Source organism: Somniosus microcephalus, chromosome 8 (assembly GCF_052327205.1).
Source record: "Somniosus microcephalus isolate GS21.2 chromosome 8, FLI_Smic_1.0, whole genome shotgun sequence".
Taxonomy (NCBI): Eukaryota; Metazoa; Chordata; class Chondrichthyes; order Squaliformes; family Somniosidae; genus Somniosus; species Somniosus microcephalus.
The window spans coordinates 148,961,360-149,105,538 of NC_140994.1; the positions used below are offsets into that span (position 1 = coordinate 148,961,360).

The 144,179-nt window shown below is 46.3% G+C and overlaps 1 protein-coding gene across 4 annotated transcripts; it reads left to right on the top strand.

The window, feature by feature from the left end:
* Window positions 1–25,767: 25,767 nt before the first annotated feature.
* On the top strand, window positions 25,768–112,787 carry LOC147113864 (uncharacterized). Of its 4 annotated transcripts, none has more exons than XM_085995240.1 (13): window positions 25,774–25,953; window positions 76,194–76,262; window positions 78,521–78,586; window positions 80,501–80,623; window positions 81,836–81,889; window positions 97,262–97,366; window positions 102,546–102,644; window positions 105,972–106,046; window positions 109,035–109,130; window positions 109,524–109,560; window positions 109,682–109,749; window positions 109,833–109,886; window positions 111,323–112,787. In XM_085995240.1, the coding sequence occupies exons 1-13, from the start codon at window positions 25,896–25,898 to the stop codon at window positions 111,466–111,468; spliced, it is 1,050 nt and encodes a 349-aa protein (XP_085851366.1). In that variant the 5' UTR covers window positions 25,774–25,895; the 3' UTR covers window positions 111,469–112,787. The 4 variants fall into 4 exon arrangements, with proteins under 4 accessions (XP_085851370.1, XP_085851366.1, XP_085851369.1 ...); XM_085995243.1 differs by having other exon boundaries at window positions 25,779–25,953; window positions 109,833–109,927; window positions 111,323–111,416; XM_085995244.1 differs by lacking the exon at window positions 97,262–97,366 and having other exon boundaries at window positions 25,768–25,953.
* Window positions 112,788–144,179: the final 31,392 nt, after the last annotated feature.

The window sequence follows — 144,179 nt, forward strand, 5'->3', positions numbered from 1 at the left end:
CGTAAACATTTTCAGGATAATTAATGCGCAGTAGGTGGGCAATTAGCCCAACTTTATGCCAGCATGTTGATTTGAATGAGGAGGTGAAACGTGCAGTGAAGCCAATGTGCAGTTGGAACTTGACAAGCGCATGTGGAAATCCCCAATTTACGGTCAATTTCAAAGGCGGTATGACGGCATACTCTGAGATTATGCTGTCATACCGACCGCAAATTCAGGGCCATAGAGTTTATCTTTGATGGTTAAGTACGTTTAGTAAACAATACTTCAAAATGTAATGGCTCTATGGAATCTGTACCAAGAATTTTACAATACATAACTATTTTAGCATTATGCAAATAGCAATTTGAACGACTGTGTTCTCAGATAGCAACTGCTTTACCATTGAGATTCCAATATCAACATGTTCCATGGTGCCAAAGAGCAATTGCAAAACTCAAGACTTCCTTCAATTTTCTTGCATTGCTACATCATTTGCTGAAAATATCACTAAACCATCTAAATGCTAAAACAGCTCCATAACCGACGATTTGTTTTCCGTTTTATCATCCAGTGTCCAAGAATTTGTAAGTAAATGTGACTGGAATGAAAAAACTTAATCCTGAGATTAGAATCGACTGAGTTATGCTAAACATTAATAACGGGAGTGCATTGGTCATCTATGCTCCGATGTAACTCCGATGACACTGGTCGTGTTTCCCCATAAAGGGGAAATATATGAATGATAATTTGTTTTCTAGGATCAGTCGCATTAAAGAGCCAAGATATCTGACAGACTTAAAGTAGAACTAAGTTAAACACTAAAATTAATCTTGATAAATGGTATCTTGTTGATAAATACATTTCAGTTCCCACATTTACATATTAAATTAAATCAACTGCAATTTGTGTTCATTGAAGTACAGTATTGCAGATTATTTTCAGATGTTTTCCTAATTTATGCTGTAAAGGGGAGAATTTTAACAAGGATTTGGGTGGAGGTGAAATCCTGGAAAAATGTGAGCGCGTCAGGAATCTGGTACAAATCGCCGCTTTCCACAACCCCCTCGGCAGAGGCGGGTTGTCAATTTCAATATGGTAATCAGTCAACTAGAGTGATATTGACGAGGGTTTTGCAATTTATCTTTGGGTCCACGGGTTCCCCAGGCTTCCTGGAACTCGCCAGTGAAAGCAAGGCGAGAACACAATGGCAGTTGAGGAGGCTGAAGCCATGACAGGAAAATATGCCAATAGGTACTCAATGCTCACAACTGCTTTCCTACCTGCTTGTGTCAAAGGGTTTGTTCACAGTACTTGTGCTGAGAGGTTACTTTACACACTTTGGAGGTGTCACCTATACTCATCAGCATGGGTGCCACTTACGCTGTGTTACTTTGAACCTCAGATGAGGTCCAAGATGACCACCAGTAGCATCAGCAGTAGCAGAAACAGGACCTGCACCAGCAACAGGAGTAGCAGGACCTGCATCAGCAACAGCCTGCTGCTCATAGACCTGCAGCTCAACAGGTGAGGGGATCAGCAGAGAGCTGCCGCTCGCTGGAGGCCATACCCGACACACAGGGTCGACAGGCAGAGGATAAGCTTCCTCGAAATGTCAGAACACCAGTGTCTGAGGGAGCTGAGGGTGTCACGTCAGGTGGTGGCAGGCATTTGCTGGCACAAGACCTGCTGCCAACTGGACCTGGTGGCCACGCTTTACCAGTGGCTGTCAAAGTTACCACCGCCCTTAACATTTTTTGCCTCTGGATCCTTCCCGGGCTCTGCCGGAGACATTTTCAGGATCTCACAGTTGGCGGCACATAAATGCATAAGACAAGTGACTGATTGCGTCTTTGCCAGGGCCAGCAATTATGTGAACTTCGCCTGCGATGACACCAATCGGAATGAGCGGGCGCTTGGGTTTGCGGTTCTGGCTGGTTTCCCACAGTTGCAGGCAATAAAAGCACCCATAGATCACCCAGGAATGTTCATCAACTGCAAGGGCTTCCATTCCATCAGCATGCAGCTGGTGTGCATCCACAAAAAGATCTTTATGCAGGTGTGCGCAAGATTCATGGGCATGAGGCTTTCATCCTGCTGCAGTTCACCCTCCCTGATCTCTTTACACCTTGAAGCAGAGCTTACTGGCTGGCTGCTCAGAGACAAGGGATACCCACTTAAAACGTGGCTGATAACACCTCGCAGAAATCCGAGGAATGAGGCCCAGGAGCAATACAATGAATGCCATATTACCACCAGATATGTCATCGAACAGGCCATTGGCATGCAGAAGACGTGCGTCAGGTGCCTGGAGCGATCTGGAGGCACCCTTCAGTACACACCAGCCAGGGTCTCCATAATGGTCGTGGTTTGCTGCGCTCTTCACAACTTTGCACGACAGAGAGGTTTGGACCTGCAGGAGGAACAAGGCGCAGAGGACAGAGGTTCTTCAGGTGATTCTGAGGAGGAGGAAGAAGATGAGGCGTAGGCGGTGGAGGAGAAGGAGGAGGTGGAAGGTAATGTGGGCAAATCACCACCAGTGGTGCACATTGTTGCCAGGGATGCCCGCATTATTGCGAGGTTCACTTAGGTTCCACCAGAACACCCATTAAACAACCACATGCAAAAGCCACTTTTGCCCACCCCAATACCAGTAACACAAAGCAGTTGTGCATCGCTCAGTGTCAATTCATGTCTTTCCATTCATCATCACACAAATAAAAAGGCCACTTGTCAGCCAGCAACCAATAATAGGTAAGACAGGAAAGTAGTGCAAAAGAATAATATTTATGTGGTTCACATATAAAATAGAAACTTAACAATCTAGCAATGTGTAACTCACCCATGTGCATACCCTTCTGCAACTATAAATTTTTGCTCTTCCTTTTCCTAACACTTCTACGTGGTGCAACCCCAGTGGCTTCAGCAGTAGAGGCAGGCTTCTAGGATCCCTGCTCTGATTGCTGAGATGCTCTTGGCCGACGTCCTTCAGGTTTTGGAGTCGGTGGGGGCCTCGGCAAAGACTGCACCTTTGCAAGGGCAGACTTGACCATTGGAACACGAGGCAACATGTGAGGTACTGACTGAGGGGGGAGCAACGGGTGAGAAGTGGAAGCACTTTGAGCCGAGTCCCCACTTCCATGTCCCCTTTCACCATCATCCCTCTCTTGGCCCAGCCACACTTCCCAGCTAACAATGTGCTGAAGAACACTTTGTTGCAGATCACTGGGGCAATGAACAGCCACGGTTAGGGTATCATTCATCCTATTTAAGGTGGCATTCATAGTGTGCAAGCCATTGGTGAAGGCCTGCATGCACTCATGCAATTGCTGCGTTTCATGCTCCATGTAGGTGGCCACTCATTCTATGTGCAATGATATCATCGCAAAGATCTGCGATATCATGCTTGAGATGGACTCCTCTAATCTCTCTGCAAGTGTGCACAGTGCGGCTGGAACCTGAGGTCCCCACCATTACAGAAGCCAGTCTTCAGCTAATTCGAATCACTCCACATCATCTCAAGAAATGGCTCAGCGTACTGGATACAGCAAATGCTATGGGCCCTGACAACATCCCGGCTGAACTGCTGAAGACATGTGCTCCAGAACAAGCCATGCCTCTAGCCAAGCTGTTTCAGTACAGCTACAACACTGGCATCTACCCGCCAAAGTGGAAAATTGCCCAGTTATGTCCTGTCCACAAAAAGGACAAAACCAATCCAGCCAATTGCCACCCCATCAGCCTACTCTCAATTTTCAGCAAAGGGATGGAGGGTTCATCGACGTGCTATTAAGCGAAACTTACTCACCAGTAACCTGCTCATCAATGCTCAGTTTGGGTTCCACCAGGATCACTCTGCTCCAGACCTCATTACAGCCTTGGTCCAAACATGGACAAAAGAGTTGAATTCCAGAGGTGAGGTGAGAGTGACTGCCCTTGACATCAAGGCAGCATTTGACCAAGTGTGGCATCAAGGAGCCCCAGTAAAATTGAAGCCAATGGGAATTGGGGGAAAATTCTCCACTGACTGGAGTCATACCTAGCCCAAAGGAAGATGGTTGTGGTTGTTAGAGGCCAAACATCTCAGCCCCAAGACATCGCTGCAGGAATTCCTCAGGGCATTATCCTAGGCCCAACCATCTTTAGCTGCTTCATCAATGACCTTCCCTCCATCATAAGGCCAGAAGTGGGGCTGTTCACTGATGATTGCACAGTGTTCTGTTCCATTTGCAACTTCTCAGATAATGATGCAGTCCGTGCCTGCGTGCAGCAAGACCTGGACAACAATCAGGCTTGGGCTGATAAATGGCAAGTAACATTTAAGAACATAAGAACATAAGAAATAGGAGCAGGAGTAGGCCAATCGGCCCCTCGAGCCTGCTCCACTATTCAATAAGATCATGGCTGATCTGATCCTAACCTCAAATCTTCTATCACTCTGCATCCACCTGAACCCATGTGATCTCCCGGGAGAGGCGAAAAACCAGATAAAGACCCAATGGCCAATTTGGGAGAAAAAAATCTGGGAAATTCCTCTCCGACCCATCTAGGCGATCGAAATTATTCCAGGAGATCACTCTGTCCCTATATTTTCTACAGTACTTACCTTCTGTAAAGGCGATCTCCACCCCAGCCAGGAACAGGAATAAAACCATCTCCTGAAATCTAACACAGAACTAGAACACAGTAGGAGCAGAACCAGGCTACACGGCCCCTGGGCCCACTCCACTACCCACAGGGCCATGACCATTCCGAACCTAGACTCATGTCCAATTTCCTGCCCGCTCCCCGTAACCCTTAATTCCCTTTACCTCTAGGAAACTATCTATTTCTGTTTTAAATTTATTTAATGATGTAGCTTCCACAGCTTTCTGGGGCAGCAAATTCCACAAACCTACCACCCTCTGAGTGAAGAAGTTTCTCCTCATCTCAGTTTTGAAAGAGCAGCCCCTTATTTTAAGATTATGCCCCCTAGTTCTAGTTTCACCCTTCATTGGGAACATCCTCACCGCATCCACCCAATCAAGCCCCTTCACAATCTTATATGTTTCAATAAGATCGCCTCTCATTCTTCTGAACTCCAATGAGTAGAGTCCCAATCTACTCAACCTCTCCTCATATGACCACCCCCTCATCCCCGGGATTAACCGAGTGAACCTTCTTTGTACTGACTCGAGAGCAAGTATGTCTTTTCTTAAGTATGGACACCAAAACTGTATGCAGTATTCCAGGTGCGGTCTCACCAATACCTTGTACAACTGCAGCAATACCTCCCTGTTTTTATATTCCATCCCCCTAGCAATAAAAGCCAACATTCCATTGGCCTTCTTGATCACTTGCTGCACCTGCATACTAACTTTTTGAGTTTCGTGCACCAGGACCCCCAGATCCCTTTGTACTACAGTACTTTCCAGTTTCTTGCCATTAAGATAATAACTTGCTCTATGATTTTTCCTGCCAAAGTGCATAACCTCACACTTTCCAGTATTGTATTCCATCTGCCAAATCTCTGCCCACTTACTTAGCCTGTCTATGTCCCTTTGCAGGTTTTTTATGTACTCACTCACTACTTTCCGTCCCATCTCCAACAAGAGGGAGCCTAGCCATTTCCCCTTGATATTCAATGTGATTACCATCGCTGAATCCCCCACCATCAACATCATGGGGGTCACCATTGACCAGAAACTTAACTGGACTCACCACATAAATACTGTGGCAACAAGAGCAGGTCAGAGGCTAGGTATTCTGCAGCGAGTGTCTCACCTCCTGACTCCCTAGAGCCTTTCCACCATCTACAAAGCACAAGTCAAGAGTATGAATTAATACTCTCCACTTGCCTGGATAAGTGCAGCTCCAACAACACTCCAGAAGCTCGACACTATCCAGGACAAAGTAGCCCGCTTGATTGGCACCCCTTCCAACACCTTAAACATTCACTCCCTCCACCACCGGCATACCGTGGCTGCAGTGTGTACCATCTGCAAGATGCACTGCAGCAACTCGTCAAGGCTTCTTCGACAACACCTCCCAAACCTGCAACCTCTACCACCTAGAAGGACAAGGGCAGCAGCCACATGGGAACACCACCACTTCCAAGTTCCCCTCCAAGTCACACACCATCCTGACTTGGAAATATATTGTCGTTCCTTCATCGGCGCTGGGTCAAAATCCTGGAACTCACTCCCTAACAGCACTGTGGGAGTACCTTCACCACACGGACTGCAGCAGTTCAAGAAGATGGCTCACCACCACCTTCTCAAGGGCAATTAGGGATGGGCAATAAATGCTGGCCTTGCCACGACGCCCACATCCCATGAATGATTAAAAAAAAGGATGTAGGTGAATGTGCCATTGCTCTCATCTTTTCTGCCCTGCTTACGTCATTAAACCTTTTCCTGAATTGTATCCCAGAGCATGGCACCACGCTCCTGCTGCTGACCTCTTGTGCCACCTCCAACCACGCCGCCTTCTTGTCCCCAGCTGGCTTCTTCCTCCCATTGCTATGGAACAGTATATCCCTCCGGGCCCTCACAGCCCCCAGCAGCAAATCCAGGGAGGTGTTGCTGAAGCAGGGTGCAGCCTTTGACCTTCTACCTTCCATGGCAACACTTGTTTCTCTCTCCTTCCTACCACCAACTGCTTCAACTTGCCTTTTTGGAGTGTCCCTTTAAATAGTGGAGTTGAAATCGTGTGATGCAGGTCGTCATCACACTCGCTCACGCTAATTGGTTGGGAAATCCGGATGTGATATGTACGTTGATGACACCCAGCTCTACCTCGCCACCTCTTCTCTCGACCCCTCCACGGTGTCTAAATTGTCAGTCTGCTTTTTTTAATTATTCATTTTTATGGGATCAGGGCGTCGCTGGCAATGCCAGCATTTATTACCCATCCCTAGTTGCCCTTGAGAAGGTGGTGGTGAGCCGCTTTCTTGAAACGCTGCAGCCCGTGTGGTGATGGTACTCCCACAGTGCTGTTAGGTAGGGAGTGCCAGGATTTTGACCCAGCGACAATGAAGGATCGGCGATATACTTCTAACTCAGGATGGTGTGTGCCTTGGAGGGGAACTTGGAGGTGGTGGTGTTCCCATGCGCCTGCTGCCCTTGTCCTTCAAGGTGGAAGAGGTCACGGGTTTGGGAGGTGCTGCCGAAGAAGCCTTGGCGAGTTGCTGCAGTGCATCTTGTAGATGGTAGACACTCCAGCCACGGTACGCCAGTGGTGGAGGGAGCGAATGTTTAAGGTGGTGGATGGGGTGCCAATCAAGCGGGCTGCTTTGTCCTGGATGGTGTTGAGCTTCTTGAGTGTTGTTGGAGCTGCACTCATCCAGGCAAGTGGAGAGTATTCCATCACACTCCTCATTTGTGCCTTGTGGATGCTGGAAAGGCTCTGGAGAGTCGGGAGGTGAGACATTCGCTGCAGAATACCTAGCCTCTGACCTGCTCTTGTTGCCACAGTATTTATGTGACTAGTCTAGTTAAGTTTCTGGTTAATGGTTTCCTCCCACAGTCCAAAGATGTGTGGGTTAGGTTGATTGGCTATGATAAATTGACCCTTAGTGTGAGGGGGATTAAATACGTGGGGTTACGGGGATAGGGTGGGATATGTGTTGGTGTAGGGGTTACGGGGATCGGGAGGGATATGTGTCGGTGCAGGCTCGATGGGCCGAAATGGCCTCTATCTGCACTGTGGGGTTTCTGTGATTCTGTGATTCTGTGATGGTGACCCCCAGGATGTTGATAGTGGGGGATTCGGCGATGGTAATGCCATTGAATGTCAAGAGGAGGTGGTTAGACTCTCGCTTGTTGGAGATAGTCATTGTCTGGCACCTCTGTGGCGCGAATGTTACCTGCCACTTATCAGCTCAAGCCTGAATGTCGTCCAGGTCTTGTTGCATGTGGGCATGGACTGCTTCATTATCTGTGGAGTTGCTAATGGCGCTGAACACTGTGCAGCCATCAGCGAACATCCCCATTTCTGACCTTATGTTGGAAGGAAGGTCATTGATGAAGCAGCTGAAGATGTTTGGAACGTGGACAGTGCCCTGAGGAATTCCTGCAGCGATGTCCTGGGGCTGTGATGATTGACCGTTAACCACCACAACCATCTTCCTTTGTGCTAGGTATGACTCCAGCCAGTGGAGCGTTTTCCCCCTTATTCCCATTGACTTCAGTTTTACTAGGACTCCTTGATGCCAGACTCGGTCAAATGCTGCCTTGATGTCAAGGGCAGTCACTTTCACCTCACCTCTGGAATTCAGCTCCTTTGTCCATGTTTGGACCAAGGCTGTAATGAGGTCGGGAGCTGAGTGGCCCTTGTGCAACCCAAACTGGGCATCAGTGAGCAGGTTATTGTTGAATGAGTGCCGCTTGATAGCACTGTCGATGACACCTTCCATCGCTTTGCTGATGATTGAGAGTAGACTGATGGGGCGGTAATTGGCCGGGTTGGATTTGTCATGCTTTGTGTGGACAGGACATACCTGGGCAGTTTTCAACATTGTCGGATAGATGCCAGTGTTGTAGCTGTACTGGAACAGCTTGGCTAGTTCTGGAGCACAAGTCTTCAGCACGATAGCCGGGATGTTGTCGGGGCACATAGCCTTTGCTGTGTTCAGTGCGCTCAGCCATTTCTTGATATCACGTGGAGTGAATTGAATGGGCTGAAGACTGGCTTCTGTGATGGTGGGGACCTCGGGAGTAGGCCAATATGGATCATCCACTCGGCACTTCTGGCTGAAGTTGGTTGCAAATGCTTCAGCCTTGTCTTTTGCACTCGCATGCTGGGCTCCACCATCATTGAGGATAGGGATATTCTTGGAGCCTCCTCCTCCCGTTAGTTGTTTAATGGTCCACCACCATTCACGACTGGATGTGGCAGGACTGCAGAGCTTTGATCTGGTCCGTTGATTGTGGGATCGCTTAGCCCTGTCTATAGCATGCTGCTTCTGCTTTTTAGCATGCATGTAGTCCTGTGTTGCAGCTTTCCCAGGTTGGCACCTCATTTTTAGGTACGCCTGGTGCTGCTTCTGGCATGCTCTTCTACACTCGTTGTTGAACCAGGGCTGGTCCCCTGGCTTGGTGGTAATGGTCGAGTGAGGGATATGCCGGGCCATGAGGTTACAGATTGTGGTGGAGTACACTATCCATCACATACAGTTCTGGATGAGCAAAGATTTTCTCCAATTAAATATTGGGAAGACCGAAGCCATTTTTTTCAGTTCCCCACCACAAACTCCATTCTCCAGCCACTGACTCCATCCCTCTCCCTAACATCTGTCTGAGGCTGAACCACACTGTTCGCAACCTTGGTGTCATATTTGACCCCGAAATGAGCTTCCGACCACATATCCGCAGCATAACAAAGACCGCCTACTTCCACCTCCGTAACATCACCTGTCTCCGCCCTTGCCTCAGCTCATCTGCTGCTGAAACCCTCATCCATGCCTTTGTTACCTCTAAACTTGGATATTCCAATGCACTCCTGGCTGGCCTCCCACATTCTACCCTACGTAAACTTGAGGTCATCCAAAACTCAGCTGCCTGTGTCCTAACTCGCACCAAGTTCCGTTCACCCATCACCCCTGTGCTCGCTGACCTACATTGGCTCCCGGTTAAGCAGTGCCTCGATTTCAAAATTCTCATCCTTGTTTTCAAAACCCTCCATAGCCTCGTCCCTCCCTATCTGTAATCTCCTTTAGACCCACAATCACCCCGAGATATCCACGCTCCTCTAATTCTGCCCTATTGAGCATCCTTGATTGTAATCGCTCAACCTTTGGTGGCCGTGCCTTCTGTTGCCTCGGCCCTAGGCTCTGGAATTCCCTGCCTAAACCTGTCTGCCTCGCTACCTCTCTTTCCTCCTTTAAGACGCTCCTTAAAACCTACCTCTTTGACCAAGCTTTTGGTCACCTGCCCTAATTTATCCTTATGTGGATCGGTGTCAATTTTTTTGTCTTAATATACTCCTGTGCAATGCCTTGGGACGTTTTACTACATTAAAGGTGCTATATAAATACAAGTTGTTGTTGATGTTGTTGTTAATGCAGTGGCTGGGTTAAAAAGCCACTGACTGACGCACTTCACATAATTCCGGATTTCCCACATGTTATCGCGCCCCCCCCCCTCCATCTGCTGCTAGCGCGTCTGAACATTAAAATCCAGGCCATATGTGTGTGTTCTACTTGAACCAAATAACATAAGCTAAGCAATCGGCCATTGAACCCATCCAGCCTGCTCTGCTATTTTGTTAGCCATAGTTCTCTTTATCTTCATAATCCTTATTCTCTACCTCTCTCTGATGTAAGCCCCCAAAGTGCGGACTAAGTGATATACAAAGTCGACATCACTGGCTTGTCGAAAGAAAGACAGACCCAATAATTGAAGTCAAAATGGTTTATTCAGGCCTGGGGAGATAGGTCTCTTGTGTCACCACACAAGGCTCCAACTCCACTGAACCTCTCCAGATCCACACAATTATACACATTTTGCAAGCCCTCCCTCCTCAGAGATCCAATTGATTTAAAAGTCTATACATTAATCACTATCTAGGAGTGTCTAACTCATACAAAATAACCTATAAGATAAGTTTCATTTTCCACTGAAGGGGGCATGCAGACCCTCTGATTTCTTGGAAATGAGTCATCCAGTCATGTGACTTCTGGGAAACGAGTCATTCCCTTTCTGGCCCCTACTAAGTTTCGTTTCTCCAGAGAAGGGTTATGCCAGTATCTCCTTTTGTAAAGTTCATCTCTCTAAACTGGTAGGGTCATTTCTGCAATTAAAGATACAAATAATTAGTACACTTCATCTTTAAACATTCTGTGGCCGCGATTGAGTTCTACTAAACATACCCTGTTACGCTCAATTTTAATATCTTACTTCAGTCCCCCCTTTTGACCTTTTGGACAACTGTTCCAAAACAGGTCAACATGTATTTCTACTGCCTGGTGTCTGCCAAAGCGTGCACTCCCTGGCTTTCTACCAGTCTAGGTTATACATGTATATATCCTATCAATTTGGAGGCCTACTTCCCCCCCCCCCGTGGTATGGTGGTCTTTCCTTTACGGTGGGCTTTCCTTTATGCACTCCTTCCGGTGTAACCATTCCCGGGGGCCCCTTAGACCCTTCATTAATGGTTTATGCTTTCTGCTCAAGCTTGTCCCTCATTCCCGCGTTGGGTGTGTGACATGCCAATTCGAGACTGTCATCACTCACCAATCCTCATTCACCACCCTCCTGCCACCCTCCTTCTGCCACCTCCATCTTACGGTTGGCCGGCCCGGTCCTTAATTACAGTGCCCAATTAATCCCTCATAATTTCAGGGCTTCATATCACGTCTTACACCATTTGCCTTGGAGAGGCGGGGGAGTTGTCCATTCTTAACTTCGCTACCTGCCCCTCCTCAGGCTCGACTTCTTTCACTGCACCAATTTTGGCCTTACTCATTCTGGTACAGAGGCACTGGAGCAGTAAAAATACAGAACATATCGTAATAACAATCATGAAGAATATCATTGTGCCTTGTATCACTGAGGCGCCTAATGACCCTGACCATCCTGGTCCCCAATTATCAAAATAGGAGGAAGTGGGTGAGTTTCCTCTAATGTTGTACTAATGTCTTTCGGTTGTCTCTTTAAGCCTTCTTCTATTTTATGATAATACTTTAAAATTTCCTTCGTGTCCTGCCGTAACTTCTGCCAAGCTTCCTCTAACTTAGGAATTGCCTTGGGCTCTGGTATGACATAAGTTTCAACCCTTTTTAGTAAGTCCCATATTATCAAATGACCAGGTTTTCCTATCTGTGTAGGTATCTTTAGACCAAAACAACGGTTTGGTTGGGGAATGGTTCAAGCCATATCTTGATATTCATATTTCTATTCAATTGTGGTGACACAACATGTCCCGTTGTTCCTTGGTGCCACCCTTGTCCGGTGTATCCCCCTTGGGTGTACCTCGAGGGTGCAATTGGTAATTTTCGCAAACCCGCACTCGGATGTGTCTCCCTCGGTGGGGGGGTGTGTGCACACCCATGTCCTTCCCTTGTGGTGGCACCCGCCCATTACCACCCCCCTTTAGGTTTCATTCTTCTGTTTATTATCTTCATCCCTTTCCCAAAGCGCCTTGGTAGGGACAGCATGATATTTAACCCACTTTCCCTTTGTACTTCTCCTATATTAATCACATCGTATCGGGGTTGTCCCCCTTCTGGGAATTGTGGGATGGCCAGTATAAAGCCAATCATCTTAGTCCATGGGGTCAGACAATCGCCTGCCCAGTATACTTGTCCCATTTTACATCCCTTGCATAGGCTTTTATTTGTGTCAATCCAAGGTTCCAGATCCTCATTCGTAATCCAATCAGGGATCTGTCCATTATTTATTTGCCTCATGTTATGCTGAGCATTCGACAATAGCCATGAGCCCTACGTGGCACATATTAGTTCCTATCGATTTGGCGAGAAGCATTATTAAGTCTATCAATAATTGTATTGATTGTTTCTGCATGGGGGGCTACTATCTCTTCCACCCCCGACAATTGCATTATTGTTTGGTTTCCCTGCCAGTGTCAATTGCTGGCTATTTCCAGTAGCTTGTTTTAGTAACTTCTCTATTTTTGCTTGTAATTCTTCTACTCCTTCGTTTACTCCTTCTATATCCAAGCTATTAACTGTTGCTAACCCGGCCGCATACCCTGCTCCGGTCGTTTCCAATACTCCCCGTTTCTTACACCTTTGTAAGATAGATTTTCCCTGTGGACCCTCTAATTGTTTTACCCACAGGGAGTTCTATGCTTGTTCTGTATCTCAAAAGTACTCATATTAATGGCAAGCTTAGTAACTCTATGTGCCACACTAAAATACACCTCATCCTGTGTTCTCCTTATTACTAATCCCCCTCGATAATGGCAATACTTATGTTCATCCCTAGGATCAAGGCGAGGACGCTCCATCTCATTCCGGACGTCCAATGTTCCTGTAATTACAAAAAGGGGCTGGTCGTCACCAGACAGTTAGAATTATTCTGCTCTTATCCATTTTATCAGTTCAAAATGCTGTACATCGGGTTCATTTCTTGTTCTGTGGCTCTGTCCCCAGACATACCTGAAGATGCAAACTATGGCATATATTATCATCATACACAGCCCATTATCATCATACACAGCCCTATCATTGATATATGTAGTAACTCCCCTTCCCATTCTTTATATCTTCTAGTATACTCCTCACTCTGTCAAAAGGGCACCATCTCTGGTTTACTCATTGTCTTTCTTATATATTTTTAACTGAGTCCAGTGTTTCCACCTTCCTTTACCCGTTCCAGACCCATCTATATGAGCACATGTATCACTATTCATTAATACTTCATAAGGTCCCGACCATCTGGGTGCTAGCTCTGGTTTGGCTGGTATTATTTCTGCTATCACTTTGCTATCTATTGCTAAGACCTCCTTCTGGTCGTCCCGTGTATCCTGTTCTCGATCCTGTATAATCTGTTGGTCTTTGGCCTCATGTCTCTAACTATCTGTCCAGATTTATCTTTGGGTAACAGGACAGCCTCCCAAGCAGTCTCCCGGCCGTTTGAGACGGTGCTGCAATTAGTTTATAAGATAACTTCCATTTATCAAATCCTAATTTTCCTTCAATCACTGTGGGGAAATATCAGCTTAACATTAAGAAACTTAAATTTAATAATGTCTGTTGGAGGAAAATTTAAAATGGCACCGTAGTGCCTGCTGAAATACTTGACATTTATTGACATTTTGCAGACACTGGCATAACAGACAGCTGACTTGACCTGCTTGCACCAACTTGTGATATCACTTGTACAGACGTAAGACAGGAACGGCTAGTCAACTGTTGGGGTAAAACTGTAAGAGCGAAAAATTATGTTTAGGAAGAACAAGGGAGGTAAAGGGTTTTTAAGGGCAGGGTTACGCAACTGGCAGGACATAGGTATCACTGTGAGAATAGGGTTGCGAAATACCAACATGTCACATGAAAGAAGCTAGCTAACAGTAATATAATTAAGTTGTTTGTGAAAGAAGCTAGCTAACGGTATAATAATATAATTAACTTGTTTTTGACAGAATGTGATTAAGGATTGCTAAGGTATCGGATTGGCCAAAGTTGAAGGATGCTAAAGTACCAGATTGGCCAAGGAATTAATGTAATAACTGCTGATATGGTACCTTTCCTGTTTTTAAACTGTATAAAAGAAGCTCGGCTACTATTGTAAAACCGAGAAGCTTGCAGCTGAGACCGCGGGGTCTACTGTTCTTCTTCGGTTGTGTGAGTTTATTCACATAAGTCTAAGTTGGGTAACGCGTCGACCTCGTATATCACTTGGCCTGCTCAGGCTCCAATTAGACCCTAACAATGTCCAATATCTTTAAATTCTATTCAGTAATACTGAAGATGTTGCTTGGTGAACTCAAACAGCTGTCAGTGGAAAGGGTTAACTCCTTCGCAGGCTTTTGAAGGTGGAGCTAAACATTATTGCGTCACTTCACGCAACCCAAAAAACACCCCTGACTGAAAGATAGTTGTGGTTTCACACTTTGACTCAACATGAATATTTGGGCTTCATTGGTCAGATTCCCTCTCTCAGTTGCTCGTTTAGCTGCCCATCCTCTTGTGTGCTTTAATTTATTATTATGCACTCTTTGGGTAGGAGAGAGGTTCCTACTAATTCCTTGATTATATTCTTGTCTCTTACAGGTCCTCCTCCTGGTGCCATATATCCCTGCCTATTCCCGCTATCATGTAATCAGACACCACCCCAAAGGCATTCCGACTATCTATATAGGTTTACACTTTTTCCTTTGGCTACCCCCCTTTGATCAAATCCTATATCGGCTGGGCCATTTCTACTTTGTTTCCCGGGCCTGTCTGTTTGTTTAACTTATAATCTGGGGGCCAGTACATTTCATTCGCTTTAGGGTCGACTAAAGATCCTACTTCTCACAGTATATCTATCCCTAGGATTGTTCCTTCGGTGTTCTCGCATACCCACAACTGTGTAGGTATTATTATACATCCAATTTCTAGTAAGACTGTTTCGCTCTTATAAGTCCTGATTCTTCATCCATCGATTCCTGCTATACTAACTGAAAGTTTCGTTTGGGGTAAGGGTAAGTCTGTCAATGAGATTGTGGCTCCTGTGTCTATTAACATTTTGCACTGTCGGCCCCCTACCAATGCGTCAACAAACATCCTCGGATCCCCCTCCCCTCTTTTGCGCGGTCCCTTCCTGCTGCCATCCCTAGAAGCTTGCGAGCAATCAAAGCACGCAGCCAGTCCTAATGCCCCTTCCATCTGTTTTTGGGCATTTGTCTCTTCCCTTGTGTCACTATGTATCCTAGATAGACTACTTCATCCTTCCCTACCTATACCTTTCTAAGGTTTAACTCTAGTCCCGCCTTCTATACAGCTCCCAGTACCATAGTCAATTAAATATTGTAGAGGGACCTGCCACTATCAGATATTCTTGTGGAGTGGAGTTATCTTATTCAATTCGGACTACACCAATTTACATCAACCAGAATTTCACTGCGGCCACAATGAAAGTCTGGTTTTAACAGGTTAATTTACCTCATAACTCCAAGGTTAGATCTTGGACTGAAACTTAATCTTTCATTAAACAAACTTTTTGTTGCTCTTAGTTTTTATACACCAGCTTAACTTAAATTGTAATAGGTTTTTTTTCCATTCTGAGGGCACAATCTTATTCGCACATTCTTAAACTTCCAAAATCCAAGACAAGACAAAGGGGTTAAATGCTTTTTCTTTAACACAGAGAAGTGGGTGGAGCTACAACACACACAGCAGACATTCCTTTTTTCCCTGGAACGCCCTGCCCCTAACTGCAGTTTACTTTTTAACCGCTTTCAATTAAAGGTGTCTTTCTTTTTATAGTTCTTTTATACGTCAATTCTGACTTAACGTCTCGCCAACAATTAACCTCTAATTTTACAGGTGGTAATTAAAAACATACTCACCTGTCTTAGGTTAAGTTGTCCGAGAGTCTTGTTCAGATCGCGTATCCCATCCTCGTCGCCAATTGATGTAAGCCCCCAAAGTGCGGACTAAGTGATATACAAAGTCGACGTCACTGGCTTGCCGAAAGAAAGACAGACCCAATAATTGAAGTCAAAACGGTTTATTCAGGCCTGGGGAGATAGGTCTCTTGTGTCACCACACAAGGCTCCAACTCCACTGAACCTCTCCAGATCCACACAATTATACACATTTTGCAAGCCCTCCCTCCTCAGAGATCCAATCGATTTAAAAGTCTATACATTAATCACTATCTAGGAGTGTCTAACTCATACAAAAAAACCTATAAGATAAGTTTCATTTTCCACTGAAGGGGGCATGCAGACCCTCTGATTTCTTGGAAATGAGTCATCCAGTCATGTGACTTCTGGGAAACGAGTCATTCCCTTTCTGGCCCCTACTAAGTTTCATTTCTCCAGAGAAGGGTTATGCCAGTATCTCCTTTTGTAAGGTTCATCTCTCTAAACTGGTAGGGTCATTTCTGCAATTAAACATACAAATAATTAGTACACTTCATCTTTAAACATTCTGTGGCCGCGATTGAGTTCTACTAAACATGCCCTGTTACGCTCAATTTTAATATCTTACTTCACTCTCCATAATCTTTTAATACTTTTACTCACCAAGTTTAAACACCGCGAATTATTCCCCAACTTTGGGGCAGTGTGTTGCTAATCCTCACTTTTTTTGTGAGAAATCTTTTTTCTGGATTTGATTTTAATAATTTTAGATCTAAATTTAAGATAATGGGGTAGATTTTCATCTTTACCGTCTGGGCATTAAGCATTACCTCGGCGGAGCATAGAGAGGAGAACTGGGCACATACCTGTTAGAGAACAACCCTGATTTTCTTTGCATTAATTTAAATGGAAACAATGTCAGGGTTCTGTTAGGGACGTGCAATGCTTGGCACCAGATTTTCCACACTCTGCTCTGCCCAGGTGATAGTTAATGCCCAGTCGGTATAGACAAGAATCTACCCCTGTGTTTCCTTCTTCTGAATTCCTCCCCTTGAAGCAAGAGTCATCCTCTATCTACTTTGTTCATTCCATTCATTATTTAAACATCTCAACACAACTACCCCTTCAAAAATAAGCAGTCTTAAATATTCTGTAATTTATTGTTTTTGTTGCATGCTTACAGGTCCTTAGACATTTACAGCACAAAAGGAGAGCAATCCAAAACAAACCGCATTGTTCTGTTCTCTCCCTATACACCTGTGTCTTTCTCTGCTTCAAATATTTATCCATTTTCCTTAAAAGAGGCTCTGGTCTCTGCCTCAACTGCTCATTGAGGATAAATAACTTGATCTCTCAAACTTTGACAAGGTCAGGCACCAATGCTAATGGTGCACAGGACACCGAAAGTGGGGCATTACAACTGGCACTGTGACAGGGTCACAGACTCTTCCCTATAATTTGATAATTTTATGGAAATCCTTCAGGCCAACCAGGAATGTTTAAATGAATACAAAAAGAAAATACTGCAGATGCTGGAAATCTGAAATAAAAGCAGAAAATGCTGGAGATACTCAGCAGGTCAGGCAGCATCTGTGAAGAGAGAAACAGAGTTAACGGCCCAGAAATTCAGGTCGGGGGGCTTCCCGTGGGTGTAAGCCCCCGACCTGCACTTACATAGTGCGCCGGCCGTTGAGCTGTGGGCCCGCGTGGAATTCCGATCCTGGGCCTGCTCCAACTGCCGGCGCGCAGTGCTTGCGTATCCCAAGGCGCCGTTAGTTTGATGCGTCCCCTGGGATCATGTGGGCCATGGGGAGCCAATCGGAGCAGGGAATGCTTCATTCATAAGTTTGACAGGAAGGGCTGTCAAAACTTATAAATACTACGGGCCCCAAAACATCACTAAACCTTAAAATAAATTTATAAAAAACATCACATTTTTAAAATAAACTATAAATTACATGAAATAACTATTTTAAACAATAATTTAAATTTTTGAATTTTTTTTAATTTTCTAACGGGGCTAAAAATAAACTTACCTTTCTTTAAAGTATTTAAAAATAATAAACCTGTGGAAAAAATGTTTTAATTTTAATTAATTCACCACTTACTTTGTAAAAAGCAGGCCTTGTAACTTCTGGAGACTTACCTTCCTGGGAAAACCTGCAAAAAAAACCTAAGTTTGATGCGCACACGCAGCCTCTCCCGCGCATGCGTTCGAACTATGAACTCCTTTCAGGGGAACGGAAGTGCCGGGTTCCCACGCATGCGCAGTGCATGCAGGAAACAGGCACTTCCATCGGGCCTACGGGTGAGTACCCCGTGCGTACTCACCCGTGGAGACCCGAAGTTCTGGGCCATTGTTTCAGGTCGATGACCTTTCATCAGAACTGACGAAAGGTCATCGACCTGAAATGTTAAATCTGTTTCTCTCTTCACAGATGCTGCCTAACCTGCTGAGTATCTCCAGCATCTTCTGTTTTTATTTATGTTTAAATGAATGTTATGCTACAAACGTAAACCCAAAGTGCAAAGTTCCCTGTGGCTGCCTCAGAATATTTAAAAAGGCCAGCTTGAAGTGACAGTGTCTGAAATGTACTTTGCATAAAGTGCCCTTGATTTCCTTGTTCAGTAGTTTATAATGTCTGAACACTGAGGTCATAATGCATTTAGAAAGGAAACTGATTAACATGAAATACAGCCTTAGTTTATTTAGCTTGGTGGGAGTTATTATTTCAGACGGTGTATTGTGTCCCACAGTTGTCTGGTAAGGAAATGACATAATTTTCCTGATACTAATGCAGCAATGAAATTGCATTACAGTGCTGGTCAGACTATTTTTGCTTAAAAAGATAATTTCATTGGGGTTTTTTTTTTTTAGAGTGTCGTACCTTTTTGATTGTCTACGTAACATTAGTGACTACTCTTCTAAAGTAATGCATTGTATATGAAATCCTTTTCCTCTATTATTCCCTTTGTAGATACCCCTGAAAGAGCTTGAAAGTGGGTAAATGGAATCTTCTCATACTGTTAGGGATCAACAGCGAGAACTAGTAAAGGAATCCATTGTGTAAAAGAATCCATTTTATATTGAGCTTTATAGTTAAAAGCTCAAAACGAAAAGCCTGCAAATGTAGCTGACAGTGCAAAAATCAGCCTGCTTTCTAGGTCAGGGTGCATGTTTACATTTAGCTCTAACTCTATCACTGTTTTTGCATGCCTGAAGACGAAGTTATATTGTATAGCCCCTTTTATGCCTTGCTAGCCTTCTGAGCCGGCCTCACTAACCTTAATCCTAAATAGTAATATTAGCCCTTAACCTTGGCCACCACAGGATGTCAGATAGACATTTAACCCTTAATAAACTTGTAAGGGTTTGATTCCTGCATCCAGAGCCCTTATTCCTGGAACATAGACAAGGACTGCAGTTCTATATTATTAAAAAAACACATTCTAACAATACAATTTTCACTCTGTGGAGAGACATTCTATTCCTTTCAGCAACAGTGTAGCTCATATTGGGAGCTCATTGCAGTCACAGATTAAAACTGTGTTCATCACCGGTTAATTCTAGGCATTGGTTCTCCAAGATGCAGATCAATAATGCAGTTAAGGCACAAAGCCACTGGGACCGTTGCTCCTAAAGTGCTGCGTGCACCTGCGCTTGAGACCAAATGAACTGGCCTCGCATAATGATGTGAGCTCGGTTCATCAAACATATTTTCGCATTCCCAGCATGTAGCACATGGCGTCTTCTGAGCACCATGCGGCTTGAACGCTGGGATGTCGGGTGCCAGCAGCCAGAGCTGGCTGAGAGTGATATGCCGGCATTTTTACTAAAATGTGGTGGGGGCACTCAGTCGCCAGGAACTGGCAGTCTGCTGAAAGGTGATCTGTAAAGTAAAGAAGGACCTGTAACAAAAAGAGGATCACCCCGCACTGCTAATTTTAATTTTTGACGTGGACTTTACTGAATGGATGTCCAGTTGCTGGAGCGCTGTCAGACTTTTGAGCTGCATTATGGTGAAGTCCCCTAAATTGCGGAGTCTCTGGGGCCTTAATGAGTTGGTGCACAGGCTCCCGGTGCTCTAGGCATTTCATGCCTGCACTATCCTGTGTTCAATACATTGAAAAAAAGAGTAAATCTCAGGCCTCTATGTCCAATAATATAGGGCCCTAGCACCTGAAGTACTACTGTGCTTGGGCACCACAAGCCACACTTATCAGCTGTGTACCCTCACCACATTACTCCTACAGCAATTCATTTTATAGATGAATGTATGTTTTCTTAACCATACTTTGCAACTTTAGAAATATTTCTAGTTATAAGGTTTCAAACTGTATAAATATGAGCAATTGCAGAGTATATATTCCAGTCACTGAACTCAGGGTTTGCCAAAATCATACATGGCTGACCTCACACAATTTCTAACGGTTGGCTCAATTAAATATTCATAGTGAGCCTCCATCCCATATTGGACTGTTGGTAAGAGCTCTCCATCAGTGGGGGCTAGGAAATTGTGCATGGTTATAGGTACTATTTAAAGAGGCTGTACTTCTTGTTGGCTGGTGAGGAAATTGCTAGCTGGAGCATTTTGCTGGTGAAAAGAAATAGGTTACATACACTCTAAAAGAAATACCTGGAGAATATCACACAACACTCCTTTTCTGTTGCATTGTTGGAAGTGCATTTGCAGAAGGTTTGGAAAGGAGAACAAGGGAGCAGATGCAGAGAAAGCTTAATGGCCTCAGGAAATTTGGCACAGTAAGACTAGCCAACTTTTCTCTGTTTCAATTAAATGGGTAAATCATATTTGCCACAAAGAGCTACCTCGCAGCCTGTTATACCATGACTGAGAATTGATGCCAAACCCTGAAAAGATTTACAACCCCAATTTTGACAGCGCAGATCTTCTCTCAGGATGAGCTGTGTCATGAAATCAGGCACACAGGCTAGCGTGCCAATTCACAGCACAGGCCTCGTTAAACATTCAAAAATTATTTAAATTGGTCCCATGTCAGATTCTGTGTTTTTCTCAAAGTCTTTGCTGTTTGTCCATTTGAAACAGATGCCGGTGGATGGCCTGACCTGTCGAAAGGTATCACTTGTTCATTGTTGGTTGAATGTTAATTTTAATGCTTTATTATATTGCTTTATCTGCTAATTTTGGTTGCTGTTTAGACCTTATTTTTTGCATTGCTAGAGTTTTATTTCCAACTCTGTTTCTTATAACCACTTTTCTTCCAGTTGCTTTTTGCTTACAGCAACCAAAGTGGCCAGGATAGAAATATTGATCTAGAAATATTCATACAGAAATAGTTGTTCTTGGTCATTGCCACAGCCTTCAGGCATAATGGTGTGTGTACCCAGTCCATTTCCAGTGCCTGTTGATTTTCTTGGAATGCTTTATATTATCTTGTGTGAAACTTTACCCATAAAATACTCGCTGAGAATTTCCTTGGAGGTTCTCCCGATCGGCCACATAACTGCAGCAGAAACCCCACTTACATAGGAACCTAGGAACAGGAGTAGGCCATTCAGGCCCTTGAGCCTGTTCCGCCATTCAATGAGATCATGGCTGATCTGTATCCTTACTCTATTTACCCTCCTTGGCTCCCTATCTCTGAATACCGTTGGCTAGTAAAACTCTGTCGATCTCAGATTTAAAATTATTAATTGAGCTAGCATCTACTACTTTTTGTGGGAGAAAGTTCCACACTTCCACCACCCTTTGTGTGAAGAAGTGTTTTCTAACTTCTCTCCTGAAGGGCCAGGCTCTGAATTTAAGGTTATGTCCCCTTGTCCTAGACCTCCCCACTAACGGCAAAACTCTATCTACCTTATCAATTCCTTTCAAAATCCTAAAAATCTCAATCAAATCACCCAGTAACCTTTTATATTTCAGGGAATACAAGCTTAGTTTATGTAATCTCTTCTCATAATTTAACCCTTGGAGCCCTGCAGCCAGTGACTGGAGTGGGAACCTACCTTCGCTGTTTTTGTTTACCCTCCCTGGCCCTAGTGACACTGAGGTAAAGAGGAGATTTGATAGAGGTGTTTAAAATCATGAAGGGTTTAGATAGAGTAAATAAAGAGAAACTGTTTCCAATGGCTGAAGGGTCATAGAGTCATAGAGTTATACAGCCCAGAAAGAGGCCCTTCGGCCCATTGCGTCCGCGCCGGCCATCAAGCCCTGCCTAATCTAATCCCATTTTCCAGCATTTGGTCCGTAGCCTTGTATGCTATGGCATTTCAAGTGCTCATCCAAATGCTTCTTGAATGTTGTGAGGGTTCCTGCCTCTACCACCCTTTCAGGCAGTGAGTTCCAGATTCCAACCACCCTCTGGGTGAAAAAGTTTTTCTTCAAATCCCCTCTAAACCTCCTGCCCCTTACCTTGAATCTATGCCCCCTTGTTATTGACCCCTCTACTAAGGGGAAAAGTTCCTTTTCTATCTACCCTATCTATGCCCCTCATAATTTTGTATACCTCAATCAGGTCCCCCCTCAGCCTTCTCTGCTCCAAGGAAAACAACCCCAGCCTGTCCAGTCTTTCTTCATAGCTGAAGCGCTCCAGCCCAGGTAACATCCTGGTAAATCTCCTCTGCACCCTCTCCAAAGCAATCACATCCTTCCTATAGTGTGGCGACCAGAACTGCACACAGTACTCCAGCTGTGGCCTTACCAGCGTTTTGTACAGCTCCATCATAACCTCCCTGCTCTTATATTCTATGCCTCGGCTAATGAAGGCAAATATCCCATATGCCTTTTTAACCACCTTATCCACCTGTTCTGCTGCCTTCAGGGATCTATGTACATGCACACCAAGGTCCCTCTGATCGTCTGTCTTTCCTAGGGTCTTACCATTCATTGTGTATTCCCTTGCCTTGTTAGTCCATCCAAAATGCATCACCTCACACTTTTCAGGGTTAAATTCCATTTGCCACTGTTCCGCCCATCTGACCAACCCATCTATATCACCCTGTAGCCTGAGGCTTCCCGCCTCGGTATTTACCACCCCACCAATTTTCGTGTCATCTGCAAACTTACTGATCATACCTTTTACATTCACATCCAAATCATTAATGTAGATCACAAACAGCAAGGGACCCAGCACCAATCCCTGCGGTACCCCACTGGACACAGGCTTCCAGTCACAAAAACAACCTTCCACCATCACCCTCTGCCTTCTGCCACTAAGCCAGTTTTGGATCCAATGTGCCAAGGCACCCTGGATCCCATGGGCTCTTACCTTCCTGACCAGTCTCCTATGCGGGACTTTATCAAAAGCCTTACTGAAATCCATGTAAACCACATCCACTGCACTACCCTCATCCACACACCTAGTAACCCCCTCGAAAAATTCAATCAAATTGGTCAGACATGATCTTCCCTTGACAAAGCCATGCTGGCTATCCCTAATTAATCCTTGCCTCTCCAAGTGGAGACTAATTCTGTCCCTCAGAATTTTTTCCAATAATTTCCCTACCACTGATGTTAGGCTCACTGGCCTGTAATTGTCGATAACAAGAGGGCACAGATTTAAGATGATTGGCAAAAGAATCAGAGGCGACACAAGGAAAAACCTTTTTACGCAACAAGTGGTTAGGATTTGGAATGCACTGTCTGATAGGGCGGTGGATACAGATTCAATAGCAATTTCAAAAGGGAATTGGATAAATACTTGAAGGAGTAAAAATTACAGTGATATGGGAAAGTACGGGGGAGTGGAACTAACTGGATTGCTCTTCGAAAGAGCTGGCGCAGACTTGATGGACTGAATGGCCTCCTTCTGTGCTGTACTATTCTATGATTCTATAAAAAGTTGCAGTAACTGCTCTGCACTCTGGCTAAGATCAGCTAACTTTCTTAAAGATTTTATCTGTGGTTGGTTGCCTCCCTCGAGAAATTGAGTAGTTTGGTGTTTGATAGGGCAAATTGTGCATGGTCTCTCTCTCTCGGGAATGAACTCAAAATACCAAATAGCTTTTTATTGTTCAATATTTTCAGTTCTTATACATAACTGAAATTCAGATCACTGCAATTATCTGACATCTTGAAAAGTACACAGCTGAATGGAACGATTGGGAAATTCTCAGGATGTGTCAGAAGACTGAGTGGTGTGTCCACAGTGGCCACTTTGCCCAGTAGGCCGTAAAAATGGCCTTGGGGTCCAAGGTACGTAATAGGACCTAAATTTAAATGTATTCACGAAGCTCATGCCTGAGTCAGGTGGGTACCTCAGACCCCTATTAAACCAGCAGCAGGAAGATGACTGCAGGGCACAAAATGAGTGGTAAGTCTGTCGCTTTGATTTTAATTCCTGTATCATCTGCTTTCCACTAGGCGGATAGTTAAAATCCACCCTTTGAAAGGCCATTGTAAACCAACACATTATTACTAGCTGGCAAAGGTTTGTGATGTATTTGAAAGGCCCTGTAGTAGATGTCTCATGAGCTGGCATCCTATAATTAGTTGCCAACTTTTGGAATATATTGGAATAAGCTCCGCGGCAGATTGTGCACTTCATTGGCCTAGAAATTGAGTTTTGGCTTAGCCAGGGCTTTAGCGCCGGAAGTTAGTGCCGGCGCTAAGTCCCCCTGCGCGCGCCAAAAATTCAGCAGGGCCGCGCCCAAACGGCTGCCGGCGCTACTGAAGGGTCTTTGCGGCGGTAAATCGGCGCTAACTGCCGTTTCGCGCCGCAATTCCGGCGCTGCGGCACCCGATGCGGTGCGGCAGGCTCGGGAAGTGCAGGCCTCCTCCTTCCCTTAAGGAGGAGCTGCCTGCACCCGATCGCGGCCCGCGAAAATCTTTTAAAAAATGAGCCCGGCACCTCGGACAAGTGCCGGGCTTGCTTCTGTTCCGGGGGGCGGGGGAAGTCCGGGGAGGGAGCTGCGGCCAGGCGGCCGGCGGGAAAGCGGCCGGCCGCCGCGGGGCCTTTAATGCGCCGGCGCAAAGACTCGTAAGACTCTGTTGCCAGAGTCTTAGTTGCGGCTGTCACGGGCGAGGCGGCCGCAACTGAATTTCGGCGCTGGGGCCCGTCGGCATGGCAACCGGGACGCTGCGCACACCGATGACGTCATCGGTGCCGGCGCAGCGCTACCGGTCTACTGCGGCGTAAGGGCCCCAGGCAATTTCGGCGCCGGCGCCAAATGCAGCGCTAGGCCCTCTAGCGCCGCAAAATCGGCGCTAAGGGCACTCAATTTCTAGGCCATTGTCTGCCAAACCTCTGTTGTATGGTGCAGTGCCGTGCAACTGAAGGAGTAGCTGTTTTCTGATTTAAACACAATGGAGCGGAAAACAGAAGTAAAGTGAGTATAAAAAGGAAGACGCTGACAAGGACAAGTCCTGAGAACTTTAGAAAGTATTTTGAGATAACGGAGTTTTCAGCAAGGGAGAGAAGCAAAGAAGAAACAGTCACATCCAACAGAGGGGAAGAAAGCAGAGCGTCAATTATAATTTACTTTCCCAACAATATTATACCTATTTGGAAACTTTCTTCTGTAGTTAGATCGTGTATTCTGTTTTAGAATAGACTTAAGAAAAAAAATAATACTCTGAAAAATTTGGAACATAGAAGAGATTTTATTCATATGCTATTGATAATTTTAGAAAGGGTTTCTGGAGCCGGCCTTCAACTAAAATACAAATGGTGCCAATTCATTGTGAATTTTTAGATGTAAGATTCCCACACCCTGTGAATCAGAACACAGCATTAGATAAGCAAATGGTCTATGGTGTTAATTCCCTTGTGATTTCCTGCTACTTCCTCCTATTCTTTGAAAGGAAACACCAGAAATAATCAGCATAGACCCATGCATTTATACACCTTTTCCACTAGCAAACCAAACCAAGGCTCAGGGAAGTACATTTCAGTCAAGCTTTCTGCATAAAAACAACAGAAAAATGGCAACTTTAAAAGTCACTGTCTTCCTGTTTTTCAGCTTGTTTCACGTTTTAAAAGGTAGGAGTGTTTTATTCATAGCTTCTTGTGGTCCTGTTGTTGGTAAAAAAATCAATTCTAAAAGTGATGTAAGTTAATTTTATGACAACCTATTTTAATTAGCTACAATACTGCTTCTGTGCCTAGCCACATGTTTCAGAAGGTCCACAGACTACAGCTCGGTAATGTACTGACTGGAAACAAGAGGAAATGTTCAGCCTTTCCCACCAGCATTTTTTTTTCTACAAGCAAACCCATATTTATAACATTTTCTACATTTCTTACCTCTGAAACCAAGGTTAGAGAAAGGGAAAAGTATTACTTCTAAGTTTGTTCCTTCAAAAAAGTTCATTAAAAACAAGGTTTTTCTTATGTTCCCCTCAGACAATTGTGGTTTTCTGTTTATTGATCACATATGAGCAATAGTAAGTTTTTGCAATTTTACTCAGATCCCTAAAGTAAAAACTGTTTTCTGTCACTGAAATTAGCTATCACAGTACGCAACTGTTTATGTTTCTCAGTTCTCTGGACATTACATTTTCATATATAGTTACAAATCACTGTCCCGTGTTTGTGCTTGAACAGGCAAAATTAAGTTGTTTCTTTCAACTTCATTTTTCTTTTTCTGTTTGTGAATTTGTGGCCATTAAGGTGAGGGATGAATAAGCTGGGAAATTCATAAATGACACTATGGCTTGCTAGCTGCTCAACCACGAAGCAACACCTTATTGTAGGAACTGTAAAGGGAAGGAGAACTGTTAGATAAAAGCAAATGACCTTTAAAGACAAAGGAAAGAAGTTGCATTTATATTACACATTATTATACCGTCAGGACATCCTAAAGTGCTTCACATGCATTCAGTTACTTTTTGAAATGCAGTCACTTGTTGCGGCAGCCAATTTGCATACATCATGTTTCCATAAACAGCCAATGAGATGAATAACCAGTTACTGTGTTTTTGATAGTCTTGGTTGAGGGTGGAATGTTGGACAGAACACAGGGAGAACTCTGCTCTTCTTCAAATAGTACCATGAGATCTTTTACGTTCACCTGATCAAAGAGATGGAGCCTTGGGTTACTGTCTCATCTGAACAATGTTTGAAAACCTAGGTATCAACTCTGACAAAGCAACACTACCTCAGTGCACTAAAGTATCGGCGTACGCCATGTGTTCAATGAATGAGACTTAAACCCGCAAGCTTCTGACTCAGAGGGGAGAGTACGGCCAAATGAACCAAGCTGGCACCTTAAACAGTACTTGAACCCATTTCAGAGTATTCAAGAGCTGCTGCAATGATGGATTATGATTGGGTGCATTGTGAGGCCAAGAGGGTTATTAGGCAGTTGCAATTGGATCAATTGATCGTATTCATCTGCAAGGATAAAAATTACACAAAGTGATCGTAAATTGTTTTTCCATTGGCTTAAGTCTGTTATCAGCCATGTTCAAAGATCTTCTTGTAGGCTATTGTCAATGACTGACTAGTGGGGTGCGCCCCAACAAAATGGAGCGAGTATTTTTGGGTCTGGAGAGCTGAGATGAGCCCCGATTTTAACTCCGAGTGGGAATCTGGTGGGCGGGGGCTGAGGCGAGTGACAAACCCTCTTTGACCTCAGCAGCTTGAGGCTCGGGAGATTTTAACGCTCGGGCTTCATCTGCATGCCCCCTGGTCAGTTGCCCACTTGAAACTGACAGGTAGCAGCAGCTGGCTGGCGAATGGAATGGGTGGGAATGGAATGCAGCTGGTGGGAATGGAATGTTGGACAACAGGAGGCCATCTGCTGGGTCCAAAGGAACATTCCTGGCACTCGGGCAAGTCATGGGGAGGGGATTTTGAGATGGCCTTGCGATCGAGAAGTGGGGGTGTCCAAGGCTGGGGAGACCTAAACTTTCCTTGTGGGGCCTAGACGAGTACTCCTGCATATTTAAAGAAAAATCTTGCCAGTTTCAGGTGGGTGTCCTTACTGCCTGTTCAGAAGAGCAGGTCAAAATGAAAAACTGCAGGAAGAGAGCGGGATGTTGGCGATTAAGAGTCTCGGCTGATTGTAACTGATTGACCTCCTGTTTTTGGCAGGCAGCCATGGTTAAAATCACCCCTATGGTGTCTGACCTAACAAGGTATACTATTCATCAATCTGCATGGAAGCTGGAAAAACTAGTGGCATGTGCTATACTGTTGGAAGACCTTAATAAATCAATTTGAGGGGAAAAAGTGGATTCTGCACTGCATCACATAGCTACGGATAGGGCAGTAGGTGTGGGCAATATTTATGCTGAATTCCTAAGTGCTATTCTATACAAAAGGTGATGGAATAGCAATGGTCTTAGGGGGCAAACCTCCAATGCCCAAATAGCATCAGAAACATGTTGGATGCCATATTGGTTCGGGCACTGAAGAGGGATCCCCGGTGTCCGCTTAAACCAGGTATTAGGCCCCTTGAATATGCTAATAAGAAGCCTAACACCTGTATGAGCGCTCAAACCAGAAATTGGTTTGCCTAGATTGCTGCAGGTGTGCTCCTCTCGGCGCCACATTAAAACTACATTTCACTGTCAGCCTGTTTCCCCCCCTCCCCCTGCCCCATTGACTAAAAGTTGCCTCTGGGGCTGCCATGGCACTCGCAGCTCCAATTCGGGATTTCTAGGCCAGTGTCTGATGCAGAAGCTGCCAGCTGTGGGAGCAAGTTCCCAAATCCTGGATTTTAACTGAGACATGTATGGGTAGGTTGGAGAATTTCTTAACCTATCTCTCTCAAAAGAGAAGATTCCACTATATAGAAGCATAGATTGGTTACAGCACAGAAGGAGGCCATTCAGCCTGGCGAGCCCGTGCCAGCTCTCTGCAAGAGCACTTTAACTAGTCCCACTCCACTGCCCTTTCCCCATAGCCCTGCAAATTTATTTTGTTCAGGTAATTGTCCAATTCCATTTTGAAAGCCACGGTTGAATCGGCCTCCACCACCCTTTCAGGCAGTGAATTCCAGATCCTAACCACTCGCTGTGCAAAACAGTTTTTCCTCATGTCACCTTTGGTTCTTCTGCCAATCATCTTAAATGTGTGTCCTCTGGTTCTCGACCCTTCTGCCAATGGGAACAGTTTCTCTCTATCTACTCTGTCTAGACCCCTCATTCAGTTTGGCGCTGCGTATAACGGGTGGCCGAAGTTTTCATTAATGATGTATTGGATAGAGTATATTTTACAGGCATATCTGAAAATCTCCTTTTGAAGGCCACAAGTTAAACATAGATGAGGAAGACCATTCAACCCATTTTAGGTCATCCATCCAGAAAGTCCTGACACTCTCCCATTTCAACATCTAATTTTTCTTCAATCATTTTGGGGTATTTGCCTTTGCTACTCTACCTATTCCGGAATATGTATGAATATGTATACGTATTCCATATGTATGGCATATATGTCTTCACACTTTGTATGAAGAAGAACTTACTGATGTCCATGTAAAATTTACCGGCCTAGAAATTCGTCTTGGGCGGTGGTGTAAAACAGGCGGTATCGGATCGGTCACCCATTATATGCCACGCCTGATAATTCAGTTAGGCGCTGCGTATAACCGGCGGCCAATCGATACCGCCCATTTTGCACCACTGCCCGAGACGAATTTCTAGACCACCATTTACTTGTTTGAACTTGTGTCCTATTTTTGCAATTTAATTTAATAGAATATTCCAGAATTGCCTCTTCTATAATGTTTACTATAATATACCTCTAAGATTACCTCTCAGATTTCTTCTTTCAAGGCTGAAAAATTCCAAGTTTCCTAACTCAGACACCTGACAATATAGGAAAGCTTTTCCAAGTACTTGCCTGTAGCGAGATAACTGACACACTGCAAGGAACCATCAGAAAATTGTGGCTCAGCTACCTGTAATTTTATAGCCAGTGATTTCAATGGGTGAAAAATTAAAGTCAGTAGGCCCCTGATTTTCTATGTGAGCTATCTCACTGTGGGCAAGGACTAGAAAATTTTAGCCTGAGGGATCAGCCTTGTCGCTTTTCTCTGCACGGCCTCAGATGCTTGAATCCCTTACAACTCAGTAACAGAATTGGACACAGTACTCAAGGTGTGGTCACACTGGTGCACTTTTAAGCATGACTTCCTCTCACTTTTACCCTCCTATTTTGGCTATATAGTTTAGCTTTTTATTTACTTTGTTGATTGCTGCTTGAGTTATGTTGGAATGGGAGGAAGTGCTGAGTGGAGTGCCTCAGGGATTGGTATTGAGATTGTGATTGTTTCCAATTTACATTAATGACTTGGATTCAGAAGCTCAATGCAAAGTGGTCAAAATTGGCAGAGGATGTCAAACTAGGAGGGGCAGTTCAATCTAAGAATGCAGCTCTGGAACTACAAAATGAGTTGGGCAAAATATGTAAGTGGATAAAATAATGGCAGATGAAATTTAATATAGATAAGTGTCAATTACTGCACATAGGAAGAAAAAAAGTGATATATATATACTCTGTAAATGGTGTCCAGAAAACTGAGTGAAATCAAAAGTGTGTTATATACTTGGATATAGAGCTTTCGCTTCTTTCCACTAGTTTTGCACCCAGATTCCAGCACACTCGGCCAAACAAGTGCAAAAGATCGGGGAATTTTAAATGTAAACATTAGGGGCTAGAAATTGGCCTACTTAGTGCCTCCCGTTATCAACTCTAGAGGGCGATAATGGGGCGCTAACGACTTACCGCCCGGGCACGACGAGATGAATGACTCCTGCTAATTTGACCTGGAGGTTTGTAGCAGCGGTAACACTCTGCGCCATGATCTCCTGTGCCCGGAGATCATGACATCATTGCCGTATGCATTGCCCCGGACCCAAACTTCAGTTCCACCACCTGCAGCATCGCCGAGCGAAAACAACGACAGCTGCAGGAGGCGTTGTTTGGCAGGCTGGGCGCTTTGGGGGTGGAACTTAAAGAAATGGAAGGTTGCCGAGGTAAGTAGCAAAATTTCTAAAATGGCTTTTTTCAATTTTTTTAAATTCTCCTGGACCGCGATCGATAAGCTCGACATTCTGCTGGCGTGCAGGGGGCTGATCGGGCTGGATCACGGCTGCCATCGGGGACCAGCTAACTGGTCCCAATGCAGAGCCTGCAGTGCTGGCCCTTCCCTTTAAGGGAGGGAAGGCAACGCTGCACCAGTACCGTCCCATCTGCGTCCTTTAGTGCTCCAGGAAGGAAATGGAGTACTTGATTTAGTGCTCCACTTCCTGGAACGCCAACACCAAATTTAGAAAAAGCTGGGAATCGTTGGCGCTTGGCGCTAAGTTTCCCAGCTTTCAAAAGTTACTGCCCCCAAATGGGGCGAGGCCAAATTTCTAGCCCCTAGGTTTTTTGGCGATCTTTTACATTGGTTTAAGATTCAATTCGCCTGGATCAGGCCCTGCCCACAAAACTGGCCACGCACACGGGTCGACATTGAGTTTCTGTTGATTGTACTGTTTCAGGAAGGCTTTTCAAATTGCGCTTGTTTTCTTAGGCGCACAGGCACTAGTAGGCATGTTTTAAAAGTTTTAACACATCAAGAACTATTTAATTTATTAAGAAACTGATTAGGGTACAGCAATGAAAGTAATAAATGGTTCAGTATAGTTTTTTTAAGTCATTTTCAGTGATTTAAAATCAGGTTAGGGCTGGAATTATAACTTGGAGGCGGATAGAGAACAAGGGGGGTTGGAATGCGGTCGGGAAACCTGGGAGAATGGGTTTCCCTCAGGCCCTGCCGAATTTAACGGCAGGCCCTGCCGAATTTAACGGCAGGCCCTACTGAATTTAACGGCAGGGCCTAAGGGAAAAGACTGACGATTGGAGGGGGCTGGAGATCGGGGGGATGGGTAGCAAGGCCTGGGATTGGAGGGGGCTGGAGATCAGGGGTGGGGGGCAGTTTAGGAAGGTCGGGGATAAGAGGGGGTTGGAGATCGGGGGGGTAGGAAGGCTGGGGATCGGAGGCTCATTATTATAACGCAGCCTCATTATAATATTTAAAATGCCAACCTGCTTCCTGTATTAAAGTAAGTCTAATGGGCCTGTACTTACCTGCAGCTGCTTTGTCAACATTTTTGAAAATGGTCACCATGTTAGCCTGTTTTCATTCTACTAATATCTTTCCAGTGTTCCAACGCCTCCCTCATAATCACTGTCAATGCCTCACACAGTGTCTCATTTAGTGCTCTGGGATAAATAGTATGGCATGGATTCCCTCAGCACATCATCCAGCTCATTTATTTATTAGACCCCCCCCCCCACGGCTTTCAGGCAGCCAGCCTGGACAAGTAAAAGTTGCCTGAGTCAATATGGCATCCAGCACCTTTCCAGGGTAGTTCAGGTGCGGCAGATCACGACACAGACTCTGGCATAGATTCGATGGGCTGAATGGCCTCCTTCTGTGCTGTACTATTCTATGATTCTATGACACAAAATTCGGAACTCTAATACTGATTTTATGCCAGAAAAACGGGCAGCCATGAGTTGAGTTTCTCTTCCACTGGGTCATGTAGTAGTCATACATTCTGTCACTATATCTTACCATTGATCTTAGGAGTCAAAGTGCATCGACCTTGCGAACAAGAACTGAACTTGTGATTCAAAATTCACAATGAAAGGAGCAGGAACAGAGAGGGAGCGACTTCTTGCTGATTTTCTCTTCTTCCTCTTGCCCCTCTCCTTGCAGTACAGGCAAGAGTAAAAACTCACCATCTGCTAAATCCCAAACATAAACTTGTAAGCTATCATTCCAGAATGTTTTCAACATCAGCGTTTTTTTCCCTATTTTTATTTATTCTGCCTATGTTTCTCATTTCATTCAATATCTGACTGCCTCTTTCACACATTAGCCACTTATGACCACTTTAGGTAAAATAATTTTATGTATTAGCCATTGCTAGGTTTAATATGCAGGTAATCAGTATTGATGACAGGCTATGTATTAAAATCAAACAAATCGATGCATAGGTAATACTTGAATTAACTTCACCACTATGGTAAAAATAAGTTACTTACAGATTAAATTATATCAATGGTAAGAAAGAACTTGCATTTATATAGTGCATTTTGGCCTTTCCTACAATCTGCCGTCTGAAACCTGATTGAGCTCATTTCAATATATTATAATGAGGGCCAGTGGCACTGCATCTCATATGCGTAATGAATGATGGCCTGCGGCCACAGTCATCTGGCTAGGAAGCTGACGACTGCATTGAACTTTTATTGCACATTGCAGGCAGCCATGAGGGACCACTATAATATCAGCCAGGGTTCAGTATGGGCATGACTTTGTCAGGTGGCTAACACACTTCACTGGAGAGAAAGAGAGAGAATTCATCATCATAATCATCAGCATTATCTTCCTCCTCCTCCTGTGCCACTGGGCACAGGGATTGGGGGCACATGGGATTGGGGGCAAGGTACTGACTTGGATAGAGAACTGGTTGGCAGACAGAAAGCAAAGAGTTGGAATAAACGGGTCTTTTTCCGAGTGGCAGGCAGTGACTAGTGGGGTACCACAGGGATCGGTCCTTGGACCCCAGCTATTCACAATATATATTAATGATCTAGACAAGGGAACTAGATGTAATATCTCCAGATTTGCAGACGACACAAAGCTGGGTGGGCGTGTGTGCTGTGAGGAGGATGCCGAGAAACTCCAGGATGATTTGGACAGGTTGGGTGATTGGGCAGAAGCATGGCAGATGCAATATAACGTGGATAAATGTGAGGTTATCCACTTTGGTGGCAAAAACAGGAAGGCAGATTATTATCTGAATGGCAATAGATTGGGAGAAGGGGAAGTGCAGTGAGACCTGGGTGTCCTTGTGCACCAGTCGCTGAAAGTAAGCATGCAGGTGCAGCAGGCGGTTAAGAAGGCAAATGGTATGTTGGCCTTCATAGCGAGAGGGTTTGAGTACAGGAACAAGGATGTCTTGCTGCAGTTGTACAGGGCCTTGGTGAGACCACACCTTGAGTATTGTGTGCAGTTTTGGTCGCCTTATCTGAGGGAGGATGTTCTTGCCATGGAAGGAGTTCAGCGAAGATTCACCAGGCTGATACCTGGGATGGCAGGAATGACGTATGAGGAGAGATTGGGTCGATTGGGCTTGTACTTGCTGGAGTTTAGAAGAATGAGAGGGGATCTCATTGAAACTTATAAAATTCTGACAGGACTGGACAGACTAGATGCAGGAAGGATGTTCCCAATGGTCGAGGAGTCCAGAACCAGGGGTCACAGTCTAAGGATAAGGGGTATGCCATTTAGGACAGAAATGAGGAGGAATTTCTTCACCCAGAGAGTGGTGAACCTGTGGAATTCTCTACCACAGAAGGCAGTAGAGGCCAATTCATTAAATATATTCAGGAAGGAGTTGGATATATTTCTTAAGGCTAAAGGGATCAAGGGGTATAGGGAGAAAGCAGGGACCGGGTACTGAATTTGAATGATCAGCCATGATCGCATTGAATGGCGGAGCAGGCTCGAGGGGCCAAATGGCCTACTCCTGCTCCTATCTTCTATGTTTCTATGATCAATCCTTGCACTGGATCAGCTAGGCTCAAGGCCCACCCAATATTGCGTCTCGGGCCTCATTAACATCAGACTGGCGAGCTGCAGGCATCTGCTGGGCATCACCAGGAAGGTGGTGGCCTGCAGCGGTCCCTGGTTAGGCCACATGTAGACCTGGTTTTCCTGAACATAGCTGGACTGACGCCAGCTGCATTTGGGGCAAACCAATGTGATAAAGAAGCAATCAAACAGATGTGTTCAATTCTGGGCACCACACTTTAGTGAGGCTTTGGAGAGGGTGCAGAAGAGATTTACTAGAATGGTTCCAGGGATGAGGGATTACAGTTACGTGGATAGATTCGAGAAACTGAGGTTATTCTCCTTAGAGCAGAGAAGGCTAAGAGGAGATTTGATAGAGGTGTTTAAAATCATGAAGGGTTTAGATAGAGTAAATAAAGAGAAACTGTTTCCAATGGCTGAAGGGTCGCTAACGAAAGGGCACAAATTTAAGGTGATTGGCAAAAGAACCAAAGGCGACCTGAGGATAAACCTTTTTTACACACCGAGTGGGTAGGAGTTGGAATGCACTGTCTGATAGGGCGGTGGATACAGATTTAATAGTAGCCTTCAAAAGGGAATTGGATAAATACTTGGAGGAGAAAAAATTGCAGGGATATGGGGAAAGAGCGGGGGAGTGGGACTAACTGGACTTCGAAAGACTCAATGGGCCAAATAGCCTCCTTCTGTGCTGTACTATCCTATGATTCTATGTTAGGTCCCTTTATTTGCAGGCACAGGCCCGGGATGCCTCTTTTAATGCCTATACCAATATGGCAGGTGGCACATTTCTGGCTTAGAATGTGCCCACACATGCCACATACCATATTCAATGCTTTAGCACCCATTTTATGCCTGTCAGTGAATTTCTAGGCCAGTATATGCATACCTATGATTCTCTAGGCAGACTGTGATACAGTTCTGTCACATACTGTAAAGTAACCTCCAGCCAATCTCCAAGGAAGACATGCCACTGTTATTGAGTACACACATGTAGCCTTACGTGAGCCTCTTTTACAATCTCTGCCATGGGAGGATCTGCTGCATTTATTTCTCAGAAAGACTACAAAAAGCTCCATCAATGTGAAGGTCATCTGTGCCCATATGTAGGTGAGTGCCTGCTTTCCTGGCAACAGTTTTGATACCTGTACTTTAAAGCAGTTCATCATGCCCCTAATATTGACACAGAAAAGAAAATGCAACATTGGTTCCTATGCTACCCTCTGCAGCCCTGGCTCATGACACTTCTACAGCAGCAATGAACAGCTGCCAAGCACACATATATGGAGCAATCATGTATGACCGCCATTATCAAATGCACCATAGGAATGGTGAAGCAAAGATTCAGTTTTACAATGCCACCTCCCAAAGTCTCAAAATCATCACCATTTACCGCATGCTTCACAACTTTACAGTAGAATGAGAAATCAACATGGATTATTCAAAGAAAGATGACAATGAACATTAACAAGTTAATGTGCAGGAGGCAGAGGATGCATCTGTTGAAACACCTTTGCCACCTGTTAGATCCATTTATCAGGCTCTTATCGTCCCAACCACCCCTTGCATGAATAATCCTCCCTACATCTTTACCGTGCCTGTAACATGTGCAACTTTACCTACATTGTTTTCACCTCCAACTGAAATTCTTGTCACCATTTCAATAGACTGGCCTGCCTGCTTTATCACGCATGAACAATCATTGGAGGGGGTTGGCAGAAGAGTCCAGATTTGTTGTTATCCTGAGAGACAGTAATCTATACCCATTCTCTGCCTGCCCCTGCTACTGGGAAGTCTCTCACCATTACTACTGCCCAGCATGACATCAGAGACCAATGACAGCAATGAGATTGTTAAAGCTTCTATCCAAGGCTCTCCATGTGATAGCCAAGCCTTTCCAAAGCAGAGGGTTTCCTGTTGCACATTGCAGTCCAAGGTCTCTGTGGCAACAGGTTGAACATTCAGGAACGATGCAATGATGCACGGTGGCATAGTGGTTAGCACTGTTGCCTCACAGCGCCAGGGACCCGGGTTCGAATCCGGCCTCGGGCGACTGTCTGTGTGGAGTTTGCACATTCTCCCCGTGTTTGCGTGGGTTTCCTCCGGGTGCTCCGGTTTCCTCCCACAGTCCAAAGATGTGCAGGTTAGGTTGATTGGCTATGATAAATTGACCCTTAGTGTTAGGGGGATTAAATACGTGGGGTTACAGGATAGGGTGGGATATGTGTTGGTGTAGGGGTTACGGGGATTGGGTGGGATATGTGTCGGTGCAGGCTCGATGGGCCGAAATGGCCTCTATCTGCACTGTTGTGATTCTGTGATTGGTCTTTGGATCTCTGCTATGGGAGGATCTGCTGCACATGTCCCTGGATTTGCCATATGCTCCATGGCGGACTGCAGTGTTTCAATTTTGTGCACTAATGCAAAACATTTGTAGGTTGTGGACTCCTGCACATCAGCCATCATCTGTTGAAAGTGGTTTGGTGCAGTCTCCAATAACTTAGAAAGCAGCCTTCTTCTAAATGCAGGTTGCTAAGGTCCACACCCTTGCCCGGAGGATGGATGAAGGACAGCGGGTTCCTGCTTCTCTTCGGCTACCGCCTTCTGCTCACTCATGCTCTGTGTATCACCCAACTTACTCTCCTTAACTTGACTGCCTAAATCCTCAGGGTGGATACATTATCTGAAGTTTTGCAAGTGAGGGATAAAGAATGCTGTGATCTGCCGGCTTCTTTCACAATGTTGGACCCTGATTCAGTTTCATGTGACACACCTAGAGAAAGAGAATAGGAAGAATTGTTATCTGACATCAAAGTGTACTTCAGCGTATGGCTTGGTTCCACTGAGAGGGAAAATAAGAGCAGAAGAAGTTTGGTGCAAAGCTTGAGTTAGGGCTAGAGTTCCTGATTTTTCTCTCCCACAGATCTCTCGGGCTACATCCTCAGAGTCCTCTCTTGTAAACAGAGAACATAGAGAGATACACGTATCAGCAGGTAGCCCATAGTGGGCGTGATCACTTGAACATTCCTAATACAGGTACAGTAGGTTGAAGGCTTTGATAGTGATCAACAGTTGAAAATGTAAGGGAAGCAACACCTAATTTGAAGGGAGCTGCTGCAAGTGCATCATGCTGTATAATGGGTGTCCATGGAAAGCACTCAAAATACTCTACGACTTTGTACATGTGAAGTAACAACATACCATTCAGATTTAATACTTATTAATATAAAGTATTAGGATATTAATATAGAGTTATCATGGCATCTCCATCTTAGTACAACTTGTGAGATCATTAAATATTTTGCAGCACTGCAGCCAGGTTTGCTGAATAGTGCAGTTGACGGTAATACATGTTGCCACCTTTTGCTAGGCATCCTGAGCCACTTGTCTTGCCATCTGCCAACAATTTGCAGGAAAGTGGTTCTCCCTCCTCTGGTACACTTGCTGCAATAATATTTCCAGTGAACTTAGCATATAAGTCATCAAAAATTTCACTCACAAAGCCTTTCAAATGCTTCTACAGCACTATCAGTTAGAAATTGTGGGACTCTTCTGAAATATATGTTCAATTTACACAACGCCAGTACTTATCCCACACAATTCATGCTGTGGAACTCGTTTTCATACACCCTGGGCTGGAAGCAATGGTTTTAGCACTACATTGTAATTAAACACATTTGCGTAGGACATTTTGAACAATAAAGAAAAAGACTGACTATTGTATTTCAACAAAAGAAATAACAATTGAATCCTCTGGGTACTTGGCTTCTTTTGTATTTACAATGCACAAATACTTAGCCCTGCCTAAGATGGGAAGTAGTAATGCTAAATATAGTAAAGAGCAATGGAACAAAACAACCCAGCGCAGTCTTTAACATCTTGGCATGCATATTCAGAGGTCAGATTTTATTCACATTGCACTACCATCAGAAAGCACTATTAGCACAGTGTCTAGCATCAGCATTCTTTGCTCGGAAACCACAGCAAGATCATTTCATGTCCCCCATTAACAATAGTGTAGAATTTTCATACAGTAGGCTGGGGGAAATAAATCCCTATTAATGTGGCACAGTAAGGATTCCTGTAGTGTTTTGTGATAGAGGAGCTGATAATATATTGCCTGTTGTGCTGCTGTACATTAGCTGCATTATAGGGCAAGGGGGTTCAGCACCTCATGCGTAAATAACACTATAACACAGTCCTAAAATGCCCATAGTACTCACAGGAGGTGTTTCCTCATAAAGAGGTAGGAGAAATAGCATAAGGATTTTAGATATGTTCCAGCAGCATGTTTACATAACCCACAAAGTTTTTTGAAATGTACCAGAATTGCAACAGCTCTTAATATGCCACTAGATGGAGGATTCTACCGCAGAATAACAGTTGACGCTGCACATTAAAATAAGTCAAACAGAAAAGTAAACCTGATTAAAGAAATGATTCTAACACATAACAAACAGGACCAGTGAGCCTGTCTGCCAACCGTCTAAGCCATTACCTTCCCTTCATCCCCCCCATCCCCCCAGCCACACAATCTCCTTATACGCACCCATATCTAGGTGTCATCTGCAAACAAGTGGATCTTTCCCCAGTGCCGTCATCCTGATTGTTAATAAATGTGGTGAAAAGCAATGATCCTACCACCAATCCTTGCAAGACTCCACTAGTGACTGACCCCCAAGTGGAGCCACTACCATTAATAACTGTTCCCTGCCTGCTCAAATGCTATCAATTCTTTCTGCCCATCAATCCCACAAGCTGCAACCTTGCTAAGAAGCTAAGCAGCCTTCAATGTGGTACCTTACTAAAGGCTTTTTGAAAGTCCAGATACACAGAGGTCAATTTTCATTTTGGGAGCAATAGGTGGATTTACCCACCCGAAGAGGCACCGGCGACAGGCTGAACCATTTCCATGGATGGGCCTCATTACAAAAATAAAGGTGAACTGCCAGCTCTGAACAAGCACTGACAGGCAGCTCATGGATCTGGGGGTGGGGGGTGTTTGGCAGGGCTAAATTTGGCAGACCTGCTGCAGAGCCAAGCCAGAAGGGAGTCATTAAAGGGAGGGGATAATCCTGGGCAGGACTTGGAGGGACTAGCAGCATGTGGGAAGATTTTTGTAGAGCCAAGAGAAGCATTCATGCTCCTCCTGGCTCCACAAAAATGAATAGCACAACTATTTTTGTTGGGGGGTGGGGGTTGTGTGTTCTAAGCAGCCTGCAGGGGCCCCTTTAAGGACATAAGAACATAGGAAATAGGAGCAGGAGTAGGCCATTCGGCCCCTCGAGTCTGCTCCGCCATTCAATAAGATCATAGCTGATCTGATCTTGGCCTCAACTCCACTTTCCTGCCCACTCCCCATAACCTTTGATTCCCCTGTTTTTCAACTATCTGTCTATCTCTGCCTTGAATATATTCAATGACCCAGCCTCCACAGCTCTCTGGGGTAGAGAATTCCAAAGGTTCACGACCCTCTGAGAGAAGAAATTCCTCCTCATCTTTGTTTTAAATGGGCGACCCCTTATTCTGAAACCATGCCCCCTAGTTCTAGATTACCCCACGAGGGGAAACATCCTCTCTGCATCTACCCTGTCAAGCCCCCTCAGAATCTTATATGTTTCAATAAGATCATCTCTCATTCTTCTAAACTCCAATGAGTATAGGCCCAACCTGCTCAACCTTTCCTCATTAAACAACCCCTTCAACTCAGGAATCAACCTCGTGAACCTTCTCTGAACTGCCTCCAATGCAAGTATATCTTTCCTTAAATAAGGAGACCAAAACTGTACGCAGTACTCCAGGTGTGGCCTCACCAACGCCCTGTACAGTTGTAGCAAGACTTCCTAACTTTTATGCTCCATCCCCCTTGCAATAAAGGCCAATATTCCATTTGCCTTCCTAATTACTTGCTGCACCTGCATGCTAACTTTTTGTGTTTCATGTACGAGGACACCCAGATCCTTCAGTACCGCAGCATCCTGTAGTCTCTCTCCATTTAAATAATATTTTGCTTTTTTATTCTTCCTATCAAAGTGGATAACCTCACATTTTCCCACATTAAACTCCATCTGCCAAATTTTTGCCCACTCCCTTTGCAGACTCTTTGGGCTGAATTTTATCAATGGAGGCGTGTAGGAGGCGGGACTACAACTTTTAGAGTTATAGTCCCGCCTCCATCGAGTTGTGGCCAACCCACTCGATTTTCACTTGATTGACCTTGTTGAGCCCGCCCAGTGGGCTCAGCAGGACAATTAAGGGCAACCCGGCAACAGGTCACTTCACAGATTGACATTTCATCTGTCAAGACCTTTTGACAGATGAAATATCAGCGTTTGACAGCTCTTTGAAGCTGTCAAACACTGACAATCTGTACTCTAAGTTAATTCCTTCCTCTCAGGCTAATTTAGAGATCTCCCCAGAACAGCAAGCAGAATGCTGCAGATTTTGACAGCTCGTGGCCATTCTGCTTTCTGTGCCGGTGAGATGAGGGACTCCCGAGACCTGAAGGAAGGAAGGCTGCGAAGGTAAGTAAAACTTCTTTAAACACTTTACACACACCAAACACACTTACCTCTGCACTCATGCACCCATCACTCACCTGAACACCGGACATCTCGAACCCTCCAAGTCCTTCAGCCCGACGGTCTGCCTTGCTAACTTGGCATGGGTTGGAGCTGTCGGGAAGCCCACACTTCAGGGATAAAAATAGGGATTAGGCTAAAAACTGCTTGTTAACTACCTGTTAACAGGCAGTTAATTGTCACTTATCCCCTTCCCGCCTCTGGGAGGCGGCTCCCAGCACAGGTCGGGTACCTGCCTCCTGTGAAACGGGCATGGAGGCAGGTTGGGGGCGGGATGGGTTCGTGCCCCCTGATTTCACAATTTTAACCCCCCACACGCCTCCAATCCCACCTCAACGGCCTGATGAAATTCGAACCCTTTGTGTACTCCTCACAATTTGCTTTCCCACCTATTTTTGTATCATCAGAAAATTTTGGCAACAGTACACTCGGTCCCTTCATCCAAGTCATTAATATAGATTGTAAATAGTTGAGGTCCCAGCAATGATCCCTGTGGCACTCCACTAGTTACAGTTTGCCAACCTGAAAATGACCCATTTATTCCGACTCTCTGTTTTCTGTCAGTTATCCAATCCTCCATCCAGTCTAATATATTACACCTAACACCGTGAGCTCTTATCTTGTGCAGTAACCTTTTATGCAGCACCTTATCGAATGCCTTCTGGAAATCCAAATACACTACATCTACTGGTTCCCCTTTATCCACCCTGCTTGTTACATCCTCAAAGAACTCTAGCAAATTTGTCAAACACGATTTCCCTTTCATGAAACCTGCTTGATTGTATTATGATTTTCTAAATGTTCTGCTATTACTTCCTTAATAATGGATGCCAGCATTTTCCCAATGACAGATGTTAGGCTAACTGGCCTATAGTTTCCTGCTTTCTGTCTCCCTCCTTTCTTGAATAGGGGAGTTACATTTGAAGTTTTCCAATCCACTGGGACCTTTCCAGAATCCAGGGAATGTTGGTAGATTACAACCAATGCATCCACTATCTCTGCAGCCACTTCTTTTAAAACCTTAGGATGCAGGCCATCAGGTCCAGGGGACTTGTCAGCCTTTAGTCCCATTAGTTTGCCTAGTACTTTTTCTCTAGTGATAGTGATTGTTTTAAGTTCCTCTGTCCCTATAGCCCCTTGATTGTCAATTATTATTGGAATGCTTTTAGTGTTTTCTGCCATGAAGACTGATACAATTATTTGTTCAAAGTCTCTGCCATTTCCTTGTTTCCCATTATTAATATCCCAGTCTCATTCTCTAAGGGACCAACATTTACTTTAGCTACTCTCTTCCTTTTTATATACCTGTAGAAGCTCTTACTGTCTGTTTTTATATTTTTAGCTAGTTTACTCTCATAATCTATCTTCTCCCTCTTTATTATTTTTTTAGTCATCCTTTGCTGGTTTCTAAAAATTTCCCAATCCTCTGGCCTACCACTAATCTTTGCAACATTGTATGCCTTTTCCTTCAATTTGATACCATCCTTCACTTCCTTAGTTAGCCACGGATGGTTCATCCTTCTCATGCAATCTTTCTTTCTCACTGGAATAAACCTTTGCTGAGAGTTATGAAATAGCTCATTAAATGTCTGCCACTGCTTATCTACCATCTTATCCTTTAATCTATTTTCCCAGTCCACTTTAGCCAACTCTGTCTTCATACCTTTATAATTGCCTTTATTTAAGTTTAGGACAGTAGTTTCAGACACAAGTTTCTCACCCTCAAACTGAATTTGAAATTCAATCATGCTATGATCACTCTTCCCTAGAGGATCCTTCACAATGAGATCATTAATTAATCCTGTCTCATTACACATTACCAGATCTAAAATGCCCTGGTTGGTTCCACAATGTATTCTAAGAAACCATCCCGAATACATTCTATGAACTCGTCCTCAAGGCTACCCTTGCCAATTTGATTTGTCCAATCTATATGAAGATTAAAATCGCCCATGATTATTGCAGTACTTTTCTTACAAGCCCCCATTATTTCTTGATTTATACGCTGTCCTACAGTGTAGCTACTGTTAGGGGGTCTATAGACTACTCCCACCAGTGTCTTCTTTCCCATACTATTTCTTATCTCCACCCAAACTGATTCTACATCTTGATCTTCTGAGCCAATATCAATTCTCACCACTGCACTGATCTCATCCTTTATTAACAGAGCTTCCTACTGGACCACTGGTTTGGCCATTCAACACACATACACTTCACCTAATGGAAGACCAACATTTCATCGAGGTCCTACATACAGCGTAAGACCTCAATTTAAATATTTTTATGAGGCTCACGTACTGCCTAGTGCCCCATTTATGCTGAAGAAAAGGATGGTAGGCAGGTGAAAATCACCCCCACTCTATCAAATGGGTCGCCTCATTCACCAGTGCTGTGACTTCTTCAAAAAATGTAATCGACTTTTCCAGAATCCATGCCAAAAATCCGTACTAACACCAGTTCCGGCAAGATATGCAATACATCTCAATTAATCCTCTCTTGCAACTTGCCGATAACTGACGTTAAACAGGCTTCTCACTTAATTCCTTTTTAAAATATAGGCAACATATGGACCTCTCTTCAGTGCCTGAGAATAATACCAGACTTCAATAAGCAATTAAATATATGAGCCAGTGGCTCATATAACACAGCACTGATTTATTTGCTCATCCTCGGATGAATGTCATTGCACCAGCAGCCTGATATGCTTCAAGGGCTGTAATTTTATCAAGGTCTAGTTCTGCATCCATGCTTATGTGTTCAATCCTCTGCTGCAATATAGGTAGCTGAGCAACATCCTCTCTAGTCCCACCATGGCAGCTGGGGAATTTATATTCAGTTAATTAAATAAATCTGGAATAAAAAGCTAGTATCAGTAATGGTGACCATGAAAACTACTGGATTGTTATAAAAATACATCTGGTTCACAAATGTCCTTTAGTGAAGGAAATCTGCCGTCCTTACCTGGCCTATATGTGACTCCAGACTCACAGCAATGTGATTGACTCTTAACTGCCCTCTGAAATGGCCTAGCAAGCCACTGAGTTGTATTAAACCTCAATGAAAAACAATAATAAGAATAAAACCAGACGGACCACCCGGCATCAACCTCGGCACCATATTTGGACATGACAACGGCACATCTAGCCCAGTCGACCCTGCAAAGTCCTCCTCATGAACATCTGGGGACTTGTGCCAAAATTGGGAGAGCTGTCACACAGACCAATCAGGCAACAGCCTGACATAGTCATACTCACAGAATCATACCTTTAAGCCAACATCCCAGACTCCTCCATTACCATCCCTGGGTATGTCCTGTCCCACCGGCTGACTCTGCTTGACTGCATTATGATTTTCCAAATGCCCTGCTACTGCTTCCTTAATGAAGGACTCCAGCATTTTCCCAACAACAGATTTTAGGCTAACTGGCCTATAGTTTCTGTCTCCCTCCTTTCTTAAATAGGGGTGTTACATTTGCAGTTTTCCAATCTGCTAGGATCTCTCCAGAGTCCAGGGAATTTTGGTATATTGCAACCAATGCATCCACTATCGCTGCAGCCACTTCTTTTAAGACCCTGGGATGCAAGCCATCTGGTCCAGGGAACTTGTCATCTTTTAGTCCCATTATTTTACTAAGTACTTTTTCCTTAGTGATAGTGATTGTCTTTCATTCCCCCCTCCCTGTGGCCCCTTGATTATCCATTATTGGGATTTGTTAGTGTCTTTACTGGAAATGCCCCGCCTCCCTCTTAGGGCGCTGTGAGGGAATATCGCGGCGCCACGTGCCGCAGCGCATACAGTACTACAGGCCTTCCTCCCCTTCTTAAAGGGGAGGAGCCTTGTGCAGCATGACCCGGGCCCAGCTAGGCAACCAGGGATCGGAGTGTCGGCAAAAGAGACCGTCACTCAAGAGAAGTGCCGGGCTTATGGAGCGCAGCCGTCACTCTGTGGGGGGGGGCTGAAGAGGAGGCCAGGAACGGCAACGGGGGCAGGTGCTGGAAGGCGGCCAGCAACAAAAATGACCGCCCGGCACCTCGCCTTTAATTACCGCCGTCCTGGCCGCAGGTAGGCCCCCCTGACCTCGTCAGACATAACATCCAGCAGTAAGTCATGAAGATCGCGGCCGGGGCGCAAGTGGGGCGCTGCGCACAGTGATTATGTCATCGCCGGCGGCGCAGCGCCACGGGGCACTAACGTTTACCGCCGCCACTAACCTCCTGCTGAATTTCGTGGGAAGTGTTGGTGGCACCGCGCCCAGGCGCTAGTTTCTTTAACAGGTGGCGCAAAGCAACCAAATTTTTCCTCCTATGACTCAATGGGCTGGATTTTCATTGAGGAGTTGGGTAGGAGGCGGGAATACAACTTTCGGGGTTGTAGTCCTGCCTCCATCGAGTTCTAGCCAACCCACGTGATTTTGACTTGATTGACCTTGTTGAGCCCGCCCAGCGGGCTCAGCAGGCCAATTAAGGGCTACCCGGCAACAGGTGACGTCACAGATTGATATTTCATCTGTCAAGATCTTTTGACAGATGAAATATCAGCGTTTCACAAACACTGACAATCTGTACTCCAAGTTAATTCCTCTCAGGATGATTTAAAGATCTCTCCAGAACAGAAAGCTGAATGCTGCAATTTTTGACAGATCGTGGCCTTTCTGCTTTCTGTGCCGATGAGATGAGGGACTCCCGAGACCTGAAGGAAGGAAGGCTGTAAAGGTAAGTAAAACATCTTTAAACACTTTAAACACACAATAAACACACTTACCTCTGCACTCATGCACCCATCATGCACCTGAACACCGGACATCTCAACCCCTCCAAGCCCTTCATCCCAACGGCCCGCCTTGCTAACTTGGCGTGGTTTGGAGCCGTCAGGAATCCCACATTTCAACAATGAAAATAGGGATTAGGCTAAAAACTGCCTGTTAACTACTTGCTAACAGGCAGTTAATTGGCACTAATCCCCTTCCCGCCTCGGGGACACGAGTCCCAGTGCGGGTCGGGTACCCGCCTCCTTTGAAACTGGCATGGAGGTGGGTTGGGGGCGGGATGGGTTTGGGGTTTTGGGGATTTTAACCCCCCATATGCCTCCAATCCCGCCTCCATGGCCCAATGAAAATCCTGCCCTATGACTCTATGACGTGGGGCCAATTAGGGACCAAAAAGGAGACCTAAGCATGGAGGCAGAGGCCATGGCTGAGGTACTAAATGAGTCCTTTGCATCTGTCTTTACCAAGGACAAAGATGCTGCCCAAGTCATAGTGAAAGAGGAGGTAGTTGAGATACTGGATGGGATAAAAATTGATAAAGAGGAGGTACTAGAAAGGCTGGCTGTACTTAAAGTAGATAAGTCACCAGGACTGGATGGGATGCATCCTAGGATGCTGAGGGAAGTAAAGGTGGAAATTACAGAGGTACTGGCCATAATCTACCAATTCTCCCTAGATACAGGGGTGCTGCCAGAGGGCTGGAGAATTGCTAATTTTCCATGCTCGTTCAAAAATGGATGTAAGGATAAACCCAGCAACTACAGGCCAGTCAGTTTAACCTCGGTAGTGGGGAAGCTTTTAGAAATGATAATCTGGGACAAAATTAACAGTCACAAGGACAAGTGTGGATTAATTAAGGAAAGCCAGCACAGATTTGTTAAAGGCAAATTGGGGGAAAGATTTGTTAGTGACCATTTTGGGTTGCTAACATCGCCTGGGCCAGCGAAAAATAGCACTGGCGAAAAATAGCACCGGTGAGCACTAAATTCAGTTTTATCGCCCCAAGAGGGAGGCTAAATCAGGGCTCCACTTCCTTCTTAGAGCACTAACCCTGAATATCGGGGCGGTGCGTTCTGCTACGCACTGGGCCACATAGCTCTTCCGCATGGAAGGACTCTTTCCCTCATTAAAGGGGAGAGCCCAAGCCCACAACTCTGCGGGGCCCTACCTGGACCACCGGGGAGCGGGGTGCCGTGCCAGCAGCCCGGCATTCAAGAGGAGTGCCGGGCTGCCAGATCGCGGCATGGACCCCGCGTTGAAAGACGAAACAGGCTGCGACAAGTAAGTCGGTCGATTCTTTTTTTCCTCTGCTCGCCACCTCCCCTTTACTTACTGCCCCACGAACCTTCTGCCACTCCATTCCCGCCCCCTGAATTGGTCGCTGTCATCGCCCGGTGCAGATTCAGGGAGCGTGGGCCAATTTTGCAGGTGGGGCAAAAACGGGGCGCTACGCACGTTGATGACGTCGTCATCGTCTGCGCAGCAGAGCGGGGCTCTACCGGTTATCGCTGCCGCTAAACTTCTGCTGAATTTATACCGAATTTATAGCCCATTGATGTGGTGTACATGGACTTCCAAAAGGTGTTTGATAAAATACCACATAATATGGGTGCCAGCAAAGTTGAAGCCCATGGAATAAAAGGGACAGTGGCAGCATGGATATGAAATTGGCTAAGAGGCAGGAAACAGAGAGTAGTGGTGAACGGTTGTTTTTCGGCCTGGAGGAAGGTATACAGTGGTGTTCCCCAAGGGTCGTACTAGGACCTCTGCTTTTCTTCATATATATCAAGACTTGGATGTGGGTGTACAGGGCACAATTTCAAAATTTGCAGATGGCACAAAACTTGGAAGTATAGTGAACAGTGTGGAGGATAGTGATAGACTTCAAGAGGACATAGGCAGGCTGGTGGAAAGGGTGGACACGTGGCAGATGAAATTTAACACAGAAAAGTGCGAAGTGATACATTTTGGTTGGAAGAATGAGGAGAGGCAATATAAACAAAAGGGTACAATTCTAAAGAGGGTGCATGAACAGAGAGACCTGGGGGTACATTTGCACAAATCATTGAAAGTGGCAGGGCAGGTTGAGAAAGTGGTTAAAAAAGCATATGTGATCCACGGCTTCCAAAAGCAAGGAAGTTATGACGAACCTTTATAAAACACTGGTTTGGCCTCAACTGGAGTATTGTGTCCAATTCTGGGCACCGCACCTTAGGAAAGATGTGAAGGCCTTAGAGAGGGTGCAGAAAGGATTTACAAGAATGGTTCCAGGGATAACGGACTTCAGTTTTGTGGATAGACTGGAGAAGCTGGGATTGTTCTCCTTAGAGCAGAGAAGGTTGAGAGGAGATTTGATAGAGATGCTCAAAATCATGAGGGATCTAGACAGAGTAGATAGAGAGAAACTGTTCCCATTGGCGGATGGGTCGAGAACCAGAGGACACAGATTTAAGGTGATTGGCAGAAGATCCAAAGGTGACATGAGGAAAAACTTTTTTACACAGCGAGTGGTTAGGATCTGGAATGCACTGCCTGAGAGGGTGGTGGAGGCAAATTCAATCGTGCCTTTCAAAAGGAAATTGGATAAGTACCTGAAGGAAAAAACTTTGCAGGGCTACGGGGAAAGGGTGGGGAAGTGGGACTAGCTGAAGTGCTCTTGCAGAGACCTGGCATGGGCTCGATGGGCTGAATGGCCTCCTTCTGTGCTGTAACCATTCTATGATTCTATCATTCTATGACTGGCCTGTGGCAGGTGGTGAGAGAACCAACACGAGGGAAAAACCTACTTGACCTCGTCCTCCCCAATCTACCTGTTGCAGATGCATCTGTCCATGACAGTATTGGTAGCAGTGACCACCACACAGTCCTTGTGGAGACGAAGTTCCATCTTCACACTGAGGACACCCTCCATTGTGTTGTGTGGCACTATCACCGTGCTAAATGGGATAGATTCACAACAGATCGAGCAGCTCAAAACTGGGCATCCATGAGGCGCTGTGGGCCATCAGCAGCAGCAGAATGGTATTCCACCACAATCTGTAACCTCATGGTCCGGCATATCTCTCACCCTACCATTACCATCAAGCCAGGGGACCAACCCTGGTTCAATGAGGAAGAGCATACCAGGAGCAGCACCAGGTGCACCTAAAAATGTGATGCCAACCTGGTGAAGCCACAACACAGGACCACATGCATGCTAAACAGCGGAAGCAGCATGCTATAGACAGGGCTAAGTGATCACACAACCAACGGATCAGATCAAAGCTCTGCAGTCCTGCCACATCCAGTCATGAATAGTGGTGGACCATTAAACAACTAACAGGAGGAGAAGGCTCCATGAATATCCCCATCCTCAATGATGGCGGAGCCCAACACGGGATTGCAAAAGAAAAGGCTGGAGTGTTTGCAACCAACTTCAGCCAGAAGTGCCGAGTGGATGATCCATATCAGCCTACTCCTGAGGTGCCCACCATCACAGAAGCCAGTCTTCAGCCAATTCAATTCACACCATGTTAGATCAAGTAATAGCTGAGCACACTGAATACAGCAAAGGCTGTGGGTCCCGACAAATTCCTGGCTGCAGTGCTGAAGACTTGTGCTCCAGAACTAGCCGTGCCTCTAGCCAAACTGTTCCAGTACAGTTACAACACTGGCATCTACCTGACAAAGTGGATAATTGCCTCTCCACAACAAGCAGGACAAATCCAATCCAGCCAGTTACCGCCCCATCAGTCTACTCTCAATCATCAGCAAAGTGATGGAAGGGGTCATCAAAAGTGCTATCAAGTGGCACTTACTAACCAATAACCTACTCACCGATGCTCAATTTGGGTTCCCCCACCATCAACATCCTGGGGGTCACCATTCACCAGAAACTAAACTGGAACATCCACATAAATACTGTGGCTACAAGAGCAGGTCAGAGGCTAGGTATTCTGCAGTGAGTGACTCACCTCCTTACTCCTCAAAGCCTTTCCACCATCTACAAATAAAAAGCCATGAGTATAATGGAATACTTTCCACTTGTCTGGATGAGTGCAGCTCCAACAACACTCAAGAAGCTCAACACCATCCAAGACAAAGCAGCCCGCTTGATTGGCATTCCATCCACCACCTTAAGCATTCACTCCCTCCACCACCGGCACATAGTGGCTGCATTGTGTACTGTAGTGTATGTACCTTTAAGAGAGAACTACTTTTACAGCTCCTGTATACTGTAGTACTGGCAGTGACCACACCTGTATATAAGCCTTGAGCATGCCTCTGTACTGTCAGTCGTTAGACTACCCTCCTCCAGTAAACACCTGTTGATTGTTAAGTTACAGCCTCCGTGTAGTTATTGGAAAACATCATACTTTAAGAACCACGGATTCAACAGTGGCGACGAGGTCGATTCGAATCTACCTGCAACTCTGCATTTCCCTTCAAGGATTCGCTCTGGGAGGGCGGTGGAAGGAAGTCGAGGCCAGAAGCACGGGCGTCGACCACGAGCAACCGCCCAGTCATCCGGCAGAGAGTGAACATCGCAGGGGAGGCTGTTGAGAGCCGGGCTTGGTTCCTCAGCCACGACGATCCAGCAACAGACTGGTACAGCGTAGACCCTTCCCGGACAGCGGCGGCTGGAGCCGACCGACGGCATAGAAAAAGCCGAGCAGCGTCGATGGGGTAAGAGAGAGGGTGAAGCGCACAGGGCGCGGCCGGGGGTTGAAAACCGAGCGGCGTCGAGGAAAAACAAACAGAGAGAGAGAGAGGGTAAAACAGCAGCTGGGTTCAGGACCGAGCGACGGCAACGGGAAAGGCACACAGGAGAACACGCAGAGCACAGCCAAGGCTCAAGGGCTGAACCGCGTCCGCGGGGAGAAGAAGGAAGAGCGCGGGAGACGCCATTGAGCCGCGGAGAAGAAGGGAGAGCGCGGGAGACGCCATTTTAGAAGCCGCAGCGGAGAAGAAGGGCGAGCGCGGGAAGAAAGGAAAGCGCGGGAGACACCATTTTTTGCCAGCGGAGAAGAGAGAGCGCGGGAGACGCCATTTTAGACAGTTAAATCACACTCAGGGATGCCGAAGAGTGGCAGTATCACTGCGTTCGACAATGAAGTCGAAGATTGGGCGACATATGTGGAACGCATTGAGGTGTGCTGCAGGGCGAATGAAGTGCCAGATGCTAAGAAAGCACTGGTTTTGTTAAATTCCATGGGTGCAAAAACTTATGGCTCACTGCAAAACCTAATAACCCCAGAGAAGCCAGTGGATAAGAATTTCGGAAACATAGTGGAAATCCTACAGGACCACTTAAACCCCACACCGCTGCTGATAGCAGAAAGGTTTAAGTTCCACAAAAGGAACCAGCATAAAGATGAAAGTAATGCTGAGTACTTAACGGAACTGCGCAAGCTATCGAAACACTGCCAGTTTGGAGTGGGACTAGCAGATAGGTTAAGGGACAAGTTTGTGTGTGGGCTTCAAAGTGAAGGAACCCAGAAACGGCTTCTATCAGAAAAGGATCTTACGCTGGACAAGGCTTTCAGCATGGCAGTATCACACAAAGCAGCCGCACGGGGTGCTGCAGAGATACAACGGAGACCGCAAGAATATGGCACCAATGAAATGTCATATGGAGCAGGGAAGTGTTATCGCTGCGGCAGAACAACACATGACCAGAAGGATTGTTGGTTCAAGGACCAAGTGTGCAGACAGTGTGGAAAAGCAGGACACATAGCAAGAGTCTGCAGGTCAGGGAAGAAAACCAGCAGCAAGAAATCTCCACAGGAGAAGTACAAAAAGGTACATAAGGTAATGGACAGTAGTTCAGACGAACAGAAAAGTGATACAGACTCCGGAAGCAAGGAGCTGGGTTGTCTGAAACTACATAAGGTAACCAAAATGGAGGATCACCAGACTATCTGGGTTACACTCAAGATAGACGGAGTCCAAGTGAAAATGGAATTGGACACAGGATCAGCCCTAACAGTCATAAACCAAAGGGACTACAAGCGGCTATTTTCACATATACCCTTGAAAGCTACAGAGATTGTCTTGAAGACGTACACGGGGCAAAAAGTCTACCCCAAAGGAAAAATAAGGGTGAAAGTGATATACAAAGGCCAGGAAATACCTAAAATGGACCTATATGTATTGCCAGATGGAGGACCACCACTACCAGGACGTGAATGGATCCGGAAGATACAATTAGATTGGCATTCCATACAGGCACTGAAGGTTGAGGTAATAAAGGATGACGACGTCACACCTGGACAACTGTCAAAAATGCTAACTGATACACAAGAAGTGTTCCAGGAGGGACTCGGAACACTAAAAGGCATAACAGCAACGATTAAAATAGAGGAAAATGCAAGCCCAAAGTTTTTTAAGGCCAGACCGGTGCCTTATGCGATCTGACCAGCCGTCGAAGCAGAGCTGGAAGGGTTGGAACATTCAGGAGTACTGTCCAAAGTAGACTGGAGCGAGTGGGCTACACCCATCGTTCCTGTAATGAAGAGGTCATTGAGTAATACGCCTGGGGAACCAAAGAAGGTCCGCATCTGTGGGGATTTTAAGGTGACAGTGAACCCAGTCCTTCACACGGTACAATATCCGCTTCCACGGATTGAGGATATTTTCGCCTTGCTATCTGGAGGTAAACGCTTCACCAAAATTGATCTGGCCCAGGCGTACTTGCAAATGGAGGTAGAAGAAGCCTCAAAACAATACCTCACGATCAACACTCATAAAGGTCTCTACCAATACAACCGGCTGGTGTTCGGGGTAGCATCGGCTCCAGCTATTTGGCAAAGGGCAATGGATCAAGTCCTGCAAGGGATTCCAGGGACCCAGTGTTATTTGGACGATATCCTGGTCACGGGCGAAAATGACAGTGATTACCTCGCTGTTGTAGGAAAAATGATTCCTCGGAAACTGGACTTTGAGTAAGAGAGACAACTTTATTAAATGACAGAGCTCTGGGAGAAGCGTCTGCAACCACGCGGTCTGCGAGAGCACCTTCTCCTCGATTGTAGTACGTGCCAAGCTTATATACAATTCCAAGAAGTTGGTTTTAGATCATTTACATTCATCCAATCAATTCGTTTATTAGCGCATATCGTTATTTTCCTCCAGTCAGGAGTTTACACACTCGTGTTGCCAATTCTGCCTCTTCAGTGATTGCGAAAGGTCTTCGTTTCATCTTGTTTCGTCCGCGTCACCAGCGGAATGTGATTAGTTCGATAATGGGATACCAGTGAACCTTGTTAGTTCTCAGTGATTGTGAAAGGTCTTCGTTTCGTCTTGTTTCGTCTGCGTCACCGGCGGAATGTGATTAGTTCGATAATAGGATACCAGTGAACCTTGTTAGTTCTTGGGACTGTGATAACAGGACACGAGATGAACTTTGTTCCAGCCATGCGTTGGCGTGGCATGTCTCATTGTGCAGAGATTCAATTAGTCCCAGTCAGCGAATTTGTTGTTTGTGTCTTTTCCAGCAAAATTTTATTCTAACAGTCCCTCCTCTTGGTCCTGGAGCACAATTCATTTGCTCCCAGATGACCATCCTCGGTCCCCCTCTCGTCGGTGCTTACAGCCACTGGCTTATGTCCGGGGGTTCGGTTGCTCCTTCGACAGTGTTGTATTGGTGTTCTTCGTCCCTTGGTATCAGGTTGGTGTGTTCCTCCTCGATAGAGGCGATCGGCATCACGGTTTTCATAGCAGTTTGGCAACACAACTTTATAAGGCTCAGCGCACAACACATCAACATACAAATTACAACTATTATTATTATCCCTTGCATCATCCACGCTCCCCACCCGGTTTTCCCTAGCAACCAATCAAGCCACCCTGTGCTTGTGGGTTGATGGAGCTTCTTCATTTCTTCTTGGATATGATTTGCTAGGCTCATGATATTCTCGGAGCTATCTGGGACATATGTACAGCAGTGTGTCCCGATCAGGGCACAGGTGCCTCCTTGCGCCGCCAACAGATAATCTAGGGCCATCCTATTCTGTAAGGCGGTGGTCCGGATCGCCACCATTTCGGCACTCATTTCTCTCAGGAACTCAGCCGTATCGTTGGCTATTTGTTCGAGCACTGCTGTCATGTTTATGGATTCCCTTGCTATTTTTCCTGTTCCGTACCAGGGGAATGCTATAGCCCAGAATCTTTCGGTTTCCGTAATAGCTCTCTTAACACGCTTGGCTGATTGCCATAACGACTGGTACCCATAGTGGTGGGTTAGGGAGGATAAATGATGGATGTATGGTACTACGTATCCTATATAGCATGACCCAGTCCAGGTGAAATAGGTATTATTATAGGCCTCAAATTTGTTCCAAAGTTGGTACATGATCCCAGGTATTCCCCTCCAGGGTAGATTGCTAGTCCGGTTTAGCACTTTGGATACATTAAACGTTCCCACGTGGGGCCATTCTAGGGCACCTGGTGGTTTAGTACTGGTTTTCGTTAAAGTGTAATTATACTTGCACTTACTCCATCCAACCACTAACCCTGTCTCGTCATAGTTTACCAAGCAGACTTCCCCCTCTGCATTGTTTAGTTTTCCCCCTGTGCTGACTAATAGCTCTTCTGGATACCTTCGATTATCGTACTGGGGATGAAACCATCCTTTAAAGTTCGTGGGGTTATACCCTGCCTGTTTCCACTCATGTTCCAGCTGATCTGGATTCAAGCTATTTTGGGTTTGTATGGTATCCTCCTTATTCCAGGTGGTATTAGAGTATAATAACCACCCTACCATCTCCTCTACCTTAAAGGGGATCGGCCTTAATGGGATTCCTCCCCCCGTATGGGTGGGCACATGGGCACACACCCAGCAGGAGCTTTGGCCCATTTTTTTCGCATAGACATATGACATATACAGAAAGGTATTTACATGCAATCCTCTCTCTTTACGTAAATGGGGTACCGCGCTTCCCGTGACAATATAAAATAACGCCATTACCCATAATACTCTAAACATGATTAATATATCACTACAGTCCAGTCTTTACAGGAATTTTATGACAAAGGGTATGCAGATCACCTGTAAAACAGATTCAGAAAGTAGCCAGTCAGTTGTCTTTATATACTTTCAATTGTGTCCAATGCTTCCATACTCCTTTACCCCTTATGTCTAGACAGGCACAGGTATCCCCACTGATTATGATTTCATATGGCCCTCTCCATTTTGGGGCGAACCCTGGTTTTCTGGGCAGAGTTTTCACCATGACTTTACTACCCGCTGAGGGAACATAAGCCGTCATTGTGAGCTCTTGTGCACGATCCTTGTCCTCCTGATTATCACGGACATTCTTTCGCATCTCCTTTAATTGAGTGCTAAGTTCCAGAATGTATCGTTTTAGTCTATCTTTTAAAGGGCCTACATCGGCCCCACCTGTTATGATGCCTTCTGGCAATTGCATCGCCCTTCTTGTCATCAATTCATAAGGGGTCAAGCCTGTCGTTCGGTTTTCAGTGGCTCACAGCTTCATTAGGATAATGGGCAATACTTCAGTCCAGGTTTTCCCCGACGTCTGCATTGCCTTTGCCAATACATTTTTAAGGGTTCGGTTCATTCATTCCACCATGCCCGAACTTTGAGGGTGGTATGGGATGTGGGATTTTTGTTTAATTCCCATTAATTGGCATACCGTTTTTATGACACTCCCGGTAAAGTGGGTACCTTGATCAGAGTCCATTTGAATTGGTATTCCCCACCTGGGGATTACTTCTTCAGCTAAGACTCTGGCAACCGTCAAAGCAGTGCAATTTCGCATGGGGAAAGCCTCTACCCAGCGGGTGAATTGGTCTATGACCACGAGGCAGTATGTTTTGCCATGTGACGGTGGAAGGGGACCTGTGAAGTCTATTTGTATATGCTCCCAGGGCCCTCGTGGCCTTGGTTGATGTCCCATTTTGACCTTTATGGGTCGCCCGGGGTTATACTGCGCACAGGTGATACATCGATGGCAGTATCTCGCGATATCTCTTCCCATCCCCTTCCACCACCATTCTTTGCTGAGGCTTCCCATCATCGCTTCTCTCCCTGAGTGTACAAGCCCATGGTGGAGTTCTAATAGCGTATTTTGAATGCACTTGGGGGCCATTACCCTGTTATCCTTTCGCCAGACATTATCGCTTCCCCGCTTTGCACCTTGTTCTTCCCACATACCTTTTTCGACGTCGGGGGTGTCCTCATGGAGTTCGTCAATACTTATCTCGTCCTCGGAGCTGCTCACAGCGGCTATTGGTACTTCTTCGATCCTTTCTTGCTCTAGCGCCCTTTGTGCTGCTTGGTCCGCAGCCTGGTTCCCCTGGTGATTTAACCAGTCCGGGCTGGTCCGGTCCGGTTCTCTCTGATGTGCCTTAATCTTAATTACTGCTACCTGTTGGGGTTTGTCGCTAGCTTCTAGGAGGGCTTCTATCCTCAGCTGGTGTTTTATGGGATTGCCTCCCGTAGTAATGAATCCCCTCCTACCCCATGCAGTCATATAATCGTGGACCACCCCAAAGGCATACCTACTATCTGTGTAAATGTTCACGATTTTATTCTCTGACAACTCTAGTGCCCTGGTGAGAGCCACTAGCTCTGCCACTTGGGCCGATAGGCCTCCATCAATCCGTCCTGACTCTACGGTTTTTAATTCGCCATTAACCACCGCCCACCCCGTTCGGGGCAGCCCATCTATATACTTGCGTGAACCATCTACGTACAACGTCTCTTCCGCTGTCGCTAAAGGGGTGTCTTTTATCCTATCTTCTTCCAGGTTCATATCTACGTCCCCACAGTTATGGGGCTCCCCAGTTCCCAGTATTCCTTCTGCCGGGTTCTCCCCCGTGTCTCTAACAATGGTTACTGCTTTACTCGGAGGGAGGAGGATGGCCTCCCACTTGGCACGTCTCATGTTCGAGACGGATCTTAATTTCCCGGTATTCAGCATCTCTACCAGAGTGTGTTTAGTGTGCAATATAATGTTTCCTGTCATTACTATCGGCTCACTAACCTTTACTGCCCAAGCCGCACAATCCAATGCAGCTATGCACCGGGAGAGCCCTGTGACTACCGGTCCCTCCGCTGTGGAATAGTAGGCGACGGGCCTTCTTTTATCCCCATGATCCTGTGTAACTACTGCTGTGTAAAACCCTTCTTCATTGTTGCAATGTATGTGGAAGTCCTTACTCATATCTGGCAGTCCTAGCCCTGGGGCTGATACTAGCTCAGACTTTAGTTGAGTATAAGCTTCCTCTTGTTCCGGTCCCCAATCTATCGGTTCCAACGCGGGTTTACCCCCTTTCACTAATCATTGTATAGGTTCTGCTAATTTAGCGAACCCCGGGATAAAATTTCTACTGTAATTAAAGAGCCCCAGTACCTTCCTGACTCCGCGTACTGTTACGGGTCTCGGCATGCCCTGGACAGCGTGTTTCCTGTCCTGTGGCATTTCTTTAAGTCCTTGGGAGATTAGATGTCCCAGGTGTAGGACCTGAGTTTTTCCTATCTGTGCTTTTTTTAGGGCTTACCTTGAGGCCAGCCGTCTCTAGGGCCCTTAGTACTAAATATAGGGTTGCCAGATGGTCTGCCTTCGTTTCCGAGGCTATTAGTATGTCATCGACGTACTGCAAAATAGTGCTTCCTTTAGGTACTTCTATCTGTTTTAGGATATCACTCATGACGCGGTGAAAAATAGCTCGGCTATTATGGAATCCCTGTGGCAATCGGGTCCACGTATATTGTTTATCCCCTACTGTGAATGCAAATTTCTCTTGTGATTCCGGATCTAATGGGAGTGCCCAGAATCCGTTAGCTATGTCTAAAACGGTGAATATCTTCTGTTCAGGGGATAGCCCATTCAAAATTGTTGAGGGGCTGGCAATGATGGGGTGTAATTTAGGAGTGACCTTGTTGAGGGCCGTATAGTCTATCGTCAACCTATAGCTCCCATCAGGTTTCTCTATTGGCCATGTGGGGGAATTAGTAGTGCCCGTGGTTTCCCTCAGGATACCCCTTTCTACTAGCCCCTTCACTATGTCCATGACTGCCTTCCTGGCCTTCGCCTTTATTGGGTACTGGCGGTGGGATTAGCCAATGTCCCGCCCCGACTCACAGGAGCCATCTCGACTATTTCAACGTCCTCCTCGCCTGCAGGGGCTGTTGGTTCTGCACTGTAATATGGGGGAAGGGAGGTGGTGTCTGGACAAGTCCCCATTCGCCCCCCCTCGTATACCTTACACTCTAATTCCTTTATAATCTTTGCTTGACATTTCGCCTTTGTCTCTAGTTCCGTAACCATCTGTACTTTGTCTTGTGCAACTTTATTACGTTTACTTGTTCAATGAGTCCTGCTAGTTGGTGTACTAATAACACTCCTGCCTTCTTGGTTTTATCCTTTGTCTGTTTAGTCAACCAGCTTCTCTGGAGTTCTAAAGTCTGTATCACATCCCAACCGTCTTTCTGCATCTTCTTAATTAACGACTGTCGGTTTGTCATATAAGAATATGTGAGGGAGCCCGAAGGTCCCCTCTTAACTTCCTCACCTGACATCACCGCTGCTTCACCGATCGTTCCTTCGTGTCTGGAGATCTGTTCCTTAGAGAGCCCCCCTATTCTTTCCTTCCGAGAATACCCGAGCTTCTTGTCGCACTCTATGCCAGCGTTCTCAGAGGTCCGGGTTTGTCTTTCTCTCAAAAGTGCCCGGACGTGTAACGCTTGCTTGTTGGACGGGGTTTCTACCCCTCCCCGGTGTCTGTTTACCTGATCAGGGTCCTACAACACCGACACTAATAATCTCCTAGTTCACTTAGCAACATGATATAATGCAGAAAAATGTTAACCGTACTTGACTAGTATCACGACTTTAGAACACCTTGGAGTCTCAGCACCTACTTCATGGTCCTGGCCTTCACATGGGGCATTTGCCCTCTTAACAACCGGCCTGAGGCTAGGTGTCTGAGACAAGTGTCCTCCTGGTCCGAGGTTTTTCTTAGTTACTATTACACAAATACAAATACACAAATACAAATACACAAATACAAATCAAGTAGTGTCTCTTACCCACTCAGTCTGTGTCCCAGATTCGTTTTGGTGCCACTTCGCTGTCCAGTCGCCTTGTCGAGTGTCTCAGATTTATGGGCGGTCAAAAATCTGACTACTCACCCTGGTCACTGATTCGAACGACTGTTCAGCTCCATGGCACCCTGCTCGCAGTGCCAATTTGTTGTAGGAAAAATGATTCCTCGGAAACTAGACTTTGAGTAAGAGAGACAACTTTATTAAATGACAGAGCTCTGGGAGAAGCGTCTGCAACCACACGGTCTGCGAGAGCACCTTCTCCACGATTGTAGTACGTGCCGAGCTTATATACAATTCCAAGAAGTTGGTTTTAGATCATTTACATTCATCCAATCAATTCGTTTATTAGCGCATATCGTTATTTTCCTCCAGTCAGGAGTTTACACACTCGTGTTGCCAATTCTGCCTCTTCAGTGATTGCGAAAGGTCTTCATTTCGTCTTGTTTCGTCCGCGTCACCGGCGGAATGTGATTAGTTCGATAATGGGATACCAGTGAACCTTGTTAGTTCTCAGTGATTGTGAAAGGTCTTCGACTCGTCTTGTTTCATCCGCGTCACCGGCGGAATGTGATTAGTTCGATAATAGGATACCAGTGAACCTTGTTAGTTCTTGGGACTGTGATAACAGGACACGAGATGAACTTTGTTCCAGCCATGCGTTGGCGTGGCATGTCTCATTGTGCAGTGATTCAATTAGTCCCAGTCAGCGAATTTGTTGTTTGTGTCTTTTCCAGCAAAATTTTATTCTAACATCGCCAACCTGGAGAAGGTGCTCACTAGATTAAAGGAATATGGGCTACGAGCTAATCGCCACAAGTGCGAGTTTTTCCAGAAGCAGATCTCGTATTGTGGCCATGTTATTGATGAAGAGGGGTTACATAAGTCCCCTGAAAAGATTGAGGCAGTAGTCAAGGCTCCAGCACCGGAAAATGTGTCACAACTGAGGTCGTTCCTCAGGCTGGTAAACTACTACCATAAGTTCTTACCAAATTTGTCTACAGTATTACACCCACTGAACACCCTACTGCAAACGGGGGTACCATGGAAGTGGAATGACGAATGTAAACGAGCTTTCCAGAAGTGCAAAGAATTGATCACATCAAAAGAGGTGTTGGCCCATTTCAACCCAGCACTACCAATTCGGTTGGCATGTGATGCATCACCCTATGGTATTGGAGCGGTACTGTCGCACAAATTCCCAGACGGGTTGGAGAGGCCAGTAGCCTTTGCGTCTCGGTCACTAACCTCAGCCGAGCGCAACTACGCCCAGATTGACAGGGAGGCCCTCAGCCTAGTATGGGGAGTAAAAAAATTCAACCACTATCTGCATGGGCAGAAGTTCACCTTGCTGACTGACCACCAACCACTTGTCTCCATCTTCAATCCAAAGAAGGACGTTCCGGTGATGACTGCACAACGGTTACAAAGATGGTCCCTTTTTCTAGGGGCAAACCAATATGAAATAGAATATAAAGGCACGAAACAGCATGGAAACACTGATGGGCTATCACGCCTGCCACTGCCTACTGTGGAGGAAGCACCAGCGGTGGACCCTTTTGAGATATTTTATTCGTCAATAATTGAACGATTGCCAGTAACTAACGCGGATATAGAGAAGGAGACCCGCAATGATCCGACACTGTCTCGGGTATATGATTTGACGGTGAGGGGATGGCCAACACATGGCAACTCACTGTTGCCAGCATTCTCATCCAGAAGAGAACAGCTGTCAGTATGCCAGGGGACAATGATGTGTGGATCCCGAGTGGTAATTCCACCCAAGTTAAGGGAGAGAGTGCTCAATGAGCTTCACGAAGGTCATCTGGGAGGGGTGAAAATGAAAAGCCTTGCTAGGGCTTATGTGTGGTGGCCGGGGATCGATCAACAAATCGAGGACCTAACCAAGAGCTGCTCAGGATGCCAGAAGGTCCAAAATGCACCACCACATTCCCCTCTACACCCATGGGAGTGGCCCTCCTCTCCATGGCAACGGGTGCATATTGATTTTGCTGGTCCATTCATGGACTCAATGTTCTTAATAGCAGTGGATGCTCACTCGAAATGGCCTGAGGTGATAAAAATGTCCTCAACCACTACAGAGAAAACGATTGCAGTCCTACGGACCATATTTGCCAGGAACGGCTTGCCAGAGCAGATTTGCTCTGATAATGGACCACAGTTTGTGTCCGAAGAGTTTCGGAAATTTATGAGAAGGAATGAGGTAAGGCATTACACATCCGCTCCGTATCATCCAGCCACAAATGGATTGGCTGAGAGGTTCGTACAAACCTTTAAAAAGGCGATAAAGGCCATGTGCGTTGATGAAATTCCACTACAGCATAAGGTGGACAATTTCCTGTTAGCCTACAGAAATGCGACACATGCAGTTACCAACCAGACCCCGGCTATGATGTTCTTTAACCGAAGGTTGAGATCTCGTCTGGATTTGCTCAGACCAAATGTGCGAAGAGATGTTGAGGATAAACAATTCCAGCACATCAATGAGAAGTCGACAAGGAGCTTCAATGTAGGACAACCAGTCTTGGCCCATGACTACCGAACAGAGAAATGGCAACCCGGAACGATATGCACACGGTACGGGCCAGTAATGTACACAGTGGATGTCGGGGAGAACATTGTGAGATGCCACGTCGACCAGATCTTAGCGTCACAGGAACGAGTCAACCCCATGTCTCGCGTCCCTGGGAATGAACCCGACATACCGGTAGCATCTACCTCAGAAACAGTAGCAGTGGAAACTGATGAAATAACTGACGAAAAGGGGCCAGAATCGCCTCCGCACCAAGAACAAGAACCTCAGGAAAGGCGCTATCCAGAAAGGATCAGGAAGCCGCCCCAAAGACTGAATCTATAAATGGACTATTTCAGTTTAATGTGCATGTTAAAGTGTTAATTGTTATTTGAACATTATGGGTACTGCTAATCTAAAAGGGGAGGAATTGTAGTGTATGTACCTTTAAGAGAGAACTACTTTTACAGCTCCTGTATACTGTAGTACCGGCAGTGACCACACCTGTATATAAGCCTTGAGCATGCCTCTGTACTGTCAGTCTTTAGACTACCCTCCTCCAGTAAACACCTGTTGATTGTTAAGTTACAGCCTCCGTGTAGTTATTGGAAAACATCATACTTTAAGAATCACGGATTCAACATGTACCATCTGCAAGATGCACTGCAGAATCTCGGCAAGACTTCTCCGACAGCATGGAAACACCACCACCTTCAAATTCCCCTCAAGTCACATACCATCCTGACTTGGAAATGTATCGCCGTTTCTTCATTGTCGCTGAGTCAAAATCCTGGAACACCCTCCCTAACAGCATTGTGGGAGTACTTTCCCCACACAGACTGCAGCGGCTTAAGAAGGTAATTAGGGATGGGCAATAAATGCTGGCGTTGCCAGCGACACCCACATCCCATGAATGAATAATAATAAAAAGTAAAGAACATCACAAAATAACTTTTAAGACCTCAGCCATGTCTTGGGACTCTACCCAAATCTGTATCTAGAACCTCGCAAAGGTTCTATACATCCTTCAATGGCCCTCTGAGTTCTAACATAGTTGAAAAAAAATCTTGCTATCACTACCACATCTATCCATTATCTTCTCCACTACCCGATCAGCTTTGAAAATAGCAACTAACAACAATAACTTGCATTCATATAGCGCCTTTAATGTAGTACAATGGCCCAAGGCATTTCACTGCAGCATTATCAAAGAAACTTTGACACTATCAATTTGTATGGGTTAGAGCAGGGCAGTGGAATTACTTTTGGATTTCTCTGGGAAAGAGCCAACACAGACCTGCTGGGCCAAATAGCCTCCTATGCTGTACACATCTATGGGTCCATGGTGTTTTTATTCATTTTTTATGAGATGTGGGCATCGCTGGCAAGGCCAGCATTTATTGCCCATCCCTAATTGCCCTTGAGAAGGTGGTGGTGAGCCGCCTTCTTGAACCGCTGCAGTCCATGTGGTGAAGGTACTCCCACAGTGCTGTTAGGGAGGGAGTTCCAGGATTTTGACCTAGCGACGATGAAGGAATGGCAATATACTTCCAAGTCAGGATGGTGTGTGGCTTGCAGGGGAACTTGGAGGTGGTGGTGTTCCCATGCGCCTGCTGCCCTTGTCCTTCTAGGTGGAAGAGGTTGTGGGTTTGGGAGGTGATGCCGAAAAAGCCTTGGTGAGTTGCTGCGGTGCATCTTGTAGATGGTACACACTGCAGCCACGGTACGCTGGTGGTGGAGGGAGTGAATATTTAAGGTGGTAGATGGGGTGCCAATCAAGTGGGCTGCTTTGTCCTGGATGGTGTCGAGCTTCTTGAGTGATAATGGCCCAGTAATTCCTGTCACAATGCGTGAGTACGGATGTGGTGCTCACGCGTGTGACCGGAGGAATTGCCGGTTTTCAGCATGCACAGCGCATGCGCTGAAAACCGGCATTTCCTGTCCTCTGACCCAAGGGGTTAAGAGGCAGAACGCGTGCGACTGCACAGGCAGCACGTGCGCAGTGAAATTCCTTTTTTTTTCCAGAGTTGCCCGAGTGTAAAGGCCTCCGGTTTTTACGCGTGGAAAAAACAGACGTAAGTACTTAGTTTTAAAGGTAAGTGGGCTTTTAGTACAATTTAGAATTTTTTTTTCCACAGGTTTATTATTTTTAAAGAATTTACAGTAAGGTAAGCTTAGTTTTAGACCCTATTTTTAAAAAATTTATTTTTTTCAAAAAATTGATTAATTGTTTAAAACATTTTTAAAAACTTATTTATAGTTAATATAATCAGTGGGATGTTTTTTAAAATTTTATTTAAAGTTTAAGTAGTGTTTTGGCAGCCCATACTTTTCATGACTGTAAAAAAAACGTAAGTTCAAAGCGCACGCGCAGACTCCCGCGCGCATGCGTTCGACCTCTGAACCCCTTCGTTCAGAGGATCGGAAGTGCCGGTTTCCCGCGCATGCGTAGTGCATGCAAGAAACCGGCACTTCCATCGGGTCCACGCGTGAGTACCCCGTGCGTACTCACGTGTTGGGACCCGAATTTCTGGGCCAATGTCTTTAGGGAATCTTCAGCTCCAGATCTAATTACAGCCTTGGTCTAAACATGGACACAAAAGCTGAATTCCAGAGGTGATGCCAGAGTGACTACTCTTGACATCAAGACAATACAGGACGGATTGTGGCACAAAGGAGCCCCTGTAAAACTGAAATCAATGGGGATCAGGGGGAAAACTCTCCACTGGCTGGAGTCATACCTGGCACAAAGGAAGATAGTTGTGGTTGTTGGAGGCCAATCATCTCAGACTCAAGATATCGCTGCAGGAGTTCCTCAGGGAGGCGTCCTAGGCCCAACTAGCTTCATCAATGACCTTCGCTCTATCATAAGATCAGAATTGGGGCTATTTGGTGATGATTGCACAGTGTTTGGTTCCATTTTCAATTCCTCAGATAATGAAGCAGTCCATGCCCACATGCAGCAAGATATGGACAACATAGAGGATTGGGCTGATAAGTGGCAAGTGAAATTTGCATCACACAAATGCCAGGCAATGACCATCTTTAACAAGAGAGAGTCTAACCACCTTCCCTTAACATTCAATGGTATTACCATCACCAAATCCCCCACCATCAACATCCCGGGGGTCACCATTGACCAGAAACTCAATTGGTTCAGCCACATAAATACTGTGGCAACAAGAGCAGGTCAGAGGCTGGGTATTCTGTGGCGAATTGCTCATCTCCTGACTCCCCAAAACCTTTCCACCACCTACAAGGGACAAGTCAGGAGTGTGATGAAATATTCTCCACTGCCTGGATGGTTGCAGCTCCAACAACACTGAAGACGCTCGACACCATCAAGGAAAAAGCAGTCTTCTTGATTGGCACCCCATCCACAAGCCTAAACATTCACTCCCTCCATCACCGGCGAACCGTGACTACAATGTGTACTATCCACAGGGTACGCTGCAGCAACTCACCAAGGTTTCTTCGGCAGCACCTCCCAAACCTACGACGTCCACCACCTAGATGGACAAGGGCAGCAGGTGCATGGAAACACCCTCATCTCTAACCTCCCCTCCAAATCACACATCATCCCAACTTCAGCATATTTTGCCGTTCCATCATCATCGCTGGGTCAAAATCCCATTGATGGAATGGAACCACTTGTGGTTTACAAATACTCCTGGTTAATCTTTTTTTTATATTCGTTCATGGGATGTGGGCATTGCTGGAAAGGCCAGCATCCCTAATTGCCCTTGAGAAGGTGGTAGTGAGCCGCCTTCTTGAACTGCTGAAGTCCGTATGGTGAAGGTACTCCCACAGTGCTGTTAGGGAGGGAGTTCCAGGATTTTGACCCAATGACGATGAAGGAACAGCGATATATTTCCAAGTCAGGATGGTGTATGACTTAGAGGAGAACTTGGAGGTGATGGTGTTCCCATGCGTCTGCTGCCCTTGTCCTTCTAGGTGGTAGAGGTCACAGGTTTGGGAGGTGTTGTTGAAGAAGACTTGGTGAGTTGCTACAGTGCATCTTGTAGATGGTACACACTGCAGCCAAAGTGCACAGTGATGGAGGGAGTGAACGTTTATGGTGGTGGATGGGTTGCCAGTCAAGTGGGCTGCTTTGTCCTGGATGGTGGTGAGCTTTTTGAGTGTCGTTGGAGCTGCACTCATCCAGGCAAGTGGAGAGTATTCCATCACACTCCTGGCTTGTGCCTTGTAGATGATGGAAAGGCTTTGTGGAGTCAGGAGGTGAGACACTCGCCGCAGAATACCCAGCATCTGACCTGTTCTTGTAGCCACAGTATTTATGTGGTTGGTCCAGTTATGTTTCTGGTCTATAGTGACCCCCAGGATATTGATGGTGCGGGATTTGGTGATGATAATCCCGTTGACTATCAAAGGGCGGTGGTTAGTTTCTGTCTTGTTGTAGATATTTATTGCCTGGCACTTGTGTGGTGTGATGGCTACTTGCCACCTATCTGCCCAAGCCTGAATGTTGTCCAGGTCTTGCTGCATGCGGGCATGGACTGCTTCATTATCTGAGGAGTTGCGAATTGGAACTGAACACTGTGCAATCATCAACGAACATCCCCACTTCTGACCTTATGATGAAGGGAAGGCCATTGAGGAAGCAGCTGAAGATGGTTGTATCTAGGACACTGCCCTGAGGAACTCCTGCAACAATGTCCTGGGGCTGATATGATTGGCTTCCAAAAACCACAACTATCCTTCTTTGTGCTAGGTATGATTCTAGCCAGTGGAGAGTTTTCCTCCTGAGTCCCATTGACTTCAATTTTACTAGGGCCCCTTGATGCCACACTCCATCAATTGCTGCCTTGATGTCAAGGGCAATCACTCTCACCTTACCTTTGGAATTCAGCTCTTTTGTCCATGTGTGGACCAAGGCTGCAATGAGTTCTGGAGCCGAGTGGTCCTGGTGGAACCCAAACTGCGCATCGTTTTTTGTGGACAGGACATACCTGGGCAATTTTATACATTATTGGGTAGATGCCAGTGTTGTAGTTGTACGGGCACAGCTTGGCTAGAGGCACGGCTAGTTCTGGAGCACAAGTCTTCAGCACGACAGCCGGGATGTTGTCGGGGCCCATAGTGTTTGCTGTATCCGTTTTAGGGGTCCATGTATATAGATCATTAAAATGTCATGGACAGGTACAGAAAATAATCGAAAAGGCTAATGGAATGCTGGGCTTTATATCTAGAGGACTAGAGTACAAGGGCTAGAAGTTTTGCTACACCTATACAAAGCCTTGGTTAGACCACACCTGGAGTACTGTGTTCAGTTCTGGGCACTGAGCCATTTCCTGATATCATGTGGAGTGAATCGATCTGGGGTTCCCATGTGTGTGCAGTCAATTATGCCATGCACCTGCGTGAAGCCAGCCAGAGACGCAAACACAAGCGCCCGCTCATTCTGACTAGCATCATCACAGGTGAAGTTAAAATAATTGCCGTCCCTGGCAAACAACCCATCAGTGACCTGCCTTATGCATTTATGTGCAGCCAGCTAGGAGTTCCTGGGTATCTCTCCCTGGAAGGGTGCGTTAGCAAAAAAGTTGAGGGCGGTGGTCACATTCACAGCTGAACCCCAACCCACGTGCATTTTACTGTTAAAATTCCCCCCATTAAGTGGCGTTCTTCTGTAGATAGTTTTGCACTCCTTTGGCTTTGCACCAGCAACAGTATTGCTGCAACAGTTCAATCACCTAGGAATTTTTTTAAATTTGACCTTCAGTCTTTCTAAGTGTTAACAGAGAACCAACAATGATGTTGACTCTTCACTAAGATTAAAATTTAACCAGAATTGAACCCTTTTGAACTGCACTTTGCCTGTCCAAAGAGCAATGCCATGCCAGCAATGTGATTTAGGTCTGTTGGCAGTGCATCACTGCAAGCAGGCACCATCTCAAGGTAGTAGCTGTCATGTGACTTTACCATCACCGATGTGTTAATTTAGGAATATAGGAACAGGAGTAGGCCATTTAGTCCCTCAAGCCTATTCTGCCATTCGATGGGATCATGATTAATCTGTGACCGAACTTCATATACCTGTCTTTGGCCCAGATCCCTTAATACTTATGGTTAACAAAAATCTATCAATCTCAGATTTAAAATTAACAATTGACCTAGCATCAACTGCAGTTTGCAGAAGGGAGTTTCAAACTTCTACCACTTCACTCCTGAAAGATATGGCTCTAAATTTTAGGCTCTGTCCCCGAGTCCTAGACACCCCAACCAACGGAAATAGTTTTTCGCAATCTACCCTATCAGTTCCCCTTAGTATCGTGAAAACTTGGATCAAATCATCCATTAATCTTCTAAATTCCAGGGAATACAACCTTAGTTGGTGTAATCTCTCCTTGTAATTTAACCCTTGGAGTCCAGGTATCACACTGATTAACCTACATTGCACTTCCTCCAAGGCCAGTATATCCTTCCTAAGGTGTGGTGCCCAGAACTGCCCACAGTACTCCAGGTGTGGTCTAACCAAGGCTTTGTATAGGTGTAGCATAACTTCAACCCCCTTGTACTCTAGTCCTCTAGATATAAAGCCCAGCATTCCATTAGCCTTTTCGATTATTTTCTGTACCTGTCCATGACATTTTAATGATCTATATACATGGACCCCTAAATCTCTTTGGACCGCCACTGTTTCTAGAAAGTACTCTGATCTATCCATTTTAGGTCCAAAGTGGATGACCCCACACTGGATGCCTACATTGAAATCTATTTGACACAGTTTTGCCCATTCACTTAATCTATTAATAACTCTTTGTAATGTTATGCTTCCATCTACACTGCTTACAATGCTGCCTATCTTTGTGTCATCAGAAAACTTGGACATGTGGCTCTCTATCCCATCATCTAAGCCATTAATAAATATGGTAAATAGTTGAGGCCCCAACACAGATCCCTATGGGACACCACTAGTCACATACTGCCCATTATCCCTACTCTCTGTCTCCTGCCGCTCAGCCAATTATTTGGTCAATAATTTGCCTTTGATTCCATGAGTTTCACCTTTAGCTAACAGTTATTTATGAGGGACTTTATCGAATGCCTTCTGGAAGTCCATATAAATAACATCCATAGACATTCCCCTGTCCAGTACTTTAGTCACCTCTTCAAAAAATTCAATCAGGTTCGTCAGGTATGACCTACTTTTTACAAATCCATGCTGAATCTCTCTGATCAGCTGAAAATTTTCAAGGTGTTCAGTCACTCTATCCTTAATTGTAGACTCCAGTAATTTCCTGACAACAGATGTTAGGCCAACTGGTCTATAACTCCCTGGTTTCCCTCTCTCACCTTTCTTCAATAGTGGAGTGACATGTGCAAAAAGGAATGGTTCCTGAATCGAGAGAACTTTGGAAGAGTATAGTTAGGGCACCTGCAATGTTCTCACCGACTTCCTTTAAAAGCCTGGGATGGAAACCATCTGGTCCTGGGGATTTGTCACTCTTTAGTGCCATTATTTTCTTCATTACTGTTATTTTGCTTATGTTAATTTTGGTGAGTCCCCGTCCATGGTTCAATATTAGTTTCCTTGGGCTGTCCAGAATGCTATCCTCTTCCTTTACTGTAAATACTGATGCAAAGTAATTATTCAACATGTCCGCCATTTCCTTATTATCATTGACAATATCACCATTATCAGTTTTCAAGGGGCTCCACATTGCACCATCTTTTTCCTAATATAATTGTCAAGAAAATTGTGTTTATTTTGATATCCTTTGCAAGTTTCTTTTCATACTTTTTTTTGCTCTTACTATCTGTTTTATCACTTTTGTTCTTTGTATATTTCCCATTCACCAGGATATACGCATTTTTTTGCATTTTTGTATGCTTTTTCTTTTATGTTGTCTTTTGTCTTTTGTCATCCATGGCTGTTTTTTTTGTCAAGTAGAGCTCTTGCCCCTCAGGGGTAAAAACTGGTCTGTATTACATTACATTTTTTTGAACACCTCCCAGCGATCTTCTGTTGATTTACCCATTAATAGATTTGCCCAGTTTGCTGTGGACAGTCTCTGTCTCATCCCATTGAAGTCAGCCTTACCTAAATCTAGAATCATAGCAGCTGATTCGCGTTTCTCCCTTTCAAACACAATGTTGAACTTGATCATATTATGATCGCTATTAGATAAATATTCACATGTAGGAATGTCTAGTTCCTATCAAGAGACTGAGGTCGACTCAGGTGATCAAACAAACGATGTTTAATGTGAAACTAACTGAGTTTAACAAACAAAATGCAAGAGAACTACGCATACAGGTCTAGTCAGTTCGGAGGCTCCACGAGGACTGCTTGGGCGGTCCCGTGGCTGGCGTCATCACGTCATCACGTTTTTCCCGCCGATGGGACCGTGCTCTGTACATGCAAACAGTATATACAAGGATACAGACTCAGGCTGTAGCTAACATATTGTTAAAGGGAATTATATACAGTTGATCGGAGTCCCTTAGTGGCTCCGCCACATGCACCCCCCCAGAATTGTCTTTAACAGAAAAAGTGAAATGGCGAGGAGGCCAGACAAGCCTGTCAGAGCGACTTCTGTACATTTGCAGTGGAAGCTGCTGGACGGCGGGCGGGCTGGCGGGTGGTTGCGCTTGATCCGGCATGGCGACTATGGGCGGTCGGCCACATTTTGGCGGCTGTGCAGTCTCGACCGGGCGGTCAAGGTCCAAGTGTGCCGGCTTCAACCGGTCAACCGAAATGTGGTCCAGTTAACCTCCGATATCCACCGAGAAAGTTTTGTCTCCCGGCTCTAGCACGCGGAAAGGACCAGTGTAAGGGGCCTTGAGCGGATCCCGATGAGCGTCGTGGCGGATGAACACGTATTTGGGTTCTTCAGCTCTGCTGGGACGTGGGAGCTCTGAAAACCGTGATGCGATGTTGGTACTGGTGCAAAACACCTGGCAGCCTCCTGGTGGCTGATGAGTTGATTGGATGTGGACCATGGCTCTGTTGGAGTCGGAATGAAATCCCCTGGTACACGTAGCAGCTGGCCATAGAGCAGCTCTGCCGAGGACGAGCGAAGATCTTCCTTGGGTGCAGTGCGAAGACCCAGCAGGACCCATGGTAGCCTGTCCACCCATCCCGCGCCTTGGAGGCTGGTCCTCAGTGCGGCTTTGAGCGACCTGTGAAATTGTTCGCACAGGCCGTTTGCCTGTGGATGGTAGGCTGTGGTTCGATGTAGCTTGATGCCGAGCCCCTGAGCCACTGCATTCCAGAGCTCAGAGGAAAACTGCGGTCCACGATCAGAAGAGATGTCCGCCGGTACCCCGAAACGGGCGACCCAAAGGAGATGAATGCCCTGGCTACGTCTGCTGAAGTGGTGGATGACAAGGGAACTGCCTCTGGCCATCTAATGGTGTGGTCTACCATCGTAAGGATATGTGTAAACCCATGAGAAGGTGGAAGTGGCCCCACCAGGTCTACATTCACGTGATCAAACCGTCGCTCCGGAACAGCGAAGGTGGCCAATGGAGCTTTGACATGATGCTGCACCTTGGCCTTTTGGCAGACCACGCAGGTGTTGGCCCAGTTGCGGACATCCATATGCATGCCCCGCCAAATGAACTTGGATGACATCAGCCTTTGCGAGGCCTTCATGCCAGGGTGTGACAACCCGTGTATGGCGTCAAACACTTTGCAGCGCCAGGCGACCGGCACGATAGGGCGAAGATCTCCTACGGAGACGTCACAAAGTAACGTGGTGCCTGCGGCATGGAATTTGACATCAGCCGCTTGGAGGCTAGAGAGGCTGGTTCGGTAAGCTTGCACCTCTGGATCCGAGGCTTGATCCGCAGCCATGAGGGCATAGTCGATGCCAAGCTGGACTGCATGAACGGTCGCGCGGGAGAGGCAATTTGCCACCAGGTTGTCTTTACCGGCCACGTGCTGAATATCAGTAATGAATTCGGAGATAAACGTTAGCTGACGTTGTTGTCGGGCTGACCACGGTTCGGCGGTCTTGGCCATAGCGAATGTTAGTGGCTTATGGTCCACAAAAGCAGTGAAAGGACGTCCTTCCAGCAAGAACCAGAAATGGCGGATGGCCAGAAAAAGAGCCAGCAACTCCCGGTCGAAGGTACTGTACTTCCGCTCGTTTCACCGTAGTTGACGGCTGAAGAACGCCAGCGGTTGCCACGTTCCATTTACCCACTGTTCCTGCACTGCGCCGATGGCGTAGTCTGACGCGTCGGTGGTGAGGGCGATGGTGGCACCTGGCAGCGGGTGCACCAGCATGGTCGTGTTGGCTAGGGCGCTTTTTGTGTCAACGAACGCCCGGTCCATGTCGACCGTCCAGCTTACCGGATCCTTGCCAGACTTGCCCTTGAGGGCCTCGTACAGGGGCTGCATGAGCAGAGCTGCCTTAGGCATGAAACGGTGGTAATCCCGAGGAACTCCTGTAGGGCCTTGATGGTCTGCAGGCGTGGAAAGGATGTCACCGCCTCTACATTTGCTTGCAAAGGCACCGTTCCCTCCGATGTAATGCGATGTCCCAGGAAATCAATGTGGGGCAGACCAAACTGACACTTGGCCGGGTTGAGAATCAGGCCGTGTTGGCTGAGACGTCGAAAGAGGGTGCGTAGGTGCGCGATGTGTTCCTCCTTATTCCGACTGGCCACGAGGATGTCGTCCAAGTAGAAGAAAAGGAACTTGAGGTCCCGCAGCACGGAGTCCATGAGGCGCTGGAAGGCCTGGGCAGCGTTCTTCAACCCAAAAGGCATCCTCAAAAATTCAAAAAGGCCGCATGGGGTGATGACAGTGGTCTTCTGCACGTCCTGTGGGTGTACCGGGACCTGGTGGTAGCCTCGGACCAGATCCACCTTGGAAAACATGGTGTTCCCTGCCAAATGGGCAGAGAAATCCTGAATGTGGGGGATCGGGTATCGATCAGGAGTGGTAGCGTCGTTAAGTCGCCGATAGTCGCCGCACGGCCGCCATCCGCCACCAGGTTTCGGTACTATGTGGAGAGGCGAAGACCAGGGACTATTGGACCGGCGAATAATCCTCAGGCGTTCCATCATAGCGAACTCCGCCTTCGCAACCGCCAGCTTGCCGGGTTCGAGGCGCCGGGCCCGCACGTGGACAGGGGGGCCGGTGGTGGTGATGTGGTGTTCCACACCATGCTTCGTGGCCGTAGAGGAGAACGTAGGTCTGGTCAGGTCTGGAAATTCACCGAGCGGGCACGCGAACTCATCCGGAGTTGGGAAAGCGCAGGAGACGGTGCGCGACATGGTGTTACAATGGTGACAAGGAATAGAGTGAAACGTGGCCGCGTTAATCAGCCGCTGGTTCCGCACATCGACCAGGAGGCCGTTGGCGCACAGGAAATCCGCGCCGAGGATGGCTTGTGAAACCCTGGCCGTAACAAATTCCCAAACAAATCGCTGGCCGCCGAAGCACACCTGGACCTGCCGTTTGCTGAAGGTCCAGATAGCTCCACCATTAGCCGCTTCGAGGGAGAGGCTGTGCCTCCCAGCTTGTACATCAATAGCGGACGCGGGTAGAATGCTGCACTGTGCGCCAGTGTCGCATAGGAATCGCCGACCAGAGATGGAATCGGTGATGAACAGCAGCTTGCCAGCATTCCTGATTGCCATTGCAGCCGCGGGGCACCCGTCAGACCTGTTCTTCTTTTGGCGGGGTTGCAGTTGTTTTTTTTTGGGAGAGAAGCTGCAGGGAGGGCGGCAACATCTGGCTTTCGCGCCAAACCGCGCGTGGTAGAAGCACAGCCCCGAAGGTTGAGGAGCTGGGGTGGCATCTGTGGGGGATGGGCGCCTCGTGGCAGCGCAGCACTGCTGCGTCACCGCGAAAATCTTGTCCGCTTCGGCAGCAAGCGCTGCACAGTCTGTGACTTCGGACCTGGCCAGGGGATCTTGTACTTGCTCCGGTAACTGACTGAGGAAGAGCTCAGTAAAGAGGAAGCATTCCGGTTCGGAGCCAAGGAGCGTGAGCATTTGGCTCATGAGCTCCGACGGCTTGGAGTCCCCGAGGCTGGGCATAGCGAGCAGTCAGCGGGCGCGCTCCGACTTCGTGAGCCCGAAGACCTGTAACAACCGCACCTTGATTGTTTCATACTTGCGGTCGTCCTGGGGGTTCTCAAGCAGGCTGACGATCCGCGAGGCGGTGGAGCTGTCGAGTGCGGAGACCACGTAAAAGTAACGGGTCTGATCCGCAACGATGTTCCGTAGTGCAAACTGGGCTTCGACCTGGATGAACCACGAGGTCGCTTGTTGCTCCCAGAATTGCGGTAGCTTCAATGCAACGGCGTTTGTTTCCGTGCTTCGTTCCTTCTGCGAAAACCGTTCGCAAAAGTCGGGGTCACCAATGTAGGAATGTCTAGTTCCTATCAAGAGACTGAGGTCGACTCAGGTGATCAAACAAACGATGTTTAGTGTGAAACTAACTGAGTTTAACAAACAAAATGCAAGAGAACTACGCATACAGGTCTAGTCAGTTCGGAGGCTCCACGAGGACTGCTTGGGCGGTCCCGTGGCTGGCGTCATGATGTCATCATGTTTTTCCCGCTGGTGGGGGATCACGTGATGAACGGCGTGACGTCATCTCATTTGCCCGCGCTCTTAAAGGGACCGCGCTCTGTACATGCAAACAGTATATACAAAGATACAGACTCAGGCTGTAGCTAACATATTGTTAAAGGGAATTATATACAGTTGATCGGAGTCCCTTAGTGGCTCCGCCACATACGCACCGTTAGGCTGTTAACTAAATCTGGCTCATTGCTCATTATTAAATCTAATATGGCCTGCCCCCTGTTGGTTCTAGGACATATTGCTGCAGCAAACAATCCTAAACACACAAGAAATTCGCTACCTTTCTGACATGAGCTAGTCTGCTTATCCCAATCGATATGAAAGTTAAAATCTCCCATTAAAACCATTTTAACAGCTAAAGTTTCCTGCTATTGATTTCTGGCAGGGTTGTTCTGCTTGTCCATTGTGACTTCATTTCTCCAGGGTTCCCATGGATTTTCCACGGAAGTTACGGTGGATGATTATAGAGAACCCTTGCATAAGTTCTACCTTTTCATTTTTACACTTTTTTTCTTTGAGTAATACAGTATAAAAGAAGTCATCACTTCAATCACCAATACAACAATAAATTGTACAATGATTACTTGTATGTTTTACTAGGTCAAAACACAAATAGTATTGACTTTTAAACAATTTCCGCAATTTTGCGTTAAAATAGTGGGGTCCTAATTGCATCATTGGACTCTGATTTGCATGTATTCAGGAGGTCTCTGGCAGGCACCTCAGCTGAGTAAAAGAAATGTGTGGTGTGGTATATTAAAGGCAGCTAAGATTATATATCAAAGAATTCCATCTGATGCATAAAGCATAATTTAATGTGTGAACTATATATTGTCAAATGGGACGTGGAGATAGAAACTCCAGTGTAATAAAAAAATGTCTTGGTGAATGTGCAGAAGTGCTGATATTTGCAGAAAATCTGTAATGCCACAAGTATCCATCTCTGGTCAGCTGAAACAAGTGCATTACATTTTTGATTTGCTGAAAAGTTCCATACCTTTTACTCCTGTTCTCAGTTTCTCTCTGAATTTATTTCTGTTTATTAATTATTGACCTCACATATAGAGGATGATTTGTGCAATAGTGTAAAATGGGTGACATCGAATCGGCAGCCCGTTTGACATCTTTCCTGACTTCAATGGAAACAAGAATCGGGAGAGATGTAAAATGCGCTGCCGATTCGCTGTCGCCCGTTTTACACTATCGCACAAAGTCAAAATTTACCCCATAGTTTAGATATAACGTATTTTGTTCATTGTCCTTTGGGCAGTATATGTGGACTTCTTTAACTTCTTAAATCTCCCTTATGTGGAACTTACAGGGATTGGGTTTTCAAACCAACACCAATTTAGCGGTACAAGTAATGTACAGTAATGACCTAAAAAAGACAGCAAAGTATCGATCAAAAATAACTAAAGTTAAAAGTAATGCACACAAATTAAATACATGCAGTAAAAGGCCAGAGTGTTTCAAATATCAACTTGTCCTCATTAGATCCGATTCCCTTAAAGTTGCTGCATTTATTACAAATAAACCGATTACAAATTGAAACACCAAACAGTAAAATGTTTAACAATTAATTGTCGAAGTATGAGTATTTTATTCGTAGAGCCCTAGCCCCCATGCCCTTAGATCTAAATCACCCAATATCCTTTGTAGTTCAAATACACAACATTCAGACCAAGGACAATAATGGCCAGAGCCAGAACAGAACCTCTAGAAGCACTGTCTATCAATCTTTGCTCATCAGAGCTTCTCAAAAGATGCAAGACCTTTGATAAAGTCAAATTCATCCTCTGAAACAAGGATACTGAATATAGAGTGAGGTTCAAAAAAACAGACTGTGGATACAGCAATTTTCTTCACTATACCAAAAGCCAGCCAAGGACTATTTGAAGAGCAAAGCTATTTCTAAACAAACTCCCCAAAGGTTGCCATTTTCCTAGGCCGTCATCAAAATCTATCAGAGTACGAAGAGTTTATTTGAACTAATTATTATCCAAATATTTCATTCAATTATTTTTTGTATAAAGGATACTTCTAATTTATTTGAATATGCTTATTGGCAGTTCTGTTAAATCTGTCTGTATATACAGAGAATTCTCAAATTATAACATTAACCTAAAGTTTAAGATGAATTGTTAAAAGAAACTCAGTGCAGCTTTGATTTTTTTTATTAGTTCCTGGGATGTGGGCATCGCTGGCAAGCAGCGATAGGATCGGACAAAGTCAACATAGATTTACAAAAGGTAAATCATGCTTGACTAATCTACTGGAATTTTTTGAGGATGTAACTGGTAAAATAGATAAGGGAGAACCAGTGGATGTGGTGTATTTGGACTTTCAGAAGGCTTTCGATAAGGTCCCACACAAGAGATTAGCGTGCAAAATTAAGGCACATGGGATTGGGGGCACGGTATTGACTTGGATAGAGAACTGATTGGTGGACAGAAAGCAAAGAGTTGGAATAAACGGGTCGTTTTCCGAGTGGCAGGCAGTGACTAGTGGGGTACCGCAAGGATCGGTCCTAGGACCCCAGCTGTTCACAATATATATTAATGATCTGGACGAGGGAATTGGATGTAATATCTCCAAATTTGCAGACGACACAAAGCTGGGCGGGAGGGTAAGATGCGAGGAGGATGTCGTGAAACTCCAGTACGATTTGGATAGGTTGGGTGATTGGGCAGAAACATGGCAAATGCACTATAATGTGGATAAATGTGAGGTTATCCACTTTGGTGGCAAAAACAGGAAGGCAGATTATTATTTGAATGGCAATAGATTGGGAGAAGGGGAAGTGCAAAGAGACCTGGGTGTCCTTGTGCACCAGTCGCTGAAGGTAAGCATGCAGGTGCAGCAGGCGTTTAAGAAGGCAAATGGTATGTTGGCCTTCGTAGCAAGAGGGTTCGAGTACAGGAACAAGGATGTCTTGCTACAGTTGTACAGGGCCTTGGTGAGACCGCACCTTGAGTATTGTGTACAGTTTTGGTCACCTTACCTGAGAAAGGACGTTCTTGCCATGGAGGGAGTGCAGCGAAGATTCACCAGGCTGATACCTGGGATGGCAGGAATGACGTATGAGGAAAGATTGTGTCGATTGGGCTTGTACTCACTGGAGTTTAGAAGATTGAGAGGGGATCTCATCGAAACCTATAAAATTCTGTCAGGTCTGGACAGACTAGATGCAGGAAGGATGTTTCTGATGGCCGGGGAGTCCAGAACCAGGGGTCATAGTCTAAGGATAAGGGGTAAGCCATTTAGGACTGAAATGAGGAGGAATTTCTTCACCCAGAGAGTGGTGAACCTGTGGAATTCTCTGCCACAGAGGGCGGTGGAGGCTAGTTCATTAAATATATTCAAGAAAGAGTTGGATATATTTCTTGAGGCTAAAGGGATCAAGGGATATGGGGAAAAGGCAGGGACAGGGTACTGAATTTGGATGATCAGCCATGATCACATTGAATGGCGGAGCAGGCTCGAAGGGCCAAATGGCCTACTCCTGCTCCTATCTTCTATGTTTATTGCCCATCCCTAATTGCCCTTGAGAAGATGGTGGTGAGCCGCCTTCTTGAACCGCTGTAGTCCGTGTGGTGAAGGTTCTCTCACTGTGCTGTTAGGGAGGGAGTTACAAGATTTTGACCCAGTGATGATGAAAGAACGGCGATATATTTCCAAGTCAGGATGGTGTGTGACTTGGAAGGGAACTTGGAGGTAATGGTGTTCCCATGCGCCTGCTACCCCTGTCCTTCTAGGTGGTAGAAGTCGCAGATTTTGGAGGTGCTGTCGTAGAAGCCTTGGTGAGTTGCTGCAGTGCATCTTATAGATGGTACACACTGCAGCCACGGTGTGCCGGTGGTGGAGGGAGTGAATGTTTAAGGTGGTGGATGGGGTGCCAATCAAGCAGGCTGCTTTGTCCTGGATGGTGTTGAGCTTCTTGAGTGTTGTTGGAGCGGCACTCATCCAGTTAAGTGGAGAGTATTCCATTACACTCCTGATTTGTGCCTTGTAGATGGTAGAAAGTCTTTGGGGAGTCAGGAGGTGAGACACTCATCACAGAATACCCAGCCTCTGTCCTGCTCTTGTTGCCATAGTATTTATGTGGCTGGTCCAGTTAAGTTTCTGGTCAATGGTGAGCCCCAGGATGTTGATGGTGGGGGATTTGGCGATGGTAATGCCGTTGAATGTCAGGGAGCAGTGGTTAGACTCTCTCTTGTTGGAGATAGTCATTGCCTGGCACTTGTGTGGCGTGAATGTTACTTGCCACTTATCAGCCCAAGCCTGAATGTCATCCAGGTTTTGTTGCATGCGGGCATGGACTGTTTCATTATCTGAGGAATGGAACTGAACACTGTGCAATCATCAGCGAACATCCCCACTTCTGACCTTATGATGGAGGGCTGGTCATTGATGAAGCAGCTGAAGATGGTTGGACCCAGGACACTACCCTGAGGAACTCCTGTTAGTTAAAATAACTCATGACATTTCTCTTAATTTCCTCTTTCAGGTACTTTCATAAATGATTCCACAAATTCTGTGACAACTACCCAGACAAATCCAACAATCCTTACAGGTATTTGTTATGCTCTACTGTTTGCACTAGACGGTCAAACATGGTGAGGTTAATAAAATGAATGACACTGTCTGTATTGCTAATTCCTCTTAAGAAATTGAATTACAATGATTTTATTTAGTGGTTATTTCCAGTTCAGATTGTAAACAATTCAACATTAACAACCACAGCTTAATTAGAAAGTGGAACAGCTTTGTAGCAGAGTTCCAAATTCTAACGGGTAAAGATTTTTTTCTAACAACACCCTCAATTCTTTTTGCAATACTCTTAAATTTCTGTCCTCTCATTATTATCTCACAAACAAATAGAAACAAGCTAGCATTCATTATCTTAACATAACCACTCATGCCTGGTAACACCCTAGTGAACATACATTGCAGCATTTCCATTGCTTTTTGATCCTTCAAATAATAGAGTGCCCAAAATTGTATACAGTGCAATCCAGCTGTGGCCTAACTAAAATCTGATACAGGTTCAATACTACCTCTCCACTTTTGTGTTCTATGCCTCTAAAAACAAAGCTAAGGATTCCCATTTCCTTTTGGCCTTATCTACGTGTGCTGCCACCTTTGATAATCTGTGTTCTGCATACCAAGGTCCCTCTGGTCTTCTACTCCATTTAAAATCTTATAATTTAAGGTTTACTTCCTGCACATATTTTTGTTTACAAGATCTCTGTACATTGAACTGCATCTGCCACTTATCTGCCTATCCGACTAGACCACCTATGTCCTCCTGAAGTCTTTCACAATCCTCATCACAATTTGTCTTATCCCTACCCAAATTTGGTGTCATCAGCCAATTTCAATATTGTTCCCTCAGTTCCTAAGTTATGATCATTTATTTATGCACAGCAGCCCCAACAGAGACCATCGTGGAACACCACTAGCTACAGCTTTCCAGTTTTCCAGTCCAAGAAACTTCTTCTTATCGCTATCCTTTGCTTTCTGCTCTCCAACAATCTGTGCACATAATGCTACATTCCCCTTAATTCCATGTGTAAAAGTCTCTTATATGGTACCTTATCAAATGTATTTTGAAAATCTATATAAACATCACCATTGCAATTCCTTTATCTACCTTTGTTATTATTTCAAATAATTCTTTCAGGTTAATTAAGCATGACCTGCCATTTAGAAAGCCAAACTGACTAGCCCTGATGTTTTTCCAAGTGCTTGGTAATGATGCTATGTTATCCACTCTAGTAATTTAGCAAAAACTGAAGCAAGACTAGTTTTTCCATGATTTCCTGACTTACCTCTGCCTTCTTTTTGAAAGAGGACAGTCACATTTTCCATCTTCAGTACTGGCATAATTTTCCTTTCCAATGAACTTTGGAAAATTGTAGTCAGAGCCTCCACTAGCTCCACTTCCTAGCTTCCCTCGAGATTCTGGATGCAAACCATCAGGTCCCTATGATTGGTCTACCTTAAATTTGAGTAGTTTATTTCTAAAAATATGATCTCTAAGAGTAAATAAAGTGGCACAATAAATTACACACTTTTTATTTCCAATAAACTGTAAAGAAAACATTGTAATTGACATTGGAAGAGCTTGGCTGAGCATTTCAGTAAGAAAAGAAAATGCTGGAAAAGACATTGCAGTCCCATCTCCATCTGAAAGAGAAAGGATGGGTTAAGGCTTTGGATGGGCAGGTCCTTGGCTGTCTCCTTGCCCATTCACACCTGTGCCCCTCCTACCCCATGTCCCCCCCACTGTGTTCAGTGCCCCTCCTCCCAACATTGAACAATTGTCCAGTACACAATAAGCACTTCACTCGCTGTTGGTATCTGGCATTATAGTTCTGACAGTCCTCAGCTTTGAAAATGATGAGTGTAGTAGCACTGAAGCTGGTCATTAATCTTCCATTAATGGATAATAATAGAAAACTGTTCTATGCATGTTATGCTCCAGGAACAACGAACAATGGAGAGACTATAACTGTCACAACAAACATTGCAAATTCATCAGTGACAAGTGGCAAGACAGCTTCACAAGATGCAGGGAGCCTACAATCTACAGTAAATGCAAGTGAAGGTAATAGTATTGTTACATTTTAACTTTCTACATAATAATTCACTTATTTGGAATAATACAAGCCAATTCCCTTAAGGTCAGTTAGTCTCCCAGGCAAAGTTTGAGTGCCAGCATAGCAAACATTCAAGATTCAGCTAACCTTTCAAATTTCACCAATCATGGTCTGACCCTCATGGTCAAAAAAATGTTGTTCAGACGAGTTTTGCTTTGTGAAAGTGCAAATCCTGCAGCAACTTGCCAACAAGCAGCAAAAATAGCAAATGCAGAGAAGCGCTCATCCTAATCATACTATCCTCCCAATCCGGGAATGGTAGCCTAACTAGTAATCCAGAGGCCTGGACCAATGATCTGGAGATACGAGTTCAAATCCCATCACAGCAGCTGGGGAATTTAAATTCAGTTAATTACATGAATCTGAAATAAAAAGCTAGTATTAGTAATGGTGACCATGAAACTACTGGATTGTTGTAAAAAACCCATCTGGTTCACTAATGTCCTTTCGGGAAGGAAATAAGAACATAAGAAATAGGAGCAGGAATAGGCCACTTGGCCCCTCAAGCCTGCTCTGCCATTCAGTAAGATCATGGCTGATCAAATCTGCCATCCTTACCTAGTCTGGCCTACATGTGACTCCAGACCAATGTGGTTGCCTCTTAAGTGAAATGGCCTAGCAAGCCACTCAGTTGTACCAAACCGCTGAAGTCATCTGGTGTAACAAAGTCTCTGTGGGAGTATCTTCACCACACGGACTGCAGCGGTTCACCACCACCTTCTTAAGGGCAATTAGGGATGGGCAATAAATGCTGGCCTTGCCAGTGACACCTATATAAAAAAAAATTAAAGAAGGCTGTACAGCAACAAGTGGTAATGATGACAACCTGAACGGGTACTATGTAAAGAGTAAGGAACAAAAATTACAAATAACAAAATAAGGTCAACTCTGATTGCAGATAAATATTGCCATCATGCAAATTCAACAGAAGTTCTTGGTCCCTCACACCACCTCACTATCAGGCTTTGTGATAAACTAGAGCTAAGTTGTACCTGTATTAGCACAATGATAGATGGAAATACAGAGACAGACACAGAGAAAGAGAGGCTCCTGAAAATACAAAAATAAACACAGAGGAAAAGAGACTGATGAAAATGAACAGACCAACACAGGGCATGAACAAATCAATAACAAACTGTATCTTTTTATGATTTGTACAGCATCTCGTGATTTTAGCACTCAGAATCCAAGTACAATCAAAAATGCGCATACAGGTATGTTAGCTTACATTACATTAGCTTCTCATGTTGGAAAAAGTAAAAACAGTGGCCTAATTCACAAAATAAAAGTCTGTGAAGCAACAAAGAATATTAGGAACCAGTTTGGGGTTAATTGGTAATGGCATTTCTAAATCTGGAAGAGTTTTATTTCACAGGTTGACTCTTAATTCTTTTTCTGGCGAATAAGAATTTACCTTCAGAAGGCTCAAGTGTATGAACTAATGGAATAAAATTATATTATAAAGCTATTATTGAGTTAGTGCAACAGTTGTTTTGAAGTGCAGATTTTAAATATTTTATGCAGCCATAAGGTGACTCGTGTGGAAAATGAAAGATTCACTCTGGTGCTGACGTAGGGTTTGAAGGATTTTGTTTGTACAAATTACAAGGAGCTTTACTCTGCAACTAAGCAGTATTTTTTCAGTCCTGTGCTCCCAATAGGGAGTTGTGTTTGCAGGGAGCACGGGTCAGAGATTTGGAAATGTAAAGAGAATAAAAGGCCCAAAGATTTGGGCTGGGACCCCAGGAGGTTTGGAAAAGAAAACACGGTGGTGGTTCAGTGCGAGGATAAGGAGATACGAGCTTGGGATATTATCCAAGCGGTATATGAGGACTGCAGTGAGGAAAGCTGCTTTGCCTGCCAACCAAAGCCGAATGTTGGGTTCGAGGTGACGGTCAATGGCCGAGAGGAGGTGGAAAGGCTTTTACTGAGTTTGAAGGTTGGAGATATGTTCTTGGAGGTATTTCTGCTGTATTCTGAAGAGGTGGTGGTCTATATGCTGGTTTATATTGAGGATGATGTGCTAATAAAAAAGTTGGCATCGTGGGACATTAAAATTTGCTCGGCAATAAAGAGGAGATGCTATCCAGGAACGCAGCTAGCAGATGGAACCCATTATGTAAAGCTGCGATTCCCAGAGGGGGTGAAGTCATTGCCGTATAGCATGAAATTTGAGACAATGGAAGGAGTGCAGTACTTCCAGATACTGCATGATAACCAGGTGAAGGTTTGTTATTGTTGTCTTGGACATGACCATCTTGTAAGAAGCTGTCCAGACTTGCACTGTTATAACAGCGACGCGTCTGGACACATCGCTCGGAGCTGCAGGGTGGAGAGCTGTGGGGTTTGTCACAAAGGCCTCACCCGCTGTGAGTGTGAGGCAGAAGGAAGCCCCTTGAGTGACGAGGAGATGGGAGAAGGAGAAGGGGCAGGAGGTGTGAGTGGAGCGGCTGGAGGAGCGGAGGACACAGCTGGTGAATGGAAGGAGAAAAGAGCGCAGGGAGAGGCAGAAAATTGCGGAGCAGAGAACAGGATGAAGATGGTGGAAAACACACCACGTACGGTGGAAAAGGATAAAGATAGCAGCGGGCAGCATGGGTCAAGAGCAGAGTCGAGTCATAATGCGGCTCGGCTCTCCCTAAAGAATCTGCTGTCTGCGGGGGGAGAGGAGGCAGGAGCGGGGTGCAGGATAAGTATAAGTACACCAAAGAAAGATGGGGAGTTGGACATCTCGGGGAGCAGGAGGGGCAAGACAAGGAGAGGGTGCAAGAGGCAGGAACCTTAAAGGGGCAGCAGACTGTAAAGTCTGTGGGTTGTTTAGTTAATTAATACACAGACTCCAAGAGTAACTTAAAACAGGACTTTACTATTCGAAGGTCAGGGCGAATCTGCCCAATAACTCCTGGCACAACACTTATATACTGGTGTGGTCACCGTTGGTATTACCGTATACAGAAGCCAAACAAAGTAGTGCCACACCTAAAATAGTTCTCTTAAAGGTGAACGGTTACATACAATAGTTCTCTTAAAGGTAGACGGGTACATACACTACAATCCTCCCTTTTTAGCTTACAACATACTTATTCCCCATTAAACATAACATATAATCAACTTCATGTAAAACAATTCACAGATATAGTCTCTGCGGGAAACAGTTCACAGATTCAGTCTCTGCGGGAACAGTTCACAGATTCAGTCTCTGGTCTTGACTTGGTCCGAACAACATCTCTGTGGTGTAGCCGGTTCACATTTCTAGCGTGACTCATCCAATAGTCTTTCCCTTGGCTTAACAGCTTGAACTTCCGTCCTGCTGAACCAGCCGTGCTGACTTTTACAAACAGCTGGACTGCCTTGGTAATTTTTCCTACTTTCCAACTGATTTGGCCCCCTTCGTGGGCCCACGTGCATGATCTGATAGAAGTGATAATGATTTAGATGGTTATCGTCTTCTGTTTCGTCTTTTTCTTTTCTGCTTCTTGGAGACTCTCGGGGCTCCCTTATCCGCTGCCAGCTGTAGCGCCACCATCTCCCTATGTTCCTTAGACTTTAAGTGCTTCATCCTGATTTCTGCACTTTGGGAGTTTTCATCACAAGCTGGGCAGACCAAGTCATCGTAATATTCCGTGTCACTCAACAGGTCATGGTAATATTCGGTGTCGTCCTGAGCTAGTCTAGCGAGAGGGCCTGCTACTTCTTCCGTACTTCCGTTAGCCGACTGTTGTTCCCTCCCTAGACATCTTTCCTGAAGAGACTTCTTCATGCGTTCATATTCATCCCGCTCTTCCTGGGTTTCCTGCAAATCCTTCACTAATGACCTCGTTTGTGATTTCAATACTTCCCCTTCCCTCGGGGATTGATTGATCAGGCTATTCAATCCTTCTACTGGAGCAGCTGTTTCAACATTCTGCTGTTCACATTGACGTGATTCAGCGTACTTTTGGCATCCCTGTAAAATCTGTGTTGCAACCTCAGCTATTTCCATAACTTTTGAGAGCTCCGAACTCCTTCCCTTTGAAGATTGAAGCTCGTGTTCAGATTGTTCCCATTGTAGAGTCTTGTCCTTCAGCATATGAAGGAGTTGGCTGACCGTTAACTCTTCCATGGGAACACTGTGGGCCAGAGTCTTCTCCATTTCATCCACCTTTTCCTCCAATGCTTTCACCTTCTTTTCCTCTTGTACTTTGGCTTCCAGCGCTCGGAGAAGTTGCGCCTTGATGCTCTCTAGCTCATGTTCAGAGGCCATTCTTACAGTCTCTGTGTTTCTTACAGTTCCCTTTTCTTCCACTGAACGGATTCCCAGTTGAATCTGTTCTTCAAGTTGTTGAATCTCGGTCATTGCCGCCCCATATTTGTCTTGGGTTTCCTTTAATATTTTTATGAGTTCTTGTACATCTTGTCTTTCATGTTCTGCCATGTCTTTCACCTCTAATTTCTCATCTATGGATGGAACTTCTACCGATGAGTCTGTCTTGGCCTTGAGCTCATCAAGAATTTCCTGCAGCCTTTGGACTTCTTGCTCATGTTCAACCTTCAGTTGCTCATATGCTTCCACTGAAACTAGCTTTTCGGAGGTTGCCGAGTTAACCCCTTCCAGAATTGTAGCCTGGGCCTGTTCATACTGTTCTTTCAACTTCTCACACTCTGCTTGTAAGGAGTCGTAGAGAAGAACTGGAATAAAATCCTGGCTTCCTGAAGATTCCTCTTCATTTGCTTCTTCCTGCAAATATTCTAACTCCTGAACAGCATAAGGGAGATGTGATCGGTAATTGGTCACGATGGCTCTATGGTCGCTCTCTGCTTGAGCTAGCTGCTTCTGTTGTCTTTCCAGATTCTCCCATTCGGTGTCATAGAACTTTTTCATTGTTTTCATCTCTTGTACGAGACGGTAACTCAATTGTTCTAATTGTTGTCGTAATTTGAAATAAGTTTGAGTCCGAGCTCGGTGTTCTTCCGTCATGGATATGTCCGTAACTTGAACAGGCTCAGAATTTTCTGTCAAACTAGGTTGTCGTTGTTCGGTGGAGTTCTGCTCTGAAACTTTGTTCTTCTCTGGAGCATAAGCCTTTATGCATGCCTTCGTTTTTCCAACCTTCGTCGGCAAGTCCATTTCAGCCTTGTCTTTCATATTTGGGTTGGTCTTATCGTCATCTGTTTCAGAATCTGAGCTGATTGTCTGCACCGAGTCCTCACTTGTTATGGCTTTTAGATAGTGCCATTCCATGTCTATTTTCTTGATCCACTCCCGTCCTAGAAGTGGTGGTCCTCCCTCATGTAGTACGTATAAGTTCATTCTTGGGTGTTCTTTACCCCTATCTCTCACTTTGACTCTTATCTTTCCCATGGGGTATACTTTATGCCCCGTGTATGTCTGCAATACGAACTTGGTATCTCTTAAGGGTATATGTGAGAATAGCCGGTGGTAATCCCTTCGATTTATGACTGATAGAGCTGATCCAGTGTCCAACTCCATTTTCACTTGGATTCCTGCTATTTTTAGCATGACCCAGATAGTTTGTAGGTCAGCTTCCTTACTCACATTGTGAATTCTCAGACTACCCAGCTCCTGGCCGTTAGGGTCTGAGTCTGAATTCTGTTCGTCTGAACTCTTCTCAGCCACCTTGTGTACCTTGTTGTACTTTTCCTGTGATGGCTTCCTTTGGTTGTTGGTCCTTTGGTTGTTGGTCTTCTTCCCTGACCGGCATACCTTAGCTATGTGACCCAGTTTGCCACATTTCCTACATTCCTGGTTCTTAAACCAGCATTGGTTCTGGTCATGTGTTGTCTTCCCACAACGATAGCATTTTGTTGTTGTCGAGGTAATTTGATCCACACTTAGTGCTGCTGTCTTTAGCTGCATTTCCGCAGTTCCCTTCGCTGCGGCTTCGTGCGATGCTGCAATAAGGACAGCCCTGTCAAGTGTAAGGTCGTTCTCTTTGAGTAGTCGCTTTTGCATTCCTTCCTTTGCCAACCCGCACACGAACTTGTCTCGCAATGCCTCTGTCAGATTCCCTCCAAACTGGCAGTATTTCGCTAGTCTACGCAGTTCGACCAAGTATTCTGCGTTGCTTTCGTCTTTCCGTTGCGTTCTCGCATAGAATTTGAATCGTTCCGCCAACATCAACGGTGTGGTGTTCAAGTGATCCTTCAGAACAGCCACAATATCATCGAAAGTCTGATCCGCCGGTTTAGCTGGTGATAGTAGATGCTTCAAGAGCCCGTATGTCTTCGCGCCCATTGAGTTTAGCAAGGTTATAGCTTTGTCATCTTCTTCTATTTTATTGGCCTCACAATAGATCTCGATGCGTTCCACGTACGTGGCCCAGTCTTCTACCTCGGCATTAAAATCATTGATGTTACCACGCTTAGGCATCTTCCTCTCTTTCTGATAACACCCCGAATTATTTCTTTAACTTATTTTTTTTTTCTAAGATGGCGGTTTTCCCGCGAAAATGGCGGTTTCCCGCGCTTATCTTCTCTCCCCGCCCACTTCAATGGCGGTTTCCCGCTTCTGTCTTCTTCCCTGCCTAATGGCGGCTTCCCGCGTTTCTTCCCTAGTGGGAGGGGTACACTTTCCCCCACAGGTGACGGCCGCTGGCTTTCAGATTCACAGCCTGCGCGTCGGCTTCAGTGCTTTCCCTTTTCTCGGCAAGGCAACCGGTGCTGGGTACACCCCGTTGACGGCGAACAGGTTCAGCCGCTGGGCTGGCTCTCGCTCAGTTCCCCTTGCTCGGGCTCGGTCTCTCTCCCGCTCTCTCGGCTCTACCGGCGCTGGGTACACCCCGTTGACGGAGAACAGTTTCAGCCGCTGGACTGGCTCTCGCGCAGTCTCCCTTGGTCGGCTCTGCCTCTCCCGCTCGCTCGGCTCCCAAACGCCTCTCCCAGCCGTCTCGCAGTCCGGTGCTTCCCTCCCCGGCTGCGGCTGAGTTTTTATATCTTCCCGCGCCTATGCTCCCGGTCGCAGCGCTTCGTGGCTTCGGTCGCTGCCCGGCCTTTTTCGCTGGTCGCGGTCTAGCTGTCTCACGATGCCGTTGCGTCCCCAGCCTGTCTGTACCGCGGCTTCCTTGCTCCACGCTACCCCAGTCTCAGCGCCTCTGGGCCCGACTTCTGTCCGGTTCCTTTCCCCCTCGACCGTGGTCGAGTGCACCGCCCTTATCCTCCGGTTATTCTTTTTACTTTTCCCTTACTCACAGTCACCGTGGCCGCCTTGCTTCTCGTGCTGATCGGCTCACTCCTCACCGTGGCAGAAGGGACAGTCAGTGCCTGTTGCTGATGGAAGTCTTTGGCCTAGAAATTCAGTTCGGACGCTATTGCGGCGCTAAAGTCGGGCGCTCGGCAAATTTAGCGGCCGCCGGAAAGTGCAGGCGAGCTCGCCGAAATTCAGTAGATTTGGCCAACTTTTTGGCCGAGCGCTGCAAAAGGCGTTGGAACCCTATGTTCAGGCGCTAATCCGGCGATGCAGCCTGATAACGCCGATTCCGGGCGCAGCGCAGGTGCGATCATGTGGTGAGTGTCAGCAGACACCCTGACGCCGGCCAGCTCTTAAAGGGGGAAGGGTCAACTTTGACTGCAGCCACGCCCTGCATGCTGTAGCCCTGCAACTAGGCCTCAGGACTGGTTGTGTACCAAATCAACGCCTGGAGGTCATGGAGAGGGCCCGTGAAAGAGCCCAGCGGTTCTCTGAGCATGCGCTGGGTGTGCTCCTTCATGGGGTACGCAAGAGAAGACGGGTCGTGTGCCCGGCTAGTGGCAGGAAGGCTCCCAGGAGCCAGTTCAGGGAGGCGTGGACCAAAATTGCCCGGAGGGTCTCCTCCAGCTCCGATGTTCCCAGGAGTGCGGACCAGTGCCGCAAGAAATACAATGACCTATGTCGGCTGGTCAAGGTGAGTACCCTTTCCAGTGTCCCCCTCATCCTTGCACGTGCACCTCCCATTAGGGCCAAAGGGACATCAAAGGTCTAATGCCCAGCCCTCCTGCCGCTGCAATGGCACTTGCATGTTAATCAATAGCTCTTTCTGCACTTATCACACTGTGCAAGCTATTCCACCATGGGAGGCCTCACACACAGCAACATGGCACCACACTGTGCAAGCTATTCCACCATGGGAGGCCTCACACACAGCAACAGGGCACCACACTGTGCAAGCTATTCCACCATGGGAGGCCTCACACACAGCAACAGGGCACCACACTGTGCAAGCTATTCCACCATGGGAGGCCTCACACACAGCAACAGGGCACCACACTGTGCAAGCTATTCCACCATGGGAGGACTCACACACAACAACGGGGCACCACACTGTACTTAGACGCCCTCCTTTCTCTTGCAGGCCAAGCTGGCGAGGAACGCCAGGAGCCTGCGTGTCACTGGTGGAGGCCTTCGCGATTACCAGGAGCTAACGGTTCTGGAAGAGAGGGTGGCCCGACTCCTGCATCACCCGGTGATTGGGCCTGTGGCGCTCGGCGACGCTGACCCTATACTGGAACCCACTGGTAAGGACAGGACCGGGTGCACCTCTCTCCTTGCCCTCGCGCATCAGATCTACATCCTTCCCCACTGGCCGAAAAATGCACATAATGCGCCAGTGCGGCCTCCCTCGCTGTCGGCCTGTCCTCACTCTAAAGCTACACTTGTGCCTTCCTGCTTTCAGCTGGTGAGGAGGAGGTGCTCCCTGAAGCCCAGACAGCCAGGCCCTCGGAGGAGGAGGACGTCGAGGAGCAGCAGGAAGGCGCCACCTCGGGGGAACCCTCCTCCGCTCCAGGAGATGGCAATGAAGGGGAGACGTCTGGCGTGCCGGAGAGCCAGGGGGAGGCGGGGGAGGGGAGCCCCGAACCTGGTCCCAGTGGCATGGACGCACGCGGCAAGGCTCCGGCGGCACGCCAGCCTTCTGCCCAGAGGGGGGAGGCGGTGGAGGGGAGGGCAGAACCTGGTCCCAGTGGCGTGGCCGCACGTGGCAAGGCTCCGGCGGCACGCCAGCCTTCTGGCCAGAGGGTGGAGGCGCCCTCCAGTCCGGACTCGGACGTCGCCCAGGAGGTGCACCTCCTGGACGAGATGTCGGCGGCGTCGGAGCGGCGGCACGTCGAATTCATGGAGGTGGTGGCACAGACGCCTCACTCCATCGAAAGCCTCGCACAAAGTGTGGTGGCTTTCGGCCAATCCCAGGCCAGGGGCCTGGAGCAATTCGCAGCAGCGCACGCCAGGGGGGTGGAGCTCCTTGTGGCAGCGCATGAGAGGGGGGTGCAACAACTCGAGGCAGCGCAGCACGCCAGTCGCCAGCTGAGAGGTGCTGGGCAGACAATGGCACTGCAGATGCGGGCACATGCCGGCGCAGTTGGGGCACTGACTTCTGCCACCCTCGCACTGGCGCGGAGGCGTCACCAGGCCAGCCGCCGCCCTGCTGCCGCACACCGGTCTGGCGACCAACAGTTTGGCGCGCTTGCTCCCCGGCCAGGCCGCCCGAGTGCACGTGTGTCTGGCGACCAGCGCGCGCCTGGCATCACCCACCTTGTCCCCATTGGTGCAGGCGAGCCTGCCACTCCCCCAGCCAGGGTGCAAGGAGCTGCTGCAGGCAGTGAAGAGGGCCACCCACAGCTGCAGCAGCCACCAGCCGGCCCCTCCCGGGCCCGCCCTCGTGTAGGCCGACCCCCAAGGGTATCTGGCGAGACGCCTTGTCGCCCTGAAGATCCTTCCCCCAGCCTCGCCACAGCCTCACGGCCCAGCTTGAGGTGCAGCAGCAGGACGGGCCGGGGCAAAAGACGGCTGTCGACAGACTCGCCCTCTCGCCACACCGAATAGAGTGTGTTGAGCGAGGGTTTGGGTGATGCGGGGGCTTCTGTTCTGGGGGGCATTATGTTGTTTGGTTTTATGGGGGTGTTTGTGTTGTGGGGGGGGCTTGTTTTTGTTAGGCCAGTGAGGAAGGCCATTTGGATGGTGATGTTTTGTTAGTCCTCCCCAGGTTTTGGGAGTGACAGAAGTTTGTGACTGTTTTTTGGGGGTCTTCTCTGTTTTGCTCTTCCATGTGGGAAGGGCCCTGAGTTTTTGAAATAAAGATGTTTATTTATTCACCATGTGCAGGTGTCATGTTTCAAGTGGTTGTTGGGTTAACCGGCTGAGGGCTTGCGGAGCGGCTGCCTTCAGCTGTGCTCAGTGGCCCAGGCCATTCCCTGACAGGGGGCCTAGAAGTGTCGAGCAATAAGCCCCCGGCGGACGGCCCTTGGACCTTGTCGCTCCCTCCTGGCCTGGTGCTCCTCCTCCTCAGGGTCCTCCTGCTCGTCCTCCTGAGGTGGTGGGGCAATGTCAGGTGGCAGTGCCTGAGTCCTGCGGATAGCCAGGTTGTGGAGCATGCAGCACACCACGACGAACTGGGAGACTCTATCCGGCGAATACTGAAGAGACCCGCCCGAACGATCCAGGCAACGGAACCGTTGCTTGAGGACACCTATCATTTGCTCTATTAGGTTCCTTGTGGCTTGATGGCTTTTGTTGTATGCCAGCTCCGCTGGGGTCCTGGGCGCGCGGAGCGGGGTCATGAGCCATCTGCACAAAGGGTAGCCCTTGTCCCCGATAAGCCATCCCCTTGGTGGAGGCTGTGCCTGGAACATGTCAGCCACAGTAGTCTGGCGCAGGATAAAGGCATCGTGGCTGCTTCCTGGGAAGCGGGCATTGACAGCTAGGATGCGCTGCCTGTGGTCACACACCAGCTGCACATTTAGGGAATGGTAGCCCTTCCGGTTGCGGTATTGCTCGGCATTGTGGATAGGTGCCCGCATAGCCACATGCGTGCAGTCAATGGCGCCCTGCACCATGGGGAAGCCCGCGATCCTGGCAAATCCGACTGCACGCTGCTCCTGCTTGTGTTGGGTCATGGGGAAGGAGATGAATTGGTGCCTCCTCGCGAAAAGTGCTTCGGTGACCTGTCGGATGCAGCGATGCGTGGCGAACTGGGAGATGTTCGCAATGTCCCCAGCAGCGGCTTGGAAGGAGCCGCTTGCATAAAAGCTGAGAGCCACCGTGACCTTCACTTCCACCGAGAGAGACGCCCTGGACATGAGCTGTGGCTGCAAATCTGCATGAAGCAGCTGGCAGATCTCTCCAACCACCTCCCTTCTGAAGCGCAGCCTCTTAACACAATGCGCCGCAGTCATGGTGAGATATGAGACCTGCTCCCGGTATTGCCTGACTGGGTAAGGCCTACATTGGCGACGCCTAATGGCCCCTCTGCGTCTAGGCATGCCTGGCCCTCTCTCAAAGCGTCTGCGAGCCCTTCGCACAAAATGTAGCAACTGAGGGTTGGCCCCCCATGCAGCCCCCATTACAAAGTTCCAAACAGCAAAATCACAAGGATGCAAATGTCAAAGCACTGGCTAGAAGCCAAAAATACCTCTCCTATGGTGTCCAAAATCAGTAATCTCTGTGCCTTGCTCTCTGTGCAGAAATCCAAACCAGTCAAGTCATTGCAGCGAAATGGCTGGCTTTTATGGGTGAGTGGATGTGCCCTTTAATTAGCGCTCCCCGAATCCCACAGGGCCTCTGTTGAGTTCCATTTCACAGTTCTTAGCAGCGCCATGCCCACATCGGCCGGGCGCCACTGAATTTCCGGTTTGGGGCGCACAAACGGCGTTGCACGACGGAATGACATCATAAGATGCGCGCGCAGCTGAGCAGGCGCTAACACTTTGCGCCGGCGCTAAAGCCCAGCTGAATTTCGGTGTAGGCGCAGATCCGGCGGTGCCCGGGCACTAAGTGGATAGCGCCGGAAATCTGGCGCTAACGGCTGGCGCAAACAGCTGAATTTCTAGGTCTTTGTCTCTGAATTCTTCCTCCTTTCCAGCTCTGCAGACTCGAGTTTTCTCCCAGCAGAATGACGAGGGCGGTTGCCTCTTCTCGACGCTCGTTAACTGCTTCGGAATTATTGTTGCCGCAGGGTACGATCGGACTCGTCGCCACTGTAAAGTCTGTGGGTTGTTTAGTTAATTAATACACAGACTCCAAGAGTAACTTAAAACAGGACTTTACTATTCGAAGGTCAGGGCGAATCTGCCCAATAACTCCTGGCACAACACTTATATACTGGTGTGGTCACCGTCGGTATTACCGTATACAGAAGCCAAACAAAGTAGTGCCACACCTAAAATAGTTCTCTTAAAGGTGAACGGTTACATACAATAGTTCTCTTAAAGGTAGACGGGTACATACACTACACAGACGGCAGCAGGGAGACAAAGATGCCAGAAGGGAGCAAGATAGGTGCAGATGAGATGCGCCATTGTTTTAGAGAGAGAGAAGAAACGGGAAGCAAGGGTCAGCGGTGGAGATGAGGCCGAAGGGAGTGGCACTGTTGGAGAAACCGTGATAGCAGGAAGACTCTCTAAGGGAGTTTATGTATCTGACGGAGAGCAAGGACGGGAGGTTATCGAAGAGATCGAGAGTGAGGATTCAGAGGGGGACAGAGATATGGAAGTGGGGGATGGGGTGGCATTGTGTGGAAAGAGAAAGGTTAGTGAGGGGCAGCTCCTCGGCTCAAATCTAAAGTAAGGAAGAGGCTGAAACTGTAGGGAAGGTTCAAACAGGAGGTGAAAAAGAGCCGGAGGCTGCAGGAGAAAGTAACAGCTTCCTGAAAAGTTGGGAAGGAGCATGAGAGGAGAGAAGGACCGGCGATTAAATGATGGGGGGATTATCGGGCACACTTCCCTTATTCGGAGCCATGATTACTGATCAATTTTTAAAGTACAATAGATTAGTATATGTTATGGGAGACAAGTTAAACTTCAGGTTTTGATTTAATATGTGGTGGAGGAATGGCTGTGCAGAGCGGTGGAATGGATTTGTATGATGCAATGGAATGATCATGATGTTGTAAATGTTTTTAATGTTCAATAAATAACATATAAGAAAAAAGTTGGTAGCACCCTCGCCTCTGAGTCAGAAGGTTGTGGGTTCAAGTCCCACTCCAGAGACTTGAATACAAAAATCTAGGCTGACACTCCAGTGCAGTACTGAGGGAGTGCTGTGCTGGACTGTTGGAAGTGCCGTCTTTTGGATGAGACATTAAACCTAATCTGCTCTCTCAGGTGGATGTAAAAGATCCTATGGCACTATTTCAAAGAAGAGCAGGTGAGTTAGCCAATATTTATCCCTCAATCAACATCACTAAAACTGATTATCTGGTCATTATCACATTGCTGTTTGTGGGATCTCGCCGTGTTTCCTACATTACAACAGTGACTACACTTCAAAAAAAGTACTTCATTTTTTTTATATTAGTTCCTGGGATGTGGGCATTGCAAGGCCAGCATTTATTGCCCATCCCTAATTGCCCTTGAGAAGGTGGTGGTGAGCCGCCTTCTTGAACCACTGCAGCCTGTGTCGTGAAGGTACTCCCACAGTGCTGTTAGGGAGGCAGTTCCAGGATTTTGACCCAGCGACAATAAAGGACTGGCGATATATTTCCAAGTCAGGATGGTGTGTGACTTGGAGGAGAACTTAAAGGTAATGGTGTTCCCATGCACCTGCTGCCCTTGTCCTTCTAGATGTTTGAGGTCGCAGGTTTGGGAGGTGCTGTCAAAGATGTCTTGGCGAGTTGCTGCAGTGCATCTTGTAGATGGTACACACTGCAGCCACGGTGCGCCGGTGGTGGAGGGAGTGAATGTTTAAGGTGGTGGATGAGGTGCCGATCAAGCGGGCTGCTTTGTCCTGGATGGTATCGAGCTTCTTGAGTGTTGTTGGAGCTGCACTCATCCTTCTGACTTGTGCCTTCTAGATGGTGGAAAGGCTTTGGGGAGTCAGGAGGTGAGACACTCGCTGTAGAATACATAGCCTCTGACCTGCTCTTGTAGCCACAGTATTTATGTGACTGGTCAATGGTGACCCCCAAGATGTTGATGGTGGGGGATTCGGCGATGGTAATGCTGTTGAATATCAAAGGGCGGTGGTTAGACTCTCTCTTGTTGGAGATAGTCATTGCTTGGCACTTGTGTGGCACGAATGTTACTTGCCACCGTAGGAAAGGCTGATATTTAAAGATATTTAGTAGATGAGAATCATATATGTATAACTTCAAGTGTAGCCATTGACCAAATAATATTACCCATAATTACTCCTGAGTAACTAAAAAACTAAGACTTGTTCAAAATGCAGCTGCAGACAGTCAAAAGCAGTTTTGACTAAGATTTGATAACAAGCAGCTACAGGCTGGAAGTGAAGGTCAAATCATTAAATTGCTAAGAAAAACATATTATAATGCTGAATAGAACTTAGAATTCACTTAAGAAAACTAATTGCAACAACATTGAAAGGATAATTAGTATAAATTCCAATAAAATGAGAGAGATCATGGAAGTTAAGGTATTTATCTGGTAGATTAAAGTGAAATAGTCTGGATACCTCAAGACAAATGAGAGAGCAGAATGTTATGGGCTCTTGGTATAAAGGCCTTGTGCCAGGGAGGCAATGAAATGAAAGAGATATGGTAAATTCCAATGGGGTGAAAAGCTATAAACAAGATAACATGACAGCGGAACAGAGTTAATGGAAATATACTGGAAAGGCGGGATGCTACCTTAACCTGAGTGACAATGGTATTTTGACCATTAGAACCAATTAAAAAAGGTGATTTTGTTAAAGACTATATATGGACACTGGCCAAACGAACTGTTGATAAGGAATGGGTTGAAACCTCGATACTCAAAGAACTACTTCACACAGAGATTTGCTGCGAAGAAAAGGAACAGACTTACGACAACGTTGCCTGTGTCCGAAGGGCTCCAGAGACCAAGGGCTGCGAGCTATTCGCTTTACTATCGCCTAATGTTAAGTATTAATTATGCTACAAGCTTATTAAATCTGATCTATTGCTAAAACATACTGGCTGCGGCCTATTTGTGTCTCGTCCAAGAACTCTGAGTGGTCACTTGACTGACTCAGACCACTTATCAGCCCAAGCCTGAATGTTGTCCGGGTCTTGCTGCATGCGGGCATGGACAGCTTCATTATCTGGGGAGTTGCGAATGGAACTGAACACTGTGCAATCATCAGTGAACATCCCCATTTCTGACTTTATGATGGAGGGCAGGTCATTGATGAAGCAGCTGAAGATGATTGGGCCTAGGACACTGCCCTGAGGAACTCCTGCAGCGATGTCCTGGGGCTGAGATGATTGACCTCCAACAACCACAACCATCTTCCTTTGTGCGAGGTATGACTCCAGCCAATGGAAAGTTTTCCTCCTGATTCCCATTGACTTCAATTTTACTTGGGCTCCTTGATGCCACACTCAGTCAAATGCTGCCTTGATGTCAAGGGCAGTCACTCTCACCTCACCTCTGCAATTCAGCTCTTTTGTCTATGTTTGGACCAATGCTGCAATGAGGTCTGGAGCTGAGTGGTCCTGGCGGAACCAAACTGAGCATCGGTGAGCAGGTTATTGGTGAGAAAGTGGTGCTTGATGGCACTGTCAACAACACCTTCCATCACTTTGCTGATGATTGAGAGTAGACTGATGGGGCGGTAATTGGCCGGATTGGATTTGTCCTGCTTTTTGTGGACCTGACACACCTGGGCAGTTTTCCACATTGTCGGATGGATGCCAGTGTTGTAGCTGTACTGGAACAGCTTGGCTAGAGGCGCAGCTAGTTCTGGAGCACAAGTCTTCAGCACGACAGCTGGGATGTTGTCGGGGCCCATAGCCTTTGCTGTATCCAGTGCGCTCAGCCGTTTCTTGATATCAAGTGGAGTGAATCGAATTGGCTGAAGACTGGCTTCTGTGATGGCGGGGACCTCGGGAGTAGGCCGATATGGATCATACACTCGGCACTTCTGGCTGAAGATGGTTGCAAACACTTCAGCTTTGTTTTTTGAACTCGCATGCTCAGCTCTGCCATCACTAAGGATGGGGATATTCATGGAGCCTCCTCCTTCTGTTAGTTGTTTAATTGTCCACCACCATTTACGACTGGATGTGGCAGGACTGCGGAGTTTTGATCTGATCCATTGATTGTGGGATCGTTTAGCTCTGTCTATAGCATGCTGCTTTCACTGTTTAGCATGCATGTAATCCTGTGTTGCTGCTTCCCCAGGTTGGCACCTCATTTTTAGGTACGCCTGGTGCTGCTCCTGGCATGCTCTTCTGCACTCCTTATTGAACCTTGGTTGGTCCGCTGGTTTGATGGTAATAGTTGAGTGAGGGATATGCCAGGCCATGAGGTTACAGATTGTGGTAGAGTACAATTCTGCTGCTGCTGATGTCCCACAGCACCTCATGGATGCCCAGTTTTGAACTGCTAGATCTGTTCTGAATCTATCCCATTTAGCATGGCTGTAAAGCACTTTGGAACATCTGGTATTCGTGAAAGGCGCTATATAAATGCAAGTCTTTCAATCTTTTACCCCTCTCGTCCTGATGCAGGATACTGCCTGATGCTAACACTGGGTATAAATTGAAATATTTTCCATTCCTCACCTTACTGAGTTGTCAACTTTGTCTCAAAAATATAAATTGAAAGCAAAACTATAATTATTACCTTACTATTTGCTAATAAATGTTTCTAGCTCTTGTTGTGATTATCATAATTAAAATACTTTTCATTTGTAGTGTCAAATAGCTTTTCAGTGGCAGACACTTTCGCCATTACACCATCTGCAGGAAGTGAAAACTCTACAGCTGAACTGACAACCCATGCGAGGAATGAAGCAATAGGTAAAACCTGTCACTGCATTAAAATATTGCTGTGCCATAGATCTAGGCCTAGAAATTCAGTGGGCTGCGCCACCAGTTAACGCCCAAAGAGGGCACTCAATGGCTTTAGCGCCACTGGCCACACCTCCCGCGATATTTAGCGGGGCGCTAATGGCGGCGTTAGTCTGTAGCGCTGCGTCACCACCGATGACGTCATCGGTGTGCGCAGCGCCCCGCACCCGCCCCGATCACCATATTTGGTCGCGCCCGCCTCTTTAACGCCGGTCGCAAATCGCGACCGGTTCACAGGGCCTACCTGTGGCGGTAGTGGCGCAAGTTAAGGTGGAGGTGCCGGGCGGCCGCTTTTTTGGTGGCCGCCTGCCAGCACCTCCGTCCCCGGCCTCCTAAACCCCGCCCCCCCCCCCGCGGCATTGCCGGCTGTTTCCCAAGAGCCCGGCACTTCTCCTTGGTGCCGGGCTCATTTGCCGGCACTCACGAGCGGGGATCGCGCTGTTGCAGGCACCTCCCCCTTAACAGTGGGAGGAAGGCCTGCAGTACCGCAGCGTGCCGTGCCGCAGCGTATGGCGCTGTGGCCCTTAGCGCGGCGATATTCAGGGTGAGCGCCCCAAGCGGGGCGCGGGGAGCCTCGAGTAGCGGCCCGCTTCCGTTTGGGGCGCAGAAACTGAATATCGGGATGGCGCAAGTGGCTCCGCTCACAGCGGTAATTCCGGCACCCAGGCGAGCTTGGCGCCCCAAACGGCGCCCAACTGAATTTCTAGGCCCTACACTCTACTTTTGTGCAGTTTAAACAACCAATGTAACTTGTGTGGTCATAAGTGTGTGTGTGTGTTTGTGCGCATGTATTTTAGGTAGCATAATAATAGAGTGAGTCTGGATATAGTTATACCAAGGACAGAAATTTCACAAAATTGTTCCAGATTGTTGCTGGAAGGTGAGAAACACTTGAAATTGTTTTGAGTGCAAGCAGTCAAGTCACAAGTTTGAAAGGCAGAATGTGTATAAGGAATAGGAAAGGGCCAAGATTGAAATCTTGGGGCATGCCGCAAGTAACCATGTAGTCACAGAATAAGAAGCCATTGCAGGAAATGTGCTGGTTACATTGGTGCAGGTTGGAATGGGTTAGGTGAAGGTAGGTATCTCCTCACTGACTTCTAGTGGTCCCCAGTTTCCTAAAGCGTTGACCTCAAAATTCTCATGTACGAAATCAGCCTCAACCTCTCCACCCTACCTCTGCAACTTCTTCCAGTTCTACGACAGCTGGTGAGGGAACCAACAAGAGGGAAAAACCTACTTGATCTCGTCCTCACCAATCTACCTGTTGCAGATGCATCTGTCCATGACAGCATTGGTGGAAGTGACCACCGCACAGTCCTTGTGGAGACGAAGTCCCGTCTTCATGTTGAGGATACCCTCCACCGTGTTGTGTGGCACTACCACCGTGCTAAATGGGACAGATTTCGAACAGATCTGGCAACTCAAAACTGAGCATCCATGAGGTGCTGTGGGCCATCAGCAGCAGCAGAATTGTATTCAACCACAATCTGTAACCTCATGGCCCGGCATATTCCTCACTCTACCATTACCATCAAGCCGGGAGATCAACCCTGGTTTAACGAAGAGTACAGGAGAGCATGCCTGGAACAGCACCAGGCATACCGAAAAATGAGGTGTCAACCTGGTGAGGCTACAACACAGGACAACTTGCATGCCAAACAACGGAAGCAACATGCGATAGACAGAGCCAAGCGATCTCACAACCATCAGATCAAATCAAAGCTCTGCAGTCCTGCCGCATCCAGTCGTGAGTGGTGGTGGACAATTAAACAGTTAACAGGAGGAGGAGGCTCCAAAAATATCCCCATCCTCAATGATGGTGGAGCCCAGCACGTGAGTGCAAAAGACAAGGCTGAAGCATTTGCAACTATCTTCAGCCAGAAGTGCCGAGTGGATGATCCATCTCGGCCTCCTCCTGAGGTCCCCAGCATCACAGATGCCAGTTTTCAGCCCATTCAATTCACTCCACGTGATGTCAAGAAACGGCTGAAGACACTGGATACTGCAAAGGCTATGGGCCCTGACAACATTCCGGCAATAGTACTGAAGACTTGTGCTCCAGAACTAGCTGCGCCCCTAGCCAAGCTGTTCCAGTACAGCTACAACACTGGCATCTACCCGGCAATGTGGAAAATTGCCTAAGTATGTCCTGTCTACAAAAAGCAGGACAAATCCGACCCGGCCAATTACCGTCCCATCAGTCTACTCTCAATCATCAGCAAAGTGATGGAAGGTGTCGTCGAGAGTGCTATCAAGCGGCACTTACTCAGCAATAACCTGCTAACTGACGCCCAGTTTGGGTTCCGCCAGGGCCACTCAGCTCCTGACCTCATTACAGCCTTGGTCCAAACATGGACAAAAGAGCTGAACTCAAGAGGTGAGGTGAGAGTGACTGCCCTTGACATCAAGGCAGCATTTGATTGAGTGTGGCATCAAGGAGCCCTAGCAAAACTGAAGTCAATGGGAATCAAGGGGAAAACTCTCCATTGGTTGGAATCATACCTAGCACAAAGGAAGTTGGCTGTGGTTGTTGGAGGTCATTCATCTCAATCACATGACATCACTGCAGGAGTTCCTCAGGGCAGTGTCCTAGGCCCAATCATCTTCAGCTGTTTCATCAATGACCTTCCCTCCATCATAAGGTCAGAAGTGGGGATGTTTGCTGATGATTGCACACTGTTCAGCACCGTTCGAGACTCGTCAGATACTGACGCAGTCCGTGTCCATATGCAGCAAGACCCGGACAACATTCAGACTTGGGCTGACAAGTGGCAAGTAACATTCGCACCACACAAGTGCCAGGCAATGACCATCTCCAACAAGCGAGACTCTAACCATCTCCCCTTGACATTCAATCGCATTACCATCGCTGAATCCCCCACTATCAACATCCTGGGGGTTACCATTGATCAGAAACTGAACTGGACCAGCCATATAAATACTGTGGCTACAAGAGCAGGCCAGAGGCTGGGAATTCTGCGGCGAGTGTCTCACCTCCTGACTCCCCAAAGCCTTTTCACCATCTACAAGGCACAAGTCAGGAGTGTGATGGAATACTCTCCACTTGCCTGGATGAGTGCAGCTCCAACAACACTCAAGAAGCTCGACACCATTCAGGATAAAGCAGCCCGCTTGATTGGCACTCCATCCACCACCTTCAACATTCACTCCCTCCACCACCGGCGCACTGTGGCTGCAGTGTGTACCATCTACAAGATGCACTGCAGCAACTCGCCAAAGCTCCTTCAACAGCATCTTCTAAACCCGCGACCTCTACCACTTAGAAGGACAAGGGCAGCAGACGCATGGGAACATCACCACCTATAAGTTCCCCTCCAAGCCACACACCATCCTGACTTGGACCTGTATCGCCGTTCCTTCACTGTCGCTGGGCCAAAATCCTGGAACTCCCTTCCTAACAGCATTGTGGGTGTACCTACACCATATGGACTGCAGCGGTTCAAGAAGGCGGCTCACCACCATCTTCTCAAGGGCAATTAGGGATGGGCACTAAATGCAGGCCTAGCCAGCGACGCCCACATCCCATCAATGAATAAAAAAAAACATGCCAGCTTGCAACATGTGCTCTTCTGAGTCTGGACTACTGTGTGACCTTTTATTGCTCCACCATAGGGATCTATCCCAGTGCTGTAGCCACAGAAGTTAGATAAGTGCAAGACGCGGGAAGAAATGAATTATGTCAGTGATGGGGAGCAAAAATGTTAATGAAAGGGAGAATGGATAGCAGTGAAAGACAAAAAAATTGATGGCAATGAAAGAGAGGAATAGATAGCAGTGCAAGGGGGCATGGATAGGAGTATAAAGGGTATTGGATGCCTGTGAAAGGAGAAATGGGTGGCAATGAAGAGGCGAGGGTAGGGAGAAACAGATGACAATTAAAGGGAGAGGGAAAGGGCAGAAGCTGGAACTGGTACTTTGGGTGGAAAGAGAGAAGCTGGGAACATGGGGAGGGGGAAAATCTGGAGTGGTGCTTTGGGGTGGGGGAGGAAAAAGAATACCAGCATTAACTGAGAATGAATAGAAATGGAAAGAGGCAGCATGAACTGGTGGGGCGGGGGGCGGGGGGGTGGGAAGAGTGCCAGCATGGATTTGGCTTGTGGAAGAAAAGTACTCATGTAACTGTCGAGAGGAAGGGTGCTAGGTTGAATTGTTGAAGTAGAGAACGAAGAGTGCTAATATTAGTGGGGACAGTTAGAGGGGAGAATGAAGTGGATTTTAACCAGGAGGGGTTTTCGGCCAGGGGGGGCACAGAGTGAATGAAAAATGAACCCACTGTCATAAATTTCAGGCCCGGGGTATTTTAACTCCTAGGGTTCATTAACATTCGATTGGCAGGCTTTCTACCCGATCACGTCAGGATTAGATAGCCTACCCACCTTCTGACGTAATTTCTGGCATCCAGGACCCTATTTAAAGTGGGAATCCACCTCTAAAGGGAGGCGCATTCATTTTTCTGATATTGCTGTTTTATTAGTGCTGCAAACTGGGCGATGATGCAGAAGCAAGTGCCAAGATTTTCTGAACAAGAATGTGCCTTCCCCTCATTGCCAATTTTACACTGACAAGCTGAGCACAAGGCACAATCCCTGCCAGAACATTAATGAATTGTACCAGCCTCATTTTAATACAATTGGAACACATTATAATATTAAAATAAAGCTTTCCCTCAGAATGTGTAACAGCAATTTAGGCTGGCAGAGAATGTCAGAATGAAGATTCAGCAATGCCGCTTTCGGAGAGCTCTATTTGTTCCGCGCCTCAACCAACTTCTCCGTCGGTTATAAAATTTGCCCTCAGAACTGCTGTAAAGATGTTGAAAAGGCAACTGGAATGCTATGGATTCTTAGCTGTGAAACATGACATTGCTTTCAGAATACTGTACCACCTTCTATGTTAATAAAAAAGAGCACAAATTGCATCCGGGTAGAGGTTTACACTCTGCCACAGTAATTCCACAAAATTGAAGATGTGATTGTATTCACATGCAGTAAATTTGTGTTACAAGGACAATTCATTTTTCAGAAATAATTATCTACCTCATGGTTATCAGTGTTTGTAGTTTTTAGTTACATTGGAACTATATTTACTTGATTTTTCCTTGCAGTTAACCAAAGTGTTGCTGAGAAGCCAACGTCTTTCTCTTTGACATCTACTGTACAGAGCACATACTCTATAACATCATCCAGCAAGACTGAAGCAACAGGTAAAGACTGTCACTGGATTATTACAAAGTTACAAAGTATTACAGCACAGAAACAAGCCATTTGGCCCAACAGGTCCATGCCGGTGTTTATACTCCACACAAGTCTCCTCCCACCCTTCTTCATCCAAATCCATCAATATATCCTTCTATTCCTTTCTCCCTCGTGTAGTTATCTAACTTCCCCTTAAATGCATCTATGATATTCTCCTCAATCATTCCTTGTGGTAGCGAGTTCCATATTCTAACCCCTCTCTGGTGAAAAATTCCCTATTGGATTCCCGATGGTCGGGGAGTCCAGAACCAGGGGCCACAGTCTAAGGATAAGGGGTAGGCCATTTAGGACAGAAATGAGGAGGAATTTCTTCACCCAGAGAGTGGTGAACCTGTGGAATTCTCTACCACAGAAGGCAATAGAGGCCAATACTTTAAATATATTCAAGAAGGAGTTGGATATATTTCTTAAGGCTAAAGGGATCAAGGGGTATGGGGAGAAAGCAGGGACTGGGTACTGAATTTGGATGATCAGCCATGATCGCATTGAATGGTGGAGCAGGCTCGAGGGGCCAAATGGCCTACTCCTGCTCCTATCTTCTATGTTTCTATGTTTATTAGTAACTATGTTATATTTATGGCCCCTGGTTCTGGTCTCACCCACAAGTGGATACATCTTAGATTAACTCTATATTAGTTAACACATTACATTCAAGATGACAGTAATCTATCCTGTTTGTTTCACTATCTTAAATGTATTTAAACATTGCTTAATTGTGAGTTATTTTAGAAATTAAATATATGTAATTTAATGAGAACTACAGCAGAAAAATATTTTATCACAAGATAGAAGCAAAGTACAAACATGACTTCACAATATACACACACACACACACACACATGAACACATAAGGTATATTACTGATTAGCCACAGGTGTGATTACAGTGACACCCTTTTAGCCACACGCAATAAGTTTAATGGAAAACACTTTGCATACACTCACACAATACAGGTAAATGTACTTCACATGTGTATGTTTACTTAACAAACATCTACCACCATTCAGTAACCAAGGAAGAAAAGCACTCACAACGATCAACAAATTTTCTTGTATGGCATGTTGGGGATGAAGCCTACGCCTAACCCCAAACAAGGCTGCCAATGGGTGTGGCCAAAGGTGGGGATTCACTATATTAGGAATTCCCCTCTTCCCAGCACTCAGAAGAACCCAGCATAGATCCATTGATGATATTATGGCCCCGATATTTACAGGAAGGTGGGGAGGGAGCAGGGGGGCCGAAAATAGCAGAAGAACCTGGCAAGGCCAGGGACGCGGACTTAACAGCAGGACCATATTATCATTTTTTTTCTTCCACTTCCCACCCAGCAGCCGGCCAAATTGACAGCTTGGGGATGGTCCCTGGCAATTGGGAGGGGGAAAAAGGTCATCGATTGGCACTCGGGAACAGGGTAGGGGAGAGGCCATCGCGGGTGGGGGGAAGGTTGAAGCTCGGGGCTGGGGGGGAAGGGAGGCCATTGCGGGGGGGGGAAGGTTGGAGATTGGGGCTGGGGGGGAAGGGAGGCCATTGCGGGGGGGGGAAGGTCAGAGATCGGGGCTGGGGGTGAAGAGAGGTCATCGCGATCAGCAGAGGCGATACCAAAGGCGTCGATGAGGGACCAGGAATTACACCTGCTCCTACTGGTCTACAAGGAGTGTTGTGAAAGGCACTTAACCATGTGGAGCCAGCAGCTCCAGCCTCCCTTTCACTGCCGGGTTTCCCGACCCCTGGAAAACCCACCCGGAATCCATAAAGTTTAAATTGGGCTCCCAATTGCACTATGGGAGCCAGATTTAGATATGTTAATGAAGTATCCCACTTCTCCATGGTAGGACACTCGCATGGCATGATCCCATCACTGGAATGGGCAGCGGGCACATACGTGGCAGACTGGGGTCGCGTACCCCATTTTTCATTTTTAACTCCCTACCAACCCTTGTGGGGGTGTTAATATCGAGGCTCAAATGTCTGGTAGGTGTACCAACCTGGCAAAAAGTGGAAGAGGGGCTCATCTCAGGGTCCTGGCTGGAATCGAAGGCCTAGACCCCCAAAAAGGAAATGCAGTTTTGAAATATATGCACAAAGGGGGCCACTGGGCCACCTGAAGGTTATCTCTGGGGACGTAAACCTGGTTCTTCCCTTCCTAGCCCAGGCCAGTTAGTTTTCTGTCAGACTTTCTAGCCTCTTCGGTGAGTGGGCAACCCGATGTGACATGATGGTACAGGTGCCATTTAAATGAAGGGACCTTGGGAATTTGAGGTCAGCAGTGGAGGTACTGGGAGGTTCATTTCAGTACTTATGCCAGGATGCACCCCCTACGGATTTTGGGGGCTCTTGTATTAATAATAGGTCTTGATCAAAAAAATGTCAAAGTGCAAATTATGGCTTGTCCTCATTGCTTTAATATAAATAAATTATATTTAGAGTGTCTGCAATTGATGACAAATGTGATTTGCAGTTCCTAAAAAGATAGTGGACTTATTGTTAATGACATAATTCCAGTCACGACTTTTCCATTTTTCAGGCCATAATGACATTTACTCCACTGCTACCAAGGCAGTAGGTAAATGGACAATTCCTAAACTGCCGCAGATCATCATTTTCCAAATTGGTTTCAAAAACGGGGTTGATTCTTAAAAAATCCGGGTCATGGTCATCAAAATAGTTACTGGTGCTGTGCATCAGCATACTTGCTATTTGCATCGTGTCATAAAGACACCAACACACTGCAGCTCTGAGAACTGGTGGCAGATCTGTAGACTCAGGGAAAACGGGTTTCGCCTGCTGTCAGATTTACAGTGCCTGACTGCACAGGATGAATACAGTACATCGACAATACTGCACAGTAAAAGCTCTTTAACATTCTGTACTGACTCTTTCACACCCTATGGAGCTATGGAACTAACTTAAGGGATCAATGGGGGGCAGATTGAAATGGAGAGAAACTTGAACAGGCTTCATTATGAAAAATCTCCCTCAAAGCGCAATCAATCATTGTCATGGTAATTTGCAAGTGTGAATTTGATGCAGTATTAGGGAAACAGGTGCTTCATATTTATTTGTGACTGTGAAAGCATTAGCTAACTTCAAGTTTGTTAAAGCAGGCTATAAAAGTCAATAAATATGAGGATTGAAGGCAATTGTATATTTATAGTAACTATCTAAAATTAGGTAAGTACAGCTTAGACCAAAGTACCTTGGTTTGAAGGTTTTTACTTCAATTGCATGTTAACTAATCAGCATGGCACACGTTATATATTATTTTCTTTTGACAGATCCTACATCTGAGGTAGAGCCAACCACAGCTCCTGCTATAAGTGGATCCAACTCTTTGTCTGTACTAGCCTTTGGTAATTTTCTGCTATCAAATACCCAGTTCATTTAGTCAATCTAGCTCTGTCTTTTATATCTCTGGTCAATTGTCACAGGTAGTTGATTGTATATATGTTAGGCAGGGTAGTAGAAACAAAAACATGGAGGTGCTCAAAATAAAATTAGATACTGTGATAAGAGAGTCAATTGGTTCCTAATTTTGACCTTGGCCTCTTGTTCTATGTTACAGGTTTAGGGGTAAATCTTGTAAGGCTCCACTCCTGATATGGAGTCTCACTGGATGAAGCACAGGTTTCAGGTAGATCAGTTAACACTATAGGGTTGATTTAGTGACATATGCTTCTGTCAGTGAAGCATCGCACCAGGAGCCTTGCCTTGCAAAATTTACTATTTGATATAAAGCCTTATAGAAAGAAAATTTTCCAGTTTTAGCAAATAAGGGATTGAATTTCCTGATATTGTAAAATTGAAGGAAATTGTTGCAGATCAATTAATGTTATGTAATAATAATTCATTAGCATGCTTCTTTCATTTTTCTCAAGTAGTTAAATTGTCACTTAACTGAGGTTACAAATTCAGGTCTGCTGTAGATACCTTCTCAGGTTCAGTGGAGTCAGTCACTCCCTTAGGCAGTCTGAGTCTCTTATTTTTATGTGAGTAGACTCACTGCCTTATATTTACTTGTATGATAGCATAACCCAAGGATACTTGTGTCCATTTACATGCATTTCTTCAATCTCTCCAACGACAGAGTGAGTGACATGAGACTTGATATTAATCATTAAGCTATTTTATTTCCCATCAGGTGAACGTATATGACAACATTTATAATTTGGTTCACTTATTTCCATCAATACAACCTGTCTTTGCATAATATAAAAATAATGTATATTACCTCACTTCAGTAGGTTATCTGGCTTGATGTAAAATTTATTTTCGAGCTCCTCTCTGGCCTTCCATCCTACTCGCAGGCCTTTGCTGCCTGACTGTCTCTAGCTTTTGCAACTTTCTGTTTTAACTCTACTATTACCTTTTAGTCAAATTCACTACCCCTAGAGCAGAATCTACCAACTTAACTCAGCAATGGCTCTTGCTGAGCTGAAATGAGTAAGTTCATCGATTTGTGAAATTCTGAAATGCGACAACTTAGCATAATAGAGAAACATTGTATTCGAACGTTGAGTGCAGAAATGGCACAACAAAGATTTAAGAACCTGGGAAATTCCAATTAACAATGTTTTAGAAAAATGTAATAACATTTTTGGGCCAGGGAGAGATCTAAAAACAGGTATTTAACCCAGAGAACATGTCACCAACTGAATCAAATCAGTGTTTACTACAGTAAGCAGCTGGGAGGAAATACAGATGTTTTGGTTACATAGAAACATAGAAGATAGGAGCGGGAGTAGGCGATTCGGCCCCTCGAGCCTGCGCCACCATTTAATGAGATCATGGCTAATCATCCAAATTCAGTACCCTGTCCCTGCTTTCTCCCAATATCCCTTGATCCCTTTAGCCTTAAGAAATATATCAAACTCCTTCTTGAATTTATTTAATGAATTGGCCTCAACTGCCTTCTGTGGTAGAGAATTCCACAGGTTCACCACTCTCTGGGTGAAGAAATTCCGCCTCATCTCTGTCCTAAATGGCTTACCCCTTATCTTTAGTCTGTGACCCCTGGTTCTGGACTCCCCCGCCATCGGGAACATCCTCCCTGCATCTAGTCTGTCTAGTCCTGTTAGAATTTTATAAGTTTCAGTGAGATCCTCTCTCATTCACCTAAAGAAATTTTCAAAAGAGTGCGGCAAGGATGGTAGTACAATTTAAAATATCAGTTTGACAGCACAGTAAGGGAGCAGTAACATAGGGTCATCTAGTTTTACAAAGATGTTGGCTTTCCAAAGGTAAAGGGTGAAATAGATGGCACTGTTGCTTTGCAAGATGATACAGAAAATTCCTGCAACACCCTCAAAAGAAAGGTTTCCATTCCCTAATATGCCGATGCGTGTGTTTTGCATGTCAATGCAATGTTGTCATGATATATTCAACTTGGAAATTCAGCCTAGTTTGAGCTTTTCAAAGAAGGTTATCAGGTAAAAGGATAGCTTGTGTGTGACAAGAACTACCCACTGCTCCCATGGATAATAACCCCACTCAGAGTAACATGAACAGCAACAGAGGAGTGCTGTGGAGAACAAGAGCAGTCATCAAGAGAAACATCAGGGTCTTAAAGGGGCGCTTTCGCTGCCTAGAAAGATTGGCAGGGGCTCTGCAGTATGCTTATTTATCATCCATAGTTGTAATTGGCTGTGCCCTGTATAACTTTGCCAATACAGAAAGGTCTAGACTTGGACCTTCTTGGGGAGGTGACCCTAGCTGCTTTGGAGGTCGAAGTACATGGAGAGAACATCACAATAACCTGCACTCAGAGGACTCGTCATTAACTACTGCAAGGGGTATCAGAGCACAACTGATCACTGAAGTCTTGTCTTCAGAATTACATAGCTACTTTAGTCACCAATACCTTCGTCCCCACCTTCAAATAAAGAACTAATCCTTCAATCCAGTGCCCATCCTAGAATATGACAACACATCAGCCCTTGTGATAGGATAGTGTAAAGCACTGGAATTGCCATAATTTCTGTCCCTATTGCACTTTGTCTAACTTACAACCAGGTAACAGAGGTATAAATTGGTAGAAGTCCTCCATTTAAAGCTGCCTTTAAATGTTCTATACTTTTCTCCAGTAACATTGCCATTTTTTCCATAATGTCTTTTTCTCTCTCCCTAATTACAGTTTTACTGATTCTGCATTCTTTTTTGTACCTTTGATTTAATAATGCTCATTTTAAACTTTTTTCCTTGTCTATTATATTATCTTCTACTTCACTATTTCATTACCTAGCTCTTGAGTTTGCCCATCGCATTGAAATGTACCTTTTTGAGATCCAGCATTTTCACCTTAAAGATGGAGTAATATGTAATTATTGTACTTGTGTTTTCAGCTGTGATCATCCTGATCCTAATCCTTGTAATAGTTGTGGTGATCCTCGTCAGTGTGATCAGTCTGAGGATTAAATGTTGTCAGGACTCATCGCAAGGTAGCCAGCTCATTTATAATGCTTTTCTGCCAACATTTTCTAATGTTAACTTTGGTTACATGTACTGTGTCTTAAATCATACATTTTACCAATAAGATTGCCTTTAAAAACTAACTAATATAGAATGACTCAACCTACAATGAAAAAATGCAGCTTTACACTTCTAGCAGGTAGATTTCAAGCTATCATTTGGAAAGTGATTTTTTTTCTATAATTTATTTCACTATTAGAAACTATCAGCCATTTCACTTACTATACTTTCTAGAAAGAAATATGAGCAGATATTGTAAAAGTATAATAAATTTCCATTCAACAAAATCTTTTGCTCATATCTTGCTATAATACCTTTTATTCTTTGATATTTCCACATTTTATTGTTTATTATCTTAATAGATACAAGGAAGCCAAGGAATGCAGCACCATCAGAAAGGTAAGTAAAATGCAGTTAGACAATTACATCTCATATTTAACTATTCGTTAAAGATTGAAATAGAATACCTGACACAGAGCCTATTGATTTTAAAAATCTATAAATCTGTATTTTCCCTCAGCTCTCAAGTTAATGGAGAAAAAGAGAGCATCACTCTGGTTTCTGTGCGAACTCTGAGTACTGAAGCTGGTGCGTAGTGAATACAAAATTCAGAATGTTTTGTTCCTATTGTAAATGCATTCTGCAGTGCTTATATTTATTTTGTACTTTAGGAGGACAAGAATCATCGGTGCAGGGGTCTCTTCAGAATGACTCCATTGAAGCTGGTGAGACTGATAAACACTTTCAACAAATAGATAATACAAAGGTGTGTCTTTTTTAAAAAGTTAAAATTTGTTTGTGGACCACTATAAGCTGAGCAACAAACTGTGAAGATTAAATTACTTCCTTGTAAATTACTCCATCCCCTTCACCTTTTCTATATGAGAAGCAAATATCTTCTTCTTTGACATCATCATTTCATCCCACATGACTTTTCTTCTTCTGAAATAGAATAGCATATTCTTGCAATACCAATTTAGTGACAGTCTACATTATAAAACAGCCTGAATACACAATTGTAACAGAGATCACTTCACCTTGAACAGGCCTTCATCACATGCATTGCTTTCATCTTTCCAATAAATCTACTTCAATTACCGGGTTTGGACACAACTGTAGTATAAACAACTTACTTAAAATATAAGGAAAGCAAGTTACTCACTTGGGGATATTTTCCCCTTTTTGGAAAAATAGAGGATTATTAAACCATTTTTTACAGAGTTAAAAGAGCACCAATCAAAATGGCAGCCAGGTATGAATTTCCTGCAGGAATGACAGAAATAAATCATGAAATAACAACAGAAAACGCTGGAAAAACTCAGCAGGCCAGGCAGCATCTGTGGAGAGAGAAACAGAGTTAACGTTTCAGGTCGAAGCCCTTTCGTCAGAACTGGAAAAAAACAGGAAATGGAAAGCAAGTTTAGGGGCTGGGTAAAGGGGGAGGGGATGAAAGAACAAAAGGGAAGGTCAGTGAAATAAATCATGGTTGGCCAATCGTGACATGCCTGAAGGAAAGGAGGGAGGAGGGGCGAGGCAGTGGAAACAGACAAGGAGAAGAAGGCAGGGAAAGGGGACAGGAGGGAGAATAGGAGAGGGAGGAGAAGAGAAAGAAGGGGGAAGGAGGAGTAGGGGTGAGGAGGAGGAGCAGGGAGGCAAAGTATGGGAATGGGTAGAAGGGGAGAAAGAGAGGGAGAAGCAAGTGGGAGAGGGAGGTGGATATGAGAGGAAGAGGGCAGAGGTGAGGGCGAGAGGAAGGAGAGGGAGGAGTGGGAGGAAGGAGGAGAAAGGGAGGGAGGAGGAGGACATTTCAGGGGAGGGGAGAGGGAGGGGAGAAGAGTGAGGAATGTTAGAATGGGGAAGGAATTGTGGAGAAGAAAGGAGGAGAAGGTGGGAAAAGTAGGGGCGAGGGAGGGAAGAAAAGGAGGGGGCGAGGGAAGGGGTGTGAGAGAATATAATAGATACTGTTATTTAAAAATCATTTATTTTCCCATAATTGTAAGAGTCAGTACTGGAAATGTTTGGAGATCCAAAATGGTATGTAGCTTGAGTGATTGTTTCTGCTTCTCATTATTGATTTATCCACACTGACAATGGCTATATCATTACTCTAAACTGTTTCCTGTTACTGTTATTAATTAACCTTTTTGATATTTAATTTCAGCTGGTATAAAGAAATGGACAGAAGTCAATGCTGCAGATATGAATAAACTACAGAGGAGCATGCAGGGACTCTCACAATGCAGCATGGGAAACTCTATTTTTTCACCTTACCTATTAGTACATGGTTCTGACAGATACTTTAAATAAAGCTACTTCTGAACAGCTCCTCATATGGTATCATGGACTAATAGGTGAACTATTTTCCAGAGTGCTTTATCACTTTGGGTACTAAGTATTGAGTATGCTATAGCACAGTAACATTTATACAACTTGTAACTTTGTAAATTATATTTTTGTTAATTATCATTTTTGTCAATAGATGCCTAGAATAATGGTGAAAAACTAGATGAAATGCTGAAAATTTTAAATGCATGCTACTTTTTGAATGTTTGGACTACTATGCTTATTATAGAGGAATTACCTCAGTTCAAAGGTTTGACTTGATTCAAGATGATTAGATTCAGAGCAGGAACCATGCCTTAACTTTCCTTATAAGACTGCTTACACATCCTGGCACACCTGTATACACATATACATCACTGCTGCTATTGAAAAGAATATTGAGTACAAACTGCAACAAACACATTCAGCCAAATACACGAAGAGAAATACTGTAGCTGCTTATGTACTTTATCTCTACATTTTTAGTTTTTGTCCCCCTGCTGTTACACACCTTTAGGAAAAATAAAGGAATTCTCAAGCAAAGACCCATAAAAATAATGAGGCCAAAACTGTTTGGCCCTTCTGGAGCATTTCCAGCAGGAGTGCTACAGAAGAGCCTGGAATTTTGGCAGAACCCATACAGACCAGGTCTCAGCCTACACTGCACTGGGAGTACCTGCTGGGTCTTGTGAGGAACAAAACTCCCGGCCACACCTTACAAATGCAGTGATGCAATGATGTAGGGCCGGGGCTGGGGAGTTCCACCTGGGAGTTTCATTTGTTCTGGCCTGTCAGACACCTGGCGTAAGACTGGAGGCTGGTACAACCAATGAGATGAGACATACTGACCTCCAGGAAGGTTCAAATGGGCCTCACCAAAGGGGATCCAGGCCGGAGAAGCATTGTGGATCCTTGAAAGAGTTTTAAAACATTTCTATTGGTCCCCTTACACAAGAGATCGAGGGGGGTCTACATGGAATCTTTTAGGGGTAGTCTGGGAAACCCCAATGACAGCCAGGTGCAGAAGTTTCCAGTGGCATGGCCCCATTGTAAATTACCCGCCCTCCCACTGACCCTGCAAGGTCCGTGAGGTCAGTACTGGAGGGCACTGGCTGGCATAATCCCAGAGTAACTACATGATCGTAACTGTTATGTATTGTGTGTTCTATTGTGTGTTCTCCTCCCACCTGTGGTGGCGCTGTCACAGGAGATAAATGGTTGGGTGTTCTCTGTTACGTTTAGCTCTCTTTGTTCGGAACTTGCCAGAACTTCCTTTCCTTCCAATAAAGCACTTCATGTTTGAATCTCTGAGTTCTGAGTCCTAAATTGTGTCTAGGTAGAAAGGTACCGACACAACAAGTGGCAATGAGGAGCGGATGAATCTGCGTACGTTACGGGTGCAGTGAGTAAACAGAAAATTTAATTTGAAACATGAGATGGCTGCTATATTAGGAAACATCGGTGATTTTGATGAAAATGTGGAGCAATGGAGCACATATACGGAACGTTTTGACTATTTTGTATTGGCGAATGCGGTGGCAAATGAAAAGGTCGTGCCTACCTTTTTGAGTGTAATCGGGCCGAAGACATTCAATTTACTTCGCAGCCTCGTGCAACCAGATAAGCCAGGAACTAAAACATATAAGCAACTAGTGGAAATTCTTGGAGCACATTTTTCACCAAAACCTCTGGTTATTGCTGAGAGATTTAGATTTCATAAACGGAATCAAGAGGAGGGGGAATCAGTGACGATGTTTATTGCTGCTTTAAAAAGGTTGTCGGAACACTGCCAGTTCAAGGAGGTGCTGAATGACACCATTAGAGACAGACTTGTGTGTGGTCTGCAAAATGCAGCCACACAGAAGCGCCTTCTTACTAAGGACAACCTTACTCTTGAAAAGGCCATTGAAGTTAGTGTCTCCATGGAGATGGCGGAAAAGGAGGCTCACCAGTTGAGTTCAACAGGGAGAGTTCACAAGGTGTCGTCTGAGCCTAAAGGTGCGTGGAACGGCACATGTTACCGTTGTGGGAAAACGGGCCATCACGCTAATGACTGCTGGTGTACAGAGCTGGAATGCTGAAATTGTGGCAAAAAGGGTCACATTGAACGTGCCTGTAGAGGTAAAAAAAGAACAGACAGAGCTGGGAAGCATGGAAGCAAAATGTCTGTATTTGGACGAGAGGAAAAAGAGTGTTCATTCAGTGCAGTATGATGGAACAAGCAAAACAGAGGGGAGCGACACCTCTGAGGAGGAAGAGGTGCACATACTGATGGTTGCAGGTGATTTAAATGGCTACTGGGTGTCACCACTGGTGGAGGGACAATCAGTGTGGATGGAGGTGGACACGGGTGTGGCTGTGTCCCTTGTTTCAGACACTGTCTACAACAAAATGCTAAAGCATCTTACCCTTCAGCCAACAAACATTGTGCTAAAGACGTATACTGGCGAACCTGTGGCCATGAGAGGCGTCATTGAGGTGACAGTTAAATTGAACGGACAGACTGCAAAACTGCCACTATATGTGGTAAAGGGATATTACCCATCGCTACTGGGACGTGCGTGGCTAGAGAAAATCACGCTGGACTGGCCTGCAGTCCGCATGATGTCAAAAGGGGAGTCAGGTCTGACTGCAGTGTTAACCAAACATGCAGAACTCTTCAATGGGGAACTTGGGAGCATGAAAAAGATCAGCGTGAGACTGGACATTAAACCTGACAGCAAGCCGAAGTTTCACAAAGCCCGACCTGTACCCTATGCAATTAGGCCAAAAGTTGAGGCTAACTTGGAGGCCTTAGTCGAGAATGGAGTCCTGGAGCCTGTGAGCGTGAGCAAATGGGCCACACCCATTGTTCCTGTCCTGAAAAAGGATGGATCTGTTCGAATCTGCGGGGATTTTAAAGTGACTATTAACCCGGTGCTGTCTGCGGAACAGTACCCTCTTCCCCTCATTGATGATCTTTTTACGGGCCTGGCCGGAGGGCAAAAGTTCAGCAAAATAGACTTATGCCAGGCTTATCTACAAATGCATGTCGATGACAAATCAAAGGAGCTGCTGACAATTGTGACACACACGGGGCTATACAGGTACTGCCGCCTTCCGTTTGGAATTACGTCGGCCCCTGCTCTATTCCAAAGGGCAATGGATCAGATTTTGAGTGGACTGCCAGGAGTCCAGTGCTACCTGGACGACATCCTTGTCACTGGGACAAATGAGGAGGATCATCTTCTGAACTTGGATGCGACACTACAACGACTGAAAGAGTACGGACTCAGAGTTCGTAAAGACAAATGTGAATTCTTTCAGTCTTCAGTTGAGTACCTGGGGCATGTGATTGACGCTACTGGCCTGCATAAGGTGCCGTCAAAGGTCAAGGTGATTGTGGAGGCCCCAGCACCTCAGAATGTGAGCCAGTTACGTTCATTTCTGGGGCTACTTAACTACTATGGGAAGTTTATTCCAGACTTAGCAACATTGCTGAAGCTGTTACATCAGTTGCTATGTCAAGGCAAAACATGGAAATGGACTGAACTGTGCGACGAAGCTTTCGCCCAAGCAAAGAAAGCATTGCTAAAATCGGAGGTCCTGACACACTTCAACCCAAAGCTACCCGTGCAGCTAGCATGTGATGCATCACCATATGGTGTGGGAGCAGTCATATCCCACATCATGCCTTCGGGTGAAGAGAAACCTATCGCCTTCGCATCACGCACCTTGAACAAGGCCGAGAGTAACTATGCGCAGATCGAGCGCGAGGCCTTGGGAATTGTTTTTGGAATTCGAAAATGTTATCAGTACCTGTTTGGGAGAAGGTTCACACTCCTGATGGACCACCGTCCATTGACTTCAATCTTCGGGCCCCGCACCGGAATTCCGTCTCTCGCTGCAAGCAGGATGCAAAGGTGGGCTTTACTGTTGTCAGGGGACACATATGACATCAAATATCGCAAATCAGACTTGCATGGCAACGCAGACGGTCTCTCGAGGCTACCCTTGCCTGTTACTCCCCCAGAGCCTCGTCAGATAGACATCTTCTACTTTAGACAAGTGGAGGGTGCACCTGTCACTGCAGTTCAGGTGCGAAGGTACACCCGCAACGATCCAGTCCTGTCTGAGGTAATGGACGATGTCATTCGAGGGAGAGCTATAGGAGATTCTCCTAGTTTGAAACCTTACATTTCAAAAAGAAATGAGCTCTCCGTCCAGGCAGGTTGTCTTCTTTGGGGACGCCGTGTCATCATTCCGCCACCTCTGAGGGAACCTATACTGCAACAACTTCATACAGGCCACAGTGGGATGGTTCGGATGAAGGAAATGGCAAGAAGCTACTTCTGGTGGCCAGGTCTCGATGGGAATATTGAGGAGAAAGCCAAAACATGTTCCCCATGTCAAAGGGTCCAGAATGTTCCACAGCTGGCAACCCTACACCCCTGGGATTGGCCTGCAGAAGTGTGGCAGCGAGTACATGTGGACTTCGCCGGTCCTTTCGAAGAGAAGGGCCTATAAATTTGGTGACGCCCCGCCAGCACGTTTGCGCTGGAAATTTAGCGCCCGCCGCCGAGCCAGTTGTGCCCGCCCCAAATTCACTTTCAGCGCCCCAAAGTGGAAGCGGGCGCTGGTACAGGGTGTGCCCGCCCCACTTGGGGCGCTGAAAGTGAATTTCAGCGCTGCCGGTCCCACTGCGCCACCCGATGCGGAGCGGCAGGCTGCTGTACTGCAGGCCTCCCCCTTCTCTTAAGGGGGAGGTGCCTGCAACGGCCGGAGCCCCGTTGAAAGTGCCGGCAAAAGAGCCCGGCACAACGGCGAAGTGCCGGGCTCCACGGAAACCAGCCGGCAATGCCGCGGGGGGGGGGGGGGTGGAGGAGGCTGGGGAAGGAGGTGCGGGCAGGCGGCCGCCGAAAAAGCGGCCGGCCGCACCTCCGCTTTAAATAGCGCCTCTAAGGCTGCAGCACGGCCAGGTTTTCAAAACGTTGTTAGCGGCCGCCAGGGAAGAGGCGGCCACTACTGAAGATGGGGATCGGCGTGGTTTCGGGCGGTACCGGGGCGCTGCGCACACCGATGACGTCATCGGTGCCGGCGCAGCGCTACCGGCTTACGCCGATTTAAAGGCCCACCTAATTTCAGCGGCGACGCAACTTCCGGCGCAACCCACTCTTGCGCCCCTAAATGGGCGCAAACCCAAGGGAATTTCTAGGCCAAGATGTTTATTGTGGTTGTGGACACTCATAGCAAGTGGCCGGAGGTCGCTGTGATGAGGTCTACCACGGCAGAGAAAACAATTGAGAAACTTGGTGAGATGTTCAGCCGTTATGGCTCACCGGAACAACTCGTAAGTGACAACGGTCCACAATTTGTATCACAGGAGTTTGCAACCTTCCTGCATGTGAATGGTGTCCAACACATCAGGTCTGCGCCCTATCATCCCTCTACTAACGGCCAGGCAGAAAGGTTTGTGCAAACTTTGAAGCATGCCTTGAAGGCATCGCAAGGTCAGGGCTCAATCCACCAACGTCTGAACAGCTTCCTGTTGTCCTACAGGAACGAGCCGCATGCCACAACCAAAACTTCCCCCGCTTCGCTCATGATGAAGAGGCAGTTGCGGACAAGTTTTGACTTACTCAAACCTCCAAGGGCAGAACAGGTTGTCCATTGTCAACAACAAGCTCAAGTTGAAAAGAGAGAGAAAAGAGCCAAGGAGAGATGGTTTCACCCTGGAGAGCACGTCCTAGCTCCAAACTACAACACTGGACCGAAATGGGTTCCTGCTACGGTGATCGCGCAGACGGGCACTGTGTCTTACACGGTTGAGACTGCTGAGGACATCGTCTGGAGAAGACACACAGATCAACTGTTGCTAGGAGCAGAGACAGCCACAGAGGCTCCAACGGCTGGTTGGCCTGAACTGTTTCCGGATGATACCGCAAACCAGCATCCTTTGCCACAGTGCTCTTCTCCAACACAGGAATTCAAAGAGACTGTTCCACCTGTGCAAACTCCTGACTTTCGACTGACACAGGCACCTTCTCCATCCAGGCCTGTGTCAATGCCTACTGCTGTGGAAGCCAGCGATGACCGCCGGTATCCTGTCAGAGAGTGGCGGCCTCCAAGACGCTTGGATCTGTAGGCTTAGTGACTTACCCACAAGACTGGGGCAGAATAAACCCCAGGGTAAAGTCAGGGTTTGAAGCAGTCTACCTCTACCCTAGGTTCGTTGAGTGCATTGAAAGTAACTTACCTGTTGAGGAATAATGTGGACCTTCCATTTAAGAGGGGAGGAAATGTTGTGTATTGTGTGTTCTCCTCCTACCTGTGGTGGTGCTGTCACAGGAGATAAATGGTTGGGTGTTCTCTGTTAAGTTTAGCTCTCTTTGTTCGGAACTTGCCAGAACTTCCTTTCCTTCCAATAAAGCACTTCATGTTTGAATCTCTGAGTTCTGAGTCCTAAATTGTGTCTAGGTAGAAAGGTACCGACACAACAGTAACCTATAGAATTTCCGGGCCAATTTATTTAGCTTCACCTATTCTTCAGATTAGAAATTAGGAGAGACGAATAACTGTTTCATATTTTACATTTAATCCACAAATATAATTCTATTTGAAAATTTCGGCAGTACAATATTTTGAAAATGACATGCCAAGTCTCTACTCCCCTGACTTCAGCACTGCATTGAAATAAAATACTGAAGTGCTCCTAAAGTGAGAGTTTTGGAAGAGTGCAATTGTCAGAACATCCCTGGGCAGTCACAAGGTTACAAGAGTCCAGAAGTTATTGCTTAAGATATTAGTGTATGTATGTTTAACACGTTCATATGACACTCCTCTGTCTGCTATGTATACAGCAACATTAACCTGTTTAATTTAAAGGTGTTAATGCTCTGTCAAAATTTTGAACAAATCAAGCTTTTACACTTCACTCACATTCAATTCTAGACTAAGATCACAAGATTGGTTGAAATGAAGAAGGCCCTTCAGGCCAATTGATCTCATCCCTCCAGAATACCATTCCTACTGTCTTTCCATTACAACAACTAATTATTTCCTAAATGACTGTACCTGACAGCCAGCTATTGATCAGCTTGCCTCTGAGTCAGAAGGTTATGGGTTCAAGCCACCGAAGTATTTGAATATATAATCTATACTGACATTTTAATGCAACAAAAAGGGAGTGCTGAATTAGAGGTGCAATCCTGTCGAAGAAATATTGTCCATCTGCCTATTCTGGAGGATGTAAAAGAGTGCCATACACTATTTGAAGAAAAGCAGTGAGTTCTTTAAGTGCTGTGGTCAGCATTCGTCCCACAGACCAAAAAAATGCAGATTAACTAAGCAGCCATCTTATTTGCTATTTGTGGGATCTTGCTGTCCACATTTGGCTGGCCTCTGTTCGCCTATATAATTGTAATTAACTTCCTGTCCTCTTCTCATCCAGTTATCATGTTTGATACATTTATGTTGATGTAACATTTCTGATACTGACTAGTCTCTTAATAAGGAGGTAAAATCTCACCTCAACCTGGTTATTAAAAACATCAGTTTGGCTAGACTAAGACAAGCACTCCCTTGCTAGATTGGATTTCTTTTCTGCACTGTGTTGTGTTCTGATTACAGAGTATCATATAGCTCCTTTTTAAGGCCATATACTTTCTGTCAGTCACAGTGCCATCATCATATAGTAAAAGTACAGCTGGCAAGAAAAGCCTGGTACTTAAGCAGTGTCATCAGTTTAAATAATTTTATTAGGTTTTCTACTACCAATCAGGTCTTACACAGGCTTGAAGAAAAATGTTAATAAAGTATACCTTTTGACACAGTACTATTTGAGATCTTTTAGAAAAGCAGAAATTGATTTGATTCAGTTAAATATTAAAATCTGTATTCATGATTATTATCGACCAAATTCATCAGCTATGCTATAATTAAATATATAACTGTCTAAGAACTAATGTGCAATAGTTTAGGTGTGATCAAAATACACTTTATTTTGTAGGTGCTTAGAAAGTAATTCTACTGCATAATGACACCATTCCTACAAGAAATACAAAGAAATAACAACAACAACTTGTATTTATATAGCATTTTCTTTTTCTTGCCAGCTGTACTTTTACTATATTATTATGGCACTGTGAAATATGAAACTTTTAACGATTAAAAACCCTGTGAAATGGTGGCTAATGTAGTTTTTCTATAATGATAAAATGCTAACTTTAAAGGCATATTATTGCACACATGGCACAGTACCACAATATTAAACAGTTAATTACAATTAAATGTGGATACATTTGCCAACAAAAGCCTCTTTATTGTTATTAGTCAAATCCAAATTAACTCGCCATCTGACCAAGAGTCATTTGGTGTTAAATAGGATTAGCTTAACTTTACTCTGTTTTCATTTATATTGTTCCAGTGTAAGTGCAGGGTTCTCAAAATTCCCGCACTCCCCAAATTATGGATCAAGGGACCCTGTTTGGACAAGTTATTAAAAACAGGGCACCCAAAATGGCTTCTGTAACCTCGTGACCAAAACCGACAGGATTTTAAAAACAGGGCTCTGCAGACAGGCAGGCCCGGAGACGAAACTTAAAATGCAGGAATCTGTGAAAAGGACTCTGTGGAGAGAGACAGCCAAAGTAAACACAGACTATGCATTCATTCGCCTTGAAACAGATCAAGCTAGAATGGGCCTAGAATCGAGGCCATTAGGTTTCTGCATATTTAATCGGTAACAGCTCACAGTAGCCATCAAGTCAGGATGGGGACTGTAATGTATGTAATGTATATATACCTTAAGGGAGAGAACTACTTTTTACAGCTCCTGTATACTGTAGTACCGGCAGTGACCACACCTGTATATAAACCCTGAGTAGTGATCTGTACAGTTAGTTCTAGAGTAACCCTCATTCAGTAAACACCTGTTGAATCGTTCCCTGCAGTCTGTTGTCTAATTATTGAAGGACACAACATTAAGATACACGGATATAACATTGGCGACGATGCAGATTCGAACCTACCTGCAACTCTGCATCACCTCCCAGGGATTCGCTCCTGGAGAACAGTGGAAGGAGGTCGAGTCCAGAAGCACGGGCGTCGACCACGGGCAATGGCCCAGTCATCCAGCAGAGATTTGAGCATTGCAGGGGAGGCTGTCGAGAGCCAGGCTTGGCTTTCCAGTCATGGTGGTCCAGCGAAACGGGCTGGCAACAGGTACTGCGCAGACCCTTCCCGGACAGCGGCGGCTAGAGCCCAACCGAGCGGCACAGAAAAAGGCCGAGCAGCGTCAACGGGGGAGAGAGAGAGGGCAGAGCACACAGGGCGCAGCCGGTGTTCAGGACCGAGCGGCGTCAACGGGGAGAGAGACGAGAGAGAGCAGAGCGCAGCCGATGTTCAAGGGCCGAGCAGCATCAACGGGGGAGAGAGGCGTGCAGGCAAATGCGAGGCGCTGCCATTGCCACGAGGACCACAGAGAGCGGCATTGGCAGCAGCGCAGGAGCAGCGCATGAAACCCACAGGGCATCGCCATTTGCCACGAGGACCGCCGAGAGCGGCGTTGGCAGCAGCGCGGGAGACGCCATTTTAAGCTGCAGTGGGGAAGAAAGGAAAGCGCGGGAGACGCCATTTTAAGCCAGTCTAACCACACCCAAAAATGCCGAAGAGTGGCAGTATCACAGCATTCGACAATGAAGTCGAAGATTGGACGACATATGTCGAACGCATAGAAGTATACTGCAAGGCGAATGAAGTGCCAGATGACAAGAAAGCGCTGGTATTGTTGAATTCAATGGGTGCAAAAATGTATGGCTTGCTACGAAACCTAGTAACCCCAGAGAAGCCAGTAGAAAAGGATTTTGAAAACATAGTGTCAATCCTACAGGACCACTTAAACCCCACACTGCTGCTGATAGCAGAAAGATTTAAGTTTCACAAAAGGAACCAGCATATAGATGAAAGTAATGCTGAGTATTTAACGGAACTGCACAAGCTATCGAAACACTGCCAGTTTGGAATGGGACTAGCAGATACTTTAAGGGACAAGTTTGTGTGTGGGCTTCAAAGTGAAGGAACCCAGAAACGGCTTATATCAGAAAAGGATCTTACGCTGGACAAGGCTTTAAGCATTGCAGTATCACATGAAGCAGCAGCACGGGGTGCTGCAGAGATACAACGGAGACCGCAAGAATATGGCACAAATGAAATGTCATACGGAACAGTGAAGTGCTATCGCTGCGGCAGACCAACACACGACCATAATGATTGCTGGTTCAAGGACAAAGTGTACAGACAGTGTGGAAAAGTAGGACACATAGCAAGAGTCTGCAGGTCGGGAAAGAAAACCAGCAGCAAGAAATCTCCACAGGAGAAGTACAAGAAGGTACATAAGGTGACGGAGAGTAGTTCAGATGAACAGAAAAGTGATACAGATTCCGGAAGCAAGGAGCTGGGTTGTCTGAAACTACATAATGTGATCAAAACGGAGGATCACCACACTATCTGGGTCATGCTCAAGATAGCAGGAGTCCAAGTGAAAATGGAATTGGACACAGGATCAGCCCAAACAGTCATAAACCGAAGGGACTACAAGTGGCTATTCTCACATATACCCTTGAGAGATACAAAGATTGTCTTGAAGATGTACACGGGGCAAAAAGTCTACCCCAAAGGAAAAATAAGGGTGAACGTTATATATAACAGCAAGGAAACACGAAAAATGGACCTATATGTATTGCCAGATGGAGGACCACCACTACTAGGACGTGAATGGATCCGGAAGATACAGCTAGATTGGCATTCAATACAAGCACTGACTGTAGATGCCAAAAAGACAATACCAGCGCTTTCTTGTCATCTGGCACTTCATTCGCCGAGACGAGACGAGACGAAACGAAGAAGAAGGTAAACCGGCAAAGGTAGAGAAGGGCAGCGGAAAGTACGCATTTGGGAACAAACGCTCAGTTATAAGCTGGTGTTTGGTGAATATAGTGTAACCCCAATTTAAGAATATGCTCGCGTTCGAAGGATGGGTAGCAAAATCGAGACATACAGCCTAGTTATAAGCTGGCATTTGTCACATGGACAGTAATAGCCCGGTTAAAGAATAAGCTGGCATTCAAAGAATGGTTAGCAGTGCCCGTGATGAATAAACTGGCGTTCGAAGCTTGGATAGTGAAATCATTTAGATGGTAAAGACCGCCAATCGACCCCCGACCGTAACATTACCGCCGACGACCGCCCGAGGGAGAAGAAGAAGAAAACCTATCGCAGCATGGTGGCATAGTGGTTAGCACTGTTGCCTCACAGCGCCAGGGACCCAGGTTCGAATCTGGCCTCGGGCGACTGTCTGTGTGGAGTTTGCACATTCTCCCCGTGTTTGCGTGGGTTTCCTCCGGGTGCTCCGGTTTCCTCCCACAGTCCAAAGATGTGCGGGTTAGGTTGATTGGCTATGATAAATTGACCCTTAATGTTAGGGGGATTAAATACGTGGGGTTACGGGGATAGGGTGGGATATGTGTTGGTATAGGGGTTATGGGGATCGGGTGGGATATGTGTCGGTGCAGGCTCGATGGGCCGAAATGGCCTCTATCTGCACTGTGGGGTTTCTGTGATTCTGTGATTTCTGTGTGACTCGACGACGACGGTAGCTGAGGAAAAGGAGGGTGCTTTGCATCAACAGCTTCAGCGTCGCGCCCTGAGACCATGTGGCAACGGGATACCCCAAAGGACAGCAAGAGTGGACCTCAAAACCAACCCAGTTAAAGCAACAGGTTTCGGATTGGTGAGCATGAATTCCTGGCCCCTCATAGCTTAATCTAGTCAAGTATAGGGGGTGGGATAAGGATAAGGGGATTGTTAATGTAGTTGTTTTCCCTCGATGTGCCGTGTGTTCCCCCATTCCCGTATAAGTGTAATTATTTATGCCTGTATTTTCATACCAGTAATTTTCATAAGATTGTTGTATTCCGCTTTTAATAAAATTTTGGCTTTCTTACACCAAACCACTTGTCTACTCGATTTTCGGTATCGCCGCCTGTACCTAAGTCCGGTGTCTAGAACCCAGGGGTGTGGGAGCGATTCGAACTGCTCAAAAGACAATCAAAGGTGAAGCTGACTGGGCGCATGCCACCCCCTACAGAAATGGCGACCACGGCAGGACTCCGGCAACAGGGGTGCGATACAGTAGACTATGGTTCGGATGAGCAAACCATGATGGAGGAAAGGATTTCCGATTATGTGTTTAGCAAGGTGAATATCACAAAGAAGTGGATCACCACTCTGTTAAGGGCTGGGCATCCGGTAGATGCAGCAGCTAGGTGGACAGAGGGGAGGGAACACAAGAAGTCCTTAGAGAAGGCAGTCTGGTTGATGTGTTTCAAAAAACAGGTCCAGCTTTTGGACAGGCTCGTTGCAGCACAGGCAGCCGAGTTAAAGGAGTCAGCCCTGGAGATCCAGGACAAGGCTCTAACAGGGGAAAAGTTACTGGTAGCATTGCAGGCCCTGAATCAGGAAAGGTTACATTTAATGGGAGAACATAAGGCCAAGTTGGTATACCTAGTGTGTCAGGTCACCGAAGCCAAGGGTAATGAGTTGAGGTTGCGGGAAACGAACGCCAGCCTGGCAAGGCAAGTTAGGGAACAAGAGGAGAAAGTAAAAGAAGTAAAGGCAGCTTACAAGTTAGCGAGCGAGCAGGGGTTTGAAGATGCAGATCACGGCCCCTTCAGGAAACAGATAGAAAATTTGAGCTTGGCCCTGAGGAAGGCAAAAGGCATGGTGTGCCTCATAAGCCTGAAGGCAGGTCAGGCGGATTTTATGGGGAACGAGGGGAGAATGGTTCAGACACCACAAGTAGTGCCAAGGGGTGACCCGGTTGAGGAACAGGAGGTCCCGCGACCACCACCCGTAGCGCCAGGTTTTAGCGAGTTCTGGCAGCAAGGGGGGGTGAGGTCAGGGGTAGAAGCGGAGGTGGAACAACCCCCGCAAGAGGCTGGAACCAGGACCGATGTGCCCAGCCCGGCATTGGAGGTTCGGCCCACCCGTTAATGGCGAGGAAGAGGGACCCCTCCAAAACCAGTTCGTATTACCCTACAGCACCCAACAGCTTAGGGCTATGGTGAGCCATATCCCAAGGCTCACCGAGAAAGGAGACCCCTCGGTCCACTTCAGGGAAGTGGAACAGGCAGCCAGCATCAACAAATGCGATGATGCTGAGCAGGCTAAAATGCTGCTGTTCTCTTTGGAGAGTAAGCTCCTCCAATCCCTCTCTGATGAGTGTAAGAGGGGGCAGGGCGGGTATGAGGAGCTCAGGGATGAAGTTCTGGAGGCCATGGGGATGAATGAGGGAAGTCCTTTCTCCCGTGTGGAGAAGACAGTGCAGCTTCCAGGGGAAACCCCGCAGGCTTTTGCGGACAGGTTATGGCCGGTATATAGGAGTGCCTGTAGAGGGGCACCTAACCGGACACTCCTGGACCAGGATCAGCTGGCCCAGTGGCTCCGCTGCCTGGTGGCAAACAGCTTGCCACAGGTCCGGGCCAAGGCAGAAGTCTGGTTCGACCCTAGGAATCCCCTGACCACCGAAATTACATTGATCAGACAGTTGACCCTAGCCTATAAGAACGGTAGGGGAACAGATGTACACCCACCTAAGGGGAAGGTGCATGAGGTAAAACCCGGACAGGGTAGGAAGGAGTGGCATCAGGAAGGGAATAACCCACCCAACACAAAGCTCAATTGTTACGGGTGTGGGAAGGATGGACACTGGAGGAAGGAGTGCAAAAGCCCTTGGAAGGATAACAAGGGAAAGAATTCCACAGCCCCAGTCCAAGAGACAGAGACAGGAATCCCTCCCGCCATGGTCGAGTCATTTTTGGATGCCATGAGGACCCTATTGACGGGCCCAGGGAGGGTAGCAGCCACCGCTGGTGCTCTGACCCCATCCGCCCCTTCCAACCCACGGCCCTGACTAGAACCTGTCGACCTGTGTCCCCTTGAAAATGACGAGGGGAGCAGGCCCTGTGTTAAGATGCGGGTGGAGACGGTGCAGGGGAGATATTCGGTGGACACTGGAGCTTCCAGCATGGTGGTCCATTTGGAAGTCCCGACCAATCCACCCAGGTCGAACAAGGTCCCATTTAGCCTAATGGGATTTACAGGGAATGAGCAGGCTGGGGGAATGGCCAAACCTTTGGCCATAGATTTAGGACCCCTCCATACCACGTGGGAGGGTAACCAAAGGACCAACGAGGTGGCCAAGCAGAGGGCTAGGGGAGGAGAGTTCTGGGATCCCTGTAGAGCAGGCCCGGTAGCCGCAGTCCAGGACAAGGGAGGCACACAGGGGGTAGCTTTGGCCCCAGACCTAAAGCAGGTCCAAGCCCAAGATCCCGTCTACAAGGCCGTCCCGGTAAGGAAAGAGAATGGGGAGTCCATAGAAGGCCCGTTCGAGACAGCGGACGAGGTTTTAAAACAGGCTGCTGGTTATATTAATCAGTATAAACTGTTTAAACCCGAAAGGAGAAAACAGCCAGTTGGGGGAGGGTCTGAGGATAGAAATCCTCAGCCTGCAGCGGGAGCGAGTTCACAGACTGCACAGGCAGGCGCTGTGGCTTGCTTAAGGGGAGGGGCCATCCCGCCCACCGATTGGGACACTCCCCCACTCTTCTGGGCTCCAGATGAGGAGGGACCCGAGGGCGAAGACCCCGCCCCGGACCCAGATTTGGGACCTGAGGGCAAGGACCCCCAGCCAGTGGCAGTGGTAAGTCCACAGACCGCACCGGAGGGGGCAGCGGTTCGGGTTAAAAGCCCACCAGCCAACAAAACCCCATCCGCCAAAGCCCTCAGAAGGTCCCCACGAATGCCCCAGCCAAGGAAACCATGGTCACCAGCTCCCCATTTTAAAGGGGCAGCCTCCCGAGTTAGGGGAAAGTCCAAGGACAGAGGTCCCCAGCCGGCAGCCACAGGCTGTGAGGGACCGACAGTACAGGGCAGTACGGCCACGCCGAAGGGAGCGGTGTGCCGCAGTCTGAACAGAGATTAGCCTGGCTGCCCGGAGATGGGCGGCGGATGTATATAGTTTAGGTAACGTATATTGTTAAGTTTGGGTGTTTAGTTTAAATTTAACAAGGTGATGGGTAGTTTTAATACAGTAGTAGTATTGTTAAGAATGTGTGTATTGAGTCGAGGTTGCAAGACTCGACTATGCTTCACCCAAGCCAGATAATCTCCTCGGGACCTGGCTATATGCTCTTGTGTCTCTTTGCAGAAAGAGGATTTCAGAATGAAGGGGCATTCTGAAGGGGGAGGGTGAACAGTCAGAGGTCGTGGTTCACATTAGGACCAATGACATGGGTAGGAAGAGGGATGAGGTCCTGCAGCAAGAATTTAGGGAGCTAGGTAGCAGATTAAAGAGCAGGACCTCAAAGGTTGTAATCTCTGGATTACTCCCGGTGCCACGTGCTAGTGAGCATAGGAATAGGAGGATAGAGCAGATGAATGCGTGGCTAAAGAGTTTGTGCAGGAGGGAGGGCTTTCGTTTCCTGGATCACTGGGCCTGCTTCTGGGAAAGGTGGGGCTTGTACAAGTCGGACGGGTTGCACCTGAACCAGAGCGGGACAAATATCATTGCGGGGAGGTTTGCTAGCACTGTTCGGGGGGGTTTAAACTAAAATGGCAGGGGGTTGGGAACCTGAGCAGGGAGACAGAGGAAAGGGAAACAGGGATAAAAGCAGAAGATAGGAAGGAGAAAAACAAAAGTGGCAGTCAGAGAAATCAACGGTTTAAATCAAACGTGGCCACAGTAAATAATAATTCTAATAGGTCTAAGTGCGTTAAAAAAACAAGCCTGAAGGCTTTGTGTCTTAATGCGAGGAGCATTTGTAATAAGGTGGACGAATTGGCTGCGCAAATAGAGGTAAACGAATATGATTTGGTTGGGATTACGGAAACGTGGCTCAAGGATGGCCAAGACTGGGAACTCAACATCCAGGGGTATTCGATATTCAGGAAAGATAGGCAAAAAGGAAAGGGAGGTGGGGTAGCATTACTGGTTAAAGAAGGGATTAATGCAATTGTAATGAAGGATATTAGCTCTGATGATGTGGAATCTGTATGGTTAGAATTGAGAAATACTAAGGGGAAAAAAACATTAGTGGGAGTGGTATATAGACCTCCCAACAGTAAGGCGGGGGTTGGGGATGGCATTAAAAGGGAAATTGAAGAAGCGTGCAATAAGGGCACAGCAGTCATCATGGGTGACTTTAATCTACAAATAGATTGGGCCAACCAAATTAGTAACAATACTGTGGAGGAGGAATTCCTGGAGTGTTTACGGGATGGTTTCTGGCATAGTGGTTAGCACTGTTGCCTCACAGCGCCAGGGACCCGGGTTCGAATCCGGCCTTGGGCGACTGTCTGTGTGGAGTTTGCACATTCTCCCCGTGTTTGCGTGGGTTTACTCCGGGTGCTCCGGTTTCCTCCCACAGTCCAAAGATGTGCAGGTTAGGTTGATTGGCTATGATAAATTGACCCTTAGTGTTAGGGGGATTAAATACGTGGGGCTACGGGGATAGGGTGGGATATGTGTTGGTGCAGGCTTGATGGGCCGAAATGGCCTCTATCTGCACTGTGGGGTTTCTGTGATTCTGTGAATATGTCAAGGAACCAACCAGAGATCAGGCCATCTTAGACTGGGTATTATGTAACGACAAAGGATTAATTAGCAATCTTGTTGTACGAGGCCCCTTGGGTCTGAGCGATCATAATATGATCGAATTCTTCATTAAGATGGAGAATGAAGTAGTTGACTCAGAGACTAGGGTCCTCAATTTAAATAAAGGAAACTACGATGGTCTGAGGAGCGAGTTGGGTAGGATTGATTGGGGAATGGCACTCAAAGGGTTGACGGTGGATAGGCAATGGCAAACATTCAAAGACTGAATGGATGAGCTGCAGAATTTGTTCATCCCAGTTTGGCATAAAAATAAAACAGAAAAGGTGACTCAACCGTGGCTAACAAGGGAAATTAGGGATAGCATAAGATCCAAGGAGACGACATATAAATTGGCCAATAAAAGCAATAATCCTGAGGATTGGGAGCTGTTTAGGATTCAACAAAGGGATTAATTAAGAAAGGGAAAATCGAGTATGAGAGTAAGCTACCAGGGAACATAAAAACTGACTGTAAAAGCTTTTATAGATATGTGAAGAGAAAAAGATTGGTGAAGTCAAGCGTAGGTCCCTTACAGTCAGAATCAGGGGAATTTATAATGGGAAACAAAGAAATGGCAGACCAACTAAATACATACTTTGGTTCTGTCTTCACAAAGGAGGACACAAATAACCTCCCAGAGATGCCAGGGAACATAGGGCCTGATGAAAGGGTGGAACTGAAAGAAATCAGTATTTGTAGGGAAATGGTGTTAGGAAAATTGATGGGACTAAAGGCCGATAAATCCCCAGGGCCTGATAATCTACATCCCAGGGTACTTAAGGAAGTGGCCCTGGAAATAGTAGATGCATTGCTGGTCATCTTCCAGAACTCGATAGACTCTGGAACAGTACCCATGGATTGGAGGGTAGCTAATGTTACCCCACTATTCAAAAAAGGTGGTCGAGAAAAAGCAGGGAATTATAAACCAGTAAGCCTGACATCGGTAGTGGGGAAAATGCTAGAATCTATTATAAAAGATGTAATAGCAGAGCACTTGGTAAGCAGTGACAGGATCGGACAAAGTCAACATGGATTTACAAAAGGTAAATCATGCTTGACTAATCTACTGGAATTTTTTGAGGATGTAACTGGTAAAATAGATAAGGGAGAACCAGTGGATGTGGTGTATTTGGACTTTCAGAAGGCTTTCGATAAGGTCCCACATAAGAGATTAGCGTGCAAAATTAAGGCACATGGGATTGGGGGCAAGGTATTGACTTGGATAGAGAACTGGTTGGCGGACAGAAAGCAAAGAGTTGGAATAAACGGGTCGTTTTCCGAGTGGCAGGCAGTGATTAGTGGGGTACCGCAAGGATCGGTCCTAGGACCCCAGCTGTTCACAATATATATTAATGATCTGGACGAGGGAATTGGATGAAATATCTCCAAATTTGCAGACGACACAAAGCTGGGTGGGAGGGTAAGCTGTGAGGAGGATGTCGTGGAACTCCAGTATGATTTGGACAGATTGGGTGATTGGGCAGAAACATGGCAAATGCACTATAATGTGGATAAATGTGAGGTTATCCACTTTGGTGGCAAAAACAGGAAGGCAGATTATTATTTGAATGGCAATAGATTGGGAGAAGGGGAAGAGCAAAGAGACCTGGGTGTTCTTGTGCACCAGTCGCTGAAGGTAAGCATGCAGGTGCAGCAGGCGGTTAAGAAGGCAAATGGTATGTTGGCCTTCGTAGCAAGAGGTTTCGAGTACAGGAACAAGGATGTCTTGCTACAGTTGTACAGGGCCTTTGTGAGTCCGCACCTTGAGTACTGTGTGCAGTTTTGGTCGCCTTACCTGAGGAAGGACGTTCTTGTCATGGAAGGAGTGCAGCGAAGATTCACCAGGCTGATACCTGGGATGGCAGGAATGACATATGAGGAGAGATTGTGTCGATTGGGCTTATACTCACTGGAGTTTAGAAGATTGAGAGGGGATCTCATCGAAACTTATAAAATTCTGTCAGGCCTGGACAGACTAGATGCAGGAAGGATGTTTATGATGGCCAGGGAGTCCAGACCCAGGGGTCATAGTCTAAGGATAAGGGGTAAGCCATTTAGGACTGAAATGAGGAGGAATTTCTTCACCCAGAGAGTGGTGAACCTGTGGAATTCTCTGCCACAGAGGGCGGTGGAGGCCAGTTCATTATATATATTCAAAAAAGAGTTGGATATATTTCTTAAGGCTAAAGGGATCAAGGGATATGGGGAGAAGGCAGGGACAGGGTACTGAATTTGGATGATCAGCCATGATCTCATTGAATGGCGGAGCAGGCTCGAAGGGCCGAATGGCCTACTCCTGCTCCTATCTTCTATGTTTCTATGTTTCTATGTTTCCTACTCGTCCTGCTAGGGATGACCGTCGGAAAGCGAGGCAACGTGGAGGACTCTCACATTTATGGGTGCTCGGGAGAAAAGGCTCCAGTGGTGACTGCAGGGAGCAGTGAACAAGGCGCAGAGGAGCCTGCCATCTACGCCCATGAGGGAAGATGGCCCGGGTGGTTGGGATCCAACTCCACCCGGTACTCCAGCCAGACTGGGTTCACCTACGGGGAGGCCTCTCTCCCCTGCCCCAGCATACAGGTTGTGGCCTCACGGGACGGGGTCACTGGGGGGAAACGCGTGTGCCTGACTTGCAAAGGACAGATTCCCCTGGGAATGTGGTGATGGCTCAGAAAGCTGAGCATGGACATGGGGGATTGTACAGCCGACTGGGAATGAATGGGGAACGACACCCACCGGACGGTCACCGGGACCCAAGAAGGGACTAGCGTATGTTGGGTTAAGTGGTGGGAGTCGGAACAGGGAATCCACGTCTGTATGTGGGGGTCAAAAAGGGCCTGCCTACAGGCATATCTATCATCTTCTCCGCATCATGGCAGGATAAGGGGAGGGGGGTGGAATGGGATTCCCACCTACACACCTGCATAGTCCCACATTATCCAGCCCCAGTTAAAGCCACTGAGCTAGTGGCGCGCGCCCGGAAGCCCTTGCCCACGACTCAGACAGCAAGGACACACAGGGAGGGGTGCCTCACCACCACCAAGGGACCAGGCAATGGGCTGGTACTAGTGCGTACGGAACAGGTACTATACCAGGGGGTACACTACGTGGTAGCCTCCATGATTTTAAATCTCACCGAGGTACACTTACCGGAGTGGTGTCCCAAAGAGACAGAGCAGCTATACCAGGCCCTGTTAAAGGACATGTTTAAGAAGTTTTACGAGTTCGATTTTGCTAATATAGACAAAACCGAACTGTACACCACACACCGCGAGTACTTTGGTAACACAGGGAGACAAAGAAGGGGAGTATGGAATGATGTTTTTACTGCGTTTAACACAGGGTCCTCTGTCATCAACAGTCTGGATGACATAGAATTACAGACCCAGATAAATGGTTTAAAAACTCAGTTGAAGGAAATATTAATGGATGAGAACAAAGTAGCGGGCTCGGAGTTACATGAGGACCAGGCCATGACGGTCCATTTAAAGGAAATTATAGTGGAGTTGGAGAAGCATGCAAAGACTGTAAATGCCCTCATAAGAGAGGACAGAAATGCTTCTGACCAGGCTGCGCAGAACGAGGTGTGCGTGCTGTATGGGGCATGGTTGCTGGGCAAGGGCCGCAGTAATCTGGAGGATTTAAAACCGGGTTTAGTCCCCTCCTGGATCAGCAACAAACACCTCGCAGCCCTCCATCCATTTGAGAATGCATTAAGCCCGTGCCAACTCCGGCTAGCTTCCGAAGCCTACCCAGTCCCAGTGGATTGTGGGCAGTCCAACCACACCATCATGGGTGTAGTAGTGAGAATGCCAGTCATGGGCAGGACAGCCCGACCCGCACCGGTATACAGGGTTGAGAACATTGGAGTCATTCAAGAGGGTGCACACATTCGTTTCACAGTGGTCCCACCTTACATCATAAGGTGGGAGCACGCTATGACAGGTACTGACCTCTCGGGGTGCCGGAGCCGGGGAGCACACATAATACTGTGTCCCCAGCAATTGAACGCCTATTCAAAACCACAGTGCGGGTTTAAAGCTGTTGGTGCAAAACCTATAAATTGCACCATGGAGGCAATGGCACAAGGCCATGTTCCCCCACAGGTAGCATATATAGGAGGTGGGACATATTGTATCACCACAGCGGTGCCCCACTACCAGCATGGACAGCATAGCTGGTGTCCGGTAAGTGACAGCAGTTTCTGCTTTAAACCCGAGGAAGAAGTTCAAGTGGCCCAGGAACGGATTGTCCCCATTCCTGAACCCTCCACTGTTCACCTCACTGTAAAGGAGAATTTTACCAACCTGCAAAAGTACGTAGCGCATTTCGGCTACGAAATTCCCCCTCTCCCAGAACACCTTACCAAGATACTCAAAACCGTAATAGTCTCGCAGAAATATTTCTACACGTTAGAGCAGAAAATGGTAGAGATAGGGGCTAAGATATTGGACATTGTGATTCCACCCTGGTGGGACATTTTCAACAATATAGAGGTCTTTTCGTGGATCAGACTGGCTTCCCACATTCTCGTGGTGTGCCAGCTGGGGATAGTATTGTACCTAGTATGCACTCAGTGCAAGGAAAAAGGTGAAATACTAGAATTCCAAAACCAGAGGACCGGGAAGGAACATTATGTGAAGGTAGAGGGAGATACACCTGTTTGAGTTTTTGTATTTCTGATTAAAGATTGTTTTTTTGTGTTTGTTGTCTTTAATAAAGATTTTCAAACTTGTTGTTAATAAAGATGTATGTGTACCAAGTGGTGCAGGGGTGTTGGACCCCCTCCATGCTTGGATGTGTGTAAACGACTGTAATTATTCTATGTATCCTTATGTACACTACATTTTCGCGGAATGGGAAGTGCATGTGTCATGGGTGTTAGATAGGTAATTACAGGGGAAGATTGACTATGGAGGGTCGGAAATTTTGCTCACCTCATCAGGATGATACTTAAAGTGAGTTTAGTATCAACAGGGGGGAGTGTAAGTGCAGGGTTCTCAAAATTCCCGCACTCCCCAAATTATGGATCAAGGGACCCTGTTTGGACAAGTTATTAAAAACAGGGTACCCAAAATGGCTTCTGTAACCTCGTGACCAAAACCAACAGGATTTTTAAAACAGGGCACTGCAGACAGGCAGGCCCGGAGACGAAACTTAAAATGCAGGAATGTGTGAAAAGGACACTCTGGAGCCAGACAGCCAAAGTAAACACAGAATATGCATTCATTCGACTTGAAATAGATCAAGCTAGAATGGGCCTAGAATCGAGGCCATTAGGTTTCTGCATATTTAATCGGTAACAGCTCACAGTAGCCATCAAGTCAGGATGGGGACAATTAAGTCTGATACATGACAAAACCCAGGACATCGGGGCCATTAGACCCGGAGACAACCACTCCAAAAGTCATTAAAGTAAATGGTTGTAATCATTTAAACAAGCCCGCCAAAATTAAGACAAAAGGACTGACCTGATTTGGCGCGCAGGTAAGGAGTTGAAGAATGGGTATAATTGTAGGCCCATCAGTGGCGATCGCTCTCTTGACTCTTGACTCTTATCTCTTGCCTGTGGCCTTGGCCTGCTGCCTCTCGTACTCGCGCCCTGGCCTCGTGGCGGGCTCTCTTCTCACTCCCCGCGCCGCTCAACAACCTAGGACGCCTATTACACTGTGGCCAAATGCCGGAGGAGAACAAGACCCGAGTTCAAAACCACACAGGACACACAGGCCACAAACGGGCAGACGAGATGAGACGAGACAAGATGAAACGAAGAAGAAGGTAAACTGGCAAAGGCAGAGAAGGGCAGCGGAAAGACGCATTTGGGGACAAACGCTCAGTTATAAGCTGGTGTTTGGTGAATATAGTGTAACCCCAATTTAAGAATATGCTGGCGTTCGAAGGATGGGTAGCAAAATCGAGACATACAGCCTAGTTATAAGCTGGCGTTTGTCACATGGACAGTAATAGCCTGGTTAAAGAATAAGCTGGCATTCAAAGAATGGTTAGCGGTGCCCGTGATGAATAAACTGGCGTTCGAAGCTTGGATAGTGAAATCATTCAGACGGTAAAGACCGCTAATCGACCCCCGATGTAACATTACCGCCGATGACCGCCCGAGGGAGAAGAAGAAGAAAACCCATCGTGACTCGACGACGACAGTAGCTGAGGAAAAGGAGGGTGCTTCGCATCAACAACTTCTGCGCCGCGCCCTGAGACCACGTGGCGACGGGATACCCCAAAGGATAGCAAGAGCGGACCTCAAAACCAACCCAGTTAAAGCAACAGGTTTCGGATTGCTGAGCATGAATTCCTGGCCCCTCATAGTTTAATCTAGTTAGGTATAGGGGGTGGGATAAGGATAAGGGGATTGTTAATGTAGTTGTTTTCCCTCGATGTGCCGTGTGTTCCCCCATTCCTGTATAAGTGTAATTGTTTATGCCTGTATTTTCATACCAGTAATTTTCATAAGATTGTTGTATTCCGCTTTTAATAACATTTTGGTTTTCTTACACCAAACCACTTGTCTACTCGATTTTCTGTATCGCCGCCTGTACCTAAGTCCGGTGTCTAGAACCCAGGGGCGTGGGAGCGATTCGAACCGCTCAAAAGACAGTCAGAGATAAAGCTGACTGGGTGCACGCCACCCCCTACAAGTGGGCAGTAGTTAAAAATGTACTTTTTAAATTGGAGTTTACAAAAATCTTGATGCAAGTTTAAGAATTCTTAGCTAAATTTTTGTGTAGGAACCAGGGCTGTAGAATATATATGGAATTTCACCACTTGCACTGTTAATAATAAAACCTAAACTTTGGAACATACAGCAGTAGTAAAGTGCTTTTAACCGACTTTCTTTTAAGTTGATTAGTCTGGAAAACTATAAACATACACAATTTGACTGGCTAGCAATCAAATAATCCATTCGGGAAAAACTTAAGGATAACAATTCATACATTGATAAATGGAAGTAACAAATCAGCTTCTACTTGCCTTTTAGGGACAATAGGCTAGGTTACTTCACTGTGGGACATGACAGAGTAATGAGTAATGCAAACTCTAAGACAAAAGAAATGGGCCCGGAATTTGCCGCCCTGATGACAGCGAACTGGCTGTGTTCTCCATCATTTCGCCTTTGAAACTGACCGCAACTTCAGGATTTAGCGCACATGCAGCATATCGCGGATATCCTGAAGTTGCAGTCTGTCATTCACTGCTCCTCCACAGGCTGTGCTGTGCAACCGCCCCCCCCCCCCCATGTCCCCACAGAGCCGGCAATCAATGAAATCTCTAAAATCATGGAAACTGATGAAAACTTTGGCTCTTCCGTGATAATACCGCTGTTAAATACCACATTAAAAGTTAGACCCTTTTGGATTAGGTGTAACTGGGGTTTTAGCAGTGTATTGACTGCTAAACAAATGTTATGGTCCTGAAATCTTATTTTAATTTTGTAGAGTGTCAAATTTATCCATTTTAATAAAAATGTAATTTTTAAGAAACTTTAAAAAGTGTTTTAATTTTTTTTTAAGTTTGTCCATCTTTATTTCAGGTTTACCTTTTCCCCATTTGAGAGCCCCCGTCTTTGTTTTGCTCTCTCTAACATTTAAAAAAAGTCAGATTCAAAGGAGCTTTTCCACTTCCTGGTTCGCTGTCTCTGAGAATTCTGCATTTTGATTGGTTGCTTAGACAGCTTGTTGACGTCACAGCAGCTTGCGTTGATTTCAATTACGCGTCGGAAAACCTGAACTTCTCGCCACAGAGCTCGTGAGATCTTTGTGCGAAGCTTACATCCGGGCCAGCGCCGAATGCCTTTGATACTAGCTTTCTATTCCAGATTTATTTAATTAACTGAATTTAAATTCCCCAGCTATTGTGGTGGCATTTGAATTTATGTCTCCAGATCATTAGTCCAGTACACTAACCACTATGCTACCCTGTTTACTGTTTGCTTTCATTTTTACTAACTCCAGTCACAGCATCTGAATTAACAAACTGCTGGCACATCATAAAATGGTGCCACAGGTAGGCAATAGGATAAATAGAAGCCTTATTTTAATGTGCTGCATGAAATGATTACTTTTGAAAATTTGATGATTCATGAAGTTGTTGCTTGTTTAATATATACCTTAATGTGTCCAATTTTTATTATTGAAAAGATAAAGTGTAACATTGTTATTTATGAGAAAATACATTTCAGTGTGATAAAAAAAAATTCACAAGCTCGCCAAAACACCTGCAGAGTTTATCAAAATTCTCTACATTTCAAGCGAACCTGCTCAAAGTGCACATGCAGGTACATGTCAGCAAATAGTACATAGCTACAGAATTTCCTTTACTTACCTTAAGGATCAACAACAACAAATTGCATTTATATAGCACCGTTAACGTCTCAAAGCGTTTCCCAGAGGCGTTATCAAAAAAAATGGACACCAAGCCATATAAGGAGATGTTAGGACAGGTGACCAAAAACTTGGTTTTAAGGAGTGTTTTAAAAGGAGGAGAGAGAGGGAGAGAGGTTTAGGAAGTGAAATCCATTACAGGAACCTCTCTTTTAACCGGCACCTAAATAACCGGAAATCTCTGTTAACCGGCAAAATTCAGGAGTAGGTTCAGGTAAGTTTTACTTCATATTAGTGGCAGTTCCTGGATCTGTGGCTGTGCAACTGGGATTCGTGCACTTGTTGCTAAGCAACAGGGACACTTGGTCTGTGGCCGGAGTTCCTGCACATGTTGCTAAGCAACAGGGAAGCCTGGATTTGTTGCTGTGTACGGAGCTCTCGTACCTTTTAAACTATACCTCTCTGTAATCTGGACTTTTTGATAAACCGGCACCATGCCGGTCCCGCTGGTGCTGGATAATAAAGAGTTTCCTGTACATGGGTCTAGGCAGCTGAAGTCACAGCTGCCAATGGTTGAGCAATGAAAATCGGGGATGCGCAAGAGGTCAGAATTGGAGGAGCGCAGAGATCAGAGAGAGGTAAGCTTGAGGAACAGCATCTCATCTTTCGATTAGGCACTTTACAGCCTTCCGGACTCAATATCGAGTTCAACAATTTCAGATAATAATCCCTGCCCCCATTTTTCATGCAGTATGATTTTGCCATTTGTTAAGTCTGTGAGTTATACTGGGAATTAATACACAGACCACAAGAGTAAAAATTAACAGGTCTTTACTAGTCGAGGGTCAGGGCGGAACTGCCCAATAAATCATTACACAGCACTTATATACCGGTGTGGTCACCACCGGTATTACAGTATACAGCAGCCAAGATAAAGTAGTGCAACCCTTAAAATAGTTCTCTTAAAGGTGGAACGTTACATACAATACAATCCTCCCTTTTTAGGTTAACAGTATATATTCCCATTAAACATAACATCATAACATATATACACAACTTCATGTAAAAACAGTTCACAGATTCAGTCTCTCTGGAGGCTTCCTGACTCGGTCCGGATAACGCCTCGGTGGTGTAGTAGTTTTCGGTGGTGCAGTAGGTTCTTCTGGCAAGGTCGATTCGGCTTGAATGCCAGTGTCAGGTTCATCTGATTCCAGTATTACCGGATCGGAGGTAGATACTATGGGTATCTCTGCTTCATCATTAGGCGCATAGAGTTGTGGAGTAGGTTGGCCCTTTTCGGATGACTCTATGATCTGGTCAACATGGCGCCTTATTATGCTTTCACCAATGTCCACGGTATACATCAGCGGTCCTAGTCGTTTGCAAATAGTTCCAGGCTGCCATTTCTCGGTATGGTAGTCCCGGGCCAAAACTTGTTGACCTATCTGGAAGGTTCTAGTTGGCCTTTCATTCATGCCTTGAAATTGTCGGTTCTCTACGTCCCTTCTGATGTTTGGCTTGATCAAATCCAGCCGGCATCTTAGTCTTCTATTGAAAAACATCATGGCGGGAGTTTGGTTTGTGACCGCATGTGTTGCATTCCTGTATGCCAACAAGAAGTTATCTACCTTATGTTGTAGATTTATGTCTTCATTACCCATGGCCTTTATGGCCTTCTTGAAGGTCTGGACAAACCTTTCAGCTAATCCATTGGTGGCGGGATGGTATGGGGCGGACGTGTAGTGCTTAACCCCATTGTTTTTTAAGAACTTCCTGAATTCTTCGGACACAAATTGCGGTCCATTATCAGAACAGATCTGTTCCGGCAGCCCATTCCTGGCAAATATGGTCCTTAATACTGTGATGGTTTTTTCCGTGGTGGTGGAGGACATCTTTATTACCTCTGGCCACTTGGAGTGTGCATCCACCGCGATTAAGAACATTGAGCCCATAAATGGACCAGCAAAGTCGATATGTACCCTTTGCCATGGAGATGAGGGCCACTCCCATGGATGCAGAGGAGCTTGTGGTGGGGCGTTTTGGACCTTCTGGCATCCTAGACAGCTCTTGGTCATTTCTTCGATGTCTCCATCGATACCTGGCCACCACACAAACGCTCTGGCTAGGTTCTTCACTTTCACTCCACCCAGATGCCCCTCGTGAAGCTCCTTTAGCACTTTATGCTGGAGTTTGGGTGGAATCACCACTCTGGATCCACAAATCAAAGTTCCTCGGCACACTGACAGCTGTTCTCTTCTTTGCGAAAATGCTGGCAACATTGGTTCGCCATGTGCTGGCCATCCCTTCACCGTTAAATCGTAGACTCGTGAGAGAGTCGGGTCATTTCTTGTTTCCTTTTCGATCGTAGAATTTGTTACTGGTAGACATTCCACTATGGTTGAGTGGAACATCTCCACTGGGTCCACTGTAGGCGCCTCTTCTACCGTTGGCAACGGTAGGCACGATAAACCGTCAGCATTCCCATGCTGTTTTGATCCTTTGTATTCTATGTCATATTGGTGTGCCCCAAGGAAAAGGGACCACCTCTGTAGCCTTTGCGCTGTCATAATGGAAACGCCCTTTTTAGGGTTGAATATGGATACCAACGGCTGGTGGTCTGTCAGCAGTGTAAACTTCTTGCCCTGTAATGATTGAATATCTTTACTCCCCACACAAGGCTGAGAGCCTCCCTATCTATCTGAGCATAGTTGCGCTCAGCGGAGGTCAATGATCTGGATGCAAATGCGACTGGCCTTTCCGAGCCATTTGGCAACTTGTGTGAGAGTACTGCTCCAATACCATAAGGGGAAGCATCACAAGCTAGATGAATAGGTAGCGTTGGGTTGAAGTGAGCCAACACTTCCTCTGAGGTGATCAATGCCTTGCTTTTGCGAAAGGCCTTCTTACAGTCCTCGCTCCACTTCCATGGTACTTCCTTCTGCAACAGAGCATTCAGCGGGTGCAGCACCGTGGATAGATTTGGCAGAAACTCATGGTAATAGTTAATCAACCCTAGGAACGACCTCAACTGGGATACATTTTCCGGAGCGGGGGCCTTCACAACAGCTTCGATCTTGTCAGGTGACTTGTGCAGCCCCTCCTGGTCAATGACATGACCACAGTACGAGATCCGTTTCTGAAAGAACTCACATTTCTGGCGATCAACTCGAAGGCCATATTCCTTCAACCTGGTGAGCACCAGTTTCAAATTTGCGAGGTGTTCCTCCTCGTCCTCTCCTGTAATCAGGATATCGTCCAAGTAACACTGAGTGCTTGGAATTCCCTGTAAGACCTGCTCCATGGCCCTCTGCCAAATTGCTGGAGCCGAAGCCACTCCAAAAACCAGTCTATTATATCGATACAAGCCTCTGTGCGTGTTGATTGTGAGATACTGGCGCGACTCTTCCTCAACTTCCATCTGTAAGTACGCTTGCGCCAGGTCTATCTTGGTGAAGTGTTTCCCGCCAGACAATGAAGCAAAGATATCCTCAATCCGCGGAAGCGGATATTGCACGGTGTGAAGCACCGGATTAACTGTGATTTTGAAGTCTCCACAGATGCGGACCTTCCCTGGTTCCCCTGGCTTGTTACTCGACGAACGCTTCATGATGGGAACAATGGGCGTGGCCCACTCACTCCAGTCCTCCTTAGACAGTACTCCTGAATGTTCAAGCCCTTCCAGTTCAGCTTCCACAGCAGGTCGTATCGCATAAGGTACCGGTCTGGCTTTGAAAAATTTTGGGTTTGCATGTTCTGCAATCTTGATTTTTGCCGTAATTCCTCTCAGTGTTCCCAGTCCCTGTTAGAACACCTCTTTAGCCTCATCCAATATTCTGGACAATCGTTCAGGTTTGACATCTTTCTGTCCGGAATCTACCGTTATTGCGTTTAGGGAGTGCCAGTCCATATTTATTCTCCTGATCCACTCCCGTCCCAGATGTGGTGGACCTCCCTCAGGTAGTACATATAAGTCCATTCCTTGGTGTTCTTTGCCCTTGTGTATCACCTTGACTTTTATCTTCCCGATGGGGTATACCTTTTGCCCCGTGTATGTCTGCAACACTATCTCCGTATTCCGTAGGGGAATATGTTTGAATAACTTTTTGTAATCTTGCTTATTCATGACCGTCAACGCCGATCCGGTGTCCAATTCCATCTTCACTTGGACTTCTGCAATCTGCAGTGTGACCCAGATAGTTTGTCGGTCAGCTTCCTTATTCACATTGTGAATTCTCAGACTACCCAGTTCCTTGCTGTTGGAGTCTGAATCCGAATTCTGTTCATCTGAACTCTTCTCAGCCACCTTATGTACCTTTCTGTACTTTTTCTGCGGTGACTTTTTGTTGCTGGTCTTCTTTCCTGACTGGCATACTTTAGCTATGTGACCAAGCTAGCCACATTTTCTACATTCCTGGTTTTTAAACCAGCATTGGTTCTGATCGTGTGTTGTCTTCCCACAACGATAACATTTCGTTGTACCCGAAGCCATTTGTTCTACGCTGAGTACCGCTGCCTTCAGCTGCATTTCCGCAGTGCCTCTCGCTGCGGCTTCGTGCGATGCTGCAATAGTGACAGCCTTATCAAGTGTAAGATCATTCTCTTCAAGTAGCCGCGTTTGTGTTCCTTCTTTCGACAACCCACACACGAATTTGTCTCTCAGTGCCTCTGTCAGATTTTCCCCAAACTAACAGTATTTCGCTAGCTTAAGCAGTTCAATTAAGTACTCCGCGTTGCTTTCCTCTTCCAGTTGCGTTCTTGCATAAAATTTAAATCGTTCCGCTAACATCAGCGGTGTGGGGTTCAAATGATCCTTCAGGACAGCAACAATATTAGCGAAAGTCTGATCCGCCGGTTTAGCTGGTGATAGAAGATGCTTCAATAGCCCGTATGTCTTTGCACCCATTGAGTTTAGTAAGGTTAGTGCTTTATCTTCATTTGATATTTTATTTGCCTTACAATATATCTCTATGCGTTCTACATACGTGGCCCAATCTTCAACATCGGGGTCGAAATTGTTGATGTTACCACGCTTGGGCATCTTTGCAATCTTCTTGAGAAAACAAAAATAAATTTTTCTTTAACTTTTTTTTTTCAAAACGGTGGTTTCCCGCGCTTGTCTTCTTCCCCGCCTACTTTCAAAATGGCGGTTTCCCGCGCTTGTCTTCTTCCCCGCCTCCAAAAATGGTGGCTTCCCACGTTTGCTCGGTCTCGGTCTCGTTCTCCCTCGCTCGGGCTCTGTCTCTCCCGCTCGCTTGGGCTCTGTCTCTCCCGCTCGCTCGGGCTCTGTCTCTCCCGCTGGCTGTAACGGCGACTGCCGTATTGCTGCGTCCGCCCTCCCCAGCGGTTTTCAACCGTGCCTCCCAGCCCCTCTTGTAGTCCAGTCCTTTCCCCCCCGGCTGCGGCTGAGTTCTCCGCGGTTTTTTTTCCTATTTTTAAAAAAAAAAAATTATTTTCTCCCGCGCAAGCGGTTCTCGGTCGCTGCGCCTCGCGGCCTCGGTAGCTGCCCGGCCTTTTTTTTTTTTTACCGGTCGCGGTCGAGCTTGCTCTCGACGCTGATGCGTCTCCCAGCCCGCTTGCAGCCCGGTCTCTCACACCGGCTGCGTTTGCCTTCACCGCAGCTTCCGTGCCTTACGCTGCCCCAGTCTCAGCACCTCTGGCCCCGACTTCTGTCCGGCTCTTTTCCCCCGGCCGTGGTTGAGTTCTCCGCCCTTATATCCTCCGTTTTTCCCTCCCCTACTTCACAGTCAACGTGACCGACTCGCTGTTCGTCGCTGATCGGCTTACCCACCACCGTGATAGAAGGGATGATCCTGCCTGTTGCTGATGGAAGGCTTCATGTTAGAATTCTTCCGTTGCTCTGCAGACCCGAGTCTTCTCTCAGCAGAATGATGAGGGCGGATGGCTCCTCTCGACGCCCGTTAAACTGCCTTGGATAGTCTCTGCTGCAGGGTAAGATCGTCCTCGTCGCCACTGTTAAGTCTGTGAGTTATACTGGGAATTAATACACAGACCACAAGAGTAAAAATTAACAGGTCTTTACTGGTCGAGGGTCAGGGCGGAACTGCCAAATAAATCATTACACAGCACTTATATACCGGTGTGGTCACCACCGGTATTACAGTATACAGCAGCCAAGATAAAGTAGTGCAACCCTTAAAATAGTTCTCTTAAAGGTGGAACGTTACATACACTACACCATTCCCATTTGCAACATTTTCACAGTATGTTCTTTCAATTCCTTCCTCCCCTCCTAACCGTACCGCCCCCCCCACCCCGTCTCTGCACCTGCTTACATTTCCAGCTTTTTCCAGTTCTGATGAAGGCTCCCAGACCTGAAACATTAACTCTGTTTCTCTCTCTACGGATGCTGCCTGGCCTGCTGAGTATTTCCAGCATTTTCTGTTGTTATTTCAGAGAGAGGTGTAGGGCTGGAGGAGGCTACAGAGATAGGGAGAGGCGAGGCCATGGAGGGATCTGAAAACAAATCAGCAGGATGTGGAAGCAGGTACAAAAGAACTATGGGCTTCAATACAAACAACACACACAATCTGCCTTACAGTTATCAGAACACGTGCAAGTGTGATGTAGTCAGGAATGTAAAAGATGCAAGGTATCATAGCTGGATTGTATGGTATCATGGAATTCTACTTGTTTGGTTTACAGTCTATCCTGCAGGTGGGATCATCACACATTTGGAATGTCATCAAAACTAGTTTCAGCCAGATCATTACACAAAAAGAGCACAAGGAGAAGGTTCTAGGCATTACAGGACAGAGGCATATAATGTACATTAATATTTGTATAATGCTCGACCTTTATAAAATGTTCCTCAGCTTTAAGGAAATGATGATACCAAAAGCCCTCATTAGCAGTGTGGCAATGACCTTCTAGATTCAGTTGCATATGTGGACATGTTGGATTGCAAAATGCCTTTATAATCAGTTCCTGGAACTTGCACCAAGTTAGTGATATACAATTGTGGTAGGGGATAGTATCATTCGGGGGATAGATAGGGTTCTCTGCAGTCAAGAGCGGGAGTCCCGAAGGCTGTGTTGCCTGCCCAGTGCCAGGGTTAAGGACATCTCTTCTGGGCTGGAAAGAAACTTGGAGTGGGAGGGGGAGGATCCAGTTGTCGTGGTCCATGTTGGTACAAACGACGTAGATAGGACAAGGAAGACGGTTCTGTTAAAGGAATATGAGCAGCTAGGGGTCAAATTAAAAAACAGAACCTCAAGGGTAATAATCTCTGGGTTATTACCTGAGCCACGAGCGAATTTGGCTAGGATAAATAAAATTAAAGAGTTAAATGCGTGGCTCAAAGACTGGTGTGGGAGAAATGGGTTTTGCTTCTTGGGACACTGGCACCAATACTGGGACAGGAGGGAGCTGTTCCATTGGGACGGACTCCACTTGGCCTGTGCTGGGACTAGAGTCCTGGTGAATCATATAACTAGGGCTGTAGAGAGGGCTTTAAACTAATTAGTGGGGGGGAGGTTTCCAGAGAGCAAATAATAGAAATGACAACAGAGAAGGTCATAGACTTAGGTAGCAGTGGGGGAATTAAAAAACAGAACGTGTCAGGAAGGGACAGAAGGTATGGAGTAAAAAGTAAAGTACTAAAAAGGGGAAAAACAGGAACTAAGTGTTACAAAACATATTTGAAAGTTCTT

Excerpts from the sequence above, each read along its gene's own strand:
- LOC147113864 (XM_085995240.1), top strand. The coding sequence starts at position 25,896 with ATGGCAACTTTAAAAGTCACTGTCTTCCTGTTTTTCAGCTTGTTTCAC. Across the intron at positions 106,047-109,034 it reads TTTGTCTGTACTAGCCTTTG|CTGTGATCATCCTGATCCTA; the intron begins GTAATTTTCTGC and ends TTGTGTTTTCAG. Across the intron at positions 109,750-109,832 it reads AACTCTGAGTACTGAAGCTG|GAGGACAAGAATCATCGGTG; the intron begins GTGCGTAGTGAA and ends TTTGTACTTTAG.